At 36.9% G+C, this 144,179-nt stretch overlaps 1 protein-coding gene across 1 annotated transcript; it reads right to left on the minus strand.

The window, feature by feature from the left end:
• Positions 1-14,088: 14,088 nt before the first annotated feature.
• On the minus strand, positions 14,089-109,573 carry DNTT (DNA nucleotidylexotransferase). The gene is made up of 11 exons (XM_050899214.1): positions 109,371-109,573; positions 105,803-105,977; positions 99,310-99,435; positions 87,210-87,380; positions 85,876-85,947; positions 82,728-82,851; positions 81,228-81,360; positions 49,385-49,487; positions 40,176-40,439; positions 38,642-38,725; positions 14,089-14,175 (listed from the first exon to the last, which is right to left on the minus strand). Exons 1-11 carry the CDS (start codon positions 109,571-109,573, stop codon positions 14,089-14,091), a joined length of 1,542 nt encoding a protein of 513 aa, XP_050755171.1.
• Between the last annotated feature and the right edge of the window lie 34,606 nt (positions 109,574-144,179).

The following is a 144,179-nucleotide window of genomic DNA, read 5'->3' on the forward strand; positions in this document are numbered from 1 at the left end:
ACCCTGCAAAAAACACAGGCTGACTGCTTGGCGAACTGAGATCTGGAGAATCACAGCCATTGCTTGGATTCCTTATAAGCCTTTCATTTACTTCACACTTTTATTTGTATTTAGCTTTATAGCAACTTGCTTTCTTCAGGCCTTATTTACTAAAGCATTATTTTTAAAACTTTTATTCCTCCAGCTATTCTATGTCCATTTTCCACAGTTGTCAGGCATATAAGACAGCCCTTCATCTTGGCCTGTGAACTGCCAGCACCTCCGCTCTCTCCCAGGAGAGCGCAGCTTCTTGTGAATTCTATTACTGCCTCACTCCCCACACTCCCTTGGATTTCACTCCCTTGTCTGTTTTATCAGACTTTCCTCCTTCATTTTAAAGATTGTCAAACAAGATTTCTCACATATTCTACAGATTCACGATTGAGTTGTATTTTGCATCTCCACAGTAGTCACGAACACCTACTGTTCAACACACACTTCCATGTTTCCTGCCAAGGGTAAATACGTGTTTAAGAAGGTTGCCAGATTCACAGAGTGCAACTTCCATTAAGTAGTATAAAAAACACTGATCGTATAGCTACAGTTTTATTTTTGTTTCCTCAAGCTGAAATATTGCAGTAATAATTTATAAACTTTATTGCTCATAATTTTTTTACACCTTCTAAATTTTTGTCAAATGTTTCTGACTGCCATTTTGCTTTGATTTGCTGTTAGGACAATCACTCAACTAAGAACTCTCCTATATTGTGTAAGCTTTCAATTAGTTGTCTTTTGCATCCAAAGGCCGTATCTCCTTTAAATCTGCTATGAATTATTTCAGAATTATGTGACTGAGCAAATATAAAAAACTAAAAATTCTTCCAATTCTTTATGCACTTCTTTGTGTTCTTTCAGTCATCACTGCGCCATAGGACTCTAATGAGGAGATTTAAAGTACTGGTTTTTTTCCTACACTGCCTATATTAGTCTTGTCTAGCTGTAATTTGCAGACTGGTGGTCAGTTTCTGACCTTGGGCTGTTGTGGGATTTTCAATTTCCTACAGAGCATAAGCTCAGCTCTGATGTCCCTCAGAGCATTCCATTCTTGGCCCAGCACTGTTCCTAATATATATGCTGGCACTTAGAGGCCAAATTCTTTGGCAGTGTTTGCATGCCCCTGCAAGGATGCTGATACTCAACTGTATCTTTCTTCAACACCTTTGGTCCCTCAGGCATTTTTATTGTTCTTACATAATTTGTCTGATCTCTGCTACTGGATGTGTTGTAACATTTTCCATCTAAATTCAACAAAAAAAAAGCAGGTTATTATTACTGGCAAAGGTTATTTAGCTGTTGTTTTTCTCTTTAGTACATAACCATTCCTGTATCTAACATTCAGTCCAAATATGAAAAGAAGAGAGCTGCTAGTCTGGTGATTGATATTTAAGGCTTATGTCCATTCTATTAACTTATCTTTATTTCAAGAAAGATAGACCACTCTTTTATTATCTGGATATGGATATCTTGGGCTGTGCTTTTATTTCTTACAGCAAGATAGCTGTGAACCTGTCCATATTTCCAAATCTTTTTTTTGACAAATTGGAGCTTATAAAAAATATTGTTGCCTGTGTCTTCTCTAGAATTTTCTAAACCATTTATGTTCAACAGTAGAGTTTATCTCTGTTTGTACAGAGGAGACCTGAAAAACATATCTGCACCCCAATTTTTTAAAACAGAGTACAGAGTAAACCACAAGTCCCAGGAAAGAGTGACAGAAGCAAAACTTGAAGCTAGGTCTACTAAAAGAAGATGTGTGGCTCACTTATGTCACAGATAATAAGTTAAAAGTAGGTACTCCTGCTAGAGCACTGGTAGTACAGCTGAGGAAACCATATGTAGCAGAGTTTAGTCTACTCATTGATCCCTTTTAGTGCTTTGAATATCAATCCATAGACTATACTTACAACGTAGCAATACTTGGAAACCATGTAACATACAGTTTTTAAGAACTGCTACATCTACCCTTTTTTAGTGTTTATTTTTGCAAAGATTTTTCATCATGTGTTTGGTCACTCAGTTCTGTTGCAGGTGACTAAATGTGCTAACTAACACTAATACAAAGATTTGTGAGACTCGCTTCAGTGGACATCCTTAAGGATAAAAAGCTCTCTCAGATAATGGATACACAGAGTGAAGAGTAGCACAGGTATTAGCAGTACCATGAACAGCAGCAGACTGATGAGTTTGAGCCAAACAAATAGTTTAAACATATTTTGTCTGTAGCATTCTTCCATTGCTATCTGTGGCCTGAAAATGAATGTGAACATGCTGGAAAACTGAAGAAAAGAAACAGTGACGTGCAAGGACAACACTGGAGTAAAAAGCTTAAGAGCTGTTCGAAAGCAATGTGGGGACTGACTATGAAAGCATCATGAAGGTTCTTGCAGAGAAGAATCACAGAAGCCCAAATTTCCTTCCTTCTTGAGCAAGGGTTCCCAGTCTTTTGGATTACTCCACAATGGAGTAACACCAGCGTTGTGCATACCACAGAATGGCTTTTATTCCCTGGCAAATAAACATTAGCAGTTTAAGATGCTTAAACAAGCAGAACCTGCAAACCATCACTAGCACAAACATTAGTTTGACTTGTTTAACAACAGATTATGATAAATTCCTTCTCACAATGTGGAAGGAAAAAAAAGGTTTACACTGAAACAAAAATCCTAACATTTTTTATAAGTTTTCTGCCTTTTTAGATATGTGTTCAAATATACATTTCTGCATACTTAACAGTTTGTTAAATATGTTAAAAACTCTTTGTGCTTTCCATGAGCTGACAAGGAATGGATGGAGAGAAGTCAAGGAAATTTCTGAAGTACTTTTGGTGCTACCTTTTTCTATGACAGCATATGGATGCAGAACAGTGGTATTCCGAGACTTTCACCTCTGCCTCAGCTGTCCCACTTAGTTGTGAAAAAAAAGTTTCTTTGTCTAAGTGCTTAAAATCAATTGAACAAATGAATCTGAAAACAGGATACTCTACATCAGGGGGAAAAAAAAGCATTAGATTTTACAAGGGCTAGATTTTAGGTTTTTATAAGATTAGATTAGGTTTTATAAGGGCTAGTATGGCCCTTAGAATTCTAAAACTACTGCCCATTTTCCATTTTTATATTAGTGCAGCACATTAAAAATCTACAGTTATATTCTTGTGTTGATGCTATTTATCATTATTAAAGATGCAACAGTCTTCTTTATCATTCATACATGTGAATATACATGTTTCATGATCATGATTTTCATCCTAGAAGCCAGAAAATACAGCCGATTCCAACAATATCACAAACTGCAGTGTCATCACCATCATGAAAATTCAAGCACAGAAACTTCTACTGTAGAGGAGCACATTCATCTATGGCCATGCTATGTTAAAGCATCTCATAACTGCAGATAATGATTGCAGCAGCCTGTCAGTGACTGGCTTCAGCAAAAACCATCTGGATGGGACATGGCACAATAATTTCCACCACTATCTCAAAAATACTTGCAGCTGAGCTCTTCCTCTTTTTAACATAAGGAAGTAGTTGAATGCTTCTAACACAATAGATTGTCAACGTCCAATTTATTTATTCCATACAGTATCTGAACATATTGCGTACCACATAAACTCCACAGTTTACATCTACCAACAGATGTTTTTCTTTCTGGAGCAGATGGTATATTGAGTGTACTGTGACATAATTCACATTTGCATTATCAGTCATGAATGCTAATGCATTCCATAAACTGAGTTTTGTGTTTTGATAAGATATTTTTAATAGCCATAGCATCTTTGTAAAAATCAATTAGTTTGATAATACAATCAGGGAACCAAATCTTTTTTCTCAGTTGCAGAGAAAGGTAAGATTTATCTTACCTAAAGGTAAGATTTATCAAAAACAAGAATTAAAAAAAGGGGCAAGAGAGATAACACTTTGTTATTACCTTTGTTTGATCTGTGCATACTTATTCTGTTTGTGGTTGTTAAATATTCAACTTCAAAGATGGAATTACTTTTGTAAGAGTTCCTAATTTTCTAAGCTATGAGCTAATTCTGAGTAATATATTCTCAGAAAGAGAACTTGATAAACTTACTTCATGAAGTCCTCACAGGCATAAATAAAGTGAAATAATTGCAAGTTGAAAAATATGTTGCCAGATAAGGTTAGTAACTTCACTATTCTTGGGCGTGATGATGGTCCTGCTAAATAAATAAAAAAAAAAAATCTAAATTGTTTTCAATTTTATTCTCAACTTCTTACATTATTTTTTCCTTTATTTTGGGATCCTGGAATCTAGAATGCCGCTAAGAAGTGTCTGGAATACCCTGCTAAGTAACTTCCTAAAAGGGATAGATCGAATAACATATACAGGTCCCAACAGTATTCTGTTTTTACAGTATCCAAGGTATATTTTCACATAAATGAAATCTGTTTGCTTACTTTCTGACTATGATTACAGATTTTCCTTGATTCAAACAAACTTCCTATTGTCAGATTACTTTTTTCATCCATGAGTTTCATCCCACGCAGACATTGCAAGTGTAATCCAGTTCTTTCACTGGCATAAATGAGCCCAGCCTTCTTTAAAGACAATACCTTTTCATCAGTTTAAAATCTGCACAATGTGAGCTGAAACAGGTCTCCTGATTCAGAAGCCTGGAGTCTGGTTTGTGCTGGGTGAGAGCAGACATCTCCTCATACGTGTAAGTCAATCATTGCCCAACACTATGCTGCTGTTGGGTGTCTTAATATATGTTTGTTTTTACACAGTTTGCTTGGTTTTGCATAGAAATGACTGGCATGTTTAACTGAGCACTAAGCAGTTAAGGAAGTGTTATACATATTGTGAAACAACCCAGACCAAAGAAAGGACACAGCAGTGGAAAGACCACTGGTCTGATGTGGCACTGCACTTCCTAGTAATGCTTTCTTGATCAGCTTTGTATGAACACCGAAAGCTAAAAACATGACTTTTGCATTTTACAATAAGAAATCCATACAACAGCAAGAATATGAATCACACATACAGAAAGCTAAGAATTTTAGGCTTAAACTTCTGTTGCTTTAGAGAACCCAGTGGTATCCTATGATTGATATATCGGCATAATCATTTGAGCTTATGTTATCTCTGTTTGCTTTTAGAGAAACTATTTTCAGTGAAATTCAACTAGTACTCAACATTATATGACTGTTTGTGCAATCTTTTTTAAGAGATAAAAAGGGGAAATGAGCAGTTTTCCCCATGTACACAAACAAAAAGTTTGGAGGAAAAAAAAAGAAAGTAAAGATGTCATGAGTGGGTAACTTAAAATGGTGATGCAATTTTATTCTTCATCCAGTCTGAATCACATTTAACAGGGCCTTGCATACAAACTATTGAATACATTTCTCTGTTGATACAGATCCAGTGTCTTCTAAATTAAATTTACAATTTTCTTGCTCTGTTATTTCAATCAAAATCTCCCTAGACCTAATAGTTTTCAACAACTCCTAGCTCTTGCCAATACTGTAATTTAGATTTTAGTATCAATACACTAGTTAGTCTGGGGGGATTCTGGTGGAGAATAGAAGGTCTTGTTACAAAAAAGAGTTACGCATGACCGTATTCCTATGGTAAACCTCTGCCTATATAAAATTATTTTCTCTGCTCTTTTCTTAAAAAATTCATGTGTCTTTTTAACATGGTTTACTTCTTCAACTAAACACTGTCCAATTAAGTTCTGTTGCAATAAGAATAACTGTAAATGTTATTTGCTTCTTTTATAAGGAATTGCTGAGATTATAGAATCTGGAAGCTGGATAGTTTTGAAGATACTATTCCCCTTTCCCACCAATAAAAAATAATTACCCATAATAGCGGTTTGTCACAACTAGCCCATTGAGATAGATGTTTATCATACTATGAGGTTTTATGTTGTTTGTTTTTCTTGAACTCTATTAATTTTAAGTAATTTACTTCAGCTCTCAGGTGGGCCTCCATGATTGTTTTACAAATATTATAACCTTATCTTAAAATTTGTAGCTCATAATAGCTCATTATTACTCATTTTCATTATTCTTGCCCATTTATCTGTGGCTAATTTGTCCTACCTTATACATCAAAGTTTGGTTTTGTAGGATTTAGTCTGTACCCATGTTATTGGGCATGAGAAGTACTTGCTTCTAGGGGGATTTACCACATCTCATTGTGTTTCTTCTTTTGATTTCTCAGCGACTGGAATAATTGTAATATTAAGTTCATCACTGACAGCTCTGATTAGTCTTCCTCCATGTCCATCCCTCCCTTACGTTAGAAGAATGTTTATTCTCTGTTCAGCTTTTCTTCTTTTTAAAAGCTTGTAATTCTTGATTTGCTAGTAATTTTGTACAATCATTAAACTTCAGTTCAAATGTTTTTTGGAGGCATTTTTTGTGTTTATTTGCGGTTTCTGAGCTTTAATATATAGTCATTTATCATCTAGTGTGGATTGTCTTAGCAGCCATCTGTCACTAAAATTCATATTGGAGTGGCCCGCTCATCTACACTTTCTTCCTCACTTGGATGCTTTTGAAAATCTTTCCCTATATACACACATGTACCAGAGTGGCTTGCAGCATCATTTTTTAAATATGTAGTTCATTAGGCCCCATTTATTTGCATCCAACAGAAATTTGCTTAAAGATGTTCAGTATCCCACTTTCTGGTCATATGCAAAGGGAACCTCTGGGTCCTTCAGGTGAGTAGGTAAAGAAAGGGGTTGTGAGCCCCTTCAACAGGGAGCAGGAGAGCACTTGTTCTGTGGTTGACAGTGGAGTTCTTCAGATACATGTCCTCTTCCCTAATGAAGTCAGATCTAACTGGCAGCAAGGGGCGAAACAGAATGGGAGAATATCTGTGTTCTTTCTGTAATTCTGATATCTTGTCCAAACAGGTACTGATATTTGTGGTATTTGGCTTCTTTTTTAGTGTTGGTATCATGAAGGATTCAAATTATATCATCCATCATTTGTCAAGAGTCCTGCAACAGCTACAGCTCTACAACCAGTCTGGAAGTGTTTCCAGAACAACCACTTCCCACTCACATAACGCCAACACAAGAAATACTTTCTAGCAGCCTTTAACACACTTAAAAGCATAGTGCAAAGGGCCAAAAGGCACGAAATTGTATCTCTGATACCTTAGTTTAGCTTAAAACATAGAAAACCAACTCATATATCATAATATAGTTTAAACCAGAACACAAGGATTTCAGGATCACTGGAAGCAGTAGATCCTAGCTATCCTGCTCAACGTTGTCTCTTTGATCTCTTGCGTTTCAGAGGAGTGCAAAAGCAAAATTTCCCAGCTATTGCATATTGAAGTGTGGGATTCATAGAGTACAGTTATGGAAGCCACAGGACCATATGGTCTTTCAACCCATCCTTAGGCTACCAAAAATTGAACACTTTCACACTCGTATCATCAGCCATAGTTTCCAACTGCAGAAACACTCCTACCCAGTCACACAATTACATAACCTTGTCAAGCTCCATTTTGGAAGCTATATAAACTCCTCAGCCTCTCTATCCAGCTGTGAAGACAATTCCAAATCATCTCTTAGTGGTTGGAAATATATAAAGATTACTATTTCATCTTCTAAGTGCTGGGATAAGGTTTTTATTATTTGTTCATTTTCCCCCCGATGCTGCAACCACCAATTTCTGGAATATAATCTACACTTCCCCTGGCAGAGAAATCACCTAGTCTTTAAAAATGGAGACCTTTCTTGCTATTTTCTGTTATATCTTAATGCATAGCTTCCTGAAGAGAAAAAGACACTGAAGCTGACAGAAAACTTAGGATAATTTGGATAAAGTGTGTGTGTACATAGCAACAAATACATTAAATAATGCTACTCCTACTAGAAAGGCTTTCTTTATTTAATAGAAATATTCTATTCTGAGTTGGTTTCATATAAATATTTTTCCCTTATAATTTCAAAAATGATGGCAAAGAAATTGAGAAGCTTCGCCATTTCTAAAAATCCCTTTGAATTAACATGTTGATTTTAGAGAAAATGCAACACAAAAGGCAGTATACCATGTAGCAGTATTTTTGGTGCACAGTCACAAAGGAACTAGAATCAAATGCTTGCAACAATAAAAAAAAGTAGCTTGTTTTTCAAGCAAGTGTGTTTACTTACTAAAACACAGCAAACTGGGAGCCTTCATACTTACCCAATACGTGATCTCTCTCCCCATAGTCAGTCACCAGCTGCAGATATGTTTGATCCTGATCAATCAAGTGATAGAACGTTTACCTGAGGCAGTTGGGATTCTGGGATATGGAGTTCAGTAGCCGCCACAATGCAACTCGTATGGATTGTCTGTATTACCAGTAGTATTTGAGAATACCGTTTGTTTGGAGGCACTAGGTGAAAAATAGTGTTAGATTTTATGAGCTGCCTATAATACACATTTATTGAAGTCATTAAATATATTTTTAAATTAACTATTATGAAGGGGTTTGAACAGCATTCATGGAGGAAAGCCTTTCCTAGTTATGATTTGACATTGTGTGAGGTGACACCAGAACAGAGAACATTTGGCTTTAGCAGAGCACCTTAGGCCAGAGTGGCAAAACATACATTTTCACTGTATTCCACGCAACCTTCAAACAAGGAAATGACCATGCAAACTGAAAGAAGCAAAGACCAGGGAGAAGATGAGGGACAAATAGAAGTTGATGAATAGTTTGTGAGGTTTGTGGTTTTAATGTTTGATGCTTAGGCTGGCATTTATTTTGGCCACCACAGAATCACATTCTAGCTACAAATCACTGTAATGTCAAATACAGGAAAAAGGAGCTGAAATGGCAGAGTGAAATGGAAATGTGGAATAAATGATCCATGTAGACAGGTTTGGGAATCTAAGTATCAAGAGCAGGCACTCCTAGAGCAACCCACTTTGTAGACACCTGAGCAAGATGTGAGGCAACACATGCACAGTAGAATTATGGCAGAGATATAAGATACCTTAAGACATTTCATTTCCCCATTCAAAGACCCACATTTTTAGTTAAAAATAAATAGAACAAATCCAGAGTTAGAATTTGACAGACCTAATGTATGATACCACAAATCATACAAAAGCTGTGAACAGCCACGAGACAATTCATCCTAAGTAAATTAGATCCTAAAGGGGGAATACTAACCATGACTGTGAACTGATCTTTCTTCCTAAGGAGCATCATCAGCTAAAACAAGTTACACTGATGCATCCTGATTAAAATAAAAGGCACTTAGTATATCTACACAGCAGGGGCAAAGATTGCTTGGTCGTCTTTGTAAAATGAAACATTAAAAAAAAAAAACCCAAAAGGAAGCTTGATGTGTATACAGACGGAGATCAGCTAATTAGCTGAATTTAGAAGTGGACAGCTCTGAAGCTCTGACTCACCTATAACTATACGCATGACATTTTTATGGATATGGCCCCTATTGGGCCCTTAAAGGCAAAGCCAGCAGCATTGTCTTCTAGCTAGATTGACAGCCATGCCAGCAGAAGCTTAACCTCTATGGAAGGTTTTCAGAGCTCCCTGTCTTAATTTGTTTGTGTGACTTCAATTAACCTTTTAGACCCAGGACTTGATTATTTTAACTGCAGTTGCTGAAGGAAACTGTATCATAGAAAGAAATAGCTGTTCAAGACGTGAAAGAGTACATTTCATGCTAAGGAATAAGATGGTCTCACCTCAGAAATCCAAACAATTCTGGCCATAAACTATAGACAACACATTTCATTTGGGGATTATAAGCTATGCAGATCTTTAGGTTTGTTTTTTTAAAGTTCTGGAGTTATGTATGTAAAGTAGCAGCAGTTCTCAGGTTTCCAGTAATTTCCAGGAATTCTGTGTGGCTTCAAGTTTATAATGCCAGCTGTACGAATATTTAGGTTGCCTGGATTTGCAATTTTGTAGAGTTGTGTAGATACAATAAGGTCTTCCCTCAGTATGTTATACCACCTAGATTCACTGATGACATTAACTACGTTATTACCCACCAGTCTAAATATATCTCATTGCTTTTGCCTTAAGAGATTTGTAGCAAAGCATTTGTATGACTGTGCATTTGGATTTGTTTGTTTGTTTTTTAATGACTACATTATGTTGCCTATACAATGTATGTTATACCATGTTTGTCACTGGAAAACATTATCTGGGATATTAAACAAATCACAAATTACCACAAACCATGAAAGAAACACAGTGGTTTTCTTTTTAACTTTTACCTGTTTTTCCCAGAGATAGAGTCACTGGTCAATTTTTTGAGAGTTAGTATGTAGATGCTTATAAAACCAATGATCCTTCTCCTCTTACTACTTGCCAAATTGCCTTGGCGTAGAACCAGGGGAGGAGTGACAGACATTTTAAAAATCAGCCTCCAGGGACTTTACAACTGAATTAGTTTGATATGATTTGTTTCTGATGAACAAGTTACCAATAACTTATCACTTTATTTTCCTCTAGGTGCTTTAAAAATAAAGTCTGTTAATCTTTCTAGCAATTTAGGAGATATTAAGTGCACTGATCTGAAATTCTCTCTTCCCTTCCTCCTATTACAAACTGTACTACTGTTTACTATATAAAAACTGTCTGTTCTTTTTACAAGTGTTTGCCCTTTTCCAGGTCCCCAGGCCTCACCTGTCCTTCATGAGTTCAGAAGTGTCTTTACCATTGACTCCAACACTTCCACCACACTGTAGGGAGTTTTCAGTACGATCATGGATCCAGATATGCTCAACTGATAAAGGTTTTATTTCCTTTAACCTGTTCCATCCCAGTTCTCCTATATGACTTCTATCTTTTCTAATTATAGTCTCAGTTGACTAGCACCATCAAGAACCACTGAAATCATTACAGGGCTGAGACTGTTCAGAATTGTAGGACCAGATTTAATTGATGCAAGAAGCATCATGTTATGATTCAGAGATTATTTACTAAAAACTGAGTTTATGCTTTTCTGGCTCTGCCACTGCATGCATGATGAGTTTGGCTAGTGCTATCAGGGGTGATCCTGCATACAATAGCTATGATAGTGACTGGGATACCAGCTTCTTCAGTGGAAGTGTTCATAACAGAAACTATCTTCTTCATAGTCAAACCATCCTGGTCATCTAATCCGACCTTCTGTTTAATTCAACCCCTCATTTAACAATTCCATAATTTTTGATAATACTTGATCCAGTGAGTAATCTGTAAGATGTATTCTAATGGAAGTTTAGAAAAATTGAGGGAAAGAAAAGAATAAAGTGATATGCTGTTTTCTTCCAATCTTGAAGGAGCCGACAGAACTTGTGTTTGGTATCTTCTCCCCCACAGGTGGTATAATTATAAGTGATGCATAGGCAGGCAAGATGGGAGTTATTTCTTTATGTGGAAATCAGAATGTTTCATATTTCCTCTGTGGCTTGAAGTATGCAGAAACAGCACAACTGGAATGTATAATTTCTGATAAATGTTGGCCAAGGAGAAAGAATATTTAGATAAGGTACCGTAGCTTTTGTTCTCTTTCACTAGGACTGAAAAATGTCACTGCTACTTAAGTGTCAGCATCCTGATGCAAAACACAGAGAAGGTGCTTCATACATCAGCACAATAAAGCAGGAAGCAATGCCAGTGCTTTCTAGTTAGAGCAATTTAGAAAGTAGCGTTATATTTTCAGCTCAGTTAGCAAAACTGCACTTAAAAAAGGACAGTTTTATTGGCACAGGCAAGAATAAAACTCCATGCTGTTATCACATTTTTCTACATCCCTGACTGAGGTTTTAGAATAGTTTACAATGCAGTCCTCTAAAAGTCCATTCCTCAGTTGAAAGGAACCAGTAAACAAATTCAGCATACTTTTTCTTTAGTATCAAAACTGTCATGTAACTATATCTGTAAAAAAAAGTCTTGCCTACATTTCTACTAATGGCATCAAATTAGGTTTAAATTACAGAATTTAAATTGCTTGTACCATAAAATTAGGATTATCACAAATTATAGAATGGATTCATAGCATAGCATGGATTCATAGCATAGCATGCATTTCTTGCAGTAAGTCTGATAGAGCAATTCCTGTTTAGCTTTTGTTTCAGGTTGTTTGCTAAAGCTTAGGAAATCTACCCACTAACGGTGAGCTGGATGGGTGTGTGTATTGAATGAGATCCTTGTAGCAAAAACTGATCCTTTGTTCAGAAATAGCCTTCATTTTCCTACAGTCACTTTTCAGCCTGATCCTGTAACATTTTAGCCAGGTGAATAAATGCATTAAACTGAATGAGAGTATTTTTTCATGAATACAGTAGAGGAGATAGAAAATGGGATGCATAAACTGTATCCTAAAAGATCTGGGCAACAAATAAATATAATTTAATGTGAACTGATATTTTCCAAGTGTTTTTATAGTACTGAGTTTAACCATGATAATGAATGAATACATTTCACAAAAATACAGCTACTACCTATGTAACAACCAGAAATAGGTGATTGCATATAAAACTGTACATTGGAAGTTTTGTTAATACTTGTACTATCCTGTCTACTGTACCAGGCAAATCATCCTTTGGGGAAGCAGCTTCTCAGAAGTGCCTATTTAATTTTCTCTTACCAGCAATAGCTTTGGCACTTGCACTTTAAGTCATTCATCCTGTAGTTAAGCACTATATTTCTAAACCTTAGCATATTTTTTTATGCATGTGTAGAACCTTCAAGTCTGTGTTGCCATGGAATATTGCCATTGTTTGAATATGGGAAGCCATTATTGTCAGTAATAATTGTTGTCCATGTCCCTGTCACTGCCATTCTCTCCCTGTCATGCCAAGATGTGAAATCAGCCTTAACAGAAAAAAAAGTTCAGGCTTTTAAGAAAGAAAATTATTTGACCAGTCTTGGTGTTCTTAATCACCTTTATTCTACAAATGACAGATGAATGGTCAGTAAGTAACTTCATGTCCTAAAGCACTAAATGCCCTTGTTCATAAAAAATAAATGTATTACAGATTCTTCATTATTATTACAGTCACAAGAGCTACCTGGAAATTTCCTGAAACCAAAGTTTCTCATAGGATTACTTTTATCAGAAAGTCTCTCACATCCAAGATGAATTTCTGACCAAAAAGAGGGAATACCATTCTAGAGCAGCCAATAGCCAAACAGCTCAGGTAAACGTCCATTCCAATGCATATATATCTACTAACAAATAAATTTCCAGCTATCTAAATTGAGTACAGACAATTAAAAGCTTTCACCTTGGAGCAGCCACCAGCCTGACAGTTAAAGCAGTTGTTTTCATGCAGGTTATGATTCAAATTCCTGATTGAGGACCATCACATCACACAACCTCAATCTTCTTTAGTCCAAATCAGTACTCCAAATTTATAGTATGTTTTCTTTACAATTGAAGATTGCTACTGAGTTATTCCACTTTTCCTTTCAAAAATCCCTTCCTGTAAAATGTTTTTTAACTCTTGCTGAATTCTAAACTTGTTTACAGTTTTTGTAGAGTGGTGCCCTACCTGGAAAAATATTACAGCTGAAGCCTCAGCTTGGTGAGACTGCCAGACTAAGTACTGCCTAGGTCGTTAAGGCTCATATACAGTAACAATTTTATATATGGATTCTGCAAAATACTTAAGAAATTCAGTTGAAGATAAGCATGCATTTCAGTAATTTTCAGACTCAGCTCAAATATTTTGTATTATTTAGGTATTGTCATAGCTGACAGCATTTTAACAAGCAAGTATTGTTCACAGGAATGTTAAATTCCTATCACAAGCAGAATTCTCACCAGTTTCAAGTTTTCCCCCCCAAAAGAGCTCTATCTTGTCACTCCCATGTAGGAACTTCAAAAACTAAAACAGAAAAGATTGGAAAGGATTCTGAAGAACTTAAACTCTTCTTTTCTAGGAACATCAGCGTGTATAATGGCTTCTAACTAATATATATTTAAAATTTTTTAGTTGTCATAGAGACGCATATTTTTTTATCTATCTATCTATCTAAATCAGACTGCAAGATAGGCAGAAAGACCATTGCTGTCAACTGATGAATGTACACTGGCAAATCATTTTAAGCATTCCTTTCCCATGGTTCAACATAATCCAAGCCAAGATGTGCAAAGATTTCTTCCTCACTTCCAGCTTTGAGAAAGATCCTCTGTGAAAAAATTAAAAACAAAGGAAGACAATAAGGGTGTTAGATGGAAATTTCAATTGATGTTTTTTGCTGTTTAAAAGGAGTTAATTTTTGACAGTTCTACCCGTTGTGTCCTCTACAGAATACACTGTCTTCAACAGTGTGCTGACCTTGAAATGTGAAAGCAAGTTAAAAAATAATTCTAATGCTGCTTGATGCTTTCAGGTCTAATGATTAGTTTACAACTCTTTGTTTTGATTTACTTTTTCAAGACTCTGTGCACAAGTATTAGGACTAGAACTCAAATAACACCTACATTTCCCTTCCATGAGGGTCAATAGCTTGACTTTGTTCATAAAATCATCAATGTTTTTAAAATTAATATAGTGATGTTCTCTATAAATGCATTCAAGATGATTCAATGGTTACACTAATTATGTGTAGCCAAGCATTAAAAGCATCAATGCTTTCCAAATTTCTAATACTTACAGAAGGGTTATCTGAAAAGGTAAAATATTCCATCTGGAAAAGCAAGCTGAAAATGAGGGATGAACAATTGCAACTTTTTTTTTTTTTTTTTACACACACACTCCTAATGAATTTTTTACAGTAAAAAACAGTTTTGTTTTTTCATATCTGCACTTCTGATAATACAAGATAGTATTCTTGCACAGGAACCACCCACAATCCTACCTCCCCTAAGATGACTGATATAGTAAAGTACATAGCCTTATGCATTCCTTTCATCACTGAAGTACAATATTAATTTAAAAAACTGCTAAGGTAGATGAATATTAAAACAGTGAAACCTCACCATTTAGAGGAGTTTGGAAGCAAGAAAGAACTCATTTCTATTGAAAAAGAATACTTAATATTTCAGCAATTCCTGAATCATTTGAAGTTAAGTCTCAGTCAGTGTTCAGCTCTGAACAATCTCAAACTCCATTGTCATGAAAACTTCAGGGTCAAGGTTTCATAATCTTCTAGATTTACTTTCTACTGTGAAAGAGGAGACACTGGCTAGAGAACTACCCACTGATGAATTCCACTGAGTCAGGAAAATCTCTGACTACCGTAAAATTTAGGAACATTTGTGCCAGCACCTCTGCTTTCTCAGCTGTCAAGCGGTGCCTCCAGGAGGGTTATGCTGTCCAGCATACCCATGGAAATGGGTCAGGAAGAGGAGTCCATAACTAGATCAGAGCAGGCCCATGGTATGTTGGAACAACTTCTGGTACCAGAGATTCACAACTTTTCCTTTTTCGCTCTGTGTTCTCTCCTTCTTGCTCTCCTTCACTCCCTGATCTGGATGGTGCTTCCCTGTCTCTTACTGCCATTGAGATCACATAACTCAAGGAACTCAGAAGGCAGCAGGCAGGCAGATTACTGGAACAGGTAGATCCTGCTTCTGGTTACTGACACTTCATTCTTTCTTCTTTCAATCCCCCTGTTACTTATCAGTCACCAGAGCATGTCAAGGCTACATAACACTAAGCTGCTGCATCAACGGAAGGAAAGCAGAAAGAACAACCAGCCAGAAAGAATAAGCAAAACCACTGAGCCTAGGGCAGCCTCATGCTGCACCTGAAACATGCTTGTGCATCATCAGTAAAATTCATCTCATCAGTTGGTACCCACTGGCTTATTCTTATTCTCTATCAGTCCTATTCTTTGCAGTGCCTGATCCAATATCTCAGTCCTGTCAGGACCCACAGTTTTGCCAAGGCATAATGGAGAATTGAACCTCTAAAGCAAACTGTAACATTAATTGTCAGCTGGACTCAAACTTTGTCAGGGATTCAACCACATCAGAAACTTGTTTCCATTTCATTGTAGGGGTATTTGAAATTTGAAGTTCTAAGTCCAGCTCTACAGAAAAGGCCCGTCTTTCATTGACACTGTTCGGCTCCAACAGCCAGAGTAGTCAAGCCGGCAGCTTTCCTAACAGCTATTTTTCAATGCCACAAAGTAGAATGAAAGCCAGTTTAACTTGCTAGAAAGGTTATGAAGACTAAATTGGATGGTAGAGGTTAGATGCTCCTGAGTGAATAGAGCCAGAGGCCATCAGTGTTCCCTTGAGCTTGGGAAGACAGAAAGGACAGAATATGAGGTTCTGATTCTGCTCTTCCAGAGTTCTCAACCAGCAAAGTAGGTATTTAAGAGCACTTCTGGCTGGTATCCTCTTGAAACCATCCACAGTTACTAAGTCATTTATCTATCTTAGCAAATTATTGCTATACAGTGAAGTAATATGGAACATTTTCACTATTGTATTTGGACACAGTTCATCTTCAATTAGACGAAAACAATCTTCGTAGGCAAATAATTAGAGTCAATGGTAATTATGGCAACATGAAGTAACATGTCCTGTATTATTAATAAAAATATATTACAAAATCAGAAAGTAACTTTTAAAGTTTTATCTGTTTCTGTGATGTCCTGTATCAATATGTATAGTGCAGTCTTCACAAATAGTGCCTTGCCATGCTCAGAAGTTACTTGCTTCTTATTAACTCTTTGGCATTTATATTCCCCAGATTTGCATTTGCAGAACTGTCGTGTATCAATTGCACTTTACCCGAACCAAACCCACTGAAATAAAGTCTTTCACACTGAGGTCAGTAGACATTGTATTAAGCTCTATTGTAAAGGCATTGATTTCAGGCAGTGATACATTCCATATGGATCAGAGATTTGTTACTAGAGTGCACAGTAAAAGTGCTTAACAAGGTATATGAAGTTGTTTTCACTTTCCCATAATGAATTCCACTTATGTAAGATAATTTTCATATTCAAACACACCATATCAGAAATTTGAGGGAATAATTTGGCCCATTGCTTCAGGAACTTTTTTTTTTTTTTTTTTAAATTAAATCAGGACAAACATGGTATGCCTTTTTGCTTTGACACCTGTAGTGTAAAAACAGCCTCCAGTTTTCTAAGGTATTTCATCCTCTACCATGAAGTTCTCAGCATATGAATATTTAGACTCTGGGACAGTGCCTCAGACAGCTACAGAGCATTGCTGGAGCATGAAAAGCTGAAAACAATCACATATCCATAATGAACTGACAGTTCAAAGTTGTGTCTGCAATAGCAACAATTGCTTATAAAGCATAGACAAATGACGTTCCTTTTTCCTTGGAAGTTCAAATGTCAGATTCTGGAATAAAAGGAACCCACAAAAAACACTGACCAGGGGAAAAATTATCTTTTTTCATACAGACAGGAGTAGAAAAAATGGTGGAAAAGAAGATATTGAACAGAATAAAAGAAAAGGAGACATTGATAACTGTCCATCGGTTAACAATACTGGGGATATTTTGTCCCTAGAGTACGTCCTGGGAGGACAGCATTTTAGGGATTTTTTGGTGGTGGGTTTTTTTTTCTTTTACTATTACTAAGAACAAGAGAGGGCAATCCATACACATACATTACTGCAAAAAAGTAAAACAAGATAAAAGATCTTACACTTGTAGACAGATATTATAGATACTATTTAATAGAAGCTCTTCATATCTTTGGGACCTCAAATTGCATCCCATTTCTTTTGTTCTGTCACTTTACGTTTTTCTGCAAGCAAAACTCATTTCATTTGTTTGACAGGGAAAATTTCTAATACAAAGTAGCTGATGCTGAATACTATTCTCAGTAGCTACAAGCCATGTTTCTAAATGAATCTCTAGCTGATATCTGCCAACTGCTTTAGCAATGTAAGTGTTATTAATGTTAATCATAACCTATGATTTTCCTTCTTTGTCAATCTATGCAGAGCTTATACAGTGATGCAAATTTGATTATTGCATTCACTACTGTTCTTCCTTTTTTCTTTTCTTTTTGCTCAAGAGAAGTAATGAACTGCTTGCCTAGTTGTGATTTTTTTTCAGCTTCTTACTAATATTCAGCAGATCCAAGACATGCCCAATCAACATCAATCAAACTTACAAAAAACAATGCTCTGGAGCAGCTGGTATCACTCTGCTCTTATCCCATTTAATCAATTCTGTTATTTCAATGGATGTAAATATTACATTTGTGGTTGCAAACATGACCATTAACTACACCTAATGTAGAACAGCTGCCATCCAAATGTTTTCTTATGTGAACTGCTACCTCTTATTTTTCATTTTGGCATTAATGATCAATAATACTTTTCATGAAAGAGAAGCAGAGAGTGAAGGCACAGAGCTAGCACTGCTTGATGATATCCTAACTAGCACTGCCAAAGTTCAAACAGATGTTATACTACTATTGTCACTTGGTTCCATCTCACATTTTAATATGACAAAGCCAGCAAAACAAAACCATTACTCAATAAAGTAGAGTTCTAGTTTTAGTTATATAAATCAGCATTGGCCAACAGCACGTTTCTTTTGGGGGGCAAATACTAATTTTACTAATTTTGTATATACGTCATTAAAATAATCGGAAAAAGTTGAATGCACTGCAAAGTGCCTCAGACCCCTTTTTCTCTTCCATTTTTGGAGTACCTTCGTGTGTCTCTTTAACCTACCTCTTGAGTAGTTCAACGTAAGTAGGTTGACCCTATGCATCAAGATAGGAAGCCTTAAAATATGGTTAGCAATTTTTCCGGTAAAGATGTAGAAGAAAAGATCCCAAGAAATCAGAGATTACTAGAAATTACTGTGCACAAATTCTTGATTTTCATAAAGCAAACGATCTTGTTGTTATATGAATATTTAGGCCATGGGATATGCACTGTTCATGTATTAAGCAACCTGTACTTTCAGTGAGCCTAGATAAATTCTTTAAGCTGTTGAAAGTATACTGCTTAGACACCCAGCCCACACTTGCCTCTACTGTGGCCATCCATCTTCCTTTCCACTGTTTGGTCAGGAAGGAAAAATACTGCAGTGATAGTAACCGCCTGACACTGCATTAAACAAAACAATACTTTGCTGAGGTTGCTCACTCAGGAGACACAGAAGCTGTTGCTCTGCCCACAACTGCTCTGCCAGCTTTGTGTACACAAAGTTCCTGAAACCAAGTCTACTCATGCTCTCCATCAATATTAACTCAGCCTTCTTGAAAGGCACACATTTAATCAGATTCCAAGTAGACTGATATCCTACTGTTTATTACCAAATAGTTTGGTAATGATAGCGTGTTGCAAAATACCAAATTGAGTAATCTATTATAATTGAGTAATACTATAAATAACTCTCAGCCTGTCACCATGGCATTTCATTACTATTTTCCCCATCTCAAGATGAACTTAGGAAGTCAGTTTGACTACAAGTACCTCAAAACAAAAGCCTGTAGGACCACGTAGACAGTATCATTGATGAAATGTGATTTAATGGTTCTGAACCAGCAGAATCTGCTGGAGAGCAAAGTGCTCCAGGTTTGTATGTACAACATATGTGCATGTGCAACCCACTGATCTGAAGATGAGACACATGGTGGAAATTTGATTAATATCTTTCTTTAAATCCTTATCATGCTTGGTATTAGCTGAGAAACTGGCGTTAACTATGACATTTCCTAGATGATTACTGGCCCAACTCTACTTTATACACTATTTGAGCACTTATTCTTGAATAAGTCATAGCAAAATCATGCCCTTTCAAAGACCAAAGAATTTCCCTCCATATCCCATTTTTCCTACTCTTTTCAGAGTGCTGACTTTTATTTGCTCTACAGCTGTAATTCAGAAAGAATGCAGTCATACTCCAGTGGATTTCATTATCCTTTGGAAAACTATGACATTGTGTAGGAGGCACCCTCCCTGCTTTTGCAAAAGACCCTGAAGGGCCATAATCATTAAGGTCTGTCTGGACTCCTTCTGACATACTGTTTCATCAAATAAATTGGGCAGGGGAGGGGGGTGGCACCGGTGTGGAGAGGATGACACAGAATATTGCCAACAGTACCTTGTTAACAAATTATGAAACTGTTTGAGACAACTTTGTTTCTAGACAGGTATCTGGGAATGTCATTAACCTACACATTTATTCTCATCTTTTCTTTGTATCCTGATGATGTTGCATGCTTTAAAATGGCAAACTCTCACACAGGGTAGTTAGGGATTTTCTCATTTAATTTTGGTCTTCTCTCACTAATTTTTAAATGGTGCTTCACATGTGACAACTATTCACATCAGTTTAATTACCTTAATATTTGCTTTCCTTTTTAAAATTATTAAAATGGAGATATAGTGGAAATATGATCATATCTAACTTTGTAGTATTTCCAGTATACTGAATGATAAATACCAAGCAGTCTAAACCCCCATCACTTTACGTGTCTGGTATTATTACAGTGGCAGTAAGCATGACAATGATAAATGAACAACAGAAAAGAAGAGGACAGACTGTCATTTGCAAACTTGGAACTTAACCGTTCATTGTGCTTGGACAGAGTCCATTCTAAAAATAAGTTTTGTGGGTAAAATCAATTGTAGATGAATAATGGTAACAACAGGACTTGCTTAATCATCCATAGTAAAAGATACCATAAAGCGCCTTAAATTTATCTTACATATGTATTTGTCACTTTAGTGACATCTTCACATGTCATCACTTATGCCAAGTCAATTAAAGATTTTTAATTAAAGATACTTGGGACTAATGCAGAGATGATGCTACTTACATTGCTTGCAATAGCTTCCAAGATAGGAAAGCACTTTTCTAGATATGAAAGGCCACTGCATTCAGTGAAGCAGTGCACCATAACACCAAAGACCTACAATTTACAGAATATACTAAGATGGTTTATTAGATTAAAGGTGCAAAGCTATTAAGCTGCTCACACTCCCTTTTTCTCTGATTCCATTTCCTCAAATAACATTTATACCCTGTAAAAAAAAATAAATAGCTGTTAATTAAACAAAATGAGCTTACAGAAAGAATTGTGAAGGCAGAAACATAAGTAATCCATCAAGTAGCAAATACTTTCCACATGATTAGCAGTGGGAATGTTCACGTATGTTTACCTGTCCTGAGCATTACCCTATCTGTTCTCTGCCCCTGGGCCATTTTTGGTAGAACAAGTGTTGATGCACCACCACTGGACACAGGTCACACTAGTACTGCAGAAACTTTTAGGAAGATGCTATTTTTAATAAATCAGCCTTTTATAATGTATGCCTTACAATGTAGGTATATATTTCATTATTTTATGATTTATGAATTTCAGATTATACTGACCTAAAGTCCTGCATACCATGCTGAAGATATTCAGCTAACGAGGGAGTCTGATCATTGCATCAAAAATGTCTGCACAATCATGTGTCCACAAAACAATACACTGAAGTCTTTTTGTCATAACATTTCCTGCAATTCTTAGATTGACTACAGCTATCTTCTGTACTCAATGTTCATATTTTATTGAGTTCAGAGCAAGATTCTGACAATAAATGGGTATAGCATTAAATTGTTTATCATCTGCGAAAATGTTAGAAATAAAACAAACAAGTTGGAATAGGTGCAAACAACTGTCACTTTTATGGGAGAATTTCTATAAATGCTAAAACAACCATTGGTGAAATTTTTCTAAAAAGGTAGCAGTAGTACGTAAAATTATTTCTTGATATACGATTATTAAATGTAATATGTGACAATAGCCTCAAGCAGCTTCTTCTAACCCACAAAAGACTGAGCAGAAAAGAAGTAAATAGACATTTGAAAGCTTGAACTAGTCACATTTTCATTTATTGTATGATCAGAATTGCAAGGAAAAGAGTTTTGGGACTTGCACTACAAAATTCTTTAAAAACAGAAATGAGATTTGCCTGAAAGGCAAGAAAAAAAGAAGGAACAAAAAGGCCAGAAAGAAAACAATATGTCGCTATCTTAGCTGTTAAAATTTTGCAAAAAAATTATTACATTAGAAAAGTATGCATCTTTCTGGCTCAATTTTATATGAAAAAGTTCCTATGATTCAATAATTCAATTGTGCTGCATGGATTTTGTCAACTGGAAGTTAAAAGTCCTTAGGCACACACCTAATTTTTTATATCAATGTAATTCCAGTTGCTACCTATTTTTGAGAGTTAAATGTTAGTTCCTGTGACTGACAGTACACAAATTCAGTAAGAGGAGAAAAGTAAGTTCTCGGTGCAAAATTAAAGACAGTCCAATGCTACAGGCTTTTTCATTTGACTACAGTGAGCTGCACGGATTTCTGGTGAACCTTAGCAAACAAGCCTTATGAAATCATGCAAGTTCACTGCTGCTTTTCACCTGGGAAGCCTGCTCTGCTTCCCCAGCCTGAATATCTCCATTAGCTCACAATCAAAAGAAAACCTGAAAACACTGAGGTCACAGAAAAGTCAACCTCTGGCAAGGAAAGTATATTTTTCAAACAAAAAGTCGAGTTCCAAGGCCAAACTCTGAATGCGCTGAATGCAGATGTCTAGGAATTCTTGGATGTGACAAGTACAAGGACCGCTGTCAAATTAACTGAGTCAGGAAAGCCTGAGAGAAGACAAGACAAACAGGGAGAACATATGTTCTCTTTCAGCTACACACTTACATCTTCTCTCACAAAGGTCACTTGGAAGAGAGGTAATCAGATTATACAGACTGATTGAGGAAAATTTATCCAAATTCACCCCATGGCACAACTAGTTGGATCATCTATTTATTGACAATTAAGTTATTGCAAGTCCCAAAATAAACACTTTGAGTTGATTATATTCTTGATCCCCATCAACTTCAATTAGGTTTATCCTGGAATCATAAATATGGAGATGCTAGTAACATTTTCTAAAAATAAGTAAAAAATAAAGGAGGAGAGAAGGACAAAAGGGAGGATGTCAGTAACAGACTAGCAAAAGACAAAAAAACAGGATGGAGGAGAGTGTTACTGGATGATTGACTTGACATGACCTCCTAATGGTGCCTCTTGTGCTAACACTTCTTACAATACTGAACATGCTGATGAGCTTCTGCAGTTCAGCACTTTCATACGGAGAATGAGTGCAACGCATATAACAAGTCAGGGAGGTAAAACTGAAGAAACTAGTGAAAAGAAATTTTCAGTGGAATTTTAGTTCAGATATTTCTGAATTATTTTTTTCACGTAGATGTTAACTCAGACTAAAATCTCTAATAAAATTACTCAGAACACTTTACTCCAACCAAAATTTACAGAATCACACAAATTTACTCCAACCACCAGCCAGCCAAAAAGCAAGAATGAAAGGGCACCTAGAATAGAAAGTAATGGAAAGAGAAGGTGGGGGAAAAACAATTGTCTAGATAAACTTCTTAGGGTCTTAATAAAGCCCTGCAGCAGATTGAATAAAAAACATTAACCTGTTTTTGTTTTATCTTAATGGATTTCTGAGAGAGTGGGTTTCTGAGAGGAAGGTGCAGGTAGTGCCTGCAAAGTAACTCAGCAAAAATAGCAGCTGCAAGGGAGGGTGAGGAAGGATGTCGCAAACTTAAAGTGTTTCAGTCACTTCCTGTTCAAAACTTGTTTACTCGCAAAAAGATATTCCCACCTTCTCCATTATCAAAAGCAATCCCTTTCTGGAGTGATTTCTTCCAGACAGAGCTTGTGCATTAACTGGGTCAGCTAATAGCGCTGAAAGGTATAAGCCACAAGGTTTGAAGAAACCTATGAGAAAATTCATGATAACTCTCCATAGCAATAGAAAGGAACAGATTTCAAAGAAAAGAAGCATTTTGCTGACGTTATTACCATGTGCTTGTGTCTATATTTGAATTTACTAACCTAAAGACAAGCAACGTTACTTGATTAGCATGATTTAGAATAATAAAAGAGATGTGAGTGAAAGCTAGCCTCTCTCAAGCATATTTCTTTAAAATTTTCCCTGAATATCTAGCTCCATGCCATTTTCTACCCTTACCATGTAGAATTTGAGTCATTGAGCATCACCCTAGCCAAGACAGCAGGCTGTGATTTTATTTTATACGCTGTATGTCAAAAAGGAATACACATGGTAGTATATAGAGATTTTTGCTAAAATAGCTAACAGGAGCCCAGTGCTGCCATCAACACTTTCAAATTATTGACTTCAGTAGCAGAATTTGGCAATATCAATGTTTACCCACAGGGACTATGATTCTATTTTCTTTCAACAGTTGATGTGCACCTCCTCAATCCATGTATTCATGGCCATCAATAAACAGGTGCAGCCCCTGCACCGGGATTTCCATCTGCCATTCAGGTCTATCATGTGCTGCCATGCAGCCTACCTTCAGCATTGCAACCAGCTCCATTCCCTATTTATTGACTTGTAATGACTAAGATGAAAGCATACTTTGCAAACACTAATCAGGAAGCCAGCTATTTTCTCCTCTCTGCTACTGTTAGCTTTACAAGAATGAATGTTGTACATCTTTGGTGGAAAACATAAATCTGCTCAGACCTTCAGTGCAGCAAATAGCTTTGCAATTTTACACCAGTTACAGACCCAGAATTGTGTAAAGCAACTGTAGAGAAAGTGTTACAGAAGATCCATAAATTCCTGCAGTACGCTGAGCAATATGGGGTTGAGTGCCTTCAATCTACAACGAAAGTATGGGAATACAATGTAACATCAATCCATAAAATGGTGGCTACTTCTCTGAAATCATTAGCTGACTCATGAGGGTAGACAAAGTGCTAACAAGAATCACTGTAATCAGTAACTTTTGCAGCAAGCTAAATGATTCTATGGAGAGGGAAGGGAGGGAATAGAAGAAGGGGAAAAAGAATCTAAGTAAAGCAATTTCCAGATAAAAATGCATACAATCCTGTCATTATATAAGAGGTTTCAAATAATCGTATTCAATGATTATCTTGAGTAGTATGAACGCTGTCAGAAAGTAACATGGAAAAATGGAACTTCTCCATGGTCCTGATATTCATACTGCTAGCCACCCTGAGAGGGACAGCGTCTTATTCCATCACTAGTCAGCCAGACAACATTCTCAGAATAGGACACTGCTTGAAGAAAAAACATGACAAAATCAAGCCCTCAGGAACTGTGTAGTAATTACCCATTAGTATATTTTACTCTGAGTAGTATTTATCTTCATTATGGTCAACACACATTTTTTACATTTTGTGGATTGCTATAATACCTGAGCATCTATCTTCTAGTACCTTCCTAAACAATACGACTAACAACTTTCAGGTGTTTTTCCTTCCTTGTTTTTCCCAATCTTTTCCTGTTTGATTTTTTTGGAGAGGTTTTGTTTTAAGAATGGGTGTTGGTGATTTTCACTTTGCTTGTAATTAGACATTTTGCTAAATATTTATGCTATGTTTATGAATGAGACTATCAACAGTACAAACAATTTTGTGATAATTATAGAACATAAATGCTGAAGTACTAATTGTGCTAAAAATGTGAAGTATTTCATCAAGTTCAATAGTAATATTCCACAGCACTGTGTAGATACTGTGCATTTTCCCTTTGATGGTAAAATAATGGTTTTCAGTAGCAAATAACCTGAAGTGCCTCTGACATTATATTATCTCCAAATGTAGTTTTCATGTTTAACTGGTATTTTCTGTAGTAATATTCACATCACCATGCCTGCTTTAAAACAAAAACTAATCTGTTCCTAATCCAGCTACAAATAAGATGGTAAATAAATCAGAGAGAAAAAAATGACTCTGAAATGACATTATAACAAACCATGATTGAAAAAGCAGTATTACAAGCATTACCCATTGACTCAATACCCTCAGGCAAAATCATGTGTAATGGTATTGATGCAAAATAGTGCAGTGGAATTTATTCTAATAATTCTGGGCATGAATGATTTTTGAAGATAATAGAAGCCAGAATCATAAAGTCTCATTTCATTTTACCACTGGACATGTCCTGTGCTTTTAATCAGAAATACCGTACTTGAATGTTTCTCTTACAACTACTCTCTAACTCTAGTTACACGTTTATTTGTATTAAATTTCTGAGCAATAAAAAGTAGATTCACTGGGTAAAATAGAATAATCAGGCTAATATTAGGATATTCTAGGCAGTTATCCTAGTAACTATTTCATAACATGGAGTAACAAAATATCTTCAGGCTTTCTACATGCAACCTACTTACTCCAAGTAGCTTTGATGAAGGAGAAAGAAAAAGACCAGTGCTGAAGAGCTGACACTTTGAAAAATAAAATATTAAAAAACATTATCTATTGACTTAACTGAACGAGCACTTTTTTATTTGCTAAAATTTAGTTTGTAAACAAGACCATGCTGTGCATAAAATGGAACTATTCTCTGTTTAAAATGACAGATATGTGATTACTTTGTTGCAAAATACTACATAGTTATGCATCCACTCTCACATTAGAATTTTAATAATTAAAAACATTCCACAATAAATAAAGAGTATAATACTTTACCATCCAGACTACAAGAATATGTTTTCAGTTTTGGGCACACAAAAGGAACAGAAACTTGGAATTTCCTATCTGACAACCCAGGCAAAAATTTTAACATGTTAAATAGCACACTGTTGTAAACAAAAACAGAACAAAATCTTATTGCCCCATGTAGTCTTTAAGGACTATCACAAAGTCCTTAAAGATATTAACAGGGATTACTTCCTTTTCCACTTTAGCTATACTTCTGTTTTGCTTTAAGTCTATGTTATTTACAGTAGCTTCAGCTTGTCAAATACTGTCAAGTTGGCTTATTGTATTTTTTTCTCTATAAAGCTTCATATGAATGAATGAAACAAGAAAAATGCAGAATCCTGGATTTTTTGAAACACAGTTGAGTGTAATTCGTATGGGATTATTATAAACAAACCACTTCAAAAGAACATTATTGAGATTGCAAAACCAAAGACCTGCAATTTAAGAAATCCCAGAATGTCGTTGATGATTGTATTTTGATCTTAATTCAGTTTTCCTATGTATATGCATGGAGACTTCTTTTTCTTCAAAGAAATACTGCTTCCTTCAATTCCTGTAACATACTTAGGCTTCTTTCACTAGGCAGGAAATATACTGTGCCACAGGGCTAACAAGTATTTGCTGACAGCACTAACAACAATCTTGGGTTGCAGGCCAATGTGGGATCAACCAGTCTTAGCAAGTTGAGCTTTTACAATCTGTATCTGTTCTAGCTCCCTCTCTTCTCTACTTCCCTATACTAAGTTGTAGCCTTGATCTCTCCCCTCAGATTTCTAATGTAACTTCAGGCTCCACTCATGCCACATCCAGAGTAAAGTGAGATAAGCACAGTTTACTCAGTTATTTGGGGCAATTGAAAGTTTACCCATTTCTTGTTGCCAGCTTAGAGCATTAGCCTGATGAATTTAATTTATTTTTTAGTCCATCAAACTTCCACTCATATCTCTCCCCAGTCATTCTTTTTTCATGCACCTTTTCAGCTCAGTCTCTTCAACCAACCCACATTCTTTTCCGCAATGTGGCTGCTAATTAAACATACCCTTTCCATTCCCCATTGCTTTGTCCAGCCACTCTGCACTTCCTTATCGAATCTGTACATCCACCACAGACTTCCTATTCTCACTCCCCTTCCATACCTCATTTTCCTCTCTGGCCCTTGGCTCTTTCCTTTTCCAGCTTCCTCTCTACCTAGCTTCTTCTCAATCGATTTCTTTTTTCTTTTAACAGAAAATCTGAGACTATGTTATCTGCCCCACCTTCAATAACTTACCCAAGCATACTGATTGAATAATTGAATTAAAACACTTGAAAATGGTTGGCTCTGTACTGCCCTAGAAATTAAAATGAATAAAAAAGTATAGTAAAAGTATTCTGGCTCCGCACCTACTTATGCATATTGAGAGCTCTCTCTTTTCATTAGCAATACAGGTTTCACTGAACTGTTCAGAAAACACACCAAGCAAAGGAAACAACAATTAGGTACATTCATCTGTGTTAGATGTACAGCTTGCTATTACAAAGGGATTAAATTTAGGTAAATATATACATGAATTACATGCACACTTTGTAAAAATGAAGAATCATATGCTATATATGAAACATTTAAACTGCCAAGAGAACACTGGGGAGAAGCACACTTTGGAAGAAAATGCATAATCATTTTTTAATTTACCAAGAGGTAAGAAAAGTAGATTATTTTAATTCTTAATTTTTAAAAATAGACCAGGTGCAAAAAGAACAAATCCCCCAAATCACATATGCAATTTCCACTCTACTGAGAGAGAGCGAGAAGAATTGGAATGTAAATGAAAGTATGTGCATCTGTTTACAATGACTCAGTGTTTAATTGTAGTAATGATTGTGTGAACAACTGATCACATTGGAAATCAATATTATAAACTTTGGATCTTTATGTTTATTTTAGCTTTAATCCAGTCATTATTGCAGACATCTAAAGCAAACTGCAGCTGCAGCATGTTTAATTCATCAAGATGTTCTCAAGGCTGACTGTCTCACTGTTATAACTTTATAGTTTTAGAGCAGCATCTGCCAAAATAAGACTATAACATCCAGTTTTTAAAGAATCATAAAAAATGTCTCTTTAACTGTGCAAGTAAACTTCTGTAGGCACCTTTTTTCAGTGAAAGGTAGTGTGGAGTAAATGTTCTCAGATAACACAAAAAAAAGTGATTTTGAGACTGTAACTATTGAATACACAGTTAAACACGTGGATATTACACATCTTTCTGTAATAAAATGAGGGTATAGAATCATAGCCAGCTCTTCTTCCCAGTGATACATGTTTTTGAGAAATAACATATTGGGTAGTGACAGAAAAGAATCAATGCTTGGAAAACAAAGCTGGCTTTTTGTTAGGAGACCTGTTTACAAAGTTCTGGAAAGTGTAGGTAACAGCCCAGCCATCTGCAATCTGTCTGGCTTCCTCAGAGCTGTTTCCATCCTCTAACCTGGGCAAAAGATGGGTAGTAACAGAACTCAGCAAACTTACATATGCCCTTGAGCCAGCTCATCAAAACATTACAGTCATGTAATAGTCATTTACCCGGGCTGCAATCACACCTTCATTTGGCTTTACAGATATATGCAAAGACAGACAAGGCAAGCCCTGCCTGAAGAGTCAGTCAAGGATTTTCCTAAATAGAAACGCTTTCTGCAGACAAGTGATTAAAGACTGTGCAGTAGTGATCTTCACAGTGTGGAAGAAATCCCAGGATAAATTTCCCCTTTCATGCTTATACTGGTTTCCCAAGGAAAACTAAATATTCTCTTAAAAAAAAGTTGGGAGCATAGGGTTTTACTATTTTCATTTTAACTGTACAGCACTTAATATTTTGCAAAGCTGGGTCCCATTATGAAGTTTTCAGAGCATCTTGTGAATTTACTATTCAGAGCAGTTATATAAAATGCCTCTCTTGCTATTCAACAACTAAATATCATTTAATGCCATTCAAATTCACACAATGGGTTTTAAATGCAAAATGGTCATCAATCATATACAGTCTTCTGCATAGTGTCATATTTTTTCCAATATTTCTTTAACAATAGAAAACATTAAGGCAGCTATTTCCCGTCTTAAATTTTCATAGGACATAAAACTAATAACTGCTTTCTGCTCCAATGACTCTTCAAAATAACACTGAGCTTGTGACCCTCCTCTTACAAAAACTCAACGACCTACAATGTTAGTGCAAGAACATTCATATGCTAATAATTTAATCAATCTATTATACCCTAGGAACCCCAGCTACTCTTTTACAAAAAAGCAATGCTAATTATTTACATCACTTCATTTTGCTGCCTTGAACTGCATAAAGTAATAATTGGACTTAAAAGCGATTTTCTGGAATATTATCGTGAAAACCTATGGGTTTATATATGATAAAAATCTAAATCTGCAACACAAATCCAACCCTCGGATTCCACAACCAGCTTGAGGATCTCTGCTGGGTACTGGTGTGATAAAGGTGGAGGAAAGAGACATTTTCTACATGGCCATGATCCAGCCATGAAGCTGTTCCACATGCCGTCCCTAGAAATATCCCGCCACAAAACAGGAATAGAGAAAAATACCTGCAGAAGCTTAATGCATCTAGCCCATCCCACCTCTCATTCAGCCTAACTCCCACATGCTCGCTCACGTGCTCAAAAGATAACAATTTGAGGAAATATATCATTCAGAACTTCTGGCATGGGGCATTTGAAACTAGTTTCTGTTTTATGCAGAGTCTTCTACTATAAAATGGGAAGAGATTACAGCTCAGACACTGAATACAGCAGACTTCTGCCAGGCTCTTTGGCTCTGAGTAACTGCTGAACAGCAAATGGTATCAAGAATAGTGAATATACCTTGAATGAAAGGAAAGCAATAGAGAATCCCACTACAGCTGAAACCGTGTGAAGTACAGTGAGGAAGTTTTAAACATCCTTCTTTACTGTAGCTACAAGGAATAGTTTCCAAATAGTTACCAAAATGTAAAAACAACAAAAAGCAGCTTATTTTCTGACAATATGGGCTCTGAAGTATTTGGTAACGGTACTAGTCTTAAATTAATTCAGATAAGGGAGTTTACTTAGGAAGTAATAGTAAAAAAGGTTGATAAATCCTGCATTTTAAAAACTCAAATTTATCCATGGTATAAGTGGTAGGGCTGGGCTTTGCATAGCAGAGTAGATCTTTCAGCAGCATCTTCCGTACTTAAGTTTGGGGCATCCTCACACCAAGTTCTACAGAGAAACGTGATATATGGATTCTGCTGGCTGAGAGTCACTGGAATGCAACTTCCCAGGATTCCCAGAGAAAAGGCAGTTCTAGGGAACAATATTTCTAGTTAACACGTGTGTAGTCACACAAACATAATATTGCATTGCCTTGTGAACAGATCTGTTCAGCAAAACACCAATGAATTTTGTTTTGTTGGAATTTTCCTAATCACCTAAACCTGGGTGTTCCATAAAAATGATGTAATTATCAAAATATTGCCCTGAAAAAAAAAATCCAATAGAATCTAGTTTACCAGGCACTTTTAAAAATGTAAGCCTATTTGAGCTCCTGCCAGCTTGCCCATCTTCTCAACAACTTGCTTGACAGGCTACTGGGAGTTCAAATAAGTCATTTTCATTAGATCAGAGCCAGGGTCCCAGAGCTTATTGGCTCCATGAGCCCGGAGCAGCCAGCCAAGCCAAGGGCCTCAGAGCTTGCAGCCTCAAGAGCTGTCTGAGCTTTGGAGGTTTGGAACAGTCTGATCTGTGGATTGTTTCCAAAGCTGAGATTCAAAAAGCATTTCCCTTTGCAGAAAGTGTCAACATTTTGACTCGCCCTCTGATTAAGAGAACAAGGAAATTTTGAATGATCAAAATCCTTCATCAAACACTTGTTCTTTCTCCTAGTTATAGGGAAAGGCAAAACACTGAATGATCAAATCCTTCATTAAACTGAACTAGTTTTTGCCACAGTGGTTAACTACTTATCCTTACTGCACCTTTGCATTGTGGGAATTAGGTTTTACTGTTGGGAAGTGAGATCAAGGAAGGTTAAATGACCTGCTTAAAACTACAGAGAAAATTTGGCTACAGTGCGACCTAAGTTGCAAGCTAATAGTCAAACCTCTGGACCATCCTCCTTCCTCAGGCCATATTACAACAATGTGTGTGCTCACACAATTGTTACGTCATGCCAAATGTCAAAATTCTTTCTCATGTTGCCTTTTCACAAGCCAAATCAGGATTAAAAGAGGGATCAGAAAATGTTCAGAGCACATGAAAACCCGAAATTTGTTTGAATATGCCCTCTGATGTCACATGTCTGAACCAGCACATGATCCTTTGGCTGACTGTAATCACATTAGTCTACCAGCCTGACACAATGCCCTGTTACAAAGTGGTACAAGAAAAGACATATGTACTAGGCAAGAACAGACCTACTGCAGAGAAAGAAAAGGCACAAATAGAGTAGGTCATCTCCAGCCATTATTTCCACTCTGCATATGAATGCCTTCCACACACGTTAACAGCTGCTCTTGATTGTTTTCTCTGTTGAGCCAAAACACCAGCAGTATGTGCAAAATTTTACATATAAATTTCAGAGTGATTTGGCTGTGTACTTAAGACATTTCCAAGTTCAGAGCTTGGACAGTGTACAACCCTGAAGAATCTAACTGATGAAACATCACATTATTTTCAGCCTGCTCATTCAACCTTTCCTTTAAACCCTAACGGTTATCTAGGCTGTGTTTCCTCAACGGGAATGGAAGTTTGTGGAACAACTGTTTTCACAGTCATCAATGTAAACACTTCAGATACCAGTGACAGGCATAGTGTCTTAACAACCATGCGTGTCAGGTTTTTTGGAAGCTGAAGAAGGACCTTTTATATCCAGTGATTACACATAGAGAACCAGAGGGAGCAGGGAGAGCTTCAACCATCCAGACTGCACCAAATCTGCAGCTGTTTATAGCAAAGATTGGGTATCTGAATTGGATCTTCAAATGGATGAGCCATGAGGAAGAATAGGACCACAACAGTCTGGTATTTACGAACTGCAAGCTGCAACCTCAGATAACATTGAGGGACACAGAGTCAGGGGAAAAAAGAAAAGGAATCCAACATATTTATGTTCCTGTGGAATTTTAAGAGTAACAAGCAACAAAAAGGTTTTGCAGCAATGCCAAAGAGCAGCTAACAGTAAATCTAAGAGCAACAAAATTTAAAACAAAATCAGCTTAAATTAAAAACACAGCTTTTCCTGACGATGAAATTTTTGGAACTTGAATTTCATTTTAGTGCTTACAGTCTGGAATCTAAGCTATATTTAAAACTGGTTAATTTTAATTTCAGCAGGAAGAGATTGCTTATGTCTTCCAGAGCTACAGCAGTTCTCTAGGTAACTCACAAGGGCCTATTGGATCCTTTCGATACGGGGGTAAGGAAAGCAACTTCTCAAACTGACATTTTACACCACTAAGTTGTAGCCACCCTTTTTACACTCATTCCCTGGATTTTGAAGTGGTATTAATAGTACCCAGGAGAAAGTAGGCAGCAACACTGGAGTCTACAAAACTACTGGAGTCTACAACACTGAATGAAATTATGTCAAATTAAGAAGAAATGGAGATTTGGATGAGATTAATCATAGAGACAAAGTAAAGGCATGGAGAGTACAGATAGCTAATAAGACATTATATTTATGAGGGAGCAAACTTCGGAGTCAAAGATGATGCTAAGCTTGTAAACCGACGGGACTGTAGCATTTCATATTCCGGAGAACAAGCAAGTTTTTCCTTAAGTAATATTCTTACTGAAGAAAAGCACACACTTGAGTCTGAGAGCCATTTCATGGGAGAACAGTAATTCCACATGAAGTCCTACCCACGCTCTTGGTGAAGAGTGCAAAAATCCAGTATCATAGAGTCCAGCTTCAGACATTCTCCGCAGTGCCCTTCTACATGACATGGATACTCTACTCTAGCTAACAGCACCAGAGTTTGGTAAAGGAGCAACCAACAACCTTTGCGGTTCCTGAATCTTATTCCAGGTTGCTGACACCGTAAAAGGGGAGAAGCACTCATACTTCAAGGACAGCTACTCCTTTAAGAATAGAAAGCCTGTAGTTTGCCAGCCACTTTAAAAATCACTTTAAAAATAATAAAACATTAAAGTGAAAGTAAATCACGCATTTATTGCATTCTTATGCAAGCAGATGATAGTTATTCAGCTTTAAGATAGGTGCTTAAAAATAAAACAGGGTTTAGAGCTGTATCTTCTTTAGTTAGATCCACTAGATATCTCTCCATTTCACCCAGTTAGAAAGCTGTCAGGATGTTGTCAAAACTTGCTAATGACTGCCCTAGTACATACACAAACTTTTAATCATTGCAAAGAAAGTGCCCTTCAAATCTCAGTATGTGGCAAACTGTATATATACATGCACACTAAAAACTGCAGTTCAGACAGTGAACTGATGACCACGTTACATAAATACATAACAGAGGTCAGTGCTTACACTCTTATTAGCACTTGATTAAGTCTAGACAAAACGCATGTTGTAACCAAAAATTCTTTATATTGGGTTAAGGGATAAATGACCCCCAATCCAACATGGAGAGGTGTAAAAACAAGCAGTGATGCCATGGTTTCCAGCTTAAAGACCTTAATTTTTCTAAGGAAGAGCCTATTGTTCAGCTGACCTGACTTATGGTTCACACAGAAAAATGAAATTCTTCTTTGCAAAAGCACTTCTACTTTACTTAGAGAGCATATTGTTCATTCATGAATCAGGAAAGTTTTACAGTGAGACTTTTATTGGCCTCGTTCATAAATGTGTCGTGCCATTTGTAACCAGTGCAACAGCAATAATAATGTTATAAGACAAGGGAAATATACAATTTCTCTTTCTTCCTGATGACTGATCAATGAACTCCTTCATTCCATAAGTGTGGGAATCATTGTAAGGTTTGACCTCCAGCTGATGTAAATCACAGAAACTTCATACTTCAAGTTGGTATATACAAGTGCTGATTTCCATAGCTTTAGGACACAGTTCTAAAGAGGCACAGATTTGGACATCCACTCATCTTTTTATGAAAAAAAGACTGACAGATAATTGGTAGTAAATTTTCAATTTTTGTTGTCACCATTTTCCTACCAAAGGAAGATCTACAAAATGCTCTTTTTAATACAGAACTGAAAAAATCATTAGTTTGATAGTTGCACACTGTCTTCCAAAACCCACAATATATGAAAAAGATTCACACTAGAAAAAAAAAATCAAGGCTGAGGAATAATTTCACAGTGTAACTTTGTAATGAGTCCCTGGAGGAAATATCTGTTCCTTTTGTTCCCCTCTGCAAAGCTACGTAATTGATTCCTAACTGCTGTGTTAATGCTCCCTATTCCTATCAGAATCCCTTTGGAAATACATTAAAGTAACCAGGACTCTCTCCTGATGCAACCCCTTGAATGCTGGAATCTGGGATTCTCTGATACGCATCTGATTTCAGGCAGTGGGCCACAGTGGAAGCTTCAGTGCCAAAGGGCTGATAAATATTAATACAGAAGAATAAAGTATACCAAATTATATATTGGAATGTAGAGCAAACCAGGAAACTGTTGTCTTTTATAAAGACACTCTCTTACTGGCACTGTTATGTCCCATTAAAAAAAAAATAAAATCAAACTATATTTGCTATAGCATGGTTTATTAACTTCTTATACCAGCTTGCAAAATTTTTAATGATGACAGGCAAGTGTTTTCAAAGAAAGGATTTGGTCTTCATCAGGATCGAGAATTAGTTTGACTCTCTCTGACCTTTCTACCCCTTTTGCTGTACACACACACAGACAATAAAAAAAGAATGAAGCAGAAAGGATTTGGCCCAGCTCCTGAATTATACCCCAGTGACTGTTACAGAGTCGTGCGTGAAAGTTTGTCTGCCTGGACAGAGCCAGTGACATCAGGTAACCTCTCTTCAGCAAACAAGGAGAGAAATATGGAAAAGATGTGATTCAGTTTTTACCTATGGTGCCTAATTAACTTTAATTAAGGTTGTGTTGAGGGATCTTGAGCAGCTTGCACAAGGGATATCTGCTTCGTGATTGTTTTTAGCTTTGAGAAAGCTTTCCTTCGAGAAAGGAAGATTTCCTACCACAAAGAAAAATGTCCTTATGAAATACATATGTTCATGTTCCAATCTAAATTTAAGAGATCGTAGAGGTAAAACATCCATGGTTTTAGTGTCCCCCCCTAGTCAAATGTTTTTTAAATAAAAGCACTAGAATTACAATAAAGAAGATTCTCTAGTCTTCATAATTAAATTAAGAAAAAAACCCTAAACTTTTCACAACTTGGGTATATGTTCCCTGAAACAGCACTAAAGTTACTAATCATTTTCATCACTGATTTTAAGCTTACTAACCTGATGACCCTAAAAATTAATCAACCTTGGCAGCCACACAACTTACTGCAGACTTCTCTTCCACTATGGGTCATCACCTCAGGTTTCACAGTTACAGACACCACTGCTGTATTACGCACATTCTTGACTTTATTACACACTGGGTGGCAGTGTGGAAGGCTTTTTATTCAAAATGCCCTTTATGGGAATAACCTAATACAAAATTGCAAAGTTAAAAATAAGAAAAAAATTATTTGAATTTAACACATCAGATTATAAATAGTAGAATACTTGGAGGGGGTGGGGCGGTGTCTCCCTGCTTCTTGTTAGAATGACACTACTTGATAAAAGACCCTGTTTTAAGTAGATTATAACTGCAGTGCTGCCTCGTCTGAGATTTTTCATATCACATATCTCCCTTAGAATTTTCTTTCTTTGTGGAAAATTTCAGCTAATGTAGTTTAGCTACTTCTGAGAATGCAGCAGAGACAAGAACAGTACTCTGTTGTGTCAACAGATTAACATGACTTCTTGTTTTGAAATCTGTAGTAAGTCTGTGTTTTGCAGGAGAAAATAAAATTTGGAAGTAAACTGGCTGTGTTTGGGATTAAATGAGAAAAGGGACACTTAGATATTATGGAGGGGGGATGATGACGGACAGACATTCGAAAGCAGAGTCCCCCCCGAAAGGGACAATTGATCCATCCATGTCCTTCATTTGATATATGGAAGTCCTAGATTAAGGACTTCATGGTCAAGAGAGTTGAAATTTGCCCTGAAGGTTTGGTTGGGGTTTTTTTTCCCTTTTCCTTGTCATAGAATTCCTGCATTATAATAAGTAATAAGGAAAATTTTGTAAGTCTTGCTTCCTAGTCCTCTCACTAATTCTGTTTCTTTGGTTTTGGGCAGTGCAGTGAGGAAATCTAAGTTGAAACTCAGACATGTAGAAGGTCTGGAGATTCAGTTACAGCTACAGCTGATGGCTTTGGAAAACATGTCATGGATATACACATTTCCATTTATTTTTCAAAGTCCTGAGGCAGACACTCAACAGGAGAAAATTCAGGCCAGACACTGCAAACAGGGGGCCCTTCAAATCAATGGATTTTTAGGGCCTTAAATCTTTCTTTGCCTCAGTTCTTTACTTGAAAATTTGGGAAGACAAGAGCATCTTTCTTCCCAGAGGGCATTGTGAAGATAAACTCATCATTTATCTGTGAAACATCCTGGCTAGTCCAGTGAAATACACATGGAAACTCACATTTTCTTTCCCAGAAGGATTTGAATGGTACATCAGATATAAAGCCTAAACACAATAAATAAAAAATAATACTGATTGATGCTGTTCATGAAAGAACAGTGTCCATTTTGCATCACCGAATGCCTCAGGGTTCAGGGTAAAAGCAGCAGATATAATGATATGCACTTGTACACCAGGCAGGCAAATTTTGCTGCACGCAAAAAATAACACCGGTATTTCTTAAATTCTTTGTATTGCCCTAGTGCAGTTACTTGTTTACACCCAAAAAGCTTTTTAACAGAGCACATATTAACTTGCAGATAATATTTGCTGTATTATGTTGAGGCAAAGAATTTATGTTTTGAATGCTTTCAAAATATAAAAGACAGGCAGAAAGACACTGACATCATCCCTGAGTTCATGAACAAACTTCCCCCCTTAGACATTTGATAGCATATTTATCTATTATGCAATTTTATATTTTCTTCTGAAGCATCTAGTATTGACAATTGTTGGAGACAGGATATTTGACTAAATGGATCATTAGTCTGATCATTTCCCCGGGTTTCTATGTGAACTGAGGATACTATAGCATCTGAGCCTGACAAGCACATATGAAGACATCTGAAATGGAGCGAGGGCTTAGATCACTGCTGCATCTCACAAACAATGAGACAATGCTGCATGTAAACAGAGATGCTAAAAGCAGTCTCCGTTCTATAAAGAATATATAGGAAAGATTAATGTAAAATCTTGACGTCGTACTTTTACCTTCCCCTATAATGACATCAATAAACATCTTCAATATTGATTTTTGCTTATTATTAAAATGGCCTAATACAAATACAGACATTAAGTCAGATAAATGCAGAGATCAGTGTAACTGCAGCCAAGAGCATTTAGACCAGAAATACTACCAATTACTACCAAGGCTGGCAAGCCTGACTAAACAGAACTCCACACAGACTTCTGAATGCACAGCTTTAAAAGCAGGATGATCCCTGATCTACACTTAGTATCATACCCTACAAAAACTTCCTCAGGCCTTCTAGCTGAGCCTGTACCACTCAATATCCCTTCTTCCTTCGAAATGTCAGCACAATCCCTGTTGAAATTGTGCCTGGGACACAGAAATGACCTTTCATTCTGAAACAGGACAGTAAAATACATTTTTTCAAATAATTGCAGATTTGTTCTCAGTTTTGTGAAGGTTATACAGTTCCTTCCAAACACCATTGTCTAATGTATATTTCTTGTTAAATTTCAGAAATTAGTTCAGCAATGCCAAAAAAGATTTCCAGACTTACTTGTTCAGATTTAATCAGGCTCTGTCAGTGAAACTAAATCTTGTGAAGGTGGGACTATTTTACCACATAATAGATAGAGAATCAAGCTAAAATATTCTATATACTTGAATATCAAAAATAAACTGAAAATGCAGACTCAGAAATAAAAACACGATAGCTTTATTTCTGAGAATAAACAATACCTTTCTCCTGTCATATAAGGCATGGTTATCCAATATCATCTTCCTTTCATGAGTAGCATACCTCCGCAAATCACGTCCAAATTGCTGTAAAAGGTAGAGCAAATATCAGCAATTCTGACAAACCAAAATTGTTATCCCTTGTATAAGAGTTCCAACACCAAATAATAAACTAACATATAAAAATTACCTCTATTAAAAGACTAGAGTCTGAAAAAATGGATCGTCTGAAAGGACAATGTTTTGATAGGCAATGGTCCATCATTTCAGTTGGTTAGTCTGAGAATAGTTGGGCACTGTACAAGAAAGTAAGCCTATGATGGGCTCCCACTGTCTGTAGGAGAATTATCTCAACAGGGAGTAGGAGCTGAGTGAGGCAGAGAAAGATGGAGTCATTGCCTACTCAACCAAAGGGCCTCACAACGTACATTTTTAGTGTAGACACCCCCCTACAGAGTTGAGAGAAGGGCTTTTAGGCAGCCAAACACTTCAAGGATAAGAAGGGTCCCAAAGTCTGCAGAACTTAATTCAAAGTCCAAATAAATACATTTTATTATCTCAGAAAAGAAAAGTGACTGAAGTAACTCATCAGCTCAGCAGGAGAACACATCAATTGCAACATTTTGCCTGGTCTAAAACATCCTGCTTCCAATTAACCTGAGTAGAACAGAGTGGCAATGCACCTGTACTGCTTCTAGCACATCAAAAAGATCATTCCGAGCAGGCTCAGGAGCTCTCTGTTATACCATGTAATCACTCCCTAAGAAAATGAACATCAGAAGGCAAGCACATAGAACAGATTAAAAAATAATTCTGTCTGGAGAGAGATTAATCATTTGAGTTTTGAGTTTGCATTTAGATAGAATTTTTTATTTTGAAAATATTGTACTATATTATAGTATACCCACTGACTACAGTGTCTACTGTGAAAGTAGCTATCATTTCAAGTTTTCTTAGCTTATTAAAATATCAATCAAAACACATTTTGTTCTAGTTCAAAACTAATGTGTAAATTTTAAAATTTTCCAATATTTTACGATTTAAAACACTCAATTAAAATACAACTGAAACAAAACATTTTATCTAATCCAAAAATAAAGATGTCAAATTGTTTTCAATTTCCTACAAAACAAATTAAGTTCCAATTCAGAACATCTCTTCCTCAAATGTTTAATTTTCTGTAAAATTCCGTGATGCTTTCTAAATCATCTCTCTACTCAGTAACCGTTTAAATTGCTTGTTAACACTAGTATGATGTAAAAAGACAACGCAAATGACTGAAAATCTAGCTTTTCAGTCCATGAACCTAAACACTAAGCTTCGAGGAAAATAGATGTTAACTCCTCTAGAGAGACATCTATAAATGTCAGTGAAGAGTTCATCAGCTCCAACCTATGATCACGGGTTGATGACAGCATGAAATGTGATGTGTGGAGAGAAGGAACATTTTTTAAAAATCCACGAATGCTGAATGATCCTGCAACAGCAAAAATAGGTTAGCAATGCTAAGAAAACATAGACTGCTGTGGTTACTTACCCTGGAGCCTGTCCAGCCTAACAGAGCATATGCATATTGCTCAAAGGGGGTTATGACCAGATCCACACGGATTGCCTTCCAGTCTTTGACTTCTGCCATATCACGCATTTTTGACATGTTGTAACTGCTGTTGTCTACTCTTGGCTGATATAATTTTAAAATTGCAAAACACTTCTGAAAATTATCCATGGCATCAACTCTTCTGCTTGGTAGCTGTTCCTTTACAAATGTTGATTCAATGAGATCACAATATAGGAGTAAGCCCTAAAGAGAAAACATTGCTCACATTGAATTGCTGGCTGGTTTTACTGTAATTCCAGAGTTTCTAGACAGTTGTCTTAAAAATTCATGTAAAACGCTGTGTCAGTAAACACAGAACTGTGCCAGGCCAAACGTGGGCTAAGCAGAGACATGAAACAGCTGCGGCTTTTGGAAAAATACTAGCAGATCCTTTGAGGGAAATCTGCAGTGGTAGTCATCTGATAGTGGTGAAGTCCTGCCCTGTACTAAAGAGACAATATTTGCAATTCTTCCCCTCCATCCTTTCCTCCTAAGCCTTTTGTAGTTATGTCAACATAAATTTCTGAGTAGGGATTGATGCTTTCCCATGTGACAGACATCTAGAAAAACAGATTAGTCCAGAGCACAGTCTTGCTGACAGATGCCAAACAGAGCATTTGGACTGCGTCTGTTGTGTGAGATTTTCTTGTGTCAAGGTCTGGAGTCTCCAGAGAGATGCCAATGGCTTTTGTTTGAAGGGAGTGCACCAAAAAACTGTAGATCGTCAGGAGCCAGATTTTATTAAAACATAGACAAGATTTTCTTTTTATAATAAAGAACTTTCAGAGTGAGAAAAATGGGAGTAATAGAGCGTGGTAAATTAATTCCTTCTAATCCAGCACTGTAGGAAGGGTTGAGTGGAAAGAGGTAGTGCTTTCTTCCAGCCTTGCTCCGTAGCCAGCAACCTTTCAACAGCTCATGGGGTTGCAGTGAACTCTGCTCTATCCTTCTAGGCCCTTAGGAAAATCATCTTTCTGTCATTCCTCCAGCCTGTCTCTGTGCCTGTTCTTTGCCCTTCTAGGCAGCTTCCAAGGCTACTGATTTCCTGGACGTCTCAGACTTACTCTGCACTCCCAAAGCTTCTTAGAGCTCTGCATGTTGAGCTGTCCTCAGGTAAAGTGCAATCTTCCCTCACCAGCCAGAAAACCTCTCATCACCCAAAGCACAGCACCTGGGACAAGATAAGGAGCAGCCTCCCTCTCTCTGCTGCCCAGCACATCCTTTTTAAAGAACACAAAACGTCAAATACACAATAACAAAGAAATAAAGCAGATACTGTCCATCACACTGCTTCCTTCAGTCATCTTTGAGTCTTCAGAATAGAAATGGAGCTTGATACATAATAATAAAACAATGCTCAGTGTCACTGAAGCCATCTCTAGCAGAAGGGCTCAGCTGGCAAAAAGATTCCACTTTCTGAGAGCAGTTCCAGATGATGAAAACACTTAGATGTGTGCCTAAGTCCTGGTACGCTCACTATTAATTTAGCTTTTATAGATTCATAAAATATAGGAGACCACTGTGACTGCCTCCTCTGAGCTCCTGATTCCACAGAAAGTAGAGACTTCTGAGATTTGCCTTTGCAAAGGAAATTTAACTTTGTTATTAGCAACAATAGTGCATAAACCACTTTCTTCATAGTCTATCAGGTGTTTAATTGTTATTACTAGAAGAAAAACTACTAAGCTGAACTTACTAACTTCATGTTCTGACTAGATAAGCTCATTAGTTTTCATCTTCAAGATCAACAAGCCTACAACTGTCACATGTCTTTTCATATCTCCTTTTACATTTCTTTAAACCTACACATTGATGAAACCCACTTCTCAGATTTCTCACAAATGAGATGAATAGACTCAGTTTCTTAAAATTTCCATCATCAGGATTTCTTTAGGTCTTTGGATCAATTTTTTGTCTCCCCTTTGAAGTCCCTCAAATGTTTACACTTTCTCCTTCCTCTGGACTACGAATTCCTATACTAGTCTCACCATAAAAAAGCATGGTCAAGAATGCCTCCTGACTTTTAGTTAACATATCCCTTAATATATAGTAAAGAATCATATTAGGTTTGGGTTGTTTTTTTTTAAATTGCAATATTGAACTGAGAGTGTATAGAAGTGGTTTTATTCAATGGCTGTCAATGGTTAACTACAATGGTCTCCAGGTCAGACCTCTTATGAACACAGGTGACGATGAACTGATTTTTGGAACATCCATATTAAACACCAGGTTTTGATTATTTCTTTTGTATAGTGCAAGTGTGGTAACTTTACATAATAATATGTTAAATACCTTAGAGAATACTTTACAGCAATAAAATTACTTTTATCGCTCAGAGCTATAATTTTGACCAAAAAAAGTGTAACAAAAAACACATGACAAGATACGATTTCCATGAAGAGATACTGATAGGTATTATTATATTTTCAGCCTCCAGGTTTTTGTTGATGATAGTTCCAAATTAACAATCCCATTATTTTACTGGGAATCAGTCACAGGCTGTTTTTTGGGTCACTGGGCCAACCTTTTTAATGATAACTATTTGACTTGCATTGACATTCTTTCATTTCTTTGGAATTTTTCCTGATTTTGATGATTTATTATAAACTAATATGAGAAAACTCCTTATGTAGCTCATTCTGTTGGATTACTAGTTTCCAAGTCTGCTGATTTGAAAATGCTTAATTTTAGCAGGTGTTTTCTCACATCCATCTTTAAAACAGATAGTAATTTTTTCTTTATTTTACCCCAACATCACAAGGCACTGATGCTTGCTATTTCCAAATATAGACTCAAAACAGCTGTTGAATGCTAATGCATAACTGCTTATTATCTCACTCTTTTTGATGAAACTATGCCTGCATTTAGGTTAATTTTGTTGCTTTTAATGCTAAAAAATGCTTTATTCTCATTGATCATTGACCATTAATTGACGACTTCAAGCTTTGATTAAGCACTGACGTTCTTCCCATTCTCTATAAAAATCTTCTAGCTACTTCATCAGTGCTTTCTCATTTTTTGCTTCATTTTCCTTTTTGTTCTTTGAGATTTGGGGCATTATATAGCATATCCCAGGATGAATCTAAATAATTTATTTCCCTAGGCAGAATCCTAACTAGATTAAGTTTTGGTAAAGTCTTATTTTATAGTTCCAAGTACCTACATTTCCAGTATCCGTATGGTGTTTGTAGACAGTGTGCTCAGATCACCAGTTTTGCACTTTTGCCACAGTCTGTATCAGTGTTTGTGTCCTCTTTGTTCAAATGAAGTTGAAATCTCCTCAGTTTTGGTGCAAGAAATCAGGAATTAAAGCCCATCTTTAGATGGACTACAAAAGGAATGGAATTCCTACTGTAGGTGGGAAGTCTTAGTATGATTTTTGTTTCTGATCACTTCAGAAATCCAGCAAGACATCACAGCCTGCAGTGGTTTCACAGGCAAGCAGACGAGCACCTAGGGAGTGTTTTGTCTCAGCGAGTTCTGGGGACAGTCACACATGGCCACCAGTACCCCATACTTGGATTTTTAGCCTGTAAGCTCTTGAGGAGATATAATCGTGTATTACCTGTGTGTCTGTAATAGATAAAATGGCCTTGACGTAAAATGCTCAGGCTTTTTAAGACGTTTATTTTTAACTTTTAGTCATACATTGTATCCTCTGCTTCATCAATATTTTCATTCTAACACTTAGCTCTGTTATCATCTTATAGATGATCTCTTCTACATCAGCTTTACTTAGTTTTCAGAGTAATTTTTTCCAGCTTGCTACTCATTACAGGAATATACAGTCGTAAATGAAAACAGGGTAGATTTGACATGTCAGTCTTTGCTGTATTGCCCACATTAAAAATGCAGAAATTCTCTTTTCCTAAAGTCTTCCTGGATGCCACACTTACTAAAGGTCCTCCCTTTGAGATCTCTCAGCTGCATGAAGAGTAGAAATTCTGCCTGTTAAACCATAGCGTTTAAAGATGGGTCTCCACTCTTTTTTTTTTCCTCATCCTATTTTCATATTTAGGAACTTCAAGGGAACACTCCTTGGGGTCCCTGAGATTTAACATCGAGCAATCATGAAGAAGTTACAACAAATCAGTATTGGAGCCTTCCTACTGTTGTTTTCCCTTGCTGACTAGGCCGTGTCTTCTCCTTGAATACATTTTAAGTATTTGCAGATGGCCACAGTTAGCAAGTGTGACTAGAAAGATATTTTAGGACTACCTCTCTCTGGGTTATTCTCTAGTGTTTTTTCATGGTTTGTTGGCTGGGCAATTTCTAAAGCTAATAGGAAGAGCATGAGAGTATGTAGACTACTGTAAATATCTACTTCAACTTTAAAAAAATGCAATTAGGCAACAATTACACAAGTGCTGAGTTCAACAAGCAGTTGAAATCTGATTCAAAGTCAGGATATCACCTTTAAATAGGAGCCAAAGCCTGGGTTGTATCCATTGGGATAATGTTTCCAATTAACCTAATTGATTAGGCACCGGACATCACCATCACCCCACAAAGTAAAGCTGAAATAGCACTTCTGTACATTTTGAAAAAGTATTGCCTGAAGGGGCAGTCAGCTATGAAGATTGTGTGAAGTTTTGGCTACTACTAGCAGCAAAACAGCAGCCTTCTCATTACTCTGTGTCAGGGAATCTGCAGTTCTTTGCAAATTTCAGCTTGATCTATAAACCATAAAGTGCTGTAGACCTTGTTTACACAATCAAGTTTTAAAATGTGGGCATTTTCATTTCTCAAATTTACAACTCCATCAAAACCAAATGTATGTTTTTAGGGCAGTTATGTTAATACCCATAACAATTTTCCCTTTTTAGAATGATTATGCACTTCTACTTAAATAGACTGAGTGCTGGCACATCGATTGCATTGATATTGGAGTAAATCCATGATGAAACTGAGGAAAAGTGTGAATTTTTAGAAAAATATGAAATCAATAGCTGAAAAATCAATCCACATATGGTCATTAGCATTCTTTGTCATTTTTAATTAAATTAAATCCTATCCTGTTTTTAATGTTACAAGCTGTCATTATTCATAATTGTTGGTAGCTGGATTAATTCTGTTAAAGCTAAGTAGGAACATTTTATACCACGTGAAAATGTAATCCAGTACGTTCTTCTGAAATGTATATATGTTGTTGCTCTTCATTTCCTTCTGAGATGGTTTAATAAAGTGAAACTGGATTTTTTTTCAGTGAAATACCTATAGCTAATCCAATATAGGATGTAGGCATGTTAGTTCAGAAACATTTCTACCTAGTTGAGACAGATGGAATTCTATAAAGTGGAACAGCTCAAGGAACTGATGCCTGGGAGCCGTCAGGCCCGTTAGGGTGAGGAATCATTAGCAAATGGCATCAAAGGCTTGATCAACAATACAAAACTTTGCAGCTGCTGCATAACCACACAGCTGCCTTGGTCCCTTTTTCGTCTTGAAGTTCCCTGTATGTCAGAATGCTCTAATTCTGGGCGTGCCATCAACAGCCTGGTTTTGACAGCAATGGACGGACTAGCACTGGAGTCCAGGAATGAAGATGTTTCCCTCTCTCTATCCCATGAGGATTTGCACTGGTGAGCAAGATAAATTGATAGACAGATAGATAGGGACATACACATACATACTTACCCACATACAATACACACCAGAAAGATCAGATGTCATAAGAAATGCCACTGCTGCCTGGATCTTCACTTAAAACATAGCAGGAAATGGAACGCTTCTGCCTAGTTTATGCAATAACCTCACAAGCAAGACAATCAGATTCAGCCCCGTCCTCTGCCTAAAGTGATTTAAGCCAAGTTCTCTCATGTCCAGTGCTCTAACCACAAAGCAATAACTTATTTTAGGTAAGAATGTCCTCAGCTCCTGCTGAAGCTGAGCCAGAATGCAACAAAAAATTCATAATGCATTGAGTCAAAAGGTGAGACAATATGTGTTCACAAAGGAGCTCTGCATCCTTATGGGCAGAGTGTTCACCTGAAAAAAATAAGCTCTTTGTTCCGGCCTCTTAACCATTTCTGTGTCTTGTCTTAGAAACAGGTTTTGTTGCTGCTAAAATCCAGCTGTCACTCAATAATGACTGTGCTGCTGTTCTGTAAACCCTGTTTACAAAAAACTGTTTCCAGCAATGAAAAAGTGAGACTGGTTACTTGCTCCTCACCATTCACCTTAATGGGACATCAAGCCTTCTCCTTCCTGACCTGTTCACCTCAGCAAGGGTGAATAATAGAGTCTAAACCAGACCACTAATATACTAAAATAAGTAAACACAGGTAGGCATCTACATTCCTCATTTTCCTAAAAGCCAAAAGAAAAATGCAACTTTATACTTACATGAATACAAAGGGAAAAAATGAAGAGTGCAGGAATGCCTGTAGTAACGGTATCTCTTCCTTTGTTGAAAGTACACATGTAACAACAGGAACAGTGCTAAATATAGCTATATAGGATTTTAACAAAAAATGAAAATGTCTTTACACAGTATGTGAATGAAGCTGCATCAACACAGATGGCTCAGCATGTTTGCCCACGGACTTCCAAGCTCTAACCCACAGAAGTAATTTCTTACTTCCTTCATGAAGCTTTTTGGAACTATTAAAACCGTAACCTGTGTGCTGCATTGCAGCTTTTCTGTTTTGCGGCTCTACTTTGAAGCTCAATGGAGACTTTATGTTCTCTGTTCCTCGGCCCATTTATCCCTGGTGAGGCTGCATCAAAGAGCATGAGGGTGTTGATTTAACCATTTAGTTTTCAACAGTTTTCAATGGAAGTATCTTGTTACATTAAGCTTTTCAGCTAAGAAAAGGGCCCTTTTAAACTATTTAAATAAGGCTGAGGTCCATAGTTTAGAAGTTAAACATTGCTAAGAGCTACCGAAAGGAAGTCAACATCGTGACCTCAGTGATGTTCTTTGATGAATTTGGGCTTTGAAGCAGCAGCACAAAAGTGGAAAGCTGTGAAGCAGATGACAAGTGTACTGTCAAAAAGTATAAAAGTGCCTGAGGTTTGGGGTTTTTTGTGTCCTCCCCTCCCCCTTAGAAATCAAAGGTAATAAAAAGGCAAGAGGAGTATAATTCCTCTCTTTCTTTTTTGCATTTTGATTTTGCTGGCAGCTTTTTAGTAGTGCCAGTAAAAACCTGTATATTACAACTGCCACAGCAGAGAGGCAGTATAGCTAGTAGTATAAGCCATAAAAATTCTGGAGGACAAACAGAACACAGAAAATATTTGTCTATAGCTTTAAACAATCCCCAGCTTGTTTGGGTTTGATTTCTACGGCCATTGTGCATCTCCCCTTCTGACATTTTCTTCACGCTGGGATTCCTAGAGGAATCCTAATATTTTCATCAAACTCTTGGCCACCCTTGACCTCCCATACTCTCCCTGCACTCACTTCTGCCAAATTTTATCCTTAAAAAAAAAGTCAGCAAGAACAATTTATTTTCTATTTCTTTCCTTTCAATTCAACCTAATGAAAGCAGCTCAGAGTGACCTGAAAATCTTCAGCAGTTGCCAGACTTCTCAGATCACAGCCATTGTTCTCATTAATGTAAGTGGAGTGTGATGGAATGGGAGAAAGAATGAAAGGCTGCACTCGGGGCAGGCTCTAGCCTCAGCCTGTCGTCACTTTTCCTTTCTGCCGTGTGATAATAAACATGATTTTTGGAGGACCCACACATGGCTTCCTGGAGGTTCAAGTCTGCTTAAGGTAAAAGGACAGCTTCCAAGAAGAAATGCAACTTTTCTCAGAATAAAGGGAGTAGAATGACTGAGAAAGAAACTTTACATAAATAATAAAAAGATAAAAATAGAGTAGCTCCTCAGCACTCATTAATTGCCACAGCTTCATTGCTTTTCATTGGAGTATGATAAATTATACCTGCTAGCAATCTACTTCAATACATATGATTCTGTAGAGAATTAGGATGGAAGTCACAGAAATCTAAAAAATTAATAATAATCTGTTAACATTTCAAAGACCAAAAGTCAACTGAAGGAAGAGGAATTCAGCTAAGGTTGTATTTTACCAGGAACAAAACAAGTTTGAAGCCCTTCCATTAAAGCCAGTTGAAAGGTTTTGACCACCTTGAAACAGGTAATTTTATACAGTCAGATGAGCTTGTGTCTGGTTAGATGTTTTTAATGTCTTTCACGTGTTAACCCATTACACATTAATTAAAGTACATAGTTCAAGAATCAATTCAAAAGCGTTCTCTCCAGGCTATCTATCTGCACTGAAAGCTGACTTGAGTTAGCAGTGGGGCATTTGGTGATTCACCTCAGACAGAGTGTTGGCCTTTTACTTGTTGAAATGTACTCAATTCCTTTGAACAGTACAGGTAGTAAATGTTGAAAAATATCTTAGCTGGCTAGAAAGGTAGAAGAAGAAACAAAAGCTTATTATTCCCAACATACTATATTTCTGACCCAGGAATATTTTGAGGTACCTGCACCTGTTATAATTCAGACTTTTCCAACTTTAAAGCTGCTTGAAACTGAAGAAAGCTGAATAGAAAAATAGCAAAACCCTTAGACAAACAATTCCTCTGTGAAATGTGTGCGTTCTTCCAAACCCAGACATCATGGAAGACTATGGCAATTTTGACAATATTCCAATGGAAGCCGGGAAAAATGCTAATCTGTGGGCTGAAAGGAAGCCAGGATTCCAGGGCTTTGGTACCTAAGCTTTCAGACTTGCTCACCTCACACCATGAGGTCACCCAAATCTACTACGCTTAAAGCTGGAGCTCACTGAAATAATTCCCCTTGGGAGAACCTACTCCCATCTCAAGGAGAAATTAAACAAATATAGTTTTGTTTCAAAGTATAAGAACAGTTTTGCTGTGTCACTCAAAACTCCACCTAGCTTGATTTCTTACCTCTGACTAGCTGCATATTCTTAGGGTAAGATACAACAGAATGTGTGTCCAGTACTTCTGATATAGCCTTCAACTTTAGCATTCAGAGCTTGAGGATGCACCTAGATCATCGTGATTAATAACCAAATAGAGCAATATCCAATTTCAAAATATTGCAGTCATCTGTACAAAGGAGTCAACATTCTTTAAGCACCACGTAGGTGTAATTCAGTACTGTTAGAATATGTCTTTTTTGGCCAAATGTTATTTAGTTCATACCTGCTTTTTCCATAAGTCAACAACTTTATGCAGAAGTTCATCATCTTCTCTTAGTCCTGGACTGGTGATCAAAAAATCTATATCATGTCCAATCTTCTTACCCCTAGAAGCAATAAACAACAAGAAGACTAAAAGAGTAAAGTTCCTGTTGAATTTCACACTACATTCGAAGAGAAAATTTTTGCTGCATTATAAAAAGAGTTTGCAGCATAAAGTGAGAGCAATGTTTCTTGAAACATAATCAAAATGGAATCTTCTATTTCTTTTATCGGGTCTGTCAGTGTTCTTTGTTAAGCAATAATTTAAGCTTTTTGATGTATTTTCTCTGTTGTTCAACTAGGTACTGCAGATCCATTTGCTGATGTTAAATCTCTCTCTTTCTTCCCCTTAAGTCCCAGAAAAGAAGGTTTCAGTCATCTTTGGATAAAAAGTATAATCAAAATACCGTGGTACATATTATGAATCCAGTGCAGTAGCAGCAGATAAACTTGCCAGTCTGACTACTGCAGGCTTAAATATTCTTCTTTAGCTTTTGATGAACACTTTAATGAACAAAACTGTGATTATGAATAATTTTATTGTTTCTTTTAACGGCAGACATAAAATCTCTGAGTATTTTACATTTCTTCTCTTTTAAAATATAACAATGCTTTTTGCAGAGATTGAGCTTGATTTTTTTTTGAGAACAGTTCAGCCTTAACGTGACTAAAGCTTGTTTATTACACCCACTAAGGATTTCACAATTAAATCCATATGCACAAAGTTTAATTGTAAATGTTCTTAATGAAAAATGATGTCATAACCTCTTGTTTTTCTTCATTTAAGTCTAAGCATTCAGCTTGCCTTTCATCCACTTACCAAATGTGTTAAACTTAAGTCAGATTAAGATGGAGCTGTCACTGGAAAACAGGCAAAAGCATGCTATCAGAATGTTTCCCATCAGAACTATAAAATGTTTGAGAACATCTGAAAATTTATTTTAGAGTGCACTTCATCTGAGGATTGCGGAACCAATACAAGGTTTTCATTTTGGTCTAAATACTGCAACAGGGACTGCATACACATCTATTTATTGGCTGTAATCAGGCCAGCCTAAGGAGAAAGGAGCAGAGGAGATATTTCTGCAACTAGGTGCAGTATGCAGGAGGTGGAGTAAGCACCCGAAATCTGGAGTAGTGGCACCTAAGTGTAGCACATCTCCAAATCTTTTTCATGTGTTCATGGGAAAAGTCTGCTCTTGCTGATCTTCACAAGGGTACGTGATGTTATAGCTCAGGTGTGTTTCAGTTCAACACTGTGTCCAGTATTCAGAGAACTTGTGAATTGTTAAACAAGCAGTGAAGATGGGAATTGTACAAAACAAAAGATTTGCTTTTTTGTATTTCATGAAATTGTTCATTCTCTTAAAATAGTGCATAAAACTGAATCCTATTTCTTAATCTTGGAAATTTCTAGGAACAGAACTGATTGGCAGACATGTCAACTGCCATTTGCGTGACAGGAAATCATCTAACTGATGGATAGTTGAACAGTGTTAGCAGCAAGATGTAAGGAAATGAAAATCTAGGTTTTACATTTGACAAGCAGTCTAACTCACTATAATGCAACTATTGTGCTGTGTCTGCAGCAAAGTCAAAACTGCTTAAACAGGTAGAAATGATTTCAAAAGAAGCTTCAAACAAAGCATCAGTCTAGGCTTAGAAACCGAATAGCAATTCAAACTCAAGAAGTTAAAAAACATTTAGTATTCCATGTAAGACTTTCTGATTTATTTTGTAGGATGACATTCATTATCTCTTAAATTGCCATAATAATCCAAAGGTCTTACATAGCACTTTTTACTTACATGTCTCAAAATGTTTTGTCAAAGGGAAAGAATTTACTATTCCTATCTTAGAGATGTAGAAAGTAGCATTAGAAAACTTGCCTAAAATTATTTTTAAAAAAATCAAAGGAAGAAATTGGAAGCTGATGGAATCAGGAGCTGATTCCTGATTCTTCCTCTGGTACTCAACACATGCATAGTTTAGGTTAACCACATCTACAAAATCCTGCATCAATCCAGCCGTAAAATCCCAGGAAATCCAAGGTATTTCACTGGTCTTCTATTTCCCAGGTCCGAGACCATTTATTGAAATGCTTTTTATTTGTGAAGTTAGAGTGTTTAAATCTCATATAAAAGCACACAATATAAAATCATTGTTATTGTCAGAGTTCCATTTCAGCTTCTCTTTGAACTAATTCACATTGGATTAATTTCTGACAGAATTTGTCAGGCTGTTACTGGAACATTTAGTCTAATTTCCACTCGTACTCTTTACCAAATAATGTATTTAATCCTAGAAAAATTTATTACCTTCCTTAAAATAGAAAAACAATCTAGTAAATTAAAAAGCTGTATAATATATATTGCTCACGGCTTGTAAATCATGCAAAAAGATGCAGTAAAGTGCACATAGATTCAGACCATCATTCTATTGAAGCTGAAGGGAACATGGGCATTGATTTCAGCAGAGTAGGACTTTTCACATATATATTTACATATATTTATATATTTGTGTGCGTATACGTACAAACATACAACCATGGGTATTCATAAAATTACATAAAGGGCACATAGGATGGGATAGTGCCAAGGTGCTCTGTCCCCAGCTGAGGAAGTACATAAACATATGTATTTGTTTACCAACAATTAACTCTATATGCACATCAACAGTTCACTGAAGCTGAAGCTAACTATATACCTAAAGACGAGATATGATACAGGACTTGATTATATACAAGTTAAACACCATGGTGCCAGACATCTGGTCTTCAAACTGGACATGAAAAGCCAGAATTCATCACCTGATTAAGCACCTCAGAGATGAAACCTCACTCTCTTGTTCATTCCTGAAGCTCACCAAGAGGAACGCTGCAGGCTGCAGTCTTTTTCAAACCTCATCACATTCAAGAGAGCAGGCTCCTTACACAGGGCTACAGATAGGCTCCACCATGATCCAGAGACTGAAGGGGGTTAACTAAGCATCATTCACTTAAAATGAAAACAAACACTTTGTTTGAAAAACAAACACCAAATTGATGCTATCAGTGCCTAGTTTTGTCTTGCATTTGGTAGCCCAGTGACTGGTGCAGCGATTCCTCATCTTTCTATTGCCTTATTTTTCTCAGTTAGGAATATTGTCAATGTTCCTGCTTCACAGGAGGCACCTCCTCAGTGTCCTCTCCTTCTGCCTTCCACTGGGGTACAGTTCCAGGACCCGAGTTCGGAGGTAGCCTTTGGGTCCATGCCAGTGTCCACAGGTTATTTACTTACTTGTTATTAGCTATTGGATTAAAACCACTCAGCCAGGAAGGAGAACACTGTTTGATGTTTTCGCAGCCAAGTTATTTGTCATCCACTGGCTGTTAAATACAAAATACAGAGCCAGTGCTGGTGCAGGGAGCAGAGTCTTAAGAGTTCTCCTCTCTAAATGGGCATCCTAGTCAGTACGCTACATCACACTCCCTCTTCCTGGCTCTACAAATCTCCCATTTTATACTGCAGGGTGGCATAAATCCACCCAGGCTAGTGATTTTAGCACACAAATGGGTGGTGGGAGATGTAGGGATTTGATTCTGGCATGCCATTGCCTATGTACTCTAATCACAAGGCTTTTATATAAAATTTGAGTATTCTTTTAAAAAAAAAAACAGCGGCAATGACATTTTAGAAAAAATAATATACATTCTCTTAATGTGTATGAGAGTTGCTCAGAGCTTGTTTATTTTCTAAGCCTCCTATGAAATGAGAGTGGTAATCTGTCTAGTTTGTAGATTCCAACTGGGCACAAGCAGGATCTGGGAAATTATTTGCTTATACCTGGAAATGCTGGGGCTGTTACAAAGCAAAAGTGTAGGTGCCCCAAGGAGCAGAGCAATCAGACACATGACTGGGGAGTTCAGGTTTCTGAGGCTTTGAACAGGAAAGGACATGGATTCAAGTTTTGTATTTGCTATTCAGATCTGCTTACATCTTCTGTTTCTTTTCTTTAAATCTAAACCAAGATCCTTGTTGAGCTGGAGCGATAAGAAAACCAGCACCTTGCAGAACTGAAATTGCAGCTTAGGTTTTGTCCTAACAATTTATTCAAGCCTGAAGACTATAAAAGACAGAGCACTGTTAATTAACTGTGTTCAATTCTTGGCTGACTAAACTTGTATAAAGCTGGTAAGTGTTTCTTAGTAGTCAATTAATTATCTTTAAGGTTGTTGGAATTTTCTTTTTCGCTGTTATTATTTTAATACAAAATCTAGATTCCAAGTCATCAAACACAACTATCATTATGACTGTATGGCAAAGGATAATCATATTGTCTTACTCTACAAAGGCAACGTCTGCATGATTAGTCATTTTAGAGTAGTATCTGTGCAGAGTATTTTGAAATCCCAGGATATTATATAATGGCTAAGCTATATCAATAACAATTCTGATAAACTGACTTTAGTTAAGGAAAGATGGACTGACATTTCTCTACCACTCACAAAACTTCACTAATAGAGGAGCTTAAACCATTTTTTTGCAGCAATGAGTTACATGTCAAAACCCTGAAAACCATTTAACAATCTTTGTGCTTATACAGAGTTCAAGTGGATACAGAAGACAATACTGTATTTCCACGTGTGTGCTTGCATAAGGTAAAAGTGTAAGCTTTTCTTAACCTTGCAAGCCCTTGAAGCACATGAAATACAAAGTGAACATCAACAGCCAATAAGAGTAACTGCATCTCCTGTTCAGGCATATTTCTAGGAAAAATAAGCATCAAAGTAAAATCACAGACAGCACAATACCTTTGGATGGATCTGTCATAAAAATGATTTATTATTACCTTTACTATTGACATTGTATTGTGCATAGAAATATTACTCACTTCTCAGCGTTGCTAAAATATGCTGGGCTTTCCCTGCTAACCAAGGAAAGGCGTTTCTCCTTTGAAAAGTTGCAGTCTAAGTCCTGGATTTGTTCACCACCATCTTCTCTATCAGCTCCCTTCAGTTGTGAGGGCCCTTCTCCAAGAGCAGCCCCTTTCTTCAGCTATGGTCAGATGTATCCAAGTCTGCCATTACTCACAGTACATACACACAGCCCTGTAATTTCCAGCTAAGCTTGCTTATAATCTTTATAATTTTTATAATTTATAATAATAATAATAATTTATAATTTTATAATCTTTATAATTTTGCCCTACAATATGATTCCTCCCTTTTTTTCACAATATGGATCTTTTATTTAAAAAAATATTTTATGCTCTATTGCAGTGACATTCTCACTCTTGTCTGCTTAGCATTCAGAGACCATGGGAATGATAAGTAGGAACACACAGATCTAGGTATTTTTTTGTTTCCCTGGAATTTTTTCTTAGCTTGATTTTACAGGCTCTGTATTAGATCCTTTTCTTCTTGGGTGCACTTCACTTATTCTTTCTCACTGACAGCTCTTTAAAATGTACCTGTTAGTTTTCAAGTTCCTAGAATCATATTCTAATAGACGTAAAAGTGTTCTCTCATTTGACAATCCAACTGTTACCCTGCTGTGGAATAAACCAGAATGAATAGGATAAATCCTTGGACAAAAGTCTTCTGTGAAGTCCTTCAAACCGTTAAAGTGATTAACTGAATGGCCTACCTGCAGTACTAGATGATCATAAAAATGACTTCTGACTTTAAAACCTTGAACACTGTACTAGATTGGTCTTTGGTTTATTTAGGTTATTTGGTGATGGGTCACCGTGATGTTTTGCTTTACAGACTGCATTTTTGTGTATTCAGAAGTTCACACTTCATTCAAAGTGGGATTATAACAGTTTTTACAAACCCTTCTCAAGCAAAACTCTGACTTCACTTCTGTGTGAAAACAGTTCTCAGGTTGAAAGATTTACCTCGGATCTGTCCTTGTCGGCTAAATAACAAATGATTTGCCTGACTTCTGATTAGAAATGCAAAGTGAACTTTGCTTTGTTGGCTAGAAATTTTGGACCAGGAATCCAGTTTAGTATCAGGCTTTCCAGGGCAGTCTAAAACACTCTTTCTTCACAGCTGCCATATTCTGTAATTCAATCAACTCTCCAAATCATCTTAGGAAGGACACTTGAACACTCTTTTTGGGGAAGAAGGCACTTAATATTCAGAAGAAGAAAAAGGTTTTCAATAGCTGCTCAGAAAGATCATCAGAGATGACTGTGGCCCACTGGCTCTGCACTCTCAGAGCCTGGACTGGAGACAAGCTGGCCAACTTCTATTTCTGTTTCTCAAAAAACAGGTGGAAAATTTCCAAATAATTTTTTTTTTTCATTTCGTAACAGTCACAGCATAGCCAAGTCTCCATTTATTAGGCAAATCCTATCTATTCCTTATTCAGACAAAATTCTTGTTGGCATAATGATAGCATTATAAGTGTTGAATGAGGTTGCACGTGTGCTAAATCCTTCAGTGTTTACACACACATACTGAACTTTACACATGAGAACACTGCCACTGATATCAGAGGCATTAATCACTTGCATGAAGTCAAGCATATATATTTAAGAACCTGGGAGACTTACAACTAACAGGTGCTCATTTCCAACATCTGATCAACTATATTAAATAATAAAGAAGCATAAATTTATGTGGGGTTCCTGGAATGAAGTAAATTAATTGCATATAATTAATTACATAATAAATCTTCAAATCATACACTCATTTGACTGCCATAACATATAACATAATGAAGTGGGGGCAAATAATGGAGAACAGAAACAGATTTGGCATAGACATTTCAGGCTTCTTTCTATTTGACTGAACCTTTTACTCCTGTTAAAATTGTGGGAAAATATTGATTGTGGAGGAAGGCATATGAACTCTTAAACACTGGATATTGGCTAATGTTTCGAGTTCGTCTGTTTGATGAAAGTGGATTGTATTTACTAAAACAGTACATTTATGATAATATTAAGATTCAGAGTTGATAGATTGAAATGGTTTTAAAAAATGTTAATGGCTGTTTTACCCATACCATTTGCAGCCTTTATATTGAATGAGAAAAAACGCATAGCTGTGACATAGCTTCCTAAGAATGATTGCTATCAAGAAAGACAGCAAAAAAAATCAGTCCATTGGGAATTGCTATGCAACCAATATTCACCATAAAACAGGTAAGATTTTTAAACTCTCACTTTCCTGACCATTTTATTGTATAGTTGTATTTTGATACAGAAAGCTAGGAAAATCAGTAAAAGTAATCTCAGACCAGAACTACATGGAGTGGGCCTTAGATAGCATGTGGAGAGTGCGCACAAAATATCAGAGGATATAACTCTCCCTTCCTTCCAAAGAGCTCAGATTAAAAGCAATCCAGCTGAAATTCATTCGTACAGCAAGCTGGATACTAGCTAAAATGCTGAAAGCTGATATAAAAAAATGACAAGTCCTTTATTTGTGGAAAGAAATATGGGAATTCATTACATGTTAAATTAAGCATCATCTTCTCTGCATTCTTCTTTTGGGAAATGCAGGGAGGACAGCTTCTAGACAGACATCCCCAAGTGATTTGAAAATATGTGAGGCCATTTGAATATTTCCTTGAATACAGATGAACAATATGCATAAACATCTAGGAAGACCAAATGCAATTGCTGAAGTGATGATTGTGTGGCAATGGAAAAGGGATTAAATGTTGCAGATTACACATAGCTGGAGGAATGGACAAATTGTGATATAGTACAATGAACTTTTGTTTAAGCAGCAAAGAGAAAGCTTGGATAAGTAGCAGAATCACTCCTTTTAGATATAGCAAACAAATAATTTATAAGTACCATAAAATGCATGTTCCTGAGTGAAAACTCTAGTAGCCTCAGTGTGCATGCATAGTCAAACATGTAATTACAGCTATAATCAAAACATGCACACACATGCATACATAGTTCAAAGATTTCTTTCTGACTATTCTGATATTGATGCCATATTTTTACTCTAAGGAGGTATCCTCTACACTGGGTCTGATTTAACTCCCACTGTACTGGCAATGTAGAACTATTATTTGACAACAGTTGAGTTTGACCAAGTAGAAGTGGCATGGTAATTCTGTCTCTAACAACCGCAGTCCTGATTAAGGTACCTCCAACTACCTGTCTCCTACCAGCATGTGCCTTCTCAGAAGAGGAACAGAAATTTTTATTCCAAATCCCAGGTAGTTTGCATGTTTGCGGATTTGCTTATTAATCAATCTTTGCTGAAACCTTGAACAATTCCTTACAGCCAGATATTAAAATCATTCTGAGTTACTGTCACTCAAACTATGAAGAACTACACCTTTTTCTTGTATAAACCCCATTACAAAGAGAAAAAATCTTTAAGCTCGAAGTACTGGAGTGTGACAGTGCTACAACTGTTACATAGAAGGTAAAATCCTGGACTGTTTAACAGCCAGAGGAGAAAAATTCAATTGATTGTAAAGTAGTCACAGATTTCATTCAGCCAAGAATAATTCTTGGCTGTAATACTACAGAATTTCAAAACCTTGTTCCATAATGTTCAATATTCAGGTATAAGTTACTAGCAGCTTAATAAAATATAAATGCAAAGTAGACCAATAAGTAAAATTCTCAGAATATTTTGCCTGAGTGAATTTACTGAATTCAGAATTTAATCAGAAATTAATTATTTCAGCACACTTTCTTCTGACCTTTTTTCAAGTCTGGAATCTGGACCTAGAGTAACTGGCTTTATTGACTCAAAAGGACATTGACCTTTGCTAGGTATATAAATAGTACACTGGCAGGAAAGAACTAGGCACTTTCAAAGGAAATGAACAGAACCATGTCTGTGCAAGTGTTTCTGCAACAGTGATTTCATGCTGAGCAATTTTGTTGAATGGAAGAAATGATAATGTTTGCAACATTCTTATTTCATTTGCAACAAGAACTGGGTAATAGCCAAAAAAAAAAGTTAGAAAATTATCTTGTTTGTGACAGAAAGGGTCTTCCAAATTACAGTAAAATGCTGTAACATTTATTTGAAGTTATTTCCTCAGAAACTCTCAATTACATATTCTGATCAATACTGTAAAGAGTATTAACAGCCTAAGTAGCAACATAATACTATACCAGTCCATTGCTATCATAAACGACCAGCTAAACCCTGTACACCACATATAAGCTGTTCTTCAAATCACTGTCAGCTTTAGCTCAGCAGTTTTCCTTAATATTCAAGTCAGCTCCACATTTTCAAAACAACATTTAGATTCAACAGCGTCAATGCAATGGTGGTTCACATACATATAGAGTATGTAGCAAGAAAATAAACGCTCACTGAACTGCAAAAGCAGCTCAACCAAAGTTAACAATCCAAAAACACTGACACATAGAAAGCAGAGACAGCAGAATGCAAAAAGTAACTGTTCGCAAGCCTGACTCACACTGTGCAATGATTACTTTGTCAGCGGAGGGAGAGTAGAAGGAGGAACATTCAGGCAGAATAAACTAGGGGCACTCAAACGTGCCAAACTCTACCACCAGCTTCACTTGCTCTCTAGGTGCGTGATCTTTATACCTCCACCTTAAACATGACAAAGACATATGATTGATGAGGACGCCAGAAGCAAGATACCATTTTATAGTTCATCAAATTAGATAGTCAGAAGGCTCATCTATACCATTTATCACATGAATACATACTAAGCTTCCCAAAGGATGTCATTTTTGTAATCATAGGTTGCTCTGATTCCAGAACTGAAACTCAGGGAAGCCTTCCGTTGCAGGACTGGAGTGGTAAATAGGAGAGCGCTGTATAGATTATCAGGTTATTTTATGCAATGGATAATTACAAACCCTAGATCAGAATTTTGCCCATGGTTATTAAAAAATGAATAACCAAGAAGGATCCTCCCCACCTTACACTGCAAGTATCTATGGCAGGTGTCATTTGTTATTTCACCCCTAGTGAATGAATCCCAACATGGTCCACATATGCAGTCAGTCTCTGCTTTTCAAAAATAAAGTAACATGTCTGAAGTAATAAGGAAAACAATAAAGCAAGATCTGATCAGGGCTCTGTGGAAGATAGATATGGGTATGGGAATATCTGGCTTAGGATAATTTCTGCTCTCCTGGTTTGTTATTTGAATTAGATCGTAGCTGCCTTTGAAGGCAGTTTGACACTAGTGGTTCCCAGCCAGTGTCAAAATTAATTCTCTTTTGTTTCTAATGCCATATAGGTGGTAAGAGGAGAAGTGCCAGTGTGGGAAAATACTTGCACAAACATTTCGTAGCTGGACTCTGATTTTAGTGCCCAGCATTCCAGTCACCCTACCGGACTTGGTTTGCACAAGCTGATAAAAATTGAGGGTTGAATATTTCTGGAAATCTAAACGCAAACTGACTGAAATTTTATATTCCATATCAAAGGAAATTCTGGAATTCCTGTCCCCTGAGGATTCCCTGTACAGTTCCCTGACTGTACATCACAGGGCTATTTTGGGGCGTAATTACTGTCTGTAAGATGGTTTAATAGGATGCCAATTAATGTCTGAAATAGCAATAATCAAACTAAATTAACTGAAATAAATTCTGCCACCAGCAAAGACAATTAAAATTAAAACTGAATTTGTGATATATTTAACTGAAAAGATACCATACAGTTATGAGAGATACTCTGACTCATTTTGAGGCAATTTGTGGGTAAAAAAAATATTGCTGTTGTAGCTTTGTCTGCAGAATTACTTTTCCCACTGATTTAAGAATAAAATAATTTTAGATTAGACCATCTCTGAAATGAAAACATAGTGAAAACTGAGCCAGTGTTCTCCTGGGCAGCTATAAATCAGGCTTCTACAAAGGTTTAAATTGCCAAAGATAGCATATAGCAGCTTCTTCACCCAGCCAAGTAATTCAACATAAACCCAGCTGAACTACATAAGTATTTGGCAAAGATTCACAGGTGTCTTCTCTGGAAGAGGCGCTTGAAGGTGGACACTTCATTAAAATGCTACTTTTCTTGGCCAGTGTAACACTAATTCTAATTCACCGGGGGCAGAACTGATTTTCCATAGCTGTGGAAGCTATTTATTTTATTTTTGAAGTTAATCCAACTCTGCGATGAAGTAGCAATGGAAAAATCCCTTTCCCTTTAGGAGCAGAAACTTTACTTATATGGCATAAGGGAATATAGCTTTAATATTGGATACACAAACAAGCACTTTTGGTTTCTCATTTATTCAGCAGGATATCACTGCTATGGAGCATCAGTAGCTGCTGTTCAAGGAGACTTTTAGGGAAACACCTAACAATGCAGAGAATGCATTACTTAAAAGATCTTTCTTGTATCAAGTCAGGATAAAGAAGTGTCACTTGCTGCAGCAGAAGGGATCACATCTCTGGATATTTCTGCAAGTTATGCTCTGAAGGTGAAAATCACTGAAGTGAGGAGAACCGGTGTGAAACCTGTGCAATAACACTTAAATCTTACTTAAAACCTAATTTCACCCTCAGTGACTACATTGCCTCAAAAAAGTATAGTAACGCGTGCCATTCACCTAGTCTCTCATTAAATGCACTTTCAAAGACCAAGCATATGTCATGCTATGTTTGACTCTGTGTGTCTTTTATGACCCAAAAGAAACCTAAACACTGTTTCTCAGAGCACAAGACACCTGGGTACTCCTCTTCATGTTGTGCTGATGTCTTTTTTCAAGCTTTGCTTTAACAGATATTTGATGTTACTTTAATGCAATAAGAAGAAAAAAATCAGAAAATGGTTGTTCAATTGAAGAACTTAAATGACCAGCAGTACTACTAAATTTAAACTTATCCACTGATCTTATCAGATTATCTGCATTAAAATTATTTAATGGGTTAAAAAAATTATAATGCAAAACCTTGAAAAGATTTATTTCCCTACCTTACGAAAGGGATGAATGGTGAATGGCAGGTTTATATATTGGCTTCTGTGGACTTTTAGCCAAATGGTTATTTCAAAGCATAATTGAGTTTAAAATAAACCTGCATAAGGATTCTTTTGTACATGGATATCTAAGAAAAATATTAAGTTGTAGAACATTATGAAAAATGTAATGGAAGTCAAAATTTGAAGATCTACCAAAAAAAAAAAAAAGACCAGAAAACATTGTTCCACAAACGAAAGCATTACAGACAATCTGATTGACCTATTTTTGTATGCATTATCCTGAGGAGGACCACCTATTACTCGCATGCTGAAATGAATTCCCTTCGACCTTAACTCAACTTCAGAGCTGTTAAAAAAACAAACAAACAAACAATTCTGTGAAAAACAGTTACAAAATTAAATTTCAACTAAATTTATTACACCATATTAAAATTGTTTATAGAACTAGTCCTCTACCAGCCTGGTTTCTACTGAGACAGCAAAATAGGAAAATGGCCACATAAGAATTTAGTCACCTACTTCTTAATTAGAAAGTATGGCTATCTCTATGTATTATAATAGTTGTGCTGCCTCAATGGCATTATTGTTTTCCAGCTTTCCGTGACGTAAATGTCTGAATGTGGCTGTCACCAATCATATCGTGATGTTGAATATTTATCCCTTTTTGGTTTGCACACAAGAAGACTTTTTGCTACTAATAACTCCAGGCTCTCTGAATTCTATATTTGAAGTAAATTCAGTATTCCACCAACCAAAACAAAACTATGCTTAAGCTTTGAATCACTGAGAGTGCAGTCTCAATTTCATGTAAATAGTGCAACTGTACCTGGAAGCTGTCCATATAATTTCAAGCTTTTAAAGCTTATGAAATGTACCATACCAATCTGTCACAGTTTTATTTAAAGTCATGAAATACATTGCTGAAGTTTTGCTTTTGCTGTCTTAGCAAATCCTTTAAATTACACTCCATTCCAATCAAGCATTTCAAATGACATCATAGAAACTTCCTGCATACATAAATTTTGCTGAGTGCCAATCAATGGCAAAGCAAAACCTCTTCAACACTGTTTGAAAAAGATATACACTTCAATGAGTATTGATGTAGATTGAGGATCTCATATATTCAGCTGAAATGTAAGAGTATGCAGATGATGCTTTAGTCTTAAAACATCTATCTAGTTTCTCATGTGTAAACTCTACTGTCAGCATATTCTATGATAACATGGAGCAAGCTTTCTCACTCTTAAGAAACAGTCTGTATGACAGTGGTACAGTATCTTTGGTTACCAGAAACTGTAAAGTTTTAATTATTCTAAAATCTACAGGAAAAAAAGAACATATTCCAATATGTAGTAAGTACTGAAGAATCAGGCTTGACTGGAGAGAAGGTATATTTTTATTATTTATAAGAGCAGGCATCTCAGACTAGACCTGCTCAGACATCTTGAAATACCTAATCTCTTTTGGCCTAATTCAAAGGCTTAACAAAGATTTTAGAATCATGCAAACTGAAAGACAAGGAAATTCAACTACCTCTACTTATGAAGAATACAACAAAGAGATCAGTGCACTCAAAAATGCCAGATGTTTCAGTGAACTCTCAGAGAATATGATGAACTTTGGAAAAAAAACAAAGGAAAAAAAGTAAAGAAAATTACCTCTCCCTCTATCCAACAATAAATCAATACGAGATGATGAAAGGAGAAGCTTAAGGTTTTTAGGACTCCTACCTGACTTCTTTGGAGATAGTTGGTGATCAGCGCTTTTCAGGACAGGCTACCACAAACTGGGAGAGAGCTGGACCCTTCTAGATCTGGATTAGTCATGACATAGAGATATTGCTCTGATTTAAGACAAATTCAGGTGCCGTGTCCACCTTCTCCTAGTGTTCTGACAGAGAATGAAGTTTGCCATCATGAAGCGTTTAGATGGAGTAATCAAGAGCTGGCTGTAGATTATACATGTACTCCAAATGCCTAAAGGTGGAACTGAACAATTGAAATGCATTGACATTCTGGATTTGTAAGTCAGAAAGCTTTCCAGTTTTTTGTTTCCATCTCAGCTGGTACATAATCTACTCAGGTGCCACATTTCAAACATCATTAGTTGCAAAGCAAAACCTCAGCTAAGCGAGTTATATATTGCTAGAACAATAACCTAGTGATCTCTTCAACATCATTAATAATGCAGCAGGGAAAATAGAAAGGTCAGCTGCATTCAAATTATTTACTGAAATAAGTAGACAACAGTCTGGATTATTAATTATGAAAGCTCGATATTTTTAAAAATGCTTTTATGAAGCTATTTGTCACACAACATTTTTTTTAACTATAAAAAATTATTTTGCAACTAAGGCAGTTTCCATTTACTAGTTTAGATTTTTATTGTCCAAGAGAGAAATGTTTGGTTAAGAATTATATTTCTATTCTACTTACTCAGAATCTCATTAATATATATAAGCTAATATTTAAGATATGATATTTTATTTTGAAAGAAGAAAGAAAAGGTATTTTTCTATACTGACACTATAACAAAATTAACAAATAGCTTTATAGCAACAATTTTTGCTGTATTGAAGCTTTCTGGTGGTAGATTGAAAATGTGCATTCAATCACAGTCCATTTTAATTCTCTCTAGCTAATTCTCTTGAGAGTTTCAGATTGATTATTCCTTTGTCATATCCCTTTGTCACAGAAACCGCCATCAAAATGTTCTTTTTCATGCATGTCTACTTTGGCATTTCCAAAAATCAAAACATTCACTTTAAAAAATTTAAAAGACAATATTAATGTTCATGCAATGACGGAAATGTGCATTTTCAGAATGTCTGAATGATATTAGATGTTCAGCCTGGGTTTCAAGTACTTGGCACTGATGGGACAATCTGTAGAATCAACCTACCATAAAAATAAAGGTTTCTATTTGCTTCCTGCTCAGCTGTACTGGAAGTTATATAAACATGACAGTTTTTCTATTAAAGTTCCTTGAACTGAGAAATAGATTGCTTGCATCCACTGAAAAAAAAAAAAAAAAAAGGACCAAAAAAAAGACATCGCCCCCCAAATTCTAACATAAAATAGGATTAAGACTTCTGTTTGAGCTGGTGGTGTGATGGCTGAGGAGTGCAGGTAATTGTTCATGCATTTGGGTTAGTCACAAAGACATGAGAAGCTGATTTATGAAGTTGAACTTTCTGGCATTTTGTGGCAATATGTATAATTCTACTTTAGTTGTGATTAAGATATTTTATTAATCTATTCCATCTAATGGAATATAATATCTGTTAATTTCAAATTAAACAGTTGCGTGGTTGCTAGCATACAGCTGCAGGATAGTAAGTTTGAGTCTAGCCTTTCTACCAAGACACTAAAGTTTTACTCAAGTACTTCTGAAAAAATTATGCAGTTTAAAATTCACGCATGTGTACAATCTGTTTAATTTTAATGACATTGCTCACTCACTTGAATTTTTAGAGTGAACTGTTAAGTCTTTCCAGGATTGGGCTGACATATGGGTTTTCCATAACTACACTTGCATACCCCTACTGCAAGTAAGGTAGTTGGGAATTTTACAGAAGCATAATCTAGAGAAAATGAGATTGCTCTCTTCTGAGCCCTAATTTGGATTGCGTAATCTACTAATTTTGTCTAAGGGAAAAGGACTTTACTCCTGTCGTGGTTTAACCCCAGCCAGCAACTAAGCACCACGCAGCCGCTTCCCCCTCCCCCCTCCCAGTGGGGTGGGGAGGAGGATCGGAAAAAAAAAGGTAAAACTCGTGGGTTGAGATAAGAACAGTTTAATAACTAAAGTAAGATAAAATATAATAATAATAATAATATATTAATAATTGTAATGAAAAGGAATATAACAAAAAAAAAAAGAAAGAAAACCCAAGAAAAGACAAGTGATGCACAATGCAATTGCTCACCACCCGCTGACCGATGCCCGAGCAGCGATCCGCCCCTCCTGGCCAACTCCCCCCCATTTATATACTGGGCATGACATTCTATGGTATGGAATACCCCTTTGGCTAGTTCAGGTCAGCTGCCCCGGCTCTGCTCCCTCCCAGCTTCTTGCACACCTGCTTGCTGGCAGAGCATGGGAAACTGAAAAGTCCTTGGCTTAAGATAGGTGCTAGTTAGCAACAACTAAAGCATCAGCGTGTTATCAAAATCATTCTTACACTAAATCCAAAATACAGCACTGTACCAGCTACTAAGAAGAAAATTAACTTTATCCCAGCCGAAACCAAGACAACTCCTAACCTATGGGATACATTTAGAAAACTAGACCTTTACAGAGAAAATAATATTTACTATTAAAATGACCATATTTTGCACCAGAATTATGGGATACAACAACTATGCCTGTTTTGCGATCAGTTTTCAAACATAAATTGAAATTCAAAACTTGTCTACTTGGTCTACATCAGTGTTTTGCCCAGATAGCTGTGTTGTGAAATCACACTGCTAGCCAGCAGTTCCCTGGAGCTGAAACACTTATACCCTTTGGACGAATATAGGTTATTCCATTTGAGAAAATCATTTAAACTATACTGGCAAAAGAACACTTCATCTCCACAGCAAAAGGCTGCCAATATATTCTACAATTATAAGCATACAAGAAAAGCCTTTTAAAGTGTAGACAAGCCTGTCATTAAATCTACCTTCTACCTTAAGTAAATCTCTCCATACTGAAATCTTGTTACCATCCTTTACCAAATTCCCTTGCTCTGCTTCAAGACATGATCCTCCATCAGTCTAAGGAGCTCATGAAGTTGGCTTAGTTGATTTAATCCTAAATTGAAAACTTCTCTGATTATTATTAACCAACTTCCTTAATTCCCAAACCATGGCAAGGAGATACTCTGTTTGAGAATGTAACTTTTGAGTGTTCTCTCTGTGCCCTTTTTCCTGATCCAGATATTATAAAGCTCTAGCCATATATTTTCAGAGAATTTCTCAAAGAACCAGTCAGGTCATATTTCTTTAAACTCTTGTTCAGACTTCTTTCTGAATATAATCTTGACTTTTTCAACCTGCATTGTTGGGTGACCTCAGGTAATGGGGCATTTTAAGGGCGTCTTCATTGTGGCTACATTTTTTTATATTTTTAGGTGAAATGTGAAGATACATTTCCTGGGTCACCATTTCTTGCCAGTGCAAGTTCTCAAACAATCAGATGGAAGTATCCTTCTATTTTGTCATGATTCAGCTGAAATTAATGTCAAGGCTCCCACCAACCTTTTAGCTAGAATGTACCAACAGGTTGTTCACATTTCATTTATGCTATTTGAATGGTGGAGATATGATCTACATTTACTAAGTCTGGATGTAGTACTATTTATGGTAGTGATACAAATGCATGCTGTAATATCAACATCAAGTCATTTCATAAGCAACAGTATTCAATGAAGATATTATTACTAATGCAGACAAACCAGGTGCAACTGGACACAGTAACCTCTGCAACAGGATCAAATAAGCAGGAATGTTTGCTGTGTTTACCCACTAGAACTGTGTCTAGGTGTAAGATAGGCCAAGACAAAAGGAAAATTTTCTGCAGTCTTTGATCATTAACATAAAATACAGAGTGTAAGGTTATTAGTTTATGAAATAATATGAGTTTATAAGCTTGTATATGAGAAGAAGCAAACCATAAGGTTTTAATGGGTTTTTTGTTGTTGTTCTCCAAGATAGCCCCTAGTAGTATCATAGAACAGCTATCATAGCTGATGATTATAACCGAGTCTATCTTATCAGGTTTTGCTGCTCTCTATTTAATACTGATTTTCCATTCTTCAAAAAGATTGCCTGAAACATTTCCATCCAACTTTCCCACAGCATAGCAACAATCAATAATAAATTCCACCATTCCCAAACTGAAAGCAACTAAAAGAACTATTTCTGGCTATATCTTATAATTCAGGCATTTCCTACATTATTTATTTTTAACCTTTTTAGTCTTTTCCTTGTTATCTGACATGTAGAAAATGTCCTGTCTGACTCATATTGTAACAAAAAAAAAAATTTAGCCAGCAGTTACCTCATCATTATCATGTCCCCACACCACTAGCATGATCATGGCACACTTAAGTAAAATGTTATGGCTACTCTTGCTCACAGGGATCTGCAAAACGTAACCCCTGGTTGCTCTAAGCATAATACAAGGTCACCAATGCTTGCAGCTTTTCTCATGATTATCTGCCAGGAAAACATCATTCTTTGCTTGTGCTGTCAACCATCTTTACAGCAACTAACTAGCCTATAATAAACTTTGACTTCTGCTAAAGAGTAAATCAGCAGTGAGTAAACTCTGCTATATATATATCCTGTTTTCAAGCCAGCCTTCTAGGAATAAAACCATGGCAAAAGTGATGCAGTATATTACATATTATAATTAGAACTGGTTTTTAATCTCTTGACTCTAAACAACAGGCATTTGAACCTGCAAACCCTGAACTGTCCGGCATCTAAGCCTGCAAAATCTCTTTTGCAAACAGTGAACCACAGAATAATATTGTTCATCTTAGCAACTGCTCACTAATAGAGAGCAATCTTCAGAACAACTTCATCTCTGGCGTAGATGCCCTGAAACACTTATGAGTAAAACATACTAACAAACAAAATTATCTTGCTATATGAATAGTAAGAAATATACTTGAAAACATTTGAGGCATCAGAAAGCTCTCAGAGGAAGCAACACATATTAAAGAAGGACTGCAAACAAGACAAAATGTAATGAATTATTTCTACTTCTGTCCTGAATTGTTTAGGGACAGGCATTGGAGTTCATAGGTAATGAGATGCTTAAGTACAGTTGTTTGAAACAAAATAAGAAATAGACACTTGTTTTCTGGTGCACCTATATATGTCTGACGGAAAGCTGGCTAAGCATCATTAGCACTATTCTTTCTTACACATTAATTAAATCTCTTAATCATAATCAGGCTCTGTCCTTGGCCCATTAATGCTACCTTACAGCTGACTTTACTGCTGTGAACTTAGTCAAGGACTGCTGGCAGAGTTTTGTTTCAATTTGCCTTTATGCAGAGTTTCCATTCGATTTTCGTTTAGACAAGAGTACCACTTTCTTCTGTGGGTCTCTCAATGTTACAAAGACAGTGTTACTAACTGGCTCTCTTCATTCCATTCTCACCTTGAGTTGCTTGGATTTTGTAAGGCATCCTCTTTTTAGCAGGTGAACCCCAATGAAATCATTTTATAGATAAAATCTAAGGAACAGAACTGCCTAACAAACTATGCATCCCTATCTCATCAAGGACATGTACATCTTTGATTTGACCTCTTATTCTTTATGTTTTTCTTTTATCTTACCACCTTATCTGAAATCTCCTGTCTCTTTTTATCTTGCTACTTCATCTTTCCCTGAAAATATTCCACTATCTTAATGTAGTCCTCCTTGTACCTATGCTCTATAACTTTTAGAAGATTTTTACTTACCAGTTTTATGTACTATCATGAATATATTTTACTCTACAGCTATTTATTTGTGAGACAGCCTGTAAAATCCTTAGTGCTCATCCATTTACAGCAAATACTTTTCAACTAGTATATTTTAAATACCCTACTTCAACATACTTCCTAGCCCGAGAATTAAAACCAGTCTGTTTAAATTCAGTGGCTGAGCATTTCAGAAATCAGTGCATGATATTAGCTGTCTTCATGTCAAATGTTTTGTCCTGGTTTCGGCTGGGACAGAGTTAACTTTCTTTTTAGTAGCTGGTACAGTGCTGGGTTTTGGATTTAGTGTAAGAATGATTTTGATAACACACTGATGTTTTAGTTGCTGCTAAGTAGCACTTATCTTAAGCCAAGGACTTTTCAGTCTCCCATGCTCTGCCAGCAAGCAGGTGTGCAAGAAGCTGGGAGGGAGCAGAGCCGGGGCAGCTGACCCGCACTAGCCAAAGGGGTATTCCATACCATGGAACGTCATGCCCGGTATATAAACAGGGGGGAGTTGGCCGGGAGGTGCGGATCACGGCTCGGGAACTAACTGGGCATCGGTCAGCGGGTGGTGAGCAATTGCATTGTCCATTACTGGTTTCCCCCTCCCCCCCCCTCCTTTTTTTTTGTTGTATTCCTTTTCATTACTATTATTATTATATTTCATTATTACTATTGTTAGTATTATATTTTACTTTAGTTATTAAACTGTTCTTATCTCAACCCACGAGTTTTACTTTTTTTTCTTTCCTTTCCTCCTCCTCACCCCACTGGGAGGGGGAGGGGGAAGCGGCTGCGTGGTGCTTAGTTGCTGGCTGGGGTTAAACCACGACATGTTTATAATAGACACCCTGATTATTTGACTTTTCAGAGCGGTACTCCAAAATATGATGCCTCCCTGGAATATCCATGTAAAAGGCCAAAAACCCCAACCATTAAAAAAATCCCTAATGACTGGAAAATATTTGCTGGTGCTTGATTTTGCTACAAATTCTAAGTGATAATTATAGTTGATAGTTTATTCTCTCTCTAATCACTCTATTATTTACAATGAGGGTTTAGCAGAGTTGGTCAGGAAAATGAGAGAAAGCAGAAGGATTGTGTGGACAGTTAAATATAAATAAGAAAGAAATGTTGTAATCCAAGTTGTCATTTCAACTTCTTGGCCAAAACCTGAATCAAAATATTTCAGTGATCTTGGAAAGGCATTGTAACACTTCACAGAGGTTTCTGTACCTCTGACTACCTCTTCCATGATGCACATAGCCCTGTCTTCAGGTGAAATGACACAATATATTATGAAACTTCTATAGCTGAGGCTTGTCATGAAAGAGAAATTCTGACTAAAGAACTCATTTCATGAAAGAAATACAAATCACTTGAATTATAGCCCCTACCAGGCAACAGAATGACATTTTTGTCCAGTTCTTCAATGAAGAATTGAAAATTTTCACAGAAAGCAAACAATACTTATAATCGCTTTGACAGATATTTTCCAACTAATCCTAAATATAAATGTATGATCTACTTCATTCACTATCTTAGTTTCTGGGTACAGAGCTGTTCTATAACATCATTCATATGTTTTGGCTTGCAATATTCACATTGTCAGCATCCCCTTTCATCAAACTTCTTCCCAAATACTAATATACAAATTCTCCTGTCCCCCAGTATTTAAAAAAAAACCCAACCAAACATCAGTGAAAAGCCACTAAAATAAAATTCCAAAAAAAGTTAATCAAATCTTCACTGAATTTAGACTTTCTTACACAGTGAAGCATGTGATAAAATCAAAACTTGCTAAAAATTAGATATTCACATTCTCTCTTTATCATATTCCTATTATAATATATCTAATATGTGTAGCATGAAAAAGAATGAGTCTGCAAACTGCATGAGCCCTATTTTATGCACTTCAAATTAACTGCAGCACATATAACACAACTCTGCTACAGAATAGTTCTAAGGTTATCATCATTGATCTCGCCTGAGATTTTCTTGTAAAGAATTACTTGTCATTCTCTCTACACATTTTGAAAATGAAGCTCATTCAGCCCGTGAATACATCTCTGTACATGCTAATGTTAGGTACCAATTATTTGTACAGCTTCCTTTTAATCAGAACAGCTTTTACTCCCCCATGACATATCATACTAATCTACTCCCAAATTACCAAAACATTCAAAGAGCAATAGTTCACCCTTAGTGTAGGAAGCAGATTTTCCAGCTTATAAAATTATACTGATAAATCAATTTTAGTACATGCTCTGTATCATGCAACCTGCCCCCCTGCCCCAGCCCCAGATTGTATGTTGTAATAATGCCTTGGGCCATTGGACTTGATGTGATTTTTTTGGATGAAATGGTATCCTATTCAAACTGTATCAGCACCAATGCCTGTGTCCTGTGCAAAAGACCTTTTGTGAGCTTATTTAATATGTGTTTTATGTTCGCTGAAAAATGACGAATTTGTATATTGGAAGAATTGTGTATTTGGGAGAATCGTGTTCAAGGAAAGGCAGAGCATTTCCCTTCCAAAAAAACAGAGAAGTGTTTTCAATATAAGTCATACCAGAACTCAGTAATTTACATGTTTAATTTTCATAATGCTAATAGTAACCAATACTGCGTATGTTAATTGTTCTAAAATGCTGAATGAATAATTTTCAGTTAACCTAGCGTAATAAAAATCACAACAATTTTTATTGCTAACCTTTTTAAAATGGGAATGGTCAGTAGAATATAGGTTATTAAGTATATTTCATTGATCTATTGGGACTATCAATAGTTGCATCATAACCCCCTTTTATAACTTTTCAAAACATTCACTTTGGCAAACTTGTCTAGAAAAATGTGTAAATAATGCAAAATCTGTTTTAACATTTTGGAATTCTAATGGTGTATTATCTTAAAGAGTGCCACTGCACAAGCCGCTGGAGTTTGGAGCTGGGAGTACTGTTACTCGTACTGACAGCTGTCACCGCTTCTTTCCACTTAGGTGAGTCTAATGAGCCAGCCGTCACGATAGACTGGTATTTGTTTCAGAGCTAGGACTTTACAGCAGGAGAAAGCAAGTTACTTGTGGGCAGGCTTGTAATCTGACACTCATACAAGCAACTAAAACAGCAAAACTGAAGTCAGTGCTGAAATCTTCTCCAGCTAATGACAATACCATTCTCTTGCACTTTGATAACCAAAGCCACTGGAAAAGATACATCTACAGACCAAATCATCCTCAACCCAGCTCCTCTACATAACAGACACCCTAGATTGCTTTGTTGTATCCCATGCTAAGCAGTAAACCCAGAAGCCTCTTTCCCTGCGCCTGCCCCCATACACAGTGAAGGTTTTATCACAGTAGGCCGTCTCTGTTATATAGTGAAGGTTATGAGAAACTGTCATCCAAAAATGAGAACAAACATCAAACAGAATTATGGAAAATATCAAAGATGTTTTTGAATGAATTATGGTAGATTTCTAACAATTTCTATTACTTTTTGTATAAGTAAAAGGCATATTACATTGTAAACACTAAAATAATCCATGAAAAGATTAAATTAAAACATATTACATTAATATAGAATGAACAGATTTAAAAAACATGGGACATCCATCTACTGTTTAGAGATTCGATTATTTGCAAGATGTCAGAATAAATTTATGAGGGGAATCTGCATTGTTAGCTCACTATTTTTCTCACCATTTCCTAAAATGTTTTCAATGTGTAACTTCTTGGCAAATAATTTTCTTCATTTCTCAGTCATGCATCTTTCTTAAAATCTTAAATAGATCTTTTTGAGTTCCTCTTCCTTAAATTTCATTCACTTACAAAACAAAGATGCTGTGATTTTTTTTGTCTCATCTCTACACATTATTCACCAGCATTGCACAAAGAGACTGTTGTTCTTTTTGACATTGCATCTCAATAAATGCATTAAATGAGCTGTGAATATCAGCATTTAACCAATAAAGAGAGAACTTTATTTATTTAAAATGTATCAGATCTGCTTCATCTAAAAGGCTAATTGAAAAGGCTATTCAGGTCAGCTGTGATATTAGAAGACAACTGAATCACATTTAATGCTACTTAAAGGATGTGAACGGGCTAAAAGAAAAATTAAACCATGGCCATTAAAATTTAATTTGACTTAGTGAAGCCATTAACATTTTGGTTTTATGCAGTGGCAAGCATTCTAAAAATATTTCCATATAATTCAGGAACCCGGAATTGTCAAATGGCTGACCCTTATGTACCAAAAATGATTTAAAGTGACCTTAAAGGGCAAACCAGAAAAAAAACAGAAGGAGAAAAATTCTTTGAATACCATTATTAGCTGTCATTCTACTCTTTCTTCATATATAGTCTTTATATATATGTATTATTACCGTATACAGACTTATATATACATACATAAATTATCTGCTCACAGCAAGTTTCTCGCTTATTCTGACTTACTTCTATTTTATTGTTGCTGGTTTTAAACTTTTGCATCTTACCACATCTATCAGCAGGATTCTCTGTAACAGGGCATTTCTGCCTCTGGTAACAGCCAAATTGATCTATGTAGTTATCAGCCCAAGCTCATCTGGCAACTTTGTCTCATACACTCTTTTAAAATAACTTTCTATAGGAAAAGGCAACCTACTTACAATTTGTAGTCAAAATCAGTTAGAGTCCTGTGAATTTTAGTTTTGTTATTACACTAGAAATAGTTGCATCTTTACTAGAAATTCTCACATTTTTTCTATTAATTGCACACTTTGGTTTTCATGTTAACATTGAATATCAGATTTGGATATCAAATGAACAAAACACTACTTGTATGTGAACTGTGAAGAAATAATCTATTTTTAAGACAATACCTTATCTTGCTCCTAGTAGTGTACTTGTGATATGCTGCTTTGCCTCTACAAGTTTGGCTTTGTAATTTGAAAATGCTGCTACCAATATTCCTTATACTCTGTATAATGACAAATATTGTAAATAGCACAAAACAGTCATCAATGCAGTAATTTTAAAGATTTTAGCCCGTTTCATATAAAAACTTTGTCTAGAATTAAAATGGTAACAAATCTGATCATATATCAGTACATAACTAAAATTTCAGATTGACTGCCTGACAAGGAAATACATTACCCCTAGTTTTGTTTTTCATTCTCATTTTTTCCAATTCAGTTAAAAAAAAAATTAAATGCTAATACAGAAGGCTTTTTTGTAATAGTCCTAAAATAATATAATCTGGAATTTCATATCTTGCTGTATAAACATTACTTGTATTGCTCTGGCTTACTTACTAGTAGTCATTATCAGTGTTGATAGGATATGGAAAACGCTAAACACTGTTAAGGTTGTTACAAATGTATTCCAGGAGGTGTAGGTTATCATGGAAACTGTAAGGCTAATCCGGAGGAGTTTCTGCCTCTACATATACAGCATAAAAATTCTGGCTTCACAGAAATTAGCGGCATTGCCACCTCCACTCTGGACCCATCACTTGAAGTAGCTTTAGAGAGAAGAGCGGTATATAACTAAACACCATCCTCCTAATGAGCTGCTAAACCTGTGAAAGTAGTAAAGGTTTGAGTAGAGTAGGGTGTGTAAAAAAATCTTGAATTAACAAGTTTTTGAAAGGCTTTGAAAGAACACGCTGTGCTGAGTGCTCAACTGTTTCATGTATTCTTACAAAGTTCTTTTTGTCCATGACTCCCAGCTACCTTATTCATCAGCTTCTACTTCATGATTCATCATAGCTAATAATAGATGAAATGAGTGGAAAAATAATCAAAGCTGTAATGACAAAAGGAAGTGTCTGAATTACTCCAATAGATTATCTTCTAAATTGACTTGGCTAGCCATTAATTTGGATAAAAATGATTTTCTCCTTTCTCAACTTATTTTTTAATGGGTTATGGAAAATTAGAAGCAGTAACTAGTGATGACCTCTCTTCTCTCCCAGTTGTAGTGCCTCTAACTCCTGCCACAGAATATTTTTACTCACAGCATCCCAATACCTCAAGGTCAAACACTTCTAAACTTAGGGAGTTCGGTAAGGTGAAGCTGTTTTACTAAGCTTTAAGACCAACCAGATCAGATTAGAACATCTCTGGGTTAAAAACCTCATCCAAAGTGGACTATAGCTTATCAGAGGCAAAGCTGTGCTCATGAATGATATCCAAACAGTCTCTTCAGTCTGTTGCTGGAAGAATTGCTAGGTTCTTCCAGGATCTGCTTAAATTAGAGTGCGTGCAAACTACCGTATCAGCTCAAATGTTCAGTGAGCAGCTTGCCTTACAGCTCCTTTATAGCAGATTTTTCCCTGACAAAATGAAATAACAGCAGATAAAAAATTTACTTCTTATAACAGCAGTAGAAGAAAATGAGCAGAAATTACAGTATTTGGACTTGAGCAGCTGGGTATAGCTTCTGTCTTCCCTTACTATAGCTTGTGTTCTGGAGTAAAAAAACAGATAGAAATAACTGTATCTAAGAATAGTATAAATGCAAAGATACACTGTAATGACAAGGTGTGAGTAGAATAAGGAACCTCTGCTTAGGAGTTTGTCTAAAAACTTAAGGAAAGAAACTTTTGCTAAATTAATTGTATTAGTTTGAAGTCTGGCACTATTTTAATCCTAGCTCTGAGCAGAAAGAAAACAATTTGTGTAATAGGACTTCAAATATATTTATTTCTCAGAACCTAACAAAGATTTGGTGTCACGGCAGGTGTTCTAGCCTCATTGTAGAACCTCTACAGCCTGCTAAAGAATACTTTTATTAGAGGTATCGAATATGAAAAGGTCAAATAGAGTTTTTTATCAGGATTTATCAAGAAATTCTGTCAGAGGCCACATGACTAGCTCAGTTAAACAAACCACCAAGTCTTGAGTATATACCAAGAGCTTGGAAAGTGCAATATTCTTCATATATTAGATCTCACTTTCTCTCATTTATGAGCATGTGTCAATACAGTTAGATAACTGTGATTCCAGATGCCTTATAGAAGTCTCATTTCTGAAATGAAGGTGCCACAATAACATTAGTTATTCATCAGTGCGTGAGTCTGTAAAATAATCTCTGGAAGTGTTTCGTTGTCCCAGTTATTTCATTTTACTTCATCTCTGAGACTGAAGGGAGAGATATCTTTAAATGATTTTCTTAATACACAACAGGAAAGACCAGAGTCCTGTCCCATATCATTACTTTTTGCATTCCTTCGCCTTGTAGGAAATGTCACTGCACACAGGAAAGAAACTTTTGCATTGTAATATACAAAAGCATGGCGGCACTGCCTGACAAACACACTGACCCCGTCCTTTGCTTTCTTCATTGCTTTTCTGTTAGCAATCCTTATCTTCACATGTTACAGAGCCTCAAATCCCAATTTCTAAAAGATAATATAAAATTCAAGCAAGGAGACAGTGATCTACAATTAGGCTCACGTTAGCACAGAATTCAATAATAAGAGAGTCTGAGACAAAACTTCCCTGAAGACTGATGCAAGATAGAGGAATTAGCCTCCCAGTCAAGACAAATAATACACAACAGGCGCTAGTTATTCTGCTTGATGCATTGCCCAAGACACTTGGATACCTTCTTAAGAACTGCAATATGAAAACTTATCTAAAACTAATTGTCTTCTTAGTCTACTTCACTCTATCTTAAGACAAAGATGGGAGAAGTTAACAAAAGTGTGTCTAAGTAAATCTCATTTGAGAAAGTCAGAACTGAAATTGTAATACCAACGGGATGCCTAGGTAATTTCTAAAAAATAAGTGCCTATTGATGATGTAGTAACTATGTGCTCAAATCATAGCAATACAATCCTGCTGCTGCCGAGCTAACCACAACTATTTGAGTGTGCTACATAGAACATAAGAAAACTGAAACCTAATTTGTAAATCATTTGTGAATCATATGGACAAAGCACACAGAAAGGCTAACAGAAAGCCATGCTGGAAACGCAGTTAATGAACATGATGATTTATTCTTATTATTGCATTTAATTCTTATACCAGATCCTTTTCTGAACTTCTCCAGTCAAATTTGGTTTTTGTGGGTGTGTGTATTGAGATATGAATAACCAGTACAAAGATTGAAGTCATAAACTACATATAGTATATAATGCTTCCTCCAAGCATTTTTGCTCTTAGGAAGCGCTCAATCTAGATCACCTCTTAGTGGCAAAACCAAATATCAGCAGCTAAATCAAGTCAGCAAAAACCCAGGATCTTGCAGAATGTGGTGATAATGATTCAGCCCATGACAACCTTTTCTTGAAGTCACTGTGAAGCCAAGCCCTAACATGGAGTTATGGGGAAAAAGGGGGAAAACTCCTTCAGTTTCACTGCCATGAAACCTAGTGTGAAGTTCTCTGTCTACTTGTCATTACTAACAATCCTACAACAATGCTAATATTATTAATAATAGCATTAACATACTGCTAATAGAAATTAAATTATCTGTAATATCCAGTAATATATACAAGAGGAGATAATGCTATTACCACTGAAAAACCCTTAATTCTCTTCATAGAATAAAATTGTATTTTTAATAACCAGGAAAAAAATTATCAGGTCATCAGTTTAACTCTCATTTGAAAGTGATAACATACATTAGCCTAAACTACACTCCTGCCTTGGATATAGTTGGGAAAAACACAGTACTAATCACGGATGTCACACACTAAAATAAAATTTCTTTTCTCCCCATCCCAGGGCCTCTCTTTAACTCAATGTTGGAAGGAAAACTTCACCCTCAGTGGCTTTTGTAACTTGTAATATGAGGTGCTATTCCCCACCTCAGAATTTGTCTCATTAACTTTAAGAAGAAAACAGTCTTAACTCTCAGCAATTCAAAACAAGAGAGGCTGAGCACTGAAAAGAATGTCATGCCAATTCCTAATTCAAATAGACTGCATGGCAAATTCAGTCTTTCTGATAACATTGTCCATGGTATGCTTTCTATTGCACTATCAGCATCTTCAGTACTTCCTTCTCTACAGTCGAGCTAATAGGCCTCACTAGATAGACAATGAAATGCATTCCACACTATGTGGGTGTGATTTATTTATTTCATAACTACAATTGCTCTACTTCTATATTTCCATGCATTTCAGTGTTGTAATTTCTGTTTCAAAATAACCCAGATAAGTGTCACAAAAAGATTTAAAAAAAAAGAAAAAAATTCTCCCAACCTCTCATACAAAACTATACCAACTGAAACTTAAGGAGTATGTTTTACAGGTGGTTAGCTAAGTATTTCTGTGGGTAAACTCATCCAGACTTCACTAATTTATTCATTTCTGCTCCCAAATGATTTCAAATTAGAGAGATACTGAAGAGTTGTCATCACGACCCTTTATTTCAGTTACTTTTAAGTCTTTATATTCCTTTATGAATTTGGATAACTGAAAAGAGAGTTGCCTTCAACCAAACGTAGCATTATTGCCACTTCCAATCAAAAACACAAGGAAAGTGCTTCTGATTAAAGAATTAAATTCTGATTAAAGAATTGGAAAGTAAAAGCATCAAGGAAGTAGTAGACACTGAAGTCTGCTTCAGTAATATGATCCTTCAGAAGAGGTAAAAGAAAGAATTTGGGGGCTAAGATGAAACTACAGAATGTTAGAGCAAAAGAGGAAATAAATTGTACACAACTGGTCAGAGAAACAGGTCTTCATATGTTCTCAATAAGATTGCATCAGCTTTTCCAGTTTTCATGCCTGTCATGGTTTAACCCCAGCCGGCAACTAAGCACCTCACAGCTGCTCCCTCAATCCCTCCCTCCCCAGTGCGATGGGGGAGAGAATCAGAAGAGTAAAAGTGAGAAAACTCATGGGTCAAGATAAAAACAGCTTAATAGGTAAAGCAAAAGTCATGCACACAAGCAAAGCAAAACAAGGAATTCATTCACCACTTCCCATCGGCAGGCAGGTGTTCAGCCATCCCCAGGAAAGCAGGGCTCCATCACACATAATGGTTACTTGGGAAGACAAACACCATCACTCCGAATGTCCCCCCCTTCCTTCTTCTTCCCCCTTCTTCCCCCAGCTTTATATGCTGAGCATGATGTCATATGGTATGGAATATCCCTTTGGTCAGTTGGGGTCAGCTGTCCCGGCTGTGTCCCCTCCCAACTTCTTGTGCCCCCCCAGCCTCCTCGCTGGTGGGGTGGGGTGAGGAGCAGAAAAGGCCTTGATTCTGTGTAAGCGCTGCTCGGCAGTAACTAAAACATCCCTGTGTTACCAACACTGTTTCCAGCACAAATCCAAAACATAGCCCCATACTAGCTACTGTGAAGAAAATTAACTCTACCCCAGCCAAAACCAGCACAATGCCTGTCCTGGTTTCAGCTGGGATAGACTTAATTTTCTTCTTAGTAGCTGGTATAGTGCTGGGTTTTGGATTTAGTGTGAGAATGATGTTGACAACACGCTGATGTTTTAGTTGTTGCTATGTAGCGGTTATCCTAAGCCAAGGACTTTTCAGTTTCCCATGCTCTGCCAGCAAGCAGGTGTGCAAGAAGCTGGGAGGGAGCAGAGCCGGGGCAGCTGACCCGAACTAGCCAAAGGGATATTCCATACCATAGAACATCATGCCCAGTATATAAATAGGGGAAGTTGGCCAGGAGGGGCAGATCGCTGCTTGGGCATCGGTCAGCGGGTGGTGAGCAATTGCATTGTGCATCACTTGTCTTTTCTTGGGCTTTATTTCTCTCTTTGTTTATTTTTTAGATAAGAGCAGTTTAATAACTAAAATAAAATAAAATATAATACTAACAATAATAATAATAAAAATATAATAATAATAATAATAGTAATGAAAAGCAATACAACAAAAAATTTCTCTTCTGGTTTGACACACCCATTTAGGGATACAAAAGCTTATTCTTAATAAAAAAGAGAATGGCTAACTATTATATCCCCCTGAAATAATAAGCAAAACAACAGGCTTAAATTTGATGTGCGAGATTCAAACTTTGCAAAGAACTAAGCTGCCAACAAAGCTCACAAATACATCATATCAGAAGAAACTGGGAATTTTCAGTGTGATAACAGTTCTGTCCCTGCAACTCTCTGACCCATCTAGACATGTGTTAATCAGTTATATCCAAGTTACTAACAACACAAGGTCCCTGACTTGCATCAGTGGGAAGAGACTGCCATCACATGCCTCTTAAACAAGGACTCGCAGAATGATGACACTTGAGGTTTTGAATATAAAGTTTTATCTTGTTCTTGTATCTCTCGTCAGGGTTCACAGTTGAGCCTAACGCTTCTTACTGACCACAATGTTTTATAGAAATTATGTAGCTGGTGGCTGCAAACATTCTTACAATAAAGATGGGACATACAAGGAATAATTATAAATATCATGAGGTGGCACAAAGGTGATAAAATACATTCATCACAGTCACTGTGTATGTATATAGCAATTACAAATCAGATCTTATTTTAGCAGAGGAGTGAGTCTATGCAGGCCTATCTAGGCTCACAATAATAAATCACACAAGTGATACATTAATTATTAACTTTCTTCTGTCTTTTGCTTTCATACCAGTGTGTATTTTGAGTTCTAAGAGAATACTTTAAGTATTTTTGAAAGATATTTTTATATTAAAAAAATAGTCAAAGTTTTACAAAGTAATAAATTAAGCAGCAAGAGATTTAAGGTGCCGACTAAGGGTTTTTTTGTTTATGAGCATGACACATACTACAAGTAGTGACATAATGGGGGACTGAGTACAGAGCAAGGAACCTGATACTCCTGAAGACTATTCCCAGTCTCAATATTTTGCTGTGTGGCTTTAGGAAAGCTCTCAAGTAAGTGCTGAAAGAATGAATTGTGTATGTCCTGAGCAACAGTTTCAGGTTTGGTTTTACAGAGCAAGACCAAAAGCTTTAGGAATAAAAATCACCGAGAAAAGAAATTCTGAGATCACCCTATCTATACAGAGGTTAGTGTATATTCAGTTTAGTCAGTGTTTACTGCAAAGTATACTTGTAACACTACAAACTCTGCCTTATCACATTTCAGTCTCATGTGACCAAGTTCTCTTAAAAAAAAACCAAAACACCAAGATTTGCCTTAAAGCTATTGTATCTTTCTTTCAGGCATGGCCTTACAATAGTGGCAGCCTTGGGAATTCAGATCCACTAAAAGAGAAAAAAATATGCTAAAGTACGGTATGTGATCTAAACATTGTTTTTCCAGCAAGCTATTCTTACATAGATTTTGTTCTGACAAACCAACCATCTATAGTAATAAAACACAGGAACCTGGGAATGTCATAGGATTGCTCTCCTGTTTGGAAAACAAAACAAAACAAAAACCAACCAACCATTGAAAACAAACTCTGATACTTTCCCACTAAGCTTCTTTGACTTTTCCAAGACAGAAACATCATTTTGTGCGTACCTGAATAAAACAGCCGAGTGACCTCATTTGTTTTCACTCACCTCCTGAAACCACCAGTTATGGTAACTAAAGCATCTGGTAGAAACGTACACACAGTATTCTTGACAATCAAGCTTACTGCATCCGCTTCTGTCTTAGATACACAGCTAACAAGGTCCTCATAGTAGAGAAACCCTGGAAATCAAAGGCAAAAAAGTGCCAATCACTCTGTGGAATTATCAAAGTCTACATAGTGTTATGTAAGCCTTGTGTGAAATAGCCACCTCTCACCAAGAAGTTAAACCACACAACTCTACCATGGGCAAGGGAACGCTATCTAATGGCAAGAAATAAGAAATGCTCAATCTTGAACCTGAAACTATAGGTTTGTTTCAGGACATGTTGTGGGAAGAAATATATTTTGATCCAGCCTCTTCAGGAGTCTTTTCCTTCCTCCCCACCATTCCTGGAGTCAGCCTCCTGCCTTGGGTGAGGGGGATCACAGGCAAGAGACAGCCTCTTCCTTCCCTCATCTTTGTCCTAGTTTGTATATATTTTTGTCATTATAATTTGTTATAAATTGTAACAGCAGTTACAATTGTAACAGCAGTTACAATTTATAACAACATAGCAGTCAGGATAATTGCTCCACTTGCTGAGAACCTGAATATTTATAAATTACTCTGACTTGCCTACCAGCTCCCATCAATGGCATTTCTGCATGTACTGCTTTAAAAGGTGCTCTTCCCAAAATGATGAGGTTCTACCCAAGTACAGGGCTCAGAGGTATGTGAAATATCCCAGCTATCTTTATGTCTGATCACAGAGGTTGTATCAAAAGAGCCCAATCCTGCAGCTTGCTTCACGTTTGGATATGATACGTAAAAGAAAAAAGGAAAAAGGAGCATGAATGTCGGCAAGCTGATCCAAGGGATTCTGAGGTGATGTAAAATACATGGGTTTCATGCAAAAATAGTTACATTATTTTAACATCATGTTATACAATCTGCTTTTCTTAATGTAACTGATTCCTTTGTTTAAATTAGTTCCTTTATCTAAGGAAACGGCACACATGCAAAAAAAAAAAATTTATGGGGAAGCAACATTATTCATTCGACTACGTTTAACACTTTAAAGTTAAGACTTGCTAGGATTATGGAAGCAATTTTGCAAGTATTTTACTACAAATCTTCATTTGTCACTAAAGTAGGGCTGCCTTGAAGGTGACAGGTCTCTGAAAAGTAGTTCTGGGCTTTCCTAATGTTGTAGTTTTTTCACGACCTGTGCAATAATGACCCATTAATAGTTTTGTGTATAAGAGCAGATTCCATTGGGTATCTGTGTAAGCAATTAAAAAATATGCATATTCATATGTTTTGAATGACACCATTTTTAATTAGGAGCTCTGTTAGTCCAAATATTATTTTAAATCAATAATTTAATATTCACAAGACACTGCAGCAAGAAAATGGATGTATAAATGAACTTTGCCTCCTCCTCTGATTCTGTTATCAAGTTCTTAGACCACTTAGATACAAGTTTTTATGATACTTTCACCTTACCTGCTTTCTGCATTTTTGACAGCTTCAGGGTCTTGTCAGCTTTTACCTCTTCCAGAGTTCGTAAACCCATTCTGTACCATTTCTCAGATGTCTTCACTCCCACTCCAAAAACTGAAGTAAATTGCTAAGGTCAGTAGAAGAACACACATTTCAGTGTTGTTTTCTAAAGGAGCAGTGAATTAACAATAAGCGGGTAACAACAAGGTTTCACAGGGAAAATACTGGGCAGAGTTTATCTTGCTTTGAAGATAAATAACAGTGTAATACAAATATACAGATTCAGCTTCCTTTCTTTGCATAGTTACACTACAGACAATTGTTTTTATACATGGACAGTTCTCATTAAAGTGAAATCTAAACAATAATACAGTAGTAGCCCCAGCACCTTTGTGTGATTTACCTAAATGTACACTTTCAACTAAGGCTTGAAATAAGGATAGTAGTCTTTATTTTTACTGCATTTCTTAATAGAAATGCAAACGATAGTGTTAAGTAGCTGGATTCCCTTACACTGACTTCATAGAATAAGAGATGTCTCAAGACTATCTTCCTAATTTGACTGACATTACGATTTTGTATTATATGCACGACCAGCTCTTAGTTGTACACATGATGTTGGTGTTGCAGCACTCCTGAGAGATGGGGTCGGTGGGAACCCTATGGCTCTTGAAATTCTGCAGCGAGGGCAATGGGTCTCAATGGTGCATGGAAACAGATGGTAAGTACGTAAAGACAACTAATCTATTCTTATCCTGCATTCTATAAAACACATATGTTTGGAGGTCGCGCCCAATATTGTTTTCCAAAATGGGATTCAATTTCAAGTACAAACGGTAATTTTTGTTTGCTTGCATATTATAAACAGTCTTACAATCCTTCAGTCCTCATGTGAGCCAAGCTAAATTCCTATACGTCTTATTTGGAGTACAGATTTCACTATTTTGCCCACTGGAAAAAAAAAATGCCCAAATCTACCAGTCTCTGAAGTTTTAGTATGGTTATATTCCATTTATTCTGAAGTAATTTTGTACACTAACTTATTCCCCAAGTAAAGCAAAAATGTCACAATTGTAAGCATTATTCAGTGGATCAATATCTCAGATGAACAGTGATAGGAAAGCAAGAGGGGAAACTTTCATGCTTGCCCAAAAGCACGTTCTTTATGTTCAGTTTGTCAATACTGAAGCTCTCAATAGTTTCTTTGTAGTTTTATAGAATTCAGTGAGCAGCTGCGTAAGACATGAATAACTGCTGTTTTCCATTGAATCTACAACCTCTGAATTCCAACCATGCTAGCTTTATTTTGTGTTTTTCTAAAGAGATTAATTCTTTGGAAATAATTAAGATAAAGAAAAGAGAAAAATTAAAATCTTGGATAATATTAAATAGGAATTACCCTACATTTTGTATATAATGGATGAAATTACCTACTCTTTGTCTGAATCATGAGTGTTTATGAAAGAATGTGATTTTTTAAAATACTTAGATTGTTATCTTTTAATGTTTTTGCTAGTGCTAAAAGATTTTCAAAAAGGTTTGTTACTGGGTTTAGAATGATTCCAAGAGACTTAATTAATATTGGGATAGAGAACTAAAGAAAATGGATTCTATGCCACTGTCCGAATTTTTAGAAAAAAAAACCCATATTTTTTTCTTTTCATACTAAGATCCATTATTATTCAATATATTTATAGATGTCAATTTAGAGACACTGCCAAGAGTGCAGTGTGAGTAGCAGGTAACCCATTTCTTTAATTGTGTATGCGAGCATTGCTCTTTTTCAGCTGGTGAAAGTGAATTATACGAACTTGTTCTCTGCAGCATCCACTTCCATAAGGAGGCAAACTGACCATGTCATTCATGTGCCCTACATCTAAAACATAGGCTATATAATTTATTTCAGTTGTTTGATAACTGTGGTCCTGGGACCAGCAGTGATCTTTTAAGTCTTGATGAGTGATTTGCAGCAGCTACCAGAACCATGCTAAACAGTAAAATTTAGGAATTCACTAATAATATGGGATTCTTCTTGGCTTTCTTAGAAACACATAAAAAATTGTTGGGAAAAACTAGCTACAGCCAATTTAGCCAAAATGTTGAGACTGTGCTCTGCTAACAAGAGAGCCACATAAGCTTGTTGTAATTTGGCATGTGAAACAAGGTATGAAGCATATTTGAGATAATCTGTCCCCTGATAGGTTTTGTTCTAATCTCCAAGAAATTTTCTTAAACCCTGAAACATGAGATTTAATGGCTGATCCTCAATCTTTATTACCGTTAATAAGCAAGTCTGGTTCCTGAATCCTGTTATACATGTGAACCTACCCCTCTTCTCTGAGTATTGTTACAGATGACATCAACAACTATCACTAAACATCCTTTCATACTTGTATTACTGGTCAGAGAGAATGGAAGAGCCTTTCAATAGCTGAAGTAAAAGTGAGTAATGCAGGGGAGAATTAAACAGTCCCATTCTTTTTACTCTCCGATTTAAATTTTTCTCAAGGTACAAACAGGACATTTTTAGAGATTAAAACTGCAGACAAAATTGGAAAAAAAAATTTCCAGTATATATTTTTCTAGTGCAGAATTCACTGAAAATTTAAGAAATGGGAACTGCAGTATTTATGTGTTTTAGATTCCCTGTACCTATGAAGAAGTGTGACCATGACTCTGAACCTACCATCTGCCTAATAAAGAAATATCTCCTGTCCTCTTCCTTCTGCCTCACACAAAAGAGAATTAAAATAGATCTGAGTCGACTTCTTCACCTGGTATTTTCTTAATGCCAGAATAAGATGGTGTAGTGTTATAACGATAATCAACTGAGGGAAAAATAAACCCAACATCGGGTTAAACTTACAGCAAAGAGTATGCATTACATTAGTTTTCAGGAAAAAGAGATTGTTAGTTCAAGCTTAAGAGCAACTGTGTATGCATCACATTAATTAGAAACGTAACTGATTTCACCATTATTCCTTACTCCATCACAGTTTCTCTCTCTCCCTTTCTCTTTATTCAAGACCTTTCTTTATACTTGATATTGGATGTTCCTTTATAATGAAATTGATGGTTATTTCTAAGCTCTACCAAACAGAGGAAAATATATGCAATTTTAAACAACAGCAACAAACCTCAAAAGATTTACCTTAAACGATTTGTATCGTTCATCATTTAACACTTCTTTAGCTCTAGAACTCTCTCCTTCTTCAATAATCTCCTATACAAAGAAAAACGTTACTTTAAAAAAAACAAGGTTATGGTAAGATTTAGTGAAATAATCTAAAAGAAAGTCTTATCAACCTGTAAAAACATGAAGAGCATCCTCAGCGAGCATATTGTTTTATTCCATTAGGATCAAACTCTGAAATCCTTTTTGAGACAGAAAATTACTGAAGGATGAAGGAGAAACTGGAACCACAGAATAAATTTCACAGTACTTATTTACTCATAAATTTACTCAAGGATGAAGTAGAAACTGGGACCATGGAATATATTTCACAGTACTTATTTACTCATAAATTCACAGGCAGAAAGCGGTTATTTATCATAAGTTATCAATGGGTTGTCCTGAAAATTAGATTTCATTATTTGCTTGAGTTTACTTCTCTTAAAAGTAAGAGCATTATAAGAACAGATATATTTTTTCTTGAGTGTACAGTTCCTTCAGTCTTTCTGATAAAAATTAACAAACAAAAAAAAACCCCACCAATAAAACCCCCAAAATCATCCTACTTTCTGTGGGATCATAACTTATTTCCCAGTCCCCAGGTAGTAGGTACAAAGAGCACTTCAGAGGCTACATTCTTAACTGGTGGAGTGAGGCAAATAAGGAGCCAGAGTGAATCACAACACTCAGCAATGACCTCTCCAGACAGCTGAGACCCCCTGATCAGCTGCCTGCTGGAATAACAGCACCTGAGATGTGGGGTCCTGAAAAGGCTAAGAATTAAAGAAGAATGCAGGGAATACACAAAGTTCCAGTAAGAATGTAAAGTTCATCCATAACCTAGATAAAAGGCTCTGCTACAACTCATAGCAAGGTAGGATTTAACATTAAAGTCCTAAAATATTTACCAGTTTTGCAAAAATAGTATTTCTAATAAAGCATTCAGGTGAGCAGAGTGATGTTGCCAAGGGCAGAAGTCACATGAACAAAACTATTAACAGTTAACCTCTCACATCCAAATCAGAGTGAGCCTTTAAAAATTACATGCAAAGATGATACTGCATTACTTATTAATTTGTATTTATTTATTAATTACCTTTATTCCTAAGGGCAGGGGTTCCATGACAGAACCTTATGTTACTACAAAAGGTTTCCAGAAATCATTGCATTCTTAGTAACAAGGGTAATATAATGTTATTACAGGAAATACAGAAGGTTGTGTAAATACACCCAGACGTCAATGCTGCACTCTGTGACCTCTAAAAGTAGATCTGTAAAAGAATCAATTGGCAGATAATTCAGAGGTACGTTACCTCAATGACATCTCTGACTCGGTCTCCCATGCAGGGCAACCCTTGTATATCTTTCATTCTGGTTACTGGAAATGGGAGAAATTTCAGCAGAGAAGCGGCTCTCAGAAATTCCAGGCAGATTATTTCATTTTCTTTGAACTCATAATTTTCAGCCATTATCTCAAAGGCGTCCTGGGGAGGGGGGAGGGGAGGTGTAGAAAAAAGTTAAAGCTTAATAAAAGCTTAAGCTATTCAGTATACTCCTTAGAAAGGTTACTTTGTATGCTAATTCAAGAATGATTTCTTTATAATACGGTGAAAAGATAGAGTTAATAAAAAAAAAAAATTCAGCATCATTTTCTAACCACTTGAAAATTTCCAGGTATCATAAAAATTGTCTTTTAGAGGCAAATGTGGGAAAATATTCTGATCTGTAACAAAGCCAACTTTAAAATCTTTTGTAGACTTTCCATATTCTGTGCAGATCTAATAAATCAATGTGAAATAGCACCATAATTTTTAGAATTGTGCCCAAACATAATGTCCCGGTTTTGGCTGGGACAGAGTTAACTCCCTTCTTAGTAGCTGGTACAGTGCTGGGTTTTGGATTTAGTGTGAGAATAATGTTGGTAACACGCTGATGTTTTAGTTGTTGCTAAGTAGCGCTTATCTTAGGCCAAGGACTTTTCAGTTTCCCATGCTCTGCCAGCAAGCAGGTGTGCAAGAAGCTGGGAGGGAGCAGAGCCGGGGCAGCTGACCTGAACTAGCCAAAGGGGTATTCCATACCATGGAACATCATGCCCAGTATATAGACAGGGGGGAGTTGGCCGGGAGGGGCGGATCGCGGCTCTGGCATCTGTCAGCGGGTGGTGAGCAATTGCATTGTGCATCACTGGTTTCTTTTCTTATTTCTTTTTGTTGTTGTATTCTTTCTCATTACAATTATTATTATTATTAGTTAGTAGTGTATTTTTATTTTTACTTTAGTTATTAAACTGTTCTTATCTCAACCCACAAGTTTTACTTTTTTTCCTTTCCTCCTCCCCACCCCGCTGGGAGGGGGGAGGGGGAAGCGGCTGCGTGGTGCTTAGTTGCTGGCTGGGGTTAAACCACGACACATAAGTAATCCAGCAGGTCAGCACACGACATCTTCATTTTCAGACACAACCAAATAGGAGTCTGTGGCAATACTGGAAACCACCACATTCTTTTCAAACTTGTAGCCATGCTTCTATTTAGTAATTTAAGGAATAAACTCACTTTTTCCTCATTTTTCAGAAGTATGAGCTATGCAAAGAGAAAAACATTTTCTTTACAGTTCTTCAGCTATCCATGGCTTGGTTTATTTGACATTGCACCTAAAACTACCTGGAAATTGCCAGTACAATTTTTTTTTTTTTTTTTTTTTTTTTTTTTTAAACTAGCCATATGTCATTTATGCAGCTTTGGAGTCTCCCTCCCTCCCAGAATATATATATGTATCTATCTTAATAGCAGCAATTTTTAGACATGAAACGCAGGGAACATTGCACAGTAGGGGAGAAGAGAAGGAGTTTTTTGGTTTCCCACTGTAGAATACTATGTTTTGGGAGAGAACAAATGCTGCAAAAAAAGCTGGTGATAAGAACTTAGGAAGGCTTGCAGCTGATTAGCAGCTGGAAATCTGAGTTCTTAATGAAACCTTGCACAAAACCTCAAAAATTTTCAAGACTGCAAAATTAAGTGGTTTCTTCAGAGATGTTTAAGAGTGTACTATTTCCAGAAGAGACTTTCACTGTTCAAAATATTTATCCTAAATGCATCCCACACCTGGCTCTTAGGGATGCTCTTGTGCACCATTCAAATGGCACAGGGCAGGCTAGGTACAGACCATAAACAACCAGCCTTGCAAAGCTCCCACACTGCATTGAGTCCTGCACTCCTGCCGGAGATCCCATTTACTCTTCAGCCAGTCTCTAAAGAGCAGCTAACAGATCCTGGCCTTGGAAGGGCCATATGTCCCACTATATCAGTTGCTGCATATCCTTCCTGTTTTCCAAACTTACTCCTGTTTCTTCTTTGACCCACGAGGCATTACAAAACAACAAAGAAGTGGCTGTCAGTGTGCATCTGCCTGCAATTATCACTTCACTGAGCAGTAGTCCAAGTGTCTGTTCAGAAATGGTTTTGGAATAAGGATGAGTAACACCCTGTGATACAGATATCGACAGCAAAGGGCTTACTAGAACAATGACTGCAGTGGATGGTAGGAAGGAATAAGATTAAACAGCTTTTTCTTGCCCTCAGTGTTTATAGGATCACTGTTCATATTTAGGCTCAGATTTCATTTGTAATTAAATATTTCATTATATAGTTTAAAGAAAAATAATTTTAGATTTTGCTTTGATTTTTATCTTAGCATTAATGTGCTTCATACTGGAAGATAAAGCCAAGTAAAAACCAGCAGGCCTTGCACATCCTAAATGCTACATGCGTAATATCTCCAGGTGAACTGGAATCAGTTCCAAGCCCATTAACTGATGTGACAGCAAATCCAGTGAAGTTGTCCCTTTATTACATCCATGGAATGGAGAACAGCATCTGTCACCCTGCATTGAAGGAATACAGCCTGATTTAAACAACAAAGATTTTACTTGAGGTAGAATCATTTAGATCATTAAAATGGGTACATTTAATTTTAAGAAGTTGTTCTTTCACAATGAATGTAGATTATTTACATATTACACTTCATTTTTTGGTCAGTTCTAGAAAAATAGACCATCTGATATGTTGTGTTGTTCAGATTATAAACATTATAGTCTCACTGAAGTAAAATGAAGGTTTTAATCAAAATCTTCAAGAAAATGTTGTCTCTACTGACCCTAGGATTTGCAAAACTTTCCTTTTAACAAATAAAAAATATGAGATCTTAATTGGTTTGACAGTATCTCTTTAGAAGAAATAGGTACCTTAGCTGAACAAAACCACCTCACTTTCCTTTTTTTCCCCTGTGCTATCGTGTTAAAGTGTATAAAAATAATTAATTAGGCTTGCTACAGAGAATTTGCTTTGTTCTGTATCACCAGTATAACTTCACTCCTTGATCTCTGTAAGGATCAGTCACCTGTTCATCTCACTGGAAGAATCCTCCCCTTAGCCGCTTATTTATTTATCAGCTATCCTGATTAGTAAGTGCTGTGCAATTCCATTTTCATATCACTTCATGACAGATCTCTTGAGATAGAGAGCTGTTTAGCAAGATGCTTGATCTGGAAGTTTCTACCAGTATTTACATTCAGCTAGCCCTTGGGTATAAGGAATCAAAGGGGGGGGAAGAATGCTCCTTTGAGGAAAAAAAAAAAAAAAAAAACAACAAAACACCATTCTATTACAAAAATAGTGCACAAAACCTTAGTTTCGTTACAGCTGTCTTTAAAGCTCTTGCAATGGCTAATTGTTGGATTTATTCAACTGCTATTCTTTTTTCTTTTTCCCCCACATTTAAGATCTTTATTTGCTTGACAGATTATGTTGTATTTAATTACACACTTTGGTTAAAGACAGGTGCACGTTATAGTTCCCATTTAGAAAGAAAACTAATGCAGAAAAGAGGGAAACTACCAATTTGAGGTCACAAGCAGTATGGATTCATCCCAGTTTGCATATGGAAGAACAAATACAGCATACACACTACTGCAAAGCAAATGGGGAATATATATTTTACAGGTGGGGTGACACGAGTCAGATGTTTCCTCTGCTGTGGGTTTTTTGGATGTTCTCTCAAGTTCTTATTCTATTCATTCTTTATCAGCTTCAAAGATTCTTTCCTTCTATGCAATGAAAGATGCTAATTCTTGCTCTGAGTGAGGTTTACAGTTACACAATTATGATTACTTTTGTTTTCTTTTTCTGTCTTTACAATCTGTGCACAGGAATACTCAAGAAAGCAGTATTTGGCAAGAAATTTCTTACTCCAGTTAACACTAGCAGAATTATTCAGGGAACAGAACCAAAAGGTATAGTTGCTACCTTCTTGTTAAAATAGTCTATACAGACAAATACATAGACAGAAAACAGTTCTCATAAGCACCTGCTCAGCAGTAGGTAGTAATGACAGAGACTGGCAAAGTCATCTTCTTGATTAGGAAGCTCAGAAAGTCTAGGGATGTTTTTTTCTCACTCCCAACAGGGTGCCTTTCACATGCACATTTAAATAGATGTATTCTACACTGAATAATCAGCCATCATGAGAAATGTGTCTGCATATACCAGTACCACTGCTGTTTTAGAGAGGTATTAGCCCCTTTCTACTAGTGGGGGGGCAGTTTTCAGAGAAGCCGTGTCACCACCATTATTGAAAAAGACAATGAGATGTAGCATTTTACTCAGAGGCTGTTGACAGTCGATGATAAAATATAATCAAAACATTTTTATTATTCCAGTTTGCATTTTTCAGCGTTTTCCTGCCTTTGCAAAGCTCATTAAGCTGTTTTAAATAAACAATTAAATAGTATTGAATATTCATTATTCCCTGTACAAAACATTGCCTGCAAATGCTGCAATTAATTACAGATCTCTTTTTACATAAAACTGCTTTTGACATTCTTTTTGATAAAATCTCTCTGTTTTAAAAAAAAGAAAGCAACTGATCTCCAAGTAGAGTTGCTGTCTATTGAATATTACAGTCTATATTGAATAATATTCCAGAGAGGAAAAGCACAAGAAACTCCTATATTAGTTGAGAAAAAGCTTGCAATCTATTGGTGCAATCTCTGGTGAAATCTACTTATGGTGATATAAAAAGGAAAGTTACTGACCCCTCTTTTATTCTAAACCTTTGTTTTTCTTACATTAAGCACCTCGCCATCTTTTTATCAATCAGATCAATACTCACATTGCCTGTTTAAAAGGTACTAGTTTTACAGGAAACAATTTCTAGAGATTTCCAACATGTGGGATTTCTCTCTGGGGTATTCTGCAGGGGCTGCTCTAATTAAATGTGAAAGATAGCTGGGCTACATTTCAGTTCTTCAGTTATTGCAAATTTTCCATCTGTGTCTAAAATTGTGGAATGTATGTTGGTGAGACTAGGGCTATGCAAAAATTTGGGGATGGAATGGATTTGCAAATCCCAGTGGGTCAGATACAAAAGTACACAAAGATTTTGTTGAATTATGTTAAAAATGAGGAAGAAGATGGATGTACTGACAGAAATTTTGCAGCTCATTTAATATCTGGTATTTAAGACCTAATAAGATAAAATATCATTAACAAAGCACAGTTACCAGTAAGCACCTTGCACATGTAAAAACGCACACTAAAATATATTATAAATGCTAAAAATCACAAGGCTAAAATCAACACAAAGAGCAAGATTCTCAACTAATATATGAGAAAGATTCTCAGAAAAAAAAAATCAATAATGGTATGCTGGTTTATGCCTGCTGAACAGCTAACCCAATAACTTTCAACATGAATATCAGAGTACATGAGTCCACTCACATTAAGAAAAGCAAAAGAAGCTAATGGTCCCATGCTATGCTTCATACTATCCTGGTCATTTCAACAAGATTGTCAGAGCAGTTCCACCGCTACTTGCAAAATAGTCTTTAATAACCTCAGTTTAAGACACTGTGAGAACAGACATCACCAATATTATACTACCAAGAACATATTTTAAATCTAATCTGTTATGTAAAGAAAGCATTACAGCTTCATGGACAGGGCACTTGTCTTATTCCCATACCCACACCCACTGCTCCTCTGCTATGTGACCTTGGAAAGCTGCTTCAGACCTCCCTGCCATTGTTTCTCTTGCTGTCTCTCATTTGCTCTCTATTAGGGCTATGAACTCTCCAGGGCCTGAATTGTCTTTTACAATGTGTTTGTACAGCACCTCTTATAAAAAAGGCCTCTGTCTTACTTGAGCGTGCAAATGCTACTGCAGCGCAAATAAAAAAAAATAACAACATACCATTGTACAGGTGAACTTAATCTGCCGAAGAGCTAAATAGCAAAGTGTGCTAAACAAAACAAACAAACCAACCAAAAAAATCCTACATGATACCTGGTTGAAGGACTATTGTACTCAGAACAGCAATTTGAGTTAAATTGCCTTTCCTCTCAATCACTGTTTTCTACTTGAAGTTTATTTAGTAAGTCATAAATCCAAAGAGTGGGTCCTAGTTCTCATCCCATCGCTGTTGCCAGTGTTTGGTGTCCATTCAAAACTGACCAAAGTGATTTTAAAGAGATTTAGAATGAACTATTCATTCAAATAATTTTCTTCCGACTTTCTGCAGTGTAAATCTTAATTTCATGTGTCAATGGGAAGAGACATAGGGCATGTGAATACCTTTTGTATACACAGAGGGAGAAAATAAATAATTTCAGGTGCTTATTTCAAGGAGAATTAAGCAATTTGAGCCAACTTGTAGTGTTGACTAAAGCGATTTCCAAATAAATAAAATTATTCATTTTTGTTCAATCTGATTGTTTTTAATTTTATTTTTGGTATCTGAACTAAAAAGCCCAATATTTGCCCAGGTCCAAAGATTTTATCATGTCATCTTACACCAGCTGGAGAAACAAAGGAGCTGAGAGAATAACAGTAATAGCATAATGTGCACGATCTCAGGGTCCTCATATACACACTGTTATTAGAAATAAGTGTCTGTTAGCTCCAGCTGCTCCTCATATTAACCAATAACAACAGGTTCATTTCTTACAACAGAAAAGAGTGTTACTCTTGAGAAGTTTCCATATTTTTTCACATAATGTGAAAGAAAAGACAATTGTGAGAAAAGATTTGCTCACAGAGCACAAAAATGCGGTTACAGTGTCAATCACGTAACACTGCCCTGGATAAAAACACACAGTGTAATCAGAAACATAAAATGCTAAATGTATATTACACATATTAATATGGTCAAAGAAAGCATCATAGACTTCATGTATACTTACAAATTTGGGTTGCCAAAAAGTCCACGTGTATTTATATTATCTGTTTTTTAGGGAGCACCCTCCCACTTACCTTAAAAATGAGAAGAGATAATTCCTCAGACCAAACCACCAGTTCATTTTGGATAGGTATACACTTTACATCATTTACAAAATTTGCAATTTTGATGTACTGTCTAGTGAATTTTTACTGAAGTAAGCTATGTCAGTAAGACAGTACATGTTATTAAGGGTATGCATTCAGTTAGTGGTTTTCCACCTATAGAGCTCCCAAGTTCATTATAAAATTAAAGCTGAGGTTCTCCTGAGGTCTGTTTTAAAATGGAATAACAATAAATGCTTGAGCCACTGGCATAACTGATACATGTTTCTGTACATAAAAAAAGAAGAGAAAATAAAAAAGGGATTTCTGGGTTTTTTCTCTCTAACAGAGTGGAAAGGAAACCAGGCATCCTTCCCATGCTAAACAGCCACATTCTCATTACCATGAGTAACAGCCAAAGCAGAGTAACATTCAGTAGCATTAGCAATAAGCCTCAGAATCACAGAACCATTTGCCTCTGACTTAATTAGTTTCTTCTGCAAGAATTAAATTGTATTTTCCTCACAGAAGAATGTCTTTCTGAATTTTATTGCAGTCTGGTATTAATATTCAAATCCAACAACCCCTGTCGGGCACAGCAGAATGACTCCATTTATTTTACCACATGAAAACACAATGCAGCCCCCAAGTGTATATTTTCAGTGGGAGAGGGAGAGGATGGCTAGCTATTTACAAATGAGCCAGAGACCAATATTGTAATATTATGTTCCAAAATAACATTAATGTTTAAGACAAACTTAAAGGAAACATGCTAAGGTACAGCCTCTGGTGAAACAATTTGCCCTTTTGTTTTGCATCTTTACCCATCTGAACAGCTACAGTTCACCTGTGGAGCCAGGGCAATGCATTCAGGTGCATTCCTGAATCATCCACATCAGTAAAGCCCATGGCAGTTGTTCCCAACCTATGTACCATGAGGCCACAGTATGTGATACACAGTGACCTAAAGACTGCATGAGGCCCACAAGTCTGAAGCAGTTGCATTTCTCCTCCGTGAACTCCCACACAATGCCACTGTCTCCTCCTTGGCATGCAATTTGACATACTTAGTCTATTCTTCACACAACAGGCCTTGCTACTATTCAACAGCTCATAAAAAAATAATTTAGGTAGGATTTGCCCCATACTGAACATAGTCATGAAACCTTCACACCTGCACAGTCTTTGCCAACCCTTCCGTAGCTTCTTCCATGATGTAAAATTGGTTTGGGGCACCTTTCTGTAAGTTATTTTCTGGCTATTACAATAGAAAGGAAACATGGGACAGTTGAACATAGAAGTTGCATCTAGCGTGTCAAACCACCACATTGTCCTCATGAGCTCTCATCAAATATCTCTGCTATTTGGTTTTAATAAATGGTCTTTCATGGTAAAATATATACAGAACAGGACTCAAGATTAAAACTCATCACTAATTACCAATTTCTCCAGAAATCAAGTCTCCAAAAGTGCCTCTCCCACAAAATCAGCACATTCAAATCCTCGTTGTATGCACGTCACTGCCTATTAGTGACTGCTTTCCTACTCTTCTGAAGAGACTAAAAGATGTCAAACATAACTACTACTCTTTCTCAAACATAACAACTACTCATTTGAAAGAGGAATTTGATACAGGTATCAGGGCAAAGTCCAGTAAAAGGAAGAATCCATGAGTTCATCCAAGAATGCATAAGCAAATAATAGCTTTGTGCCCATTAGAGGCAAGATCGAAAAACATTATTTTCAAGGTAACCAAAGAAAACAGAAAATCTGTAAGAAAAAGGAACAACCCTGGCTCACAGAATAAAGTTGTTATAACAAAATACTATCATCAACACATAATTCAAGATGGTTTGGACCTAATTTTCAGGATATATGGCATTGAGCCAGGGAAAATCTGTCATTTAATGGTTGGCTGCCCACAGCATACACAAGTGAATTATACCAATACTTCAGTGCATTTGCTAAGTGCTCACACTGAAAAATCTGTTGGAACACTTTTATTTGAGACCGTGAATTACAGGTTTAATACAAGACTGACAAAACAACAGCAAAACTGAAAATCAGGCTCCTGTGACATTAGGCAGACTAACTGGCAGGCCTCCAGGGAATGGGCGAGCTCTTGCAGTCCATAAACACCCAAGCCTTCAGTTGTCATTGCAAGCTTTGGTTGTGAGGAAAAAGAGCAACAGCCCTAAGGAGTTACAGTATGTATTGGGTCTGGCTGAGATGGAGTTAATTTTCCCCATAGCAGCCCTCACAGTGCTGTGCTCTGTATTGGTAGCTAGAAGGGTGTTGATAACACACCAGTGTTTTGGCTACTGCTGAGCCGTGCTCGCACAGCATCAAGGCTGTCTCTCCAACATTCTCCCCTCACCAGTAGGCTGGGGGTGGGCAAGAACTTGGGAGGGGACACAGCCAGGACAGCTGACCCAAACTGACCAAAGGGATATTCCATACCATCTGACATCTGCTCAGTAATAAAAGCTAAGAGAAAGGAGGCAGGGAGGGGGGGCATTCACTATTACGATGTTTGTCTTCTGGAGCAACCGCTACACGTACTGAAGACCTACTTCCCAGGAAGCGGCCGGACACCGCCTGCTGATGAGAAGTAGAGAATAAATCTTCTGTTTTCCTTTGCTTCCACGTGCAGCTTTTGCTTTTATTAAACTGCCTTTATCTTGATCCACAAGCTTTTTTCCACCTTATTTTCTCCCCCCAACCCATCCTGCTGAGGAGGGGAGTGATAGAGCAGCTTGGTGGGCACCTGGCATTCAGCCAAGGTCAACCCACCACACATTACAACTGTCAAGATGCAGATGCTAGACAGACTCATACACATTATCAACTTGTCCAGTACCACCTCCAGACATAACATACAGCATGAACTCAGAACAGTTACTCTCTGAGGATGAAAAACTGCCACGTTTGTCACTATGAAACCTAATTCCTATCCAGACTCAGAAACGTTTGATATATAGGATAACAGAAGGGAGTCTCAGTGCTTCAGTCATCGAACTGCCCTGCTTCTAATGCGTTCAGCTAAATTCATTTATCAAATACAAGTTGTACTCTGACATTAAGACTGCTGCAATGATAAACCTGTAAGTAATTTAGGGACTGCCTCGCTGTGAAACACAGGTATAACAGAAACTACTTGATGAATATGTTGCTGCTATCATAGTTTTCATTTGAACTGAATCTTGGACTAAATTCAGGAATTCAACAGCTAGAAGATGAACTATATATTCACTAGAGTTATAGTACTCAGTCTTTGAAAATGGAAAAATACCGTGTGAATTTACAAATAAAGATACTAGGTGTTTCAAAAATTAAAAATAATTTTAAAAGGTATCATTAAAAAGGGAACTACCTTATTCTAGACCTTTTTGTGCTCAAAATGTTAATGATAATTAAAAATCAGCAACAACTTTGTGCCTTCTAGGAGTAGCCATTGTACTTTGCCATTATCCATCACAATTACTTTTAATTTTTTACCTTCAGAATGACTGACAAAATGTCCTACTACAGAAAATTCAACAAAGAGCCAGACTCCCACATTCCACTGTTTTCAGGAAGTGTAGAACTAAGGCACGCACTTCCTATTTCTCCAAGAAGGCTGGTACATTACGGAATCTTTGGATCATACCATATTTGGTCTGACATCTTCCCTTACAGCAGCGTGTATTTGATATTTGTAAACAGTGAAAAAGAATGACTGCTTTCAAGAGATTAAATGGTAACATTCACAGCCTTGTTTTTCTAGCAGGAGGTGGGGCACAGTAGCCATTTCAAAAGAAGCAGTTTGGGGAATGTTGGAATCATTGGGGTTGGAAGGGACCTCAGGAGGTCTCTAGTCCAACCTCAGGCTCAAAGCAGGGTCAAGAGTCAATTCCCATTAGGTTGCTCAAAAAGGGAATTTTTTTTTTAAATAAGCAAACAGTTTAACCTACTTCAGTACCATACACACTATTATATAGTTCGTATAATTGATGATTATTTCAAAGAATCACTACAAGGCAAAATTTAGGTTGTTTAGTTTTTAACTGTGCATTCCCAGATCAAGACATTTCGGAGTTGCTCTTAGGTTTATCTTTAGTTCTGAATTCCCAGAGGTCTTAGTATTTACCTTGTAAATGTTTTTTATTCTCAAATTACTTGTATCTGCTGTTATTCTTTTTATATGGATCTTATAAATAGTATTTACTTGAAAGATTTGTGTGTACTTATAGGCACACAGACAAAGTAAAAGCATAAAAATTATAAATAATAACAAATAAACATTAAAACTTTAGGAAGATGAGAAGGTGTTTCGTTTTATAGTCGAAACATATGAATGTAACTATGCCAGACTTATTCAGACTATACTACATTAGAATCTCTGTGTCAAATGTCTCTTATTGAATAGTTGTCATTGAGTATCTAGAGCCAGCCAAGAGGAGCCATTAGGCACAATAACTTAAGAGGAATTTAGACCAGATGACTCAGGCTCTTCATACCCACTGAACTGTGTAATGTTATGAGCATTAAATAAGATATATGACAGTCTCTAAGATTTCTATTTAACTAGACATTTTAAGAGGTTTTTTTGTCATGTTAAGTAATTACATTGATCACACAATCTGTTTTTGTAAGTAAGCAAATGTGAAAATCTGAAGCTTACAACCACACTTTGAAGAACGAAACACCTGGGCAAACAAGAAGGCAGCACAGCAATTGTGAAGTACCTTGGACAGACCTAAACCAAACTTTTGCTTATCATTACTTCCAACTTGTCAAATAAGACTGTGATGAAAGGCTAAAAGACATTTTCAGAATGTTATTCTATCATTTGTTTTAAAAATTCATGTGTTTACAAGCTATTAGTGTATTTAAAGATCCACTGTGTTAAGCTTTCAGCAATACTTAAAGGATGCAATTAAGCTTGCACTCAATTTTAATTTAAGTATGGCAGATTTATAACTTTTTAAAATTGTTAACATTGTGCTGCCTGTTTAACTCATGAATTTGCCAAGGGTGCCATAGAAAATATTGATGCAAGTACTGTAGTAATTATTCTACTTACGCTAGTTTTTATTTCATAGATAGAATAAGTATTACCGTGAATTTCTTGTTGTAGTTATTTAAAGTTGTCTTCCTTTGACACGAATACTGAGATACTTTGCTTGCAATAAATGATGGCACTTCTGATTCAGGTGTATTCAAAGAAGGAGGCTGATCTTGTTGCTAACGAAAAAAAAAGGGGGAGAAGGGTTGGTGATACACCTGTCAAATAACTTAAAATACCAAAAATACATTTCATGAGCCCATAATATGTACCTTTAAAGAGAAGGTAAGAGAATAATAATGCTCCTACCATCTTCCTAGGAAAAACATTTAACTTCATATTGGCTGCACTGACAATACCAGTTTATCTGGTGGTTACTGGGATTTTTCATTTTCTGCAGCAAGTTCTTGCAGGGAGTTTTCAATGGCACGGTCATTTAAAAAAAAAAAAAAAAGAAGTCTCTCTACATGGCACGTCTCTACTACTCTTATCATTGCAGTAAGATTGAAAAACTACAAAGCTTTAAGAGCAGATAAGTTTGAAAGAACAGAGTTTTCCCAGAAAACATTAGATTATTCAATATAAGATCAGGGATGTTAGACCAAGGGGGGGGGGGGGGGGGGGGGGGGGGGGGGGCGGGGAGGGGAGAGGGACACTCAAATAACTGACTTTTTCAATCTGTAGCTAAATTCAGTGGTGGAGGAAAAACATTTGTATGACTTCAAAATAAACTTTTCCGCCCTCTTTCAGGTAAAAGGAAAAAACTTTTTTGGTTTGGGTTTAATTCATTAAGCTAAATGTTCTATTTTGGGGTCATTATAAAGCAAAGGAAACATTTACAAACAGCCATAGAAGAGTCATCTCCATCCTTTCATCCAACAGCCAGTGTTCACCTTGTGATGTGGTTTCTCACTCAGCTCCTTCTGTACAAGCTGATCCAATTCAGATATCATTTTTAGGTGTTCACTGGAGCAAGGAAAAGGAGCCAGGTGCCAAATCTTAAATGGGAGTTTCCCAAGCACCAGGCTACCTACATGCTTATTTGTTTTTCACCAGTTTTGCTCCATGCAAAATCTACCAAGACCAACAAAAAAGTCTGTGGGCAGCCCATCCCAGCAGGGTGGGAAAGGAATTCTCCTGAAAGGCAGGATACACAGAGTCATGTCCCCATTGGCAAAAGGGAGTTCTGAGCACGAGTCCTCAACATGCAAGTGTCCTGACCAGTGAGCAACTGAAAAAAGACAATCTAGCACCAGCTTTTCTGCTGCTTTATATGCCCAGTCCTTTAATTCCTTTGCTTTCATTAAAAGTGCCCAAATCTGAAATACTTTGGAAACACCCGAAGTGTTCTCAGCACTTCTGTGTATTTTTTGCTATTTGTCATTTTATCTGAAAACATTTGGCAAATCTGTAAAAAACGTGTTGTTTTGCACTATCCAAAAGCCACAGGGAAATGGTTCAACAACAACAAAAAATATCACAAAGATACATGGAGGAGATTTTCACCCCAATAATGGAATGATGAGCCCTTTCTCCCCTGTAGCCAAAGACATGCAGACATAAAGCTAGCATCTGTGTGAGGCAAACCTATAAATATGTGTATATGCCTTCACACACACACACCCCTCTCATATAATTTCATGCTAAATTGCCTTTGTATTTGATACAGAGTAGTTAAATAACAGTATTCACGCACACACAAAAAAGGCATTTGCTTGCACAGCTGAAGGAGCAGTGAATTATATGGCAGTTTTCAGAGTATACACTGAAAGGAAGGAAGCTATTTTATGCATAAGACCACTCTTGGGAATAACCAAAATGGGTTTCAGCCAGGATCAACAGCACAACTCATCCACTTTTGCACACATTCATGAATTATACTTTAAAATTGATTTTAAATCATACAAACTATGATTGATTACAGCTAATATACTGCTTGAAATGATAGTGCCAGCTGCAAAGACTGTGAACAAACAGAATGTTACTGAATAGAATATATAATAAGCTATTATCTTCATTAGGACATAGGCACACGAAGAACAAGAGCCCTACATGTAGCATTACTTGGCATTGTGGATGAGAGCAAAATCAATGCAGAAACTCTATGTGTTTAAGAGGGTGATAGACTGGCACATAAACATCATGTTCCTGCTTTAGCAAAGATATTTGAGCATTTTTCTTAATCAGTAATAGTTATGTTTTTAATTAACAAGATTCGATTATGTATAACAACAGAAGAAACTTCAGGTAGAAATCAACAGCAAACACATCTAGCAAACAGTAATTACTATAGTCTGATTTTTTGGGAATATTATGATGCCTGCATAAGAACTAGTGAGGTGGTCTCCTACCATCAGCAGAACATAAGAACAGGATTGATATTGCTTTTTGGTGGGAAGATCAGATGGAATAAAATCATTTGTACAGATGGGACAAACCTAAAGTTTCATCCAGTAGCAATTACAGTGTAGAACAAGCAATCCTGGAAACTCACACTACCTCGAAATAATTTGTAGTACTGGGAAGAAACAACTACGGATATGGGAAAAATGTAAGCATTAAAATTCCTTTTTTTGCAGGTAACTCCACTGCATTAAAATGAAACTATGGTACACTGCACAGAGGCAACCACAGAAAAAATATCCAAATGTGTAGGCTACTTAATTGCTAAAGCTAGTCAGAGTTTGTAGCCCACATCCAGGCTGCAGTAACAGTGAATGTCACTGCCACTCCTTCACAGTGACATTTTCCACATGGCATAAGCGGGAAAATCAGCCTGTACCACTAGCATCTGTTTGTACAGCAGAGAGGCTTAGTTGCAGAATTATCTTGTAGGGGACTACTTTGCTTTTTGTCAAACTATTTGTTTTAATACACAAACAAAGAAGTATAATGACATAGGGAAATAACAGAGAGAGAAAATGGAGCAGCAGTGAATAAGGTGCGCAGATTCTAGAGACTGTGTCAGGCTACATTATTCAACAGCCAGCAGCTTTGTAAAGTCCAGACAGCATTGATCAAATAATAAAGTCTGCTGATATCCAGCATTTTATGAAGAGAAGGCAGCCAGTTTATAAGTTTCATTTTATTTTCTGGGAAATTCTGACTGTCAGTATGAAGGATTTCTTCCATTAGTTAGAGCCTCTCTCTTTCATGGGGCAACATAGTGAGACACTCTGGAAAATGTTAAATATGAGTTGCCTGTCACATGATATGGCAAGGGATCAAAAGATGCAGTACTTCCTTTTCCTAATGTGGAGGAAAATCCTTTGTTCAGGAAATAAATCTCTTTTCCTTTATAAAAAAATAACTAACTAACAATTTTTGGGTTCTGACTGAGGAAAAGGCAGAAGAGACGCAGTCACAGCACAGTTCTGAAGGCTGCTGAGGGTGCCAACCCACTTATGGTTCTCTTCCTTTCTTTTTACCCCTCTGAAAGCTTCCCCTCTGCCTCTTTCTTTTCCATTACCCAGGAAACAGCACTACTTTCTAGCATGTGGGGATGCCCTTGCATACATATTAATGTCCATGTCCTGCTATTGTCCAGAATACCCATCTGCTTGTGGTGGGAAAGGTATCTCTGGACAAAGGCATTCCTTTGCCAGAGAAATATTTTTGTTTCCCTTTAAAGCAGATATTTGGCTACCACACTTCCATAGCCTATTAAATTAAATGATGGCTATTAACTACAAAAGTGAACTGTTACCAAATGAATCAATAAGAATTCAGACCATCTTAGATCTGGTCACCTAACCTTTTATACTCTATAAATCACTAACATCAGAGCATCTCTTGGATCATTTGCAACCACAGGAAGATGTACTTTAGTGACAACTGTAATTAATAAGTTAGCTAATGGTCTGTAACTCTGACTTTATTCCCCTTGTTTTGCATGGAGAAGGACATTTCTTTTTAGTAATGCATTGAAACAAATGTCCTGAATGAAGAACAACCTTCCAATTAGGCTACTGTAAGATCTGAAAGATGAAATCTTACTGCTATTGATATTAATGGGAATTCTACCACTAATCTACATGCAGACAAGATTTCACCCAAAACATTCCCCCACTGCAATCCATTCCTTTTACCTCAAAGTCTTCATGACGTAGCCTGAGTTCAAGGTTTGTTAATTCACTTTCATATCACATTTCACAAGACTGACATAATGGACCAAATTTGTCTTCAGTGAAACTCCAATTAAATTACATTATGTATGAGTTCAGTCTAGTACTTAAAAAGAAAATTAACCTTTACTTCAATCCTTCCTCATTTCTCAAGGCAGAAAAAAATAATCATGGTGACACTGCAACAATAAAATTATTTTTAAATTTACTGAACTTCTAGAATCCTTTCTCTTCTTTCCTTGTTTGCTTTACAAAAACGTTCATTACTTTAAAGCTACTATATAATTAAGACTGGTCGTCACTATAAGCTTTAAAGTTAACGGTACAGCTGTCACTGGCTTGCTTATTGCACTCTACATTTATTAGCATGAAATCTTTATGTTTCAATAAAAACAGAAGCTCTTACTTGCAGAGCCATTCTCCAAATATAATAATGATCTCCTGACAGTGCTGCTACCTTTTTCAGAAGTTTCTGCTCCAGCAGTATTCCAAAAGGACTTTTATATATAAAAGAAAACTAAGGCAGTTCAACTTGCAGTGGCCTTCTCATTGATTAAAAAAAAGTAAGCTTCAGCATCGTTGGAGACATTTTGGAGAAAGACAAAGGCATTTCTTGCTTTGACAAGAAAAAAAAACCATCTATTTTCTGAGATATCTGAATCTATAGGTCTTTACGCACTGCTGAAATTAAGAATGTACATAAAGGGTAATTTGGTTTACTTTTAATCCTGATGTGAAACTCCCAGCAAAGTTCACAGGATTTTTGCTCACATTTTGGATTTATTTCTTTTTCCGAGAACTTTCCCAGTATTTATATTTTTATGACTTTTTTGCCTGTGAGATTACATAATGCAGTAGTTACAAGGTTTTCAGTTTTTTTCTGGTTTGCATTAATGTCTTTGGTCTATTCTCCCTCCAGCAGATTCACTGAAAATATTATAAATATACTGCAAAAATACTTCATTGGAAGGACTGCAAATATAAACACATATTCTGTCATGGAATTATGCTGAGTCTGAGAGCGACAGCTCCATCTGGTGTATTCACTCCTCCCCCCCCCCCCCCGCCAAGTGTTATTAAATAGTAATTCTTATATGTAAAATCCTGGAAAACAGTTTCTGGCAATGAAAGATGACTGAAAAACGGAATCAGGACCTACTGTTTTTCTTGGGGAAGGGTGGTATTTATGAATCATCCTTCATAATCTAAACATCAGGATGAAGAAGCAGCAAACAGTGCAATATTGCTGTTAAATATTCAGGCATCCTCTGCCTCACAGGAAGGTACACGCTGTGGATCCTGCCGTGGTTCCAGTGTTTATGGGTTTCCCAGTTATCGTTTTGCAGGGGGGTCACAGTTCACACGGAGCCTAATCCAGACCCTCAGAAATCAGCAATCCCTCACTTCAGATTAGACTCCTAATTCTCTTGATGTATGAATTAATTTCTTCACCAGTGCACGTTAAATCCATCACCGTGAGGCCTGAGTGCATGCAGAACAAGGGAATAGGTTCATCCTGCCGCAGCGCGGGATCTATTTCATGGCCCAGTGGTACGTGCTGTCGTCACTCTGTGCACAGCACGCCCAGGCATCCCTACCACAGCCTCATCATTTACAGTCTGTACTGGGTGTATTGAATACCACTGTTTCACACTACACTCCAATTTGAGAAATTAGCACATGATTTTGTCAGATATAGATCAGAGGAAAATACGTCATCATCCAGTGCTTCAAGGTCAAACACCACTCACCAAATAATCAGCCTCCCATTCACAATATCCTATGACTTAAAGCTCCCATTGAGAGATAATACAATATAATAAAACCTTTTTTTCTTAGCACAGTTTTACTTGATGATGCCAAGTTGGTAAATGCATGTCCACAGACTGCAGCAGCCTTCATTTCACAGGTCCTTCAAGGGCCCAGCCGTTAGCTGATCACTTCCAAACAGCAAAGGTTTTAATATTTTTGTACTGTTTTGAAGAGGCAAAGTATTCCATCAGGAGCCCATTAAAATGCACTGCTCTCAGTGGGACATTTACCATGATGTTGAAGTATTTGTGGAAATACCACAAGTACCACAAAAACAGCAAGTGCTTCATTGATGGATATTTCCCCTTTAATAGCACCTCCTTTTTTTTTTTTTTTTTTTTTTAAGGAATGATGTATATTACCAGTTTGTAACATGTGACGGCATAGTAACTTAGCATTACCAGACACTGATATAGAAGGTATGGAAGGTCTCTTTAATCTATTAAAACTGTGTGAATTACTCATGTAAACTTCAAGGAAAAAAGTTTTTAAATTCAAAAATTACATCACAACACAAGTATGTATGTTGTTAGGTTAAAAAAAAAATAATAATCACACATAGTCACTCATTTCGAATGTCCCTGTATTCACCCTGAAGGATCTGTCTTACCATGAGACGATACTTCATCTCTGAATCAACTGGTCTACCCGCTTCCATGCAGGCTGTGAACCAGGAGATATCCAGTAGTTCAAACCTGGAGCTGTCGCCCACAGCCTGTCCTCTCAGCCAGTCCAGCACCTCTGGGTAAGAGTTGTTCTCAGCCACAATATGAGTGACAGAGTCACTGTCAAGAAGTACACAAAAAGAAGTTTTTCTTTTTTTCCTGAACCCAACTGTACACAGATATAGAGCTGCTATTTCCATATTTACTTACCAGGTACTTCCTGAAAATTGCAGTATATATTGTACGTTAGGATGTGGGAAGCAGTTGCGTTTTCATATCACAATATATCTATTCCAGTCACTGAATCTGCTTTGAGGAAAGCCTAGCCTGACAGCTCCTGTAAGTGCAGCATTTTCTGCCTTTCAGCATCATTTGCCTTCTATAAGACGCTATCCTATGGCACATTTTTTTGCAACTCTGAAAATATTTGGCTTGCACGAGCAGTACCATAAAGAAAAGGCTGCTTTATGATACCTGACAGCCCCTTCCCAATATTCCTGATCAATGAATGAAAGCTTTATAGTATTAAAAAGTCTGTTAACAATAATTCTTTAAAACTAGTAATATCTTTTTGTAAATTTAACTTTTCTGTACTTACATTAAGCTTTCGACATATGGCATTGTCAAATGTTCATGACTTAAATCTTACGAATTATGCACTCCATCTAAAGACCGCTTCCTTGCTACTAAGAGGCCAGTCTCTTACAAAACTGATATCTTAGTTTAGTGAATATAAAATTTACAGAATGAGTTATTGTTCAATAGATTATATGGTGTACATTGCTTAAAAATATGGTAGCACAAATGTTATTACACTAAATTTGGGTTGATGTACTAGAATAACATTGGAAAGAATCCCATGATAGTTCATGATTAAAAAGACACAGTTCTGCACCTTCCGCAGGAAAATAATGGACAGGGACAAAGTTATGTTTCAAGAAAAAATTACATACATACTTAGGATGCTCTGTAAATTTCTACCTGGCCTGCTGATGTTCCTCAGCAAGTTTAGAAAACTACTAACTTGGTAGGAAATCCTGAGTGATTCCTAGTGTTCCCCCTCCACATACACCCCAGGAGGGTGCTTTCACCCACAAAGACAACAACAGACAAAGGAGGAAACTATTCATTTTCATGAAACTTGTAGGACCCCAGGACTCTGAAATATATGCCAAAATTAACTGGTATCAGTCAACAGATTCCGAAACTTCTTGGGGGAAAGGCACAGAGTCATTATTTGACTTAGTTTTTATAGAAATAAGCCTAGAATTGGAATATAAATTCTCCTGATGGCAGCCGCCTCCATTTGCAATCCTCTGTAACCTTCTGCTAGCCCATGCTGGTGGCAGCTTTGTGCATATACAGTACATTTCAAATGGACCTCAAAGATTGCTTTGCAGCCCTTCTGTAACACCTGGAGAAGTTAAGCCATCAACCTGTCCAAGCAGACAGGGCACTGCTGGTAGAGACAGCTGGTTAGTATGGACTTTAAAAAATGACGTGTGCTAACTGTTAAAGGCAGACTGCACCACCTTTCAAAGCAAACTACTTTCTAGGAGACCAACAAAACCCCTTGGCCTATCCCTGTGACCCTGATTCATGTCAATAATCACTGATTTCATTAAATTGCCAAATCGCAATGACAAATACTGGAGTCACCCCACAGAAAACTGTTATCGCATAACTCTCCAATGCATTAAATGTACTACATTTTGGAAATATAAGAAATGCATTGAATGTACTATACTTCAGAAATATGAAAACTGTCACGGTATAGCACAATTTTTTTCTCTCCATATTGTGCAACTTGTAGAGCAGAGTCCTTTCGAAAAAAAAAATCCTAATTTATTTTAATCTAAAAGATTACAAATCTAGGTTAGGTGAATCTCCATGAAATACTATTGGTTTTACTATTATTTAACCCTGCTAGGTTCTACTTTAATTAAACTGTCATATCTTTACTTGAGTAAAAAAAAATTCAGTTAGAGACATAGAACTTCTGCTTCCTGTGGTTTATTTCACTTTATATAAAATATTCATATGTAATGTATTTGTACCAAGCTGCAGATCTGGGAATTTTGCCATCGTTATGCTCGCAGCAGCAGTTTAGCTGCTGTGCACCCGTTTCCTCTGGTACCTGTACAGCTGTGCTTTTTTCTTGGCACAGAATGTAACAAATTTAGCATTTCCTCTGGCATTTTCAAAAACAAAAATCAACTGTTAAACAGTTCTGTTTTATCCAGTAGCAGCTAAGCCGAAATTAAACATAACACCTGCCTCGCATACAATTTACAGAAAGTCTGAACTACTGGCAATAAATACCTGTGTGTCAAAGCAGCCCAGATAAAGCCTCTACTCAGTCCTCAATGGATTGTTAATGTAGCATTCAGAACAGCCCAGTTCTTTTTTTTTTCCTGAGAATTAAATTAGTTTTGTATCAGACGCTAATTGCCTACTACTGTTCAATACATTTGAATTTGGCTTTACAAATTATTTCATCCTCCCTTCTTCCTCAGGCTTTCAAAGTTGATGGGACTGTAAATCTGTGGAAATGAGCTTTTACAGGGAGGACCCAGTTGTATACTATCTGCATACAGATATAGAGAAATGATCGATACTTGGTTTTCTTCCAGCTTTTCAGAGAACCGACATAATGATGTAGCTTTCGGAAAACTGCATAATGATATAACTAGCACTCATGAAAAGCACTATTTGGGGGAAGGCTTCCTTCAAAATGAGTTGGCTTATTGAAACACCACCAGACAAATCTGCAGCTGGAGTATTTTCACCCTGGAATGCCACATCTGTGGTGTTTTATTCCTAGGTTTTTTCTCCAGTGCTCTTCCAGATTGTACCAAAGTGTAAGCCAGTAACTTTGAGACTCACATCAGTGTATTACTCACAGGAAGATTAAATATTAGAATACCAGAGATGTTCTAGAGAAATGCCCCCCTCAACCCATCACATTTTCCATTCCCATATATATTTAACTTTTTTTCATTTCAGGAATTGGCCATTAAGTTTAGATTAATCTTAACCTGACTTCAAGAGGGAAATAAACAATGGCTGATGTAGATCAGCTAGAGACATGATTCATTGATTCCAGTGAGACTATACAAATTCATAGAAACATATCCCATGAAAAACGTTTGCAAGTTCACACCTTACAGTTTTTATTTTCCATGTGAGAAGCAGCACAGGGAAAAATGCAAATTAAAATTGACAGACTTAAGGTAAATTAGAACCACAGATTTTAGAGGTAAAAAATTAGAAAGTTTGCTAATGTTTGTGTTCTGCCTGGTCTCTGCCCAGAACATAATAGAAGTGAACCATGCTTTAGGAACACCCACTGAAATCCTGAAGCATCTTTATAGTGGGAAGAGCAAAGTATCTCCACCAAATACATAGGCAAAAACTTCAACCACAGTCACTTGCACGACTGCATTTATTAAATTAGAATGCTTCAAGCAGCATTACTACATGTTATTTCTACAAATGTAAACATTTTCCTACCTTAGCTCACTTTCTACTCTGAAACCTTTTCTTCTTGCCAGCTCCATCAAAAATGTCCTTCTGGTCATCCCCATCTTCCTCTGCATAATAAAAATGACAAACTTATTGAACTTTATTTCATAACTGCAGGAAAGGTTTGAGGAATGCATCCCTTTCTGTCTCTTCCTCTGGGAGAATACAGCTGGAGCTCTGATCCTATCCATGATGCAAGGTACAAGTGTTTTCACTTGGGTAAAAGGGAGATAACATGCTTTCTGCCAGGCAGCAGCTGTATTTAATGTCACCACCCATCGAAGTAATTTTTCTTCTGTTTCCCCTCTGAAATCAAAAACAGGTGCTACACAAGCAGAAACATCACTTGCTTTCTACCAGCTGGGACCTCTTGTACAGAACTACTCCAGACACGTGCAAATATGCTTTCATTCCTTAAAACAGCCATTACCTATAAAGACTTTATCCAAATAATATTGATCACCGCAAAATTATCTCAAAATGTCAACCAGGTCTTCAGCGGGTTTAATGGCCCAGTTCCATCTATTTCTGCTTTCAAATCTTTTCCAAATCTCACCTTTTCAAATTGCAGGGCACATTAATTTTCAATTTATTAAAAAAAAAATCTTCCTATTGTTAGTAGGAACTGTGTCTTAGAATACAACTAAATAACAGTATACAAATATGTTGTAGAATAGCCTGTACACTTGCTACTTCCGTGTAACTTGATTAAAAAGGGATAGGTTTTTTTGAGAAAGCAAACAAAAAATAAGCTTTTGAAATTAAATTTACAATAAAAGAAATCATTCGCTGTTTTGATACTAAGGCAATGAAAGACAAAGAGAAAGCATTAGAGACATGTTTAAATATACCTTTGCCATGCATTGCCAACACTGCTTTCTACTATTTGCCCTGGAATGTACTACTATTTGTGGCAGGTACAGTAGGGAAAAGGTAACTACCTTCCTGCTTTTAAGCACCCAGTGACCTCCAAACAAATACAGAGGAGATGATTATGGAGTCTATGTACCATTCTCTCCTAGCGGATGGGGTATTCGTCATCCGACAACTACGCTAAAATTTGTTGCAGACATTGTGTTGGATCCAGCTAGGTATCACCCTGAATTTCCATCAGAGCAAAGTGAGTGCAAACAACCAGGTTTACAGCATGTGCATCTATTTCAGCACAAATCTACTTCAGTGGTAAATATCCCCATTTCTATGTCAAGTTGGATTTTTATTTTTAGTGTAGCAGAGAATTTGGATTTTACCAGTCCTTCAGAATGTGTCAGAAATGTTATATCTTGCAATTCTCATTGCTCACATTCAGGAGAGGAAGCAAGGTGGAAAAATCCTGCCTAAGTTAGATCTATCAATTTTATTTTCTGTCATTTTATCACAGATGGATATACAACCTGAGTTACGGAAAAATGAGTCAAAACCTGTTTCCTGCAATTATGGCCATGAGTTTAAAATTAAATTATAAAAGTATTACTGACATTTTCACAGCCCTATAGCTCTTGTTGCTTCAACTGTATTATCACAGATATAAAGAAACAGTTTTCATCAGAATAGAAACTAACCATCAAAAATTAATATAGAGCTTTCAGCTCTAGGGTCTTCCTGAGGCCATGAAGAAAATATATACATAGTTCAGTACATAGACTAGACTCCATTCATTTCTTCCCTTGCCCAAGGATAACCCAGAAGCCAAAATATCTATTCCTCTTTTTGATTCATAACATTAAAATTGTCAAAATAAATCATTTCAAGCCTATTTTGAAATTGCATAAGATATTTTCATAGGAACTGGAAAATGGACAAGCAGACTTTAAGAGGCTTAAGCAAAAGAATAGCAGCAAGGAAGAAAAATAAATTAATAGTGATGGGTCTGGCATTAAGGCTGAGCAGTCTGTTTTGGTTGCTCCGTGTCTGTTTTCCAGACTACTAATCAACCATTGAACGCTGGCCATCTCCCTGTTTACAGCCTTCCTAGGCTTGGTAAAACACTTTATCTCAAGCCCTACAAGGAATAATGTATTTGAGAACAGATTCTTTACACATGTTAAACAAAGTCTTATTTTATGTTATAATTAATTCAGTGCTCTCAAACATGTAAATATAATTTCCCCCAGTGTAACATCAAGATGCTCAGTGCCAGTAAAATCCTTCTGGCATGAAAAACATAAGTTGCTATTCCTTTGTGTTATTGTAATAACTCTTGAGTCAGATTTTCGAGGGTATTTAGGTGCCAAAAAGCTGCAAACAGAGGCCTAGTGGGATTTTCAAAATATCCAAGCAACGTAGGCACCTGGCTCCTTTGGAAATCAATTTCTGGCTTTGAACCTAATGCAAAGAGATTTTCTCTGTCTAATAAACACACTATAATATCATGAAAAGGTCTCTGCCAATGATGCAAATTTATTAAACATACCTTCTAAAATTAACAGGATTTCCATATCCCAGATGAGTGAATAACCTACTCTCCTACAACATTGCATTATAATATTTTTGACAGTAACACAGAAAGTAGAATATGTGTTAAGGAGAGAGCAAATACAGCAGAGAAAAAGCATGTCCCTTATTTATGACAAAGGAAAAGTATCCTGTTATCTGAGTCATGACACCACATATGATTAGTGGCCTAAAACCACAGAAACCTGCAGAAATTTTTCCATCTCAGCACAGTCTCCTGGAGCTCAGAGTAGTTCACATCCCTGGAGGGAAATCTAGAACAAATTTCCATGTTCTGATGCTCTTGCTGTGGACCAGTTTTGTGCACTAATCAAAGGCACAGATTAAGAATGAGATGTACACAAATGTTGATGGGCATTTAAGTAGAAGTCTTTCATCACTTGTGATGTCTATGCCAACAACAGCATCCCAAGCAGTCCTCAATCGGTGGCTAGCACAAACCTCAGCCTGAAGCCCAGAGTACTGATCTGGCTTCAAAGGGGGTTTCCTCCGGAGGAAAAGTACAGGAACGCACAATTTCTAGAAAGCACAGTTCAGCTTCTCTGAATTTCAGTATTCGCACATGCTTTCGCTGCACCTTCTTGATTACTGTCAGATAGTCTTTTAGTGCCCTGCTTTCATGTGAACTGCATTGTAAATATTTTATAAAATGTTACTTGCCCATTTTATATAGCTTCCCTGTGAAGAGCGGTGAAAGGTGCTTTTAATACACAGCTGCAGTATGCTAACCTTCAGAGAAAGCATCTCTCAAGCACCATCAACAAAAAACTCGAGAAGTGATTGTTCGGATACCTTTTTTGATTTCACATAGGCTTAACGGTATTTCACAGTATCATTTCACAAGGATTAATTTTTCTTAGCTTTTTCATCTTAAAGTCTTTGGTAATTCAGCATTTTCCATTGAACAATTTGACAGAAATTTTAAAATTCTTCTGATATTTGTTTTTGTCCAGATATTGCCATAACTTTGCTTTTCTTTAAATTCTGGCCTTCTTGGCTGCTAAGCATTCCCTTTGCTGTTCTACCAATCTCTCAATGCCTAAATATAATGTTGCAGGTGTTTTTCCTGCTTTTAGTAAAAATTTTGTGGAATCCAATTATATTTTTAAATGAAGTTATTACATAGAACTTTTCTATATTTGTACCACTTACACTTAGCCAATGCACAAACTTGAAGTATGTACATATACCAAAATATAAAATATTTAAGAACTTTTTTTGTGAAGTTTTATCTCTTACAAACAAGTACAGGCTTAGTTTTCATCTTTTTATTTATTTGTTTTACTTCAATCTTCTGCTTCACTTGTCACCAGGGAGCTATATGGACTCATGAAGGCCTCGAGTTTCTGTCCTTAATTCCGCATTACGTGGGAAGTTTTCATTGTTGTTTAGCAGGTAATCAACAAGCTTAACAGTATCTTACAATTCCATTGGACAAAAGGGGTCAGTACCTGGAATTCCTGGACACTGCTGCCTGCACCAGCAAACCTTGTTTGAACATACGTTGCATTAATCTATTTCTTCAGTCCCTATTTTTTTCCCATATACTAATATATAAATTCTTACAAAATGAGCATGCTAAACCAATCTGGCTAGCCTACAAAATAAAGAAAGAGAACATCATGTTGTTACATTTGATTCCAGTGTTTTGAATAAGTGTAATACTATTAAAGATAAGGAAATGTTGAAAAGTGTATTCTGGAAATGTTGATACATTTAAAAATCAATTCTCCCTCATCCCCTTTGGTGTTTATATTCTTTGAACTATTAGAACATTTTCAGGGGACAACTTTGAAGTATACATGCTTGAGTTATTCACATCAAAGATTATAAACTCCATAAAATACCCAGATGACCAAGAATTTTGAAAAACTGACTAATTGATGGTATGCCATGAATGTACTTACTTGGCTGTATCATGGTATTTGGCATTTAAGATAAAGTAGGCTTAGAGAGGACACAAAATCTTGTAGTTGCTGTCATCAAATGTACAACAGTTCTGATGTATGTGGTCAGAATAGCTGCTTATTATCTGTTTTCTTTTTTTTTCCCCCCAAACTGGAGATGAAAACCTGAATAAGAAGAATGTATTTAGCAACATGTCTCAAAAACTGCCCATGTAGAAATCATACCAAGAGCTGACAGCTTCTTTAACTGATTGTATACACAGCTATTATAGAAAGGGTTTGTTCTTCTAAGCCCTTTCTGAGGAAACTAGGGAATAGCCATATCACAGTGCTGAATAATTAAATAGAGCAATAGGGTTCCCCCTTACAGCATGGGGAAAACTAATTGGTGACAAATCCTGGCAGGAGCTACTTCCTACCCACATCAATATGCGTATATTCCCTGGAAACTATTATTTTCACTCTTCCTTCAGTGTGTGTGTTCAGTAACAAGGCTTACAATTGCTCTCTTTGGTTACTCTGCTAATGGTAGCTGCTGCTCCTTGTTGTGATTATTATTGGACTATTCTTTGATTTTTTTCTGCTGGTGCATCAATGGTTTTCTTTATACGGTAGTCTCATGAGAGCCTCGTGAACCTCTCAGCAACAAGCAGAGACATATCTGCATAATCCCATCAATATACATGGTCAGGCAGGTCCTTTGACAGTTATGCAGCTCTTCCAAACACAGTTTACAAAGGTAAAGGTCTCTGGATATTGAGTACTGTTTATTTAGACTCTCACGTTCATCTCATTGCCAGTATTAAGGACATTTCCGTTAATTAACAAATACCAAACAACCTTTCAGAGATGAGGAGCTACACAAATGGTGTTGCATGGGCTATATTTAGGCAGCTGAAAAGATTATTTCTCTCAATGATGACCAAATAACATTCCTGTGGACATTTCAGAAACTTCTTATATAAAAAGATAATACTAGAAACGAATACACTGTTATATAAAAATTCTTATCCTGCCACCTTCATTCTCTCATAAAGAATCCTTACTTCCTCCCCCACTCCTCTAGTAAGATACTACTAATATAACAGCTAAATTGATCATGTATCTTCTTTTAATGCATTATTACAGTAGTTACTAGATGGTAGAATTGATGCATCTTGCAGCAACACTGCATATGCAGTTCTAGATCTTTTTACATTACAGAATATACCAACAGCAGTATGTGTGAGATTTATGCCTTCTACACTTAGAGATAGTAAAGCATGATGCATTTAGTAAAGACAGATGTACTTAAGTCAAAATAATGAAAAATGGGAAAAGGCTATTGCCTTGTTTCACATAAAGCTTTCAACTATACGCTCAATTTTCAGTAGTACAGGAAAGGTTCTTTGGCTTGCAGTTCCCACATCATCAAGCTGAGGAGATAATCAGACCAGGTAATATAAAAAAGAGGAGTAAATAAGAGTAAGTACCATAGATAATGTTGTTGCAGGGGGAAGAAAAACTTATGAATAATATTATACTGTATGTCCCCTTGTCCTCTCAAAAGTTTATGTGAATCACCCCAAGTTAAGAAAGTTTATCTCACTTTCTGGCTATTGAGCAAAAGCAACAGGTAATGGCTAACAGTATGGTGAGTCCTGACAGAGGTCTTTCTGCACACTCCACTGAAATAAGCTGCAGAAAAGTCAGAGCCAGCATCAGAGAAGCTGAGAGAATTGCCGATGAGGATTACGCATATCTTTGTGTTACCTCCAGAGAGAAAACAAAACAGATGTTCATCTGAGTGACGTGTTGTGAATTTTGCAGGTGAAGGAAAAATCAGTTAGAAGCCTCTTTTATTCTAGAAATTTGAGCTGAAGGAAGCTAGAAAGCAAAGTGGAATGGGGCTGAATTTTCACCTTTTTGATTTATTGAGGTTCTGAGTTCCACTAATGGAGAACTAATTACAGCAGAAGTAACCTAGCTGGGTGATTAATTCATAGCAGGAAAGAGTTTGCTTTATCCAGCTGGATTTTTTTAATCCAAAACCACTCTTGACACAGTTTCCACAAAAGCATTCTTTCCATTTCTTACTGACTTCACCTATAATTTGGCAGCTGCCTAGAGTATCACAAAATACTTAAACATTTTTTATTTTGCAGTGTGAATTTGATGGTTCTACCTTTCACTAGAATGAAAGCTAATTTTTTTCAGCTGTATAAAAAATTACTTCTCAAAGCCACTGGCAATTCCTTTTCCAGGCTATCTCAAAATTTGCTCCCTCCTTTCATCTTGCAGAAAATTCAATATTACTAAGTCAATTCAAAGTTGCAATAGCCCCTACAAGCCCTGTCCCAGTGTAGCACTGCATACTTACTTAGCTGTGAACATATGTTGATTGATCTTTATAAGAAAACCACATTGTCCCTAGATATTTTTGAGAAGACAGCCTTTCGAGCCATCTTTCTGGCTGCTTAAATCATAAATGTAAATCTCATGCCATTATTTTGTGATGCACACCTGCTTATTAGGAAATGCCATCACAAGTTTTGACACATTCAAAGAGACAGTATAATTCCACCTAATTGAAGTACTTGCATTATGAGCTGTATTCCTCTTTCCCGTGTTTACTGCTGCAGAGAGGATTCAGTTTTAAAAAATGAAAGCTTATTTTCTGCTGTGTGAAAAGTCAGACTCAACGTACTATCGCATAACTATGAATGGAGCTGGTAATTCAATAGTTAAGTGACAAATCAGAAGACCACACCGTACTGAAGAACTTTCTGTCAGAAAGCCTCAATGTCTTTCTTCCACTAAGGTTTCCTATATCCTTCTGGGTTTCTATTCCTATGCTAAACTAATTATTATCATATATTATGAAGCATGACAGCAGGAAGGATATGAAGCAGGTAAATCTATTTGTGAATGCTGTTCTGTTACAACAATTTACTCAAAATTTTACTAAAAATACATGTTGTTTATAATTTAAAGAAATTTTAATTTAGTAACTTTGCACTTCGTGACGTTATTAAGGACACAATTCAATGTCATAGTTTTCTTTTGCTGTTGGCAGATCATTATGAAGTTTACAATGCACTAGAATTCAAAACGTCATGAATACAAGCATGATACACAGACAGATTTAGCCTCTATTTTGTTTAACTGTGTTGAAATATGTGGAATTACAAAGACGTAAAATCAGGCCAAGTTAGAGGAAAGAAAGGCCTAAATCCTGAGACTGTGCTAAAGGTGATGGAGAGCAGGTACCAGTAGATGCCAAAGTTATCATATAGCCAAGAACAATTATTTTGACAACATTACTACATACATGTTTTCAAAGCCCAACCGGCTCATTTCCAGCTATTCTAGGCTGCTCGTCTACAAGCTCGATTCAAGCACCACAGAAGTGATACCAATCTATCACCCAGCTTTCACTGTCCAAAGCAAATGAGTCAAGTAGGAGGACATGGAGAAAATCTCCTGTAGATTTTGGTACTTAGGCCAGACCACTGATTTACTTATGTGAGGCACTGAGGAAAATACTGCTATTTCTCTCTCACAGTCTTACCCACAGGTCTGTGCTGTGCAGACTCATCACACAGAACACCTGAATATCTCAACATAACACGCACAGCAGTTGCACAATAACCTTCAAAGAATGAGGAAGCCATTGGTATAACAACATACACAGACTACAGCTTTGACAGCTGTAAGTGAATGCATATCAAAATCATGTCAAGAAGAAAAGGTCTGCGGAGGAAGATACTTCAATAGTAGTGAACAACTAAGATTAAAATAATTATGTAAGATGTAGTCATGCTTTTAAATGTATGGGAAAATAGTCCAAGATGTCTCTTATAAGTAAGAAAAAGCTTATGTAAGCAAAATCGGACACAATACGGAAACCATATACACAGATTTGACTAAAGTATTATAAATTGTGTATATAAGTGTCATAATCACTGAACCATGCAGTTAACACTGATAAAATTATATGTTGCTAACAGTATGGTTTTTTATCTACAGAAAATTTGGTCAGTCCATTATCTTGTGTAGGCATCTAATAAGGTACAAAATGTGTCATATTGCACAACCTGCAGAGGGAAAATCAATGTATATTTTCATACATCAGTAAATCCAGACAATTCTCTGTCACAAGTAATTACATGTGGCATATATCTTTCCCTTTATGTAGACTCAATGGCTTCCTGGTTACTTATTTCACTGGTATATAGGTTATGTGAGTTAAAATGTCTTCTTAATCCTTTCCTGCACGTTGTACAGGTGTTGAATACTCCAGGTGGGGGCAGGGGACATGACGACTGTGGGTGATTATGCTCAGCTTAGAGGGCTGGAAGAAAAGGTTCAGACCAACTTTGTAACAGCCCTTACTTTTCTGGTTGCATACAGCATTGTGAAGGAAACCAAATGTAAATATTTCTTGAGGAATACTGATAGAGGGAGGTTAAAGGAACTACCTAAATAAGACTGTAAGAGTGGATGTTTCTGAGAGGGAATAAAAAAATTCACATTTGAGGGAGAGAATATTAGAGGAAATAATATTCTTCGTTTTGCTGCAGTGAGTGGAAAAAGATGGCTCTGTCCAGGAGAATGGTTTCTGAGTAGGAAGGCTTTGATGATGGCAAAGGATGTAGGCATATATCAAGGGCATATGACACAGGCCATTAACAAATACCCTAAATACCTATTCTCTGGTAGACATTGCCAAATAAAAGTTGAAAGGTATCAAAAATATCTTTAGAGCATTTGCATTTAATTGTAAATTATGTATGTATACATATACACTATATATACACACATAATTTCTTATCTTTTTAGTTCCATATAAAATTATTTTGCCAAGTATTAAAGTTACAGTTCTAACAGTTAGATGTAGTAATTGTTGGGGCAAACACTCTTTGACTTTAGCAACCATTTATACATATTCTCTTCACTACTTACTGGTCAAAACCAACAGACAACAAAACACAAACCCCACCAGCCTTTGTGGTGAGATATGAAGCTGTAGCGCACACTCCCTGCCGCTCCACAGCAAACCACCGCAGGATCACCTCATGCTACCTCCACAGCTGTGGTACCCACAAGCATGCTACAGCACAAATACCAGCGTAAACAAACGGCAGTACAACGTAGAAGGGTGAACGTGAGGGCCAGAAATTGAGGATAACTGTTTTAAAGGACTAAGCGGGAAAGAAAAAGTAACTGACAGTACTTCTTCAGTCATACTCAGTCCTAATATATGTGTTTGGAATCATAAGATGTTCTCAAGGCTATTTTACATTGCTTGGCACAGCAATTTAGCAGATTCATCGAGTAAAAATTATTAGGAAAATAATGGAGCATTAAACTCATAAAATTAAACTACTTTAAATATCATGGAATCATAGAATGGTTTGGGTTGGAAGGGACCTTAAAGATCATCTAGTTTCAACCCCCCTGCCATGGGCAGGGACACCTTCCACTAGACCAGGTTGCTCAAAGCCCCATCCAAGCTGGCCTTGAACACTTCCAGGGATGGGGCATCCACAACCTCTCTGGGCAACCTCTTCCAGTGCCTCACCAGCCTCACAGTAAAGAACTTCTTCCTTATATCTAATCTAAGTCTACCCTCTTTCAGTGTAAAGCCATTACCCCTTGTCCTATCACTACATGCCCTTGTAAGAAGTCCCTCTGCAGCTTTCTTGTAGGCCCACCTTAGGTACTGGAAGGTTGCTATAAGGTCTCCGTGGAGCCTTCTCTTCTCCAGGCTCTCAGCCCCAACTCTCTCAGCCTGTCTTCATAGGAGAGGTGCTCCAGCCCTCTGATCATCTTTGTGGCCCTCCTCTGGACTCGCTCCAACAGGTCCAGGTCCTTCTTGTGTTGGGGGCCCCAGAGCTGAATGCAGTACTCCAGGTGGGGTCTCACAAGAGCTGAGTAGAGGGGGAGAATTTAGTACGTATAACAGATGGAGTTACAATTTGTTACCACCTTGTCACTCACAACCCAATACTGTACATTTGACATGAAAACTTACAACTCAGCCTCTCTGTAAAATGTCTGAGCCAAAAGAAGTCAACTGCTGCACCTGACTCCGTAAACCACCAAGCAAAACTTGAAAAACCTTGCTCTTGCAAAGCCTGAGCAATCTGAGGTTAGAAGAATCAGCTGAGAAGGCAATTAATTAATATGATGGTAGAGCCAGTTGCTTTATGACTTACTTTTTAGAAAGGCTATACAGCCTCCTCAATCATCTCCAGAGCAAGCAAGAAAGATTTTAGCAATACATTAAAACAGTGATTGCTCAGGTTTTCTTTTCTTGTTAAATTTGAGAATATTTTCTCATTACAGCAATGATTGAAGGTCTGTCCTGTTGCTTTCTTTCCTGAGAAGCCACATTTTACAGGCATCCATTTAAATGGATACATTAAAAATGCTCAACTTTGTTAAGATTGCTTTGGTACTATAAATAAACTGGATACACCTGAACAGTTATATATCACTTTTCACACTAATTCATGCTGAATATGCCTGAAAAGTAGTCGATACTCTCCCCATTCCTCACATTTAAAAATAGGCACATATGTAAATTTAAGTGGCATACTCGGCACTCTTCAGGTTTTTTATTTTCACAAGTGACTAGACGCTCCAAACTCATTCACCTTCTATTTAGATCACTGCTTTTCAATCTTTTTGAGCTGCGAGAACACATAACAGCTTTCCAGTGAAGTCCTAGGACTCAAATACAGCAAGCTTAAGCCCTACGCATTTAAGAAAGCCTATGTTGCAAATTATTAAGCAGCAATCCTGTTACCCCCAGGTATAAGTATCTGTTCCCACAGCCTTTTGAGATATTGCCTTAACTCCGTGCCTGAAACGTAAACCTCAGTGCATCTGCATACAAACCTCGAACTGAGGAACCACTTTTATTCCTACTCTAAATATAGGGGAATGACCAAAGCAGTGTCAACCTGAAATCAAGGGCAAAGGCTTCTGCAGGATCTGATAAGGTAAGGTTAGGATTGTACTCAGGCCAAATTTAGTGCCCTTAACATGATTTTACCTCCTGGGCCATAATATTTTGGATAACAAATATTGTTTTTGCATGTTAATAGCATAGGATGATGTTTTGGATAAAGGTTACGGCTATAGCTGAAAGACACAAGAGGAAATAAAAAGGGGTTGAGGTAGGTTCAGAAATATATATTAGGTTTAAGTTTGGTTTGTACTTACCCAGAAGAGGTGTTCAATATGGCTACAAACAAGGGTAGTAAGAATAACCTTGGACTTAGGGTAGCTAAGATAAGAAAGCCGAAATCTGGGATAAGGGCTAGGGTCCAGATCAACAAGGTCAGATAACGTATACTTAGATATCAGTATCAAAGGGGCTACCAGACTAGATTTAGTCTGGGCCAGCAGTCTCCAATTATTATGGGTGATACAATATATCATATCAACAACCAGGTTAGGATAATTATTAGGTTTTGGGAAAATAGAGCTCATTTGCCTGTGTTTTAGATTAAGTCTATAAATGAGAAAATTGATTGAGCACTGATGTGAGCAAAGGTCTGAAACCTGTGCTTGGATTTTGGCTAAAAGGAACCATTTTTCAATGTTAATGAACAGGTTAAATCTTTAGAGTTCAGAGTTCAGTAGAGTTAAGAGTTGAATTCAATATGATCCTATGGCCTATGTCTAAAAGGACTATTGGGCTAGCAATTCTGGGCATGCAGACAATATTAGGTTAGCAGGGGTCAGGCTTGCTGGGACTATTTATCCACATTGCCAAATGGGTTTATGGTTAATTAATTTCTGTGCAAATAAAGAAACTTTCCTGGTTGTGTAAGTGTGTTAGGTGTGGGGAGGTAACAGCTGTGTTTGGGCTAACAGTGTCTGACAGACTGGAGTCAGACTTGACTCAGAAGAAGCCACCTGGCTTGGTTTTGTGGTCATACAAGCAATAATTTCCCTCTGCAGAACTCTCAGCTGAGCTTTTGCACCTCTTCTCTATTTAATCTAACTCTGACCCTTTTCTTCATCCTGTGAAGTGACCCTATTAGGCCCTAAATTAAATATAGTCCTTGGGCAAATTAGTGCGTTCATGCCAGCAAGTGCTTTATACTGAATGCAGAGGAGCACACATGGTATAGGCATGCAAGCAGGTAAAGAAAGTGTTTTCAGTTCATTTGCTGAACAATTGTTGAAAGAAATATTCGTTTGATTGGAAAAGGCGGAACGTTTTCGATGAAATGAAACCAAAATGTTTCTCTGTGATTGAAAGTGTTCATTCAACCAAAAATGAAACTCCTTGTATCAATTATCCAAAAATATCCACATTCAGTTTAGGTTGAACAATGTGTTTCATTTGATGTGAAGCTGGGCAACATAAAGCAATTTCAGAATACTTGTTTTCCTAATCCCTTATTTTTAAATTTAGGGCTATTTTTATTTTAAAATATCATTTTAAAATGAGAAGTAAAAGAATCACACATCTTAAAACAAAGCATTTAGTCTATTTCCAGGTTTTTCCTCTCCCAGAACCCTTTTTTCCAGATTTTTCTGTAACACAGCACTGGTTGCTCTGCTCTGCAGAAGGTAGTGTTATTATGTAGTTAGAATTCACTAAGAAGAAATGCCTCCATTCTCCAAAAGGTGATTAAAAGACAAGTCAACATAGAAGTTCCTGTCTTAATTAAACATCTCAGGGGTAACACTGCTGAATTTAACAGAACAGTAGCACTGCTGGAGAAACTTTAGTTAGATGCAATGCCAATAAAGACATGACCCCACTGCTTTATTTCACCTCATTCTGCTGGTGACATTAACTCATTAAGTTTTATAAGCACTAAGTCCTAAATGGGCATAAGCAACATGAACCTCAGAACAACCAGTTCCATATATTATATGTTGGATCTCCGGCTTTTGTTAGATTTTCATAACAGCACTGAACAGTGTTTGGGGTAGGGGATGTTTGTGGTTTGTTTTTTTAAACATATGCTATTGTTTAAAGAAGTTGCAACCATTTCTTTAACTATGATCCTGATTTTTAATAGTCATATTTTGGCGTATCAAGACTAGCCATAATGGGATATACTTAGACTTAGATGTATTTAGACCAGTATGGTGCAATATGTAGCTATCTTGATAAATTCAAGCTCTCACCAGAAATACGTGGCAGAAGCGATCCATTCACCTTCATCAATTTCTGTGCAGCTGGATTGTGGCAAATTTTCAAACACTGGAAGCTCTTTTTATCAAAGCTGGACTTTTTTATGAACTATATGCTTTAGTTCAATCATAGTCATAGGATATAAAGCAAGAATTTATTTATATAAATCATAATTTCTGTTATACAAAAGGTCACACTATAATGACTGTTAGTCACTTGTAACCTTAACACCTATGAATTTACTAATCTCTATTTGAAGCCTTCGTGAAAAAGAAGACTAAGATGAGTACTGTGATTTCTACACTGAGTAGTTTCCATTTTCATTCCCGGTTTAAGGCCAGCTTCTGGATTATTTCTGCTTCAGCTAGTATAACTGTAACTTGAACAGATGGCAAAAAAACTTGTGTTTCAATAAGGGATTCACTTAAGATTTTCAGAAGTCTAAGTAAGTAAACAAGCGTTCAGTAAGAGCTAGGGAAGAGTGGTGCCCTTTACTCTGCAACTGGCGCAGAAAAAATGTGCTTTGTACCTGCATACTGGTGTGTATACATGTGTATGAACATTTCACTTCTATGAATGTTAAAAGCATTTTGTCTGTACTGGGCAGGTCAAATGCTTGAAGTTGCAAACATTTATGATTCAATTAGTACTACTTTATCAGAGACAGTGGTCCTATATCACCAGAGATTCAGGACAGCAACTTTTTCCTGAGAGACTCAGAGATTGAGAGGGTACGTTAATCTGGGGCACATTTCCTTTCTATCCAACTATTTATTACTATACTATCCAGGCAAGAATACTATACCATAATATCTTGCATAATGGCTGAACATGTTCCATGCTTTTTTGAGACATGACACTTAATCAAATTCCAGTCTGATTACTCATATGACCCTTATGTGCGTCACAGAAATGTTGGTACTATCCATATATGTTTAATTTCTTTCTTCATGGGATTTGTTCTAGATGTAAATTCTTCTGGAACTAGTCTCATACATTTTAATTGAAGCTTGTAAGCCAAGTCATTGTGTCCATAAGATGGAAATAAATCAAGCAAAAGACTTTTTTTTAAAAGCCAGATTCCAGTGTTAGATCTACCAATATTTTATCCAGCAAATGTTTGAACAGTAACTGAAATGGAAGAAGATTTGTTCAGTGAATGATTTGGATCAACTACTTCAGCACAAAGGGATGATGTTCCTACATAAGGACGATTCTGTGCTAAGAAGAGCCCAGCTAAGTTCCCACATTTTTGTGATCACTGGTTTTGGTGGGAAAGTGAAGGAATGTCAAATACTCAAATAGTTTACCTGAGAAAGGAGTGTGAACTACTGCCCCTGACTGAGAACGCACTCCCTGTTTCCCTTAAACACAAACTCACTGGCAAGAAGAAGTAATCCTTTCAAAAAAATGCAACAATTGTCTTTGGCTCATTGTTAAGACAGAAATTTCTTTCAAGGTTTTGGCCATTTTCCGAGATGGTTTGATGGAGATTAAGGTATCGTTTCCAATATACTGTTGAAACACTTCTTTGAACTTGACTTACTGAAGCATGAAAACGTACATGGAATGTCTGTGTTCGATATCACTTATTCCCAATTCTCTAACTCAGAAATCACTGTTTAATCAATCCAAAAGCGGAGAGAAAATCCATTAAGCTTACAATCAATGGCTGTATATCATCTTCAAATAAAGCCTTCATTTAAGACCTTATTTCAAACTGAACAAACATTAGGTCCTGAAATGATACCATCAGCAAACATCTATTCTCCAGAAAGTGTATCAAAGCCAGAATTTGGCATATCATAATATAGTTTCTATTTACAAGGTGATGTACGCACGTTGGGAATATCAGCCCTGGCAGACAAATGAGAAGGTGAAACTGAGCACTTTAATACTTCTCTCCCTTTCATACGCTGGTCACAATAAAGAGCAGATTTTGAAAATATCTTCTAGAGTTACCACAATATTTTGCTTATGAAGGTACAGTGAGAGGCTGTTGCACACCTGTACAGAGCAAAGCTCTAACATTGTATTGGTTGTAGTTCCACTGCTGACAAATAGGGGAACGTTAAGAATTCTGTCTAACTTCAGTAATTATGACTTGCTTAAATTGTGTGAGTAGCATTTAAGAAGAACATGAAGATTCCCCAAAAAAAGGCAAAGTGTAACATTTTCTTTTGAAAGTGTGGCATTACTCTACTATTGTCTTCCACATAGAATTTGCGAGGGTGAACTAACAGTCGACTATCATGTTAAGCCCCTTTGATACCAAGTGTCAGTTGGCAAAAAAAAATGCAATCCTGTATCTTGTCATTAATCTGCACTGTTTTTTATCCACAGATCTCAAAACAAGCCAATGAGCTGCCAACTATCTGACAGCTGCAAATGTCTCCTGCATGAATATATACTGTGGGCTAGATTCCTATCTCAGTTACAGCAGTAACAATGAAAGGTCTCTTAGTAAACAACATCAACATAAAAGAAGTGCATCAACTATCTATGGTAACACTACAGATAGAACCTGTGTTTAGTGCATAAACATGGGAAAGAAAATGAAACAGTAATTTTGTATGTATAAATATTCCCAATTTTACACTTAATAAATTAACCATCCAGTCAAATAAATGAAGAAACTATCACACTTCTTTCCAAGTGACCAAAAAACACCACTCCATTTTTGAAAACTAATTACAATGGTTCTGGTTCAGTAAGGCATTTACTATTTGATTTTATATATACATGGGGTAACTTAATTATTTTGAGTCTAAAGATCTGGCAAAGTCTTCTTTTAGGAAATTGATTTTCATTATCAACAAGAGTTGAAGAGATTACCTATGTTCAGCTACCTTGCATTAGAGCGCCTGCTTTCAGTCTCTATTCCTGAGCTCTAACAACTCAATCCAGTTAAGTACTCCCCCTCCTGGTCTGTTACAACAGGGCATTATAATGCTTTGTATTTCTCTTGATTAAATGCTAGCATCTCATATATGCACTGTATATATATCATCAGAGTTAAGCTAGGTCTATAGCATTGCAACTCATCTGAGAAACTGTTTCATTGAATAAATCTGTGATAACAGTTATTTGCAACTGCAGATGATCATTCATTGTTTTGCTTTGAAATGTGTTTTTGATCACCATTATTAAATTTCAGAACAAATATATAGGAAAATAATTTATTAAATCGGGGTTGGCTGACTAGTGTCTTGCTCTTATTGGGATTTACTCTGGACTATAAATACATCTATGCATTGTTGATAGGAGATTTGCTACTGAAGTGAACTATTTGAAATTGCATTCGTTAATCCTGTAAGAAACAAATGTAGCACAGTGAAATGAAATATCATTAAAATGGTATTCAATAAATTTTCCTGAAGAAGTGGAAAAAACTGTCCAGTATGTGTATGTGGCCACTACCACCTTCACTCTGCTACATGAAAGAGTATATTTGGTGAGAATAATTTCCACCTCTGAGTTCACTACTCTTTCTTCAAATCAAGCAGTCTATTTCAAAATACTCATTTCATAACGTACAGAATGGATTTGCAACTTCATTGTGCTACTCTTTTAGAAGAAAGCTTTACTAGTTAGACGTTATATAAGATCAGCTGCACTAGATTAAAAGCTGTTCAACATAAAATGCCTTTCACCATTCAAAAAGTCTTCTGGTGTTCCTATTTTTGCCCTAGTGCTGACTGAAAACACACAGAGTATCTCATCTGCTACAACTAACTGTAACATCTTATTCCTCAGTACAATTTGTGCTACTATACATTCCCTGTTCTACTATGTCCTCATCATGTTTCGGGGGGGGGGGGGGGGGGGGGGGGGGGGGGGGGGGGGAACTATGTTTATATCCTTATCTGAAACATTATTTAGACAGTGAAACGCATAGTTACCATCAATCCCCTTCACTTCTTTTTAGCTCCAACTTATCTTCTCAAAATGTACTGAAAAACATTCATTAACGGTGATGTGATTTCACCACCTTTGTGCTGTGCTCTCTGGCAAAGTCTTCAGAATTCAGCTGGTAACTTCAAAGAAAGGCAAGTGCTAACTTCTCCCAGCAGATCCTGTAATGTTAAGAAAGCACACTAAGAATTAAGATCCTCTCTGGAAATAAACAGCACTTCATTTGATTCAAGTTCTTCTCCCTGAACTTTAACTGAATAGTTCTGGGGTCATTTTGATAGAACAGTTTGCTAAAAGGCATCCTTTCTGATAATGAACAAATATAAAAGCACTCAGTTTATAAAAATGAGTGTGTTTATCTGTGATGCATTTGCAATTTAGATCTCTAAACAAAATAATCAGTCTGACGATTTTCTGCAGTATATTTTGCAAATGTAAAAAAAAAAATTAGAATATTTATTAGAACACTCAAAGTGTGTGAACAGTCCAACGGATACAATCCACTGGGCATCAGGAAAAAATCTACTAAAATCCCCTCACCAAAAATTAAGTCTTAATACTGACATTCCCATATAACATTTGATAGATAGTTCTCAGTACTATTTTAATCTCCTCTGGGAGTGTGAGAGAGAATCTAAATATCCATTCTCTACAAGCGCATTAAAGGATGCACAAGAATCGAACAGTGGGGAGTCAGTTCCATTCAAGAAGCTCACTTGGTTTTTCTTTCCAAGTTTCCAAACAAAGTCATACCCACAAAACAAATTCTTCTATTAGTTAAAAATTTTACAACTAGGTCTTAAAGAAGGTGGCTACCTTCCAAAGCAGGGAGGGTTATTCCTGTCAACTTTTCTCCTAAATTCTTCTACTGTTACGAAGCTATCAAATATCACTGAGAAATTCTATATCAAATGCTACATTTCAACTCTGCTCTTTCTGAGATTGATTGTATTTGGACAGAGTCTACTTTTGTAGGATAGATGCTCTAGAATTCTTCTATATGCAGTTGCATAGAAATACTTTTAAGAGTTTCTAAAACTGGAGTTAATAGTAGAAACTAATTGCAAAAGTATTTTCTTACTAGTTATAGGTAGTACAGGCAAAGAAGTTTGTGTTAGAGGATTAAATGCCATAAATACAAAGGCTCTGTCTTTCAGATGGGGTGAGCAAACACAGAAAGCAGTTTTTCCACAATAGAATCACTTTATTGTTGTGATGTTTCTAATCTTTCAAGAGGGGGACAACCCCCCCCACTCCCACAGGCAGCTTGCAATCTGAAGGCAAATTGACAGAAACTCGGAAAAAAAGGGAAGCAGAAAGGCAATCCTTATTAATATATTGCCTCACATCAAACAGAGCGGTCTCTCTTTTTTCAGCCAGCTTTGTATCAGCAGCAGGGTAGAAGCCAGTCATTCAGAGACTGAGGCAAAGTTGGCCACCACGTGCCTCCTAGGATGTTCTTCGCCCTCTCAGAGATTCATAACCACGCTTGTGCAGGAGTGATGTGTTTCAGCCTAGTTTTGTTTCAGAGAGCCTCTTGACAAGCAACTGTCTGTGGTCTCAAGTTTCCTGGGATACAGACAAGAAATCTGAAGGAGACTAATCTAAGAAAACTCCCACAAAAATATTGCATTCTTTCTGGCCTTGCTCTCCTGCTGTTCTGCTCTTACAGGGAGTGTTGACTCACAAGATTTTGCATGCTGTGAGAGAGACAAGCAAGAGGTAAGAGAGATGAGTGCAATTCATCTATTGTGAGAATGAGAAGGAAAATGAAAAAAATTTTTTATAGTATCATGAACTTCCTGAGTTCAGTTCATCCAGAGCAGAACCTCTATTGACTCCTCCTCTATGCAAAGTAGTTTTCAGCACTTAAGTCTTCCAATACCTCAATTTAAGCATTGCCTGGACCTGCATTTATTTATCAAGTCTCGCTAGATAAAGTTATGGGGAAAAAAGTGAGTAAGATCCCCAGTAAGGAAAGAAACTATTTAATGAGTGATTGTGTGGCTTTCCAGATGTAATCTCAAAACTACTTGGTAGTTATTGTCCCTTACATGTTATTGAGCTTTCTTTAAAACCAGAAACAAAAACATGACTCTGGAAGCTGATGTAAGCACTTTGCAAACTGTCAGTAGAAATCCAAAAGCTGCGCTGGCAGGGTAAGCAACATTGATGGCATCGTCTCAGTGATGTGATAGGGACACTGGATCAGAATGCCTCCAGCACACGCTGTGATAGTGTTAACTCTAAATCATTTCTGTGCCTGTAAATCAAACTAAACTAAGGTCAGCCACCCAAGTCAACAGGAAAAAGGAGAGACAAACCACATTTCATTTTGCTGATACAGGTATATCAGGGCCAGTGCATGCTGCCATAGCTTTTGCGGTCACATGTGCCAGTCACATATACAGCACATTAACTGCTTTGATTATGAACTGGGGCACAGCTGACCAGGAGGCAAGAATTGCCAGAGAATTCAATTGTCCGCTGTAGTCTGCTGTGCTGGTTTTGGCTGGGGTAGAGTTAATTTTCTTCACAGTAGCTAGTATGGGGCTATGTTTTGGATTTGTGCTGGAAACAGTGTTGATAACACAGGGATGTTTTAGTTACTGCTGAGCAGCGCTTACACAGAATCAAGGCCTTTTCTGCTCCTCACCCCACCCCACCAGCGAGTAGGCTGGGGGGGCACAAGAAGTTGGGAGGGGACACAGCCGGGACAGCTGACCCCAACTGACCAAAGGGATATTCCATACCATATGACATCATGCTCAGCATATAAAGCTGGGGGAAGAAGGGGGAAGAAGAAGGAAGGGGGGGACGTTCGGAGTGATGGCGTTTGTCTTCCCAAGTAACCGTTACGTGTGATGGAGCCCTGCTTTCCTGGGGATGGCTGAACACCTGCCTGCCGATGGGAAGTGGTGAATGAATTCCTTATTTTGCTTTGCTTGTGTGCATGACTTTTGCTTTACCTATTAAGCTGTCTTTATCTCGACCCACGAGTTTTCTCACTTTTACTCTTCTGATTCTCTCTCTCATCCCATCTGTGGGGAGTGAGTGAGCGGCTGTGTGGTGCTTCGTTGCCAGCTGGGGTTAAACCATGACATCTGCCAATAATGGAGAGATGCAAAACTGCAAACAGAAATAATATATCATGCTCTGGACAGTGGAAAAGATGTGGCAAATGAGGCATGGGATGTTATGCAGAATGTGTAGGTTGTAGAGGACTAAAGTCATCACTGCATCATATTTGTAACTTCTGACCTCAGAGGATAATCACATCATAGTCAAATCTCACTTGTTCTGAAGGTCAGTGGTGAGGGTTTTTATCAGCCTGACATTTATTGTCAACAATTTTTTTTTTGTTTAAATTCTCATTTCATTTCTTTTTAATAACGAAGGAATGAGGACATGAAGGTTATGCATATACAACTCCCACTGACTTTTCTAAAATACTTGAATCAAAATAGACTTCAATTTATCAGGAATGTAGGTAACATTATCAAGGTCTCATTCACATCACACATCCAATCAACTTTTGAAAACAGGCATGGAATTCTAAGGTAGGGCTGCTTTTGAGGTGTGTTCAAAAACATAAGACAAGCGTATGAAAAAAATTATACCAGAGTGCAAAATTTGTGTGCATTTCTTCTCTTTCTCACCTCATATAGTTTATGGTTCACTTCTCTAGAAGTGAAGTTCTCTTCTTTAGCACTGGTGAAAGTTAACATTTCTAGAGAAGTGAAGCATTCACCACTGAAGGAAAACGGGAAGCTTCCATTTCCACTACTGTTCAGTTTATTGTCTTGCAAAGCCCAGTAACACAGTGCATGGGAAATCAAAAACAAGGCAAAATCTGACTAAAACCATAATTGAGATACTCGGTATCCACCTGAATAGTAGCTCACCCTCCTTTACATTATCTGATAAAACAGCAGTGTTCTTAAATACATCAACATTACATAAATCCATTATACTGGACACCGAAGAAGGCATTTTGCAACAAAAAGCCTTGTTGTAAATTAAGTTTACAGCCAGTGTGTTTATTTCCCACATAGCTTCAAAGTATATTCATCATTTGAGATATATCATTCCCATGACAATGGGATCACAAGGAATCATGGTATAACAATGTTAGACCAGGCAGACAGAATGTCAGCAGTGTCAAACTGGCAAATGTATAATTTAACCAAAGATCAAGAGAGAAAATCTGAAGGTCAGAAATACAATATTTATCATACTGTCAGTAGATGGATGCATACTGAACACCTCATATCTAGACACTTAAAAAGCTTATCAGAGGAATGTTTACAACACAGAAGAGCAGCTGTTACTGGAGTTTTCTCCATTAGGTTGCAATATGCATGGATATTGAGCCCAGCATTCCCTTGTATATTCACTAGAAATATATAGCAAAAATCTTGATATATACTTTAATAGTACTGTTTGTCATGCAAGACACACAAGCAGCAGTCAGCTACTACCCTCATTCCCACTAATTCCAACTGGTACCACAAAACTGCCCTTTGGTACATCCCATGTCATTATTCACCCTCTACCTAATTATATTTAGAAGCCCAGTATTTTTCCAATAGACAACACAGATTTCCTTGGAAATAAACTAACATGATTAGCATGGCTTCTGCCTTTGGAAGAGAGGAGAGAAGAATAAACTGAAACAGCTCTGTATTGTCGTCAATTCATACTGCAACAGGTGACTTTGGCACTGTGCAAAGAAAATATCTGTGAGAATATTCACGGCTTTCCTTAGGTATCTCTATGACAATTGAACTGGAGATGCTAAAGCTATGGAAGAAAGGTTGACAAAAGCAAAAGCTAGTTCACAAGAAAAATAGAAAGAGAATGGACATAACCATACTAAATTCTGACTGTATTCAGCATGTAACAATAGAAGGACTCCTCCAGATTTGGTGTGGGGAAGAATCTGTCACTGAATGTTTGTTCCTTCCATACCTTTCTATCATCACAAGATCATTTTACCTAGATCTAATTTCACTTAATGCCATGCTGATAGAGAGGTTTGATGACATTGCCATTACCTAAATGATAAACAAAACCAAACTAATAAAAAGGAGCTAGAATAAAAGGTTATGAAGTTACTGAGTTAAATTGTTTGACTCAAATAAGAAAAATTAAAAAGTACTTTTTGTCATTTTTTTCTTGATAGTTCTTTCATTCAAAATTTATTACCATAAACGTAACATCTCTTGAAATATCTTTTTGAGATCTCCCCAAATACTGCAGTCAGAATCAAAAAAAACCCAAATCTATAGACCTCTCAGCTCTTAAGGTCTTTCTTATTTATTGAGATTTTATCATATTCTCTCTCTGTGACTGTCAAATAAACTCTGCTCGTAAAATTTTATCTACATCAGCAGGCTAAGGACACAAGATATGTAAAAGCTCTATTTATGAGTCCAAAAACCTTGAGAAACATTCTCTATTTATACAGCTTGTTTCCCCACCACCTCCTTTCTCATTTTCTTTACTTTTTGTACCCTTCCACTTCTAGACCCCCTCCCTTTGTCAATCTCTTCAATTTCTCCATCCGTCTTCTAAAGCCCCCCTTCCCCTTTTGAATTTCTCCTTTCTTCTGTCTTTATTTAACAGGCTCAGAATTTCATTTTTCCAACTTCATTTTCAGAGCTCTGTTGACTGGAAGTAGGGAGGAGGTCTGCTTATTTTTGGTCCAAACAACATCTGGATGCTGGCTGGCTGACACATATGCTCCACCCAATTCCTCTTATCCATAAAAGTGAATAACATGCTTCCCTGAACTCTTTGGGCTCCCCAAAACCATCACTGTTTGCTTCCTTCCTTCCACATGCTCTCTTTATGACAATAAGCAATAAACACCTTGTCCAACCAACTCTATATCTCAGATTCTCTTGCCAGATCTTCCCTCCTTCACGTGACAATTGACCGCAGTTTCCCTCAGACCTTCTGCTGTCATACAGAAAAGTCCTAGATTTTGCAGTGTCCTGTTCCCGCATCCAGTTATTTTCCCTGTCCAGTTTTGTCTCAATCGTTCTAAGTAAATAGAAGAACTAAAGCTATGACCTTTGTGAATTCATCTGGTACATGTTTTTGAATGAAACCTGCATGTCAGTAGCACAGAAACACTGTATCATAATACTATACTACAGTTCTATAATACTAGGCTATAATACTATACTATATAGTATACATCCACTATATATACTATATAGTATGTATACACTATAATACTGATGATACTACAACGGTAGTATACTAATGCTTCACTATTGTTTTGATGCTTCTCTCTAAGTTCCTCAGCTCAGGGAGAGCATGGGAGAAATGCCATCCTTCTTCTCCGAACCTGTATGTTATGAAGGAAGAAATACCTCTTCAAAACAGAAGCAGCCCTGTTTTCTATGACGTACCTTACATTTCCTGTTAACAATGCATCCTAACAACAAATACTTCAGTTATGACTCCAAAGCCTGTTGTGACTGAAGTTCTTCTGGTTCAAGACACTACCAATTCAGTGAACTCAAGTAATACTAGTTCACTGTGGAAATCAACATAACTGGTAGAGGGATGTACTGAAATGTCAAAGGCTGTTCCAAAGGTTACAAGGGCTGTAAGGAGTACAGTGGAAGTACGGGGCAAGGGGGGAATGGAGGCATACCTCTGTGCCCATACCTCAAAGAAATGAGTGGTATCCACAACACTTGAAATAAATGCACATCTGTGTATTTCTGTTTAAATCTACCCCTCTTTTGGAAGTCATACTGGGGTAGATTTCTTAGAAACATCATTTGGAATTTTCTCTAACTACAATTAGCTGGAGTTGGCCAAGTTCATTGCAATGACAGAGAACTCTGGACCTGGGAAGCAGATGCAGCAAAAACCCCACCACCACTCTGGTTCTTATACTAACTTCATGGCAGTCTTCAACACAGGTCAACTTTTGTTGAGATCTTCCACTGTAAAATACTATGCAATGATGCATTAGTATGCCCACTGGTAGCTGAAGTATTAATTTCACATTTTTCCATTTATCTCCTATCAAGAGTCATGTGCATGGTGAGAGACCTTCTACACATATCAATGTACAAGCCTCAAAGAAATCAATAGTGTTTAACTAAGAATTCATTACACTAACAAAATCCATCAAAAGAACATAAACAAAATTTAAAATAAACATCAGCCACAGCTTCTCAAATTTAAGCTGCCTAGGAATGTTATTTAAATGATAAGGCAAGACACTGAAATAATATTGTTTTTCTGTTTTGAAATTTACTCACCAGATTTTAATGCATATAAATGTTGCCAGACAGAAATCTGTTCATACACATTTTCCTATACTTTATCAGAATAGTCAACACACAGATGGATTTCAAAGAAGGAAAGGTTCTATAAAGAAACGATATAAAATGTAAGTGCAAACTATACAAGCCAGCATATGAGTCTAGAGGAACAGACAGCAAGTTCCGCCAAGGTGTTCAAAAGAATAAAAAAAAAATAAAAAAAATAAAAAAAGTGGCTCAGTTAAACTGCAACGAATACCGAGTACTTGCGAAGGATATCACAACCAAGCACTACAGCATCAATTCCAGCCTTCAAAAAAATCAAAGAGAATTTCTAATGCACAATGTCACTTTTGTAGCAGGTTGGGGTTTTATTACTGTTACATTTTATTGTACTAGTTAAAAACATGAATTTTTGAAAAGATAAAGAAAACTAGGTGCGAAATTCAGGTTACAAACATATACCTATAAGTACATTTTTAATGCATGGTTAGATGTGGCAAAATTTCTAGAATAACGGCTGAATCTGTTGCTAGATTCAAAGAGAAGGTCAAACTAACACTCAAAAGCCATATAAAAAGATTTTAGAAGGCTGAGTGATAACACAAAGAGCAACTGTCCTTAAGACAATGGTTTTTATGCTGTGTATCCAGCCTCTGTGACAAAACAAGCAGACAAAAAAACTAGCATTTGTCAGTAATTAAAATTCAGCTGAAACAACATGCCCCAGGAATGAGTTGAAGAACAAGTGAAATAAAGAAAGAGGGCATATTTATGCAGCAAACTGGATACAGTGGAAGTGATTTAAAGGTGACAGGTTTCAAATCAGTGTACAATCACAGCCTCCTCGGTATAGCAATGGTGCTAACCATTCTTAGCAAGGTTTTTCGAGGCTGGGGTTTGTTTTTTGTGTTATTTTTTGTCTTCCATTTGAGGCTTCTTTGGGTCTGGGTCTTTTGCGATCACAAGAATGAACTGCATTTTAGAGTTATTGTTTAGGGCTACACATGGAGAGACTTCAATTAAGTAATGCAAATAGATGTTTTTCATTCTTTACCATGAACAGTTAATTATTTTTCAGTAACATAGTCTAGATGCCAGAACCCTCCAAGAAACTTTATGTTGACTTGAGATAACTGCTCAAAGAAGTTCTACAGATTATTGCTCTGTATTACAACTTAAACAGTGCACAAAAATAATGAATACAACATGCAGTTAGTAGAACTGGAAAGATACTGTTTACTGCAAAAAAAACCCCACCAAAACCAGAAGGCGACGACATTGACAAAACTCACATGCTCATTTTATAACATGAAAGCTTTCATAACATTTGGGCAATCATTGATATATTAAGACTTCCTATGGTTCTCCCTGCTACAGTACTAAATCCCCTCATAGAAACACAGATGGAGAAAAAAAAAGGACAGAAAATAAGGATATTTAGGCAGGCAGAGTTCCCTTTGGCCTCTGAAAAACTCCCTAATTGACTTATCTAAATCATAAAAAATAATCTACTTCAGTCACAAAGGGAACCCAGGACTCTTGAACTCCATTTTCATGCCTCATATAATTGGCTGGCATAGGAAAAAAAAAAAATGCAACTACAACTCAAAAAATAATAGTATATATTGCCACTGTTGGAGTATATGTTGTCATATGGAAACAGTTACAGCTCTTAATCCCCACTTGTGCAAAATCAGGAAAACTTTGTTGAGTCTGCCACGTTCTGAGTTACAATCAAGCTCTGAGATAGATCACACCATTACAAAAGTTGTTATAAATTTGGCATTACAGTTTTATTATTGTAAGAACAGATGTCAGTTTTAAGCAATACAGCACTGTTGTATAAAAAGAAGTGATTTTGAATACCTTCTTGTTGTGTGATTTTTAGAATTTCAACAAGAACTTCCAAAAAACAAATTTTGAAAACCAAAAAGCCATTTAATGATAAAGGCACATGCCAGAATGCAATTAAGCTAAACCATCCTAAGTACACAATTACTTTCTGCAGAAACATTTTTGTAAGAAACTCCTTCCCTTAGTACTTATCTGTGGCACCGTTGGAAAAGCCTGTGACACTTCCCTCATTCACAGGTTCATCCAAAGTCCACTCAAGTCAAAGTTGGCTCCTGAAATATTAGTAAAAGAAAAACAGAGGGAATTACAGCTCCACACCTTAGCGGGAAAAAAGGAGAAGAAATAACAAATACGAGAGAAAACTGAAGTATTTAATTAGTCTTCACAGAAAAGATTGTGACCAGATGCTTAATTCTGATAGCAACCACAGCAGGATCGGAATATTTATTACCAATATTAAGGTGGATTAAAAATTTAAATAAGAATGGCATAATGAAATTCTCAATACAGATTATGTAAAGAACTAGCCAAAACATTATCCTTGAACTCTGAGTGCTATGAATTCAGCACATAATGTAGGCCAGTAAAATGACAGTAGCTAAAGAAGGGCAAACACCCATCCTTTAAGATGAGGGAGGAAGGACAGCGAACTACAGAACAGTCAGCCCAACTTCCATTCTCACAAATATACTAAAGCAAATGTTGGCCCTCAATATACTTATAAATTGTTTAATACTGCAGTAAAAACTGACTTGTCAGGACCAAACTGTGTCAAACCAGTCTCATTTCCTTCCTTGATATGATAGCTACCTAGTAGATAAGGGGCGCAAAGTACATATTGTCACTAAGGCTTTTGATGGGGTCCCATATAAAAATCATCACACGCAAACTAGAGAAATGTGATGAAAGTACCATATATTGTAAGTGCTCACCTGACTCACATTGCGAAGATATCTGCTAATCACTTTCAAACTCAATAGGTATTTCAAGTAGGGTCCCACAGAAATTTGTTCTGGCCTTAACTGTATTCAGTATTTTGTTAATAACACAGATGTTGAATAACAAGCATACTTCTAAAGCACATCAGAATATCACTGAGACAGAAACAGTTATCACAGGATAAAGAATAGTATACCGGGACCAGTTTGGCCACCCTATTTTTCAGTTAAGATGGAGCCACATTGAAGAGTGTGCTGAGAATGAAAAGACTAAACAAGAGTTTCCTGAATCACTGCTTATGAACAAATGCTAATGAAACTGGGTTTGCTTCTTCAGGAAAGAGAGGATGTCCAGGTCCAGCCCATCTGTTGCTTAGACAGCAATTATCCTTATGAACAGGCACTTTCTCTTGCACCCTTCAGCAGTATAGCACAGAATTTATTAGGGTTCTTCCTCCTGCTGTGCCACCCAAGGACATGGTGAACCTGATGCTTCCCCAAGAACTCACAGTTAGAAAAAATGGGTTACCAAGCTGATGTCCAAGACTGAGACAATTTGCTCTAGTTGTATTTGATCATGCCTCTCAGCGGAAGCTCTGCCTAGATCTCCCAAGGTCCCTTCCAAACCCTATGATTTATGTTGATTCTGTTGTTATTTTTATTTCCTGTTAAATGAAGAGGAGAAAAAAAAGACAAAAATCAATTAGCAAAATTTTATCAAATTTCTAGACAGATAGCTGTAAGTAAGCCTTCTTTTTCTGACATTCTCTGTAGACTTATTCAGACTGTCAGATTACTCTAGCTTTTTACTTTAAGAATGTTTTTCTCCCACCCACCATGAATGCCAAGCCTGTCAATCACACTAACAACAACAAAATGCATATGGGATAGTTTAAGGAGGAAGAGCAGACATGAGAAACTGCTCCTTTAACTTATTTGGAATCAACTCCAACATGTGTTCCTGGGAAAAGAAAAATAAGTATATGGTAAGTCATGTTCCTTTCATTATTTTTGTATAAAATGGGCAAAAAAAAACAGTGACAATGGTTCATATTTTATATACAGTAATACTTCATCGAGCTATTTTGCCCAAGTGTATTTTCCCGAGAGCAGTATTCCAGTGCTACATCCAGTAAAATAAGTTGCTTGCAGCTGCTACGGGTTTTTGCAAAGTAGAAGTTAACTTTGAAAGTTTTGAAATAAGTTTAACACACTTAGTGCTTATGTTCATGAAAATATATAGTTGTATTTAGTAAGAAATGACAGTGGTATGATCTAGGAACCAGTTTTTATACTGCTTATTAATGATTTCTATGAAATCACAAATTGAGAACTTACTTTATGAAACTCCGAGGAGCTGTAGCTTGTAAAAATATGCCTTTTATGTGGCTTGCACATTTCAGACTGTAGGAAAAAAATTCATTCAAATACACACTGTAATGATGTGTTAACTCTGCTTTATGTACAAGTTATGTATGAGAATGAATTTCTGTTTAGAGGTCAAATTACCTGGTGTATAAAACGCACACATTAACTACGATTCCTCTGAAATTTGGTACTTCTCAAGTACTAGATGTCATTTTTGCTAAGGGCTCCAGAAAAATGAAATTTCTTAAGATACAAAATCAGATTTCTACCTTTTTTTGAGGAGTGAAATTGTAAACTGTACGGATGAAAAGTGTTAATGTCTCCAGCTAGATACAAGTTTCAAGTAACAGATTACACTCTGCACATGTACCCAAACACATTTTTTAAGTCTGCCAGTGTCCATGCCAGATCAAGAGGCTCCAGGGAATATTCAGTAGTGAGTGAACATGACCTGCCCAGGGCTAGTGCTGGTTCTCGTTCAAGTCTCTACAATATGCTTGAAATTTATGTGTAAGCACGTGGATGTTTGGAAAGAAACAGCGTCTGTGGCCTGTCTTTGTCTTGTGGACTCTGGAAGCCTCAATATTCTTCTCAAGGATCCCTCTACCACAGCCCGCACAGCCAACGTGTGTTCAAGTACACATATTTACTTGGCTTGCCATGAAAGGTGATATACCGCACAGAGTAACTAGAAGTATGAGGGTACTAAGTAGAATTGGTAACCAAATCTGGGGTCCTCCTAGCCAACAATTCTTGAAGTCATCCCCTTGAGGGTAGTAGAAAGCAAGTGGAAGCACATTATAATATTCTCCTTTTTTGTTGTGCACACTTGAGGAAAGAAAACTACAGCATTGATCAAGCGAACGTTGATGTCAGCATCAAGAGTACTCTTGAGAGTACTTTCCTGAAAACGCAGAATACAAATTAAGGCAATGTCAACCCAGGCAATGATAGGAGAATTAGCCAGAAGTTAGTGTTGGGGGAGATCAACCAGCGAGAAGCCAAGTGGGAGAAGAGGGAGGCCTGGGCACAGCAAGGTGGGTGAGCTGGCAGGGCAGAGCTTCAGCTCATGCTGCAGACTACCAGGCAGTGTAGGAACATAACAGCGGAGGGCAGCAGACAGCAAGGAGCAGCTCCTTGCATGCCAGTATTTCTGAAAATGCTAGTGGTCTAACGGACAATCATAGGAAGAGGAGCAGGTATTGCTGGCAGTATGCACTGAATTACAAAATCCTTAAAACACTATTTTTAATCTGCCTTTGAGATGTTCTGAACTAGAACTGCTTACATCTACTCAGTAACCAAACTCAGCCTGTACTACAGAAATAACAGCATTGCTGCGCTTCACTTTATTCATGTTTCACACCTGATGCCATCTCCTATTTTGTTGTTTCCCCTAAGCAACCATTAAACCTGTAACTCATACATACCTCCCACCCAGCTGCTTCCCCCGTCCACCACACATGAAGACCCTACTACTGACACAATCACTCCTGCACTCAAACTAGGCAAGCAAAATTTCTTAAGGAATACATGCACCTCTCTCTACTGGTCCTGCACGCAGTGGAAGAGAGTATTGCTCCCTCTCGTTATCCAGGGAGATGTTGCCCGCCTTGGAACAACTCACAGCCAACACTATGGAACATTGAACACTATGAAATTCAACATAATTTTTCTTATAGTGTGCGAGTCAGGCACTTGGAGATTATTCTGAGGAGGCCAAGTTTAAGTTGCAAGGGCTTCTATCTCAATTCTGCATTTCTGAAATTCCAAGAGTTGAGTTTTGCCAGATTCAATGTTCTGCAAAGTCAAAAGATAGCAAAGAGTTAAGAGTATTCACTGGCAACAACTGACCTGTCAGTCACTCTAACAGCAAAAAAATACACACAGGAAAATTGGAAGAAGGATAGCAGATTAGACATTTCAACTTAGCTGGCATCCATTTTAATCTTTGAACATGTGCCCCAAATCCATTTTGCACAGGGAAATAAAACAGGAATAGTAACTGGAAAGCAGAATATAACATTCCTTGGTCTCCGGCCTTTTATGGAAGCTTTCATATTTGTCCTGTTGTGGTGACTCAGAACTGCTGAGCAAAATAATCTGTGTTTGTTTCAGCAGCTGCAGCTGCATCTTTGCAATTTTATTGCCCATTCTGTAAAGCAAAGGCTCTCAAACATTTCCCCCTTGCTCTATTTTAGAATATGCACCCTGCCCCCTTCTCCAATGTAAGAATTGCATATGCCGCTCCTCTCAAACTGGAGGTGTATTCTGTGTTAGAGGTGAAGAGGCAGAGAAGGGCTGTGAGTGGGGCAGAGATGCAGCTCAGAGGAGATGGCTGGACAGGGACAGGGGTGGGAAGGGGCAGAAGTGCCCATCCTGAGCCTCCTCGGCTCTGCTCCCTCTCGACTCCATCTGAGCCCCAGCCTCCACCAAAAACATCTGTCTTAGTCCTCCTGCAGCCCAGCAGCAATTCCTGGCTGTGCCTGCCCAGTCCATTGTGCATCTCCCTCCTTAAAGGATAACAGTCATGGCTCCATTGGGAATCATTGGTGTAACATATGTGACATATATGTATGCAGCGTATGTAAGTCCCTGAGTTCAAAATGCTTGGAGACTGGGAGAATACTATGGAAGTCTTACATGCTTGCCCTGTTTCTATACAGTTTCCTAGGTAGCTCACTTCTGACCACAGTCAGAAAAGAAAATGCTGGGCTGGATGAGCTTATGGTCTGACTCAGGACAAGCATTTTATGTTAGCCCCAATTTTGAAAAGACAATGTAGCATTGGAATGAATTTATTGACCATTTGTTCTTTAACAGTAATAATAATGACGGGGGGGACACGACACGGGGATGGGACAAAAAAAAAAAAAAAAAAACCAAAAAAACCCTTCAAAACTTTAGATCATACATCACCTTAGAGTAATCGAGTGATTTATTTAAGCCCAAAAGTATGATGCCCAGACTTGACATAAAGAATGAGATTATATGATGTGACAATATGGAAGTAAAAGTTCTGCAACTGAGCTCTATTTTTTCTGTCTAAACACCACAGCACACTATGTCAAAACCCACAAGCAAGGCAAATGCAATCTGAAGGCAGATCCAAGCAGCTGGATCAAGGAGCTCAAGGTAGGCAAGAGACAGCTATTACTAATTGTTTTTGTAATAGATATGAAAAATAGTTTCCATATTTAAACCTCTAAGATGCTGATGACTCAGAAATATTTCATATACTGATTTTCAGCAGAATTTGTTTAACTGATTTCAGTAATGACAGACATTTGCATATGTTGATGTAACAACTTACAGTTTCCTTATACTGGAAAAAGGCACTCATAGAAGAATATTGGTACTTCCTAAATCACCCTTTATAGGCGTTCACTTTAAGTAAGCAAACAGGAAAAAAGTTGCAAAAAGGACTTCCTCCTAGGATTTCTACAGCAGCTCAGTAAAAACCAGTAAAGCAACAGTTCAGTGTTACTCAGATGGATCAAGTCTTTCTCGCTGGATAGCCACATGGCCACAAAACTACCATCTCAAGAGGAATTTGAGAACTGGACGGCTTTTCAAGTTGCAGATCTCCTAAGACAGGTACTGAATGTATATGTAAGACTTTGGACAGTCCAGTCTATATTCAGCTAGCAGAAACTCTTACTGGATTTATCTCTGAAAAAGAGATATGTTATCCTAAATCTAGCACAGATATTAAAAAGTACTGGAAATAGATTAGTCAGCAATTGTCACCCCCAAGAACTTATTAATATTACGTGAGTTTCTTGGTGCTCCCCTGTTTTTTATAGAAATTTAATTCATGGTAGAAGCTGCTAGCTAAGATCTCCTACATGGCAAATCATATAAAAATGTTTGCTCATGGGGATATTTCTTATAATAGAAAAGGTATTTCGTGCCCCAATTTATTTGCTGCTGGGAAGAAATAACCATTTCAATGAAAGTGGGTCTAGATTTTATATTTGAATATCGCTTAAACATTTACAGCTTGTCAATAAGAATCTACTGTTCATCTTTTCTTCTCAATACATATATACCCACAGTAGTTGCTAGATGTTGCTTAAGTTTAAGGTACTTGAGCTTTTGGTTTTTTAATCATTCCTTTGTCTGCTTGTAAGTTTCCTACTTCTGCAACGTCCTTTCCAGTATACGTAAAATAACCTGAATTGCACGAAATATTCCAAGCTTGTCTTCAGTCACCCTTTCACTACTTGCATAATCTCCTCCAAGATATATAAGAGATATCCTCCATGATATATCTTTTTTTTATATCAGATTTTTCCTTGTAACTTACTGAATACTATGACCCAGGTTTTAGACTTCTACCTGTAACTTACTTACACAATAAAGTCCATTCACTGCATTTTGATATATAGTCTCATTTTACATTCCTTTTGTGTCTTTTTAACGCAAGTTTCTCTATATAATTTTATATATAGGGTTTTCTGTCTTGTGTTCATCCTACTTCTAACTGTAGAAGCATCAATCTTTTCCAGTACCTGCTTTACACCAACAGTGAGAATTTATTGTCATTAAGGTTTCTCATTCTTTTCAATTGAAGGAGCATACAATCTTTTTCAAGGAAAATAATACAGCTTTATGAAGTGTTTCTACAAGAGTTCCATTTGTAGCCATGTAAGAAGTAGGCCAAAGTTTAAAATGTTCATGTTGTATTATTATTTTTCCATTTTGCTTTGTGCACAAATACATACTCTCATTCATGTACAATTGAAAAAAACCACAAAGAGTTTTACAATGCAGATGTATCACAGGTGGACCTTTGTCCCCACGTTGAGAAAGCTAACCTGTTACATTATCATTATGGTATGAATTAATTCCATGGATCAGCTAAACAGTGAACTTATTACAGTGAACAGCTACTCAGAGTATGAGTTAGCTCAAAGCCTTTCAGCTTAAAGGAAATCAGACTAATTAATAGAAGATATAATGATTTTAAAGTACCCTGCAATTCTACAGCAGAACACAAGACAGAAAATTAATAACAATTGTTCAACAACTCGGAGGCTTCCAGGGAAATTTCAGCAGGCACGCCGTAACTACTGGCTTCGTACTTATTAAGAGAGAGTCTTCCAACTTTATGAAAAGCTGTTAATGCCTATGCTTACACTCACATCACTGATTAAAGCAGCTAAGTGATCTAATTACTACAGTATAACCAACATTAAGTGCTTAGCCATTCTGCGTATCAAAGACTAGCACTGGGGAATAGCAGCCATTTGCCTGCAGCCACCATGTAGAGAGCTGTTCAGCTCCCACTGCCAGCGCTCCAGAGAGCCTGAGCACCAGATACTACCATCATTTCCACAGTCAGCCAATGCACCGGGGGCTGTGCTGGATCTCCCCCCAGAGACTGGGCATACATGTGCATGAACCCTAAAATAATGCTGTTAAGGTTGCAGAAACAAGCACTCAAATGTGGCAGAACTGGGATTACCTCCATAACCTGAATTTGCCCCCTTTTACATACACATCATGATAGTCTGTAATTGCTTCTTCATGTACTACCTTTTCCATTCACAAAAACCTGCCTCTTTCAATGCAGAGAAACCAGTATGTTTGTGCACTACTCTGGGCCATTACAGAAATTGTAAGGTGTGCAAGGCCAGGGCTTGCTGAAAAAGAGAGAATGAATTCATGGTAATGTTGATTTAATTCTGCCTTGTAATATCAGATTCTGTCACTGCCTCAGCTCAGCATATTTACCTGAAGCCATGCAAGTCACCCAGAAAAAAACACAACATTTCCTCAGTGCTTGACTTGAAATTCCAGGCTCTGATTTGCAGAAGTGCTGAGAGATAAGAGTTGCAACCACAGTGGCAGCTCTGCTCAGAAGGTAAAAACGCCAAAATATTGAATATGCAAATATACATGTATATATCACA

Source organism: Gymnogyps californianus, chromosome 6 (assembly GCF_018139145.2).
Source record: "Gymnogyps californianus isolate 813 chromosome 6, ASM1813914v2, whole genome shotgun sequence".
Classification (NCBI taxonomy): domain Eukaryota; kingdom Metazoa; phylum Chordata; class Aves; order Accipitriformes; family Cathartidae; genus Gymnogyps; species Gymnogyps californianus.

Coding starts and splice junctions, on each gene's coding strand:
- DNTT (XM_050899214.1), bottom strand. CDS start 109,573: ATGGATAGGATCAGAGCTCCAGCTGTATTCTCCCAGAGGAAGAGACAG. Junction 87,381..99,309: donor ACTACAACAAGAAATTCACG/GTAATACTTATT, acceptor CCCCCTCCCCAG/GACGCCTTTGAGATAATGGC. Junction 14,176..38,641: donor CCTTATATGACAGGAGAAAG/GTATTGTTTATT, acceptor ATTTTTTCACAG/AGGATCTTTCTCAAAGCTGG.